Raw genomic sequence first — 116,456 nt, 5'->3', positions numbered from 1 at the left:
CGCGGGGAGAGCCCAGCCTCTCCCTGAGCCGCGGACAGGCCCTCCGCCGGGCTGGATGGCGCGGTGCTGGCCTCTGCCACCTCCAGTGTCCCCTCCAGAGACTGGCGATCCTGGAGATGGCATGGGCCCGCTCCCCGCTCACCGGTGGACATGGAGGCCATGCCGCCCTGGGCCTGGGGGCTCCCTCGGTGGGCCTCCCCCCAGGACTGCAGATCTGGGCCGCCGCATGGCAGCGAGTACGAGAGTAGGAGGTTCTGCAGGGCTGACTCCCAGGCTGGGGTCTCCAACGAGGGGGGCTGCTGGGTAGAGCCATCGGCCGGTGTGGGCTCCTGCGTGGGCTCCTGCGTGGGCTCCGGGGTTTCTGCAGAGCAAAGGAAGCCAAGTGAACGCCAGGGGCAGGTGCACGGAGGGCCCACCCGGCCGGTGCAGCAGGAGCAGGCAGCCCTCTGCCTGGACTTTTGAAGTGGGGCAGCCGGTGCAGCGAGTCCTGACCTCTCGCTGGGCGGTGGCGGGGGGTGGGGGGTTGGGCTGCACAGGACCCCTGAACACAGAGCTCATGAGTACCCCCTTCCCCAGCGAGTCCCCGCCGCAAGGTGAGGGACTACTGGGGCTGGGCGGGACCGTGGATGCCCACGCAGGGCATCTTCCGTGCCTGTGGGACCGTGCGGAGCGCACAGGTGCACGTCCACAAGAATCCGAGACGAGGACCTCGTAGGCCAGGGGCCCCTGTGTGTCCCACAGACGAACATGCGGGCGGCTTTCCCTCCGTCCTGCGGGGGCCGTGTGCTCCCCTCCCCCAAGCCCTCGTCCCGTCGCTGCCTTGTGGGGGTGTCCCCGGAGGGCCTCCTGTGGGGGGCATCTCGGCGGCGCGCACCAGCACCATCCCGGGCCCGGCCTCTGTATCCCTGGCAGGACCCACTCCTGCGCCCCTGCCGGGACATCAGGCCACCACGCGCGGTTGCAGCCGACGCTCCCGACGCCCGGACAGTCGCGCTCCCTTCCTGTTTGCGGCTGCCGGGCTCCCTCCGTGCGCCGCCCGATGGGCGTCCGTCATGTGTTTTTCTCATGGGGCCACTCTGGACACCAGTCCCGTGTCCGTTACGGACACGACTTACGAACACGTCTCCGGCTTTGGGCGCGACCCTTCACTTTTCGATGGCTCCTGACTACCCAGAAGTCCCTCCTGTCCCCGTGAACTTACGTCTTCCTGGGGGGTTGGTGCCTTCCAGAGTATCTCACAGACACCCTCAGACACCGGGAGGACATCGAGCCTCTCCCCAATATCCTCTTCCAGTTTTCACAGCTGTCCCTTCCCGCACACGTCTTCAGGCCACGTGAGATCCCTTCGTGTAAAGGGAGGAAGGGCTCAAACGCCGTCCGTGCTCTCCCCACGTGGCACCAAACCTTCCAGCAGCATCTACGAGCGCCCTGCCCCCCTCCTCCGGCCGCCTCTGCCAGCCGCTGAGCGTCCACGCGGTCGAGTTCGCAGCTCGGAGGCCTCCACGCTGGCCCGGTGCAGACCCCGGGACGGCGGTCCGGCTGGCTTTCATCAACAAGCCTCCCATGAGCGGCGCAGCTCACCGACCCGAACGGCCCTTCTTCTCGGGGCTCTTGGCGATTCTCGACCCCGGCAATTCCACACATTCCAGCAGCAGCGTCTCCAGCGGGCACCCAGCCCCGCCGCGTCCACTCCATGAGCAGGTCCGCGTCCGCCTGCCTTCCGGCTCCTCCGAGGGTCCTAAGTTGGGCCCGTCTCTCTGCAAGTCATGCTCCATCTCTTCCTGGGGACCTCACTTCTAAAATACCGTTGAAAATGGCCCGTTCTCCCTCCCTAGCACTCCGTCCTGATGTAGAAACGCCTGCTGCCCCAGCGGCAGCGGAGGACAGCCCCCCACACGGAGGCTTCCCTTGGAATGAGTGAGGTTGGCGATCTCCCCTGGAAGGGGCCCTGTCTTGAGCCACCGGAGCTTCGAAAACCCGCCTTCTCTGCCTCTGGTGCTCGCTGGTGGGCCGATGACCTCTCTAGAAGATGACCAGCCACCCCTGGGCTTCCAGACTCCGAGAGCCGCACCTCCGTAAACACCTCCCCCCGCCAGGGGACCCCAGTCCCCGTGTGGACCCCAGCCCCGCCTTGCTCACGGTCGTCCGTGCTCTGCTCCTGCCTTCGTGTGCCGGGTGACCCCCCACTGTGGGCTGAAGGTCACAGGTCCCGGCTGACGGACGACAGGCCGCAGACCCTCGGCGAACGGGTGAGCCTCAGTGGCCCTCTGTTTTCTTCCTCTCGTTGTCAGATACGCTCGTCAGTTAGACGACAGTTTTCTCTTCACGTGTGTCACTTTGCCTTTCGTCCCCAAAACAATGACCACAGTTACTTTGCGATTGGCCCGTGAGCCGGGCACCCTCGTGTGTCTGGCTCTGCTGTGGCCTTGGCTTTCCCGAGGGCACCACCGTGTGCAGGGAGAAGGGCTCCTGTCTTCCTCGCTCCCGGCACCGGTGATGACAGGTCCAGAATCGCCCCAAGTGAACCCACAGCCTGAGGAGTTTGGGGACGTCAGTCCTTCCAAGTCCCTGGCGGAGGGTTTTCTCGGCTCCTCTCACCCCGAGTTTGAGATGGCCGATTACTCTGGCATCCTGCGGGGACGGAGGAGGGCTTCCTTCTGGCTCACTGCCACAATGCGGCTATAGCCACCATTATGGCTAAGTTCTAGGCTTCCCGTTCTGGCTGTGCTCTGAGCTTGGTCATCTCTGTCCCTCCTGGAAAGCTGTGAAAAACAAGCCCCCTGGGGACACGGTACCCATGGGGTCTCCTCTGGGTTTCTCTTTGCCTCTGTCCCTGGCCTGAGGACCCCCGGCCTCTCCGCTGTCCCCAAGCCCCCACATGGCGCCGTGCGGCGTGCGCAGCCCCCACAGTGTGGTCCGACCAGGTGCGGGACCTGCGGCCCAGGGCCCCCGTCACGCACAACACCTGTTTGTAATTCAGATCCTTAAGTCCAGCTTGAGTCCCTCTGGACTCTCATCAAGATCAAGCCACCCTCTCAGCCTCCTGTCCTGTTCCGCAAACAGGAGCCGCTGACTCGCCGCCGCGGGCGTGGTGAAGGGCGGGCCGCCTCAGGCGCGGGGCTCTGAAGGGAGGCCTTGCCTGGGCGAGGGTTTCTTGGAGGAGATGCCATTTCGGGAGCTCTGTGTGAGGATCCCACATGCGACTGACGACCCCCTCGGGCAGACAGCGCAGGCGGCCGGGCTAGAGCCTCCGCAGGTCCTGCTGGGCCTTCGGCTCCGACTGGCCGTGGGCCTCGCTCTGTGTGCCTGTTAGCAGACGGGCGGCCGCCGCTCCTCCGGGCCTCGGCTCAGACTGGCGGCCACGCGTCCGCTGGGGCTCCGGCCCCACCGCGCGGCCCCACTGCGCGGCCTGCGGCACGCACGGCAGGTGGCGGGCGAGCGTGGGACCCGGTCTGCAGACCCTCGCCATGAGCCCAAGCTTGTCCTCTGTGTCGCTGACAACAGTGTCCCAGCCCCCCGTTGCTAATTTCTCCCACTTTTTCTTCCAGTGGGAAATCTTTAACTCTAGAGCATCGAACTGTGTAGACCCCAACACCCAGGCTGTGAGTGTCTCACCTTCCTCCCGCTCAGGCGGCCTCGGGTCTCGCGGCTGACCCTCTGACACCTGCGGAGAGAGGAGCGACGGGAATAAGGATGCAGCTTTTGTCGCGCTGCCAGAGCTCTGCCCCAACGGGCTCCGGGACGCGGCCCATCACCTCGCCACCTGGGTCCGGAGCACTCACTTCAGTGGGAAGCTGCCGACCAGACCCTGCGGCGGGGATGTCTGCTTCTCCCTCTGCACGCACTTCACAATGGAGACAAGTGGTGTCTAATGAGTGGGAAGGTCTCTTGGGGGCTGAGGGGGCCCACGTGGACCCCCGGCATGAGGAAGGGGCGACAAGGACACAGCCCAGGCCACCCCTTGCCTGGCGCCTTCCCCTCACAACTCTGATTGCTGGTGGCAAGTCCTGGTGACCCAGGAGCCCCGAGTGTCTTCACATCACCTCCTGAAAGCATATTCCTTGTCCTGGTGCCGCCAGGCTGGGCAAGAGGTGACTTATCACCCCATTCAGTGGGCTGGCCTATAGGAGGGGGGAGCACGGGTCTCGGGAAGGGGCCAGGGATGGCGCTCATCCTAACACTCGGGGCTGCATGTGGCAGAGACCAGGCACTGGGGTTCTGCACAATCTCCCCTTGGAGGTGTTGAAAGACCCCCAAGGATAGCTGTTTCTGGGACACTTCTAAATCGGGAGTGTGCCTCCCCAAGCCTGCACTTGAGAATTACAGTGAAGATACAAACTGATGCTTAGATGAGTAAAGACACAGCTTTATAGGAAACAGAAGCCCTTGCAGATGAAGACCGACCATCCCTGAAGAGGAGGAAGTGAACGGGAACAGACTGCGGAACACCGAGGTTTGAGGAGCTGTCGGGGCAGAGAGGCCCCTGGGATCCACCTAGAGGCAGTGATGAGGGCTGAGTGGAGGCAGGGCTCTGACGGGTCACTGGGGGCCCCACAGGCTAAGCAGCCAGGTGAGTGGCTGCTGCCATCAAACTTCCCAGTCCACAGGTGACCGGAGGGCATCCACCCAAGATGGCTGCAGAATGGGCAGCAATCCCGGTAGAGGAGGGAACAGGGATCAGGAAGCCAGGGTGACTGAGGTATTCCTGGAAGTATAAGGATTACACTATTGGTTTAAAATGAAAGCAAAACCAACACAGAGCTGGGCAGTGGAATGGCGAAGGGCTACAGGGTAGAGAATTGTGGGGAGCATGGTGGCGACTGTGTCGGTGCAAACATCAGCAGCCTTCACCTGAGGACACCGTGCCGGTGCAGGACCCACGAGGGATCCAATCTCCACGGAAGGAACCACGACGCTCAGGGGAGCTGTCAGGGTCAACTCTTCCAGACTCGGGAACTGGACCAGAACTGTGACAACGTGCAGCACCAGAGAAGGGATGCTACCTGTGTTCCTAAGTGAGCGGTGTGTGCAAGCCATCAGCCACCCCCCTCGGCCCTCCTGTGGCTGCTGGAGGACAGCCCTCGTTCCTGGAGCAGCTAATGTCTGGGCAGCCCGCAGGAACTCTGTACTCCAAAACTTGGGCGAGGTGGGTTTTGGTTGGTCTCTTCATGTCCTTGGGGGCCAGCACGGGTGTTCTCTTGTCCTGGCCACCTTGGCAGCAGTAGCTCCCTTCGGGAGCATCTACTAGAACATTTATTCCCCCTTTTTGCAGCCTGACATTTAAGGAAATTACTGGCTAACCACACAGATAATCAGAAAAACTTCACAATGGGCAATACAGACTTAGTAGTGTCACAATCTGATAATTCAAACACCTACAATCCCCAAGCAGTGGGAGAATCTGGTGTCCAGATTTGCCACATTATAATACTGAGAATATCCAATTCTCAACAAAAAAATAATGAAACAGACAAAGAAATAGGAAAATATGGCCCATTCAAAGGAGGAAAAGAATTTGACAGAATTTGCCAGAAAAAGCCCAGACATTTAATAGTCAAGAATATTATATCAGCTGTCTTAAACATGCTCAATGAGCCAAGGCAAAGAATGAAAGGAAATCGGGAAAATACTGAATAAACAAAAAGTATATCAATAAAGAGATAGGAACTACAAAAAGGAACCAAACAGAAATTCTACCACTGATAAGTGTGAAATTAAAAATTCACTAGTGGAGATCACTCACATTTGAGCAGATCAGTGTGCTCGAAGACAACTGAAGTTATCCAGTCTGGGGACCAGGGAGAGAATGGAATGAAGGAACATGAACAGAGGAGAAGGAGAAGAGAGGGGGCAGAGGGAAAAATATCTGAAGAAACGTTTGCTACACGCTTCCCAAATGTGATGGAAGGTATGGATCTACACATCCAAGATGCTCAACTAAGTCCAAGCAGGAAAAGCTCAGAAGGGTTTGTCCAGAAGAGGTGTAGCACTGCCGGACTCTCAGAAACCCAAGAGAGGACTCTGAAAGCAGAGAGAAAGAAATGGTTTGTCTTGCACAAGGAGCCTCGATAAGATCAAGGGCTGTGTTCCCATCAGAAATCAGGGAAGCCAGAGAGCACATTTAAAGTCCTGTAAGGAAAATAAAATCTGCCAACCAAGAATTCTAAATATAGCAAAATGATCTTTTGAGGATAAAGAAGAAATTAAAACATTCTTAGATAAACAAAAGCTGAGAGAATTCAGGACCCACAGACCTTCCGTATTCGAAATACTAAAGGCAGCTTTGGGGGCTAAAATGGAGGCTTTACACAGTAGAAGAGATAAAGAACTGGTAAGGACAACCTCACAGGTTCATAAATGAGCCAGGATGGTTGTACTGGGGGTTTGTAGCTCCTCCTCTTCTCTATGTGACTTAAAAGACATATTCATAGGACAATAGTTATAAATCTCTCCTCATAGGCGCACAATGTGTAAAGATGTAATCTGCGACACTAGCAATATGGAGGGAAAGGACCGGAGTATTTGTAGGGTATTGGTATGATTCAACCTGGACTCTTATAAATTTAAGATGTTAATTATAATCCCCAAGATAACCAGTAAGAAGACCACTAAAAAATAGAAGAAGGAAAGAAGACAGGTATAAAAATGAAACAGTATGCAAATTCAACTAAATACAAAAAAGGCAGTAGTGGAAGCATTGTGGAATAAAAAAAAAAATGAGGCATACAGAAAACAGATCGCGGGGGAAGAGGGTCCACTCAATGTTTAGTGAACGGAGCTGGGATAACAGAAACCCACATGGAAGAGAGGAAGCTGGATCCCTACCTCACCCCAACCACGCCAGTGAACCACAGAGAACACACGTCTCAAAATTCAATGCTGAAAACTTGTAGTAGAAAGTACAGACGACTCTCTTAGATGCTTGGGTTAAAGGTCAATCAAGACCAGAAAGCGTTATCATGAAATATGTGTACGTGTGCGTACATGGAGAGCTACAGCTCCGGCTCATCAGACGTCTGGTTAAACTAAGCGTGCAGTCAAGTTGCTCCGTAACACTCCATCTGTAATGCACCCAGCTAATGAGGGGTTTGTATTGAGAATATATAAAGAATTCAAACAAATCTCTAAGAAAAGCTGAAACGGCTGGACAGAAAACTGGGCCAAGGACAAGAGCAAGCACTTCCCTTGGGGGAAACTTCCATGGGACACGCAGGTTCGGCACCGTCAGTCATGGGGCAAAGTCTGGGACGGACCGGAAGCCACCAGCCAGCACCACTGGATTTGTGGCACCAGGTGTTGAGGAGGATATGGACCAACTGGGTTTCATATACACTTCTGTGGGAGTGCAGACTACGCACCCTATTTAGAAAACCCCCTGGCCTTATCACGCAGACTTGCTGCTGGTTACAGACCCGAGCAGGGGTGTCCATCCTGCATGCCACAGCAGAGGGGATGAGTGAGTGTGGGGCGAGAAGCATCACAGAAGGAAGGCAAGTGGACCTAGCAGCACAGACACAGAACAGCCATCTAGACTACTAAGCAGTGAATGAAAAGATGATTCCCCCAAATTCCAAACATCACAGACACTGTGTCCCTTCTGTGAAATAAAGAGTAGCCAATGAATTGCATGTGTGTATTTCCTAGGAACAGGTATGATCGTGAAATGCAGAAGTAAGGGGAAACACAAGAACAAAGAACGTAGCTTCAGATAGACACCAACATCAGGACCTGCCTTTTCTTGGCTGCTTGGTGCTTCCTCTGACACCAAAGATAGAATACAGAGTAAATTTAGAAAGCAGGTCATGCATAGATCAGTGATGAGTCTGTGTCCCGGATGAGATCATAATTCATATGCACCAAGGTCTAAAGCAAGGCACTGGGGTGGGCTAGTGTTTACTGAGCACCAGTCCAGGCTGAACACCGGGCAGCAGTGCTCTCTGCCCCTCACCGAGTCCTCGCACGTCTCGCTCTGGGAAGTGACAGCCATACGTGCTCACCTCCTGGAGACCCAGGGACTCGGCGGGGTGGGGGTAAGAAACTTACTCTGGAGTGCGAGTGCGGAACCAGTAATGTCTCCGCACCATAAGGGCCCAAAGTCCAAGCTCACCTTAGGGGGCCCATTCCTTTGTAAACACTCTGCTGAGAGCTAAGGGCCTGGGGTCACCCACAGAGAGGTGGGCCTGGTGTGAAGCAGGGCACACAGGGTGTCAGGATCGGATGTGAGTTCTGGACCAAGCCCGACATGAGGAGAAGGTCCCAGGCGGGACTGGGGTGTGGACTCAGTGACCATGCATGGCCGTCTGAGGCCGGGGTCTGAGTTCCCTTGGTTGGGAGCGAGCTTGCTGAGCTCAAAGCCAAGGGTTCGAGAGCATTGTCCTGACCCCTTGGGCCTCCCCGGCTGGGGGGCAACACCCTTGGTGCCTTGGAGCATGAGTGCGACCGGTCTTCAGAGTACGACGCGGACCCCAGCTGTGGGGGACCCAAGCCCTGCGGGGGGCTCTCACCCCTACATCTGGGCTGGGTCATCAGCTTCAGCCCTGGGCTCACCTTCAGTGACAGGGCGCTCCCGGGGCCGGTGGTGGTGGTGGCGGAGCTCGCACCTGAGGACCTGGATAGCGACAGGAGCACCTTCCGCCTGGGTCTGCTAGGGCGGGACAGGGAGGAGAAACCCGTCACCAAGGAGGCCTTCCCCCTGTGGGTCAGTGCGCGGGGTGAGCAGGACGTCCCCCTGCTAGGGTCCCCTCTTGTCTGTGGTCTCAAGAACAGGCAGAGCCTGGGAGGCTGTTGGAGGGCCTGGGGGAGTCAGGCCGGAGGCTCCCGTGGGGAGCGCCCTACGCTTCCACTGCCAGCAGAAAAGGAAAACCGAGTCCCTGCGTGAAAAGCCTTGAACACCGGACAGGAGGAGCTTCGTCCGTGGGACAGGTCCTCCTGGCTCGTGTTCATTCTGACTGGCCAGTTTCCACACAGTCCGAGAACTGAGCATCCCCGACAGAGAAACCAGCCCACAGGTCCGTCCGACCATCAGGAGGACACTCTACACGACCTTCTACCAACACGTGGCCACGATGGGCGCCCCCGAGGCCCTGGGTGAGCGTGTTCTCCACCGGCCTGGCCTCTAGCCCTGAGACCACACCGGCTATGGCCGATGAGGCCCAAGGAGCAGGGGCGGGGGTGTGGGGGGGGTCTCCAGTGCCGACTGGTCTCCTGGATCCAAACAGTTAAGTCACCACAGAAACATTCGGCACAACAAGAAAGCACTAATAGTGTTCTAGTTGCCCCCAGAGCCAGGGCTGCCGGGTCGGGACACAGGAAGCCAGCTGGGTACAGGACGACGCCGGGCACCCTGACCATCCAGGGGGGCTCAGGGGCCCCAGGGGAACCTGGACCAGTTCCCACAGGCACCATGTGTGGGTCTGTCTTCTGAGCAAGAGAGCAGCCTCCCTCACGTCCCCTCCAGTATCCTGTCCTCACCCCTGCCCGCGTCCCCAGCATGGCACGCTGACTCCCTCAGCACCTCGTGGTCCCAGCAAGGCCCCCCCACAGGAGGCTGGGCCAGGGCCGTGGCAGCAGGGCTGTGGGAGAGCAGGGGGCGGTGCAGGGGGAGGGGCGGGTGCTTCCCTGGGGGCCGCCTCTCCCACACCCTGCTCAGCAGGTGGGGGCCCGGCCAGGGTCCAGGGGGCCCAGAGCGAGGCCTGTGTGTGTGTTTGGTGAGTGAGAGTCAAGGAAATGCCTTGTCCTTTTTAATTTTATTTTAAATTGCATTCGATGGCGCTGGAGGAAGGGTGCGAGATCTCCAGACCAGCCAGGACGGCGTTTCCCAGCGCTGTCCCCTCAAGGACAGAGGGAGCCCGTGCTCGCGGTGGGCTCGGGTGAGTGGTGCAGAGACCCAGCCCTCACTAACGGGTGCAGCGCGACCCTCTCCTCTTGCTCAGTATCGCAGGGGAAGGCGACCTGTCCTGCTGCGGTCGGTCATGGGGACAGAAGTCCCCGGATCTCACCCTTTAAGACGTGTGCTGGAAACCAGGCCACGATCTGTCCGGGGCCACTTTCCGCGCCTGCAGCACAGAGGGTCGAAAGGCCATGTGCCCCGCGGGCCTGTGCGCGCAGCTGCGGAGCCGACTTCGCAGCCCCGCAAAGACCAAAGGGCCAAAGGACAACACGTGGCAACACGGCAAGGTCCTGCGCCCTCCGCCCGCTGCCCCCCGCCCTTCTAGGTGCAGAAGAACAGCGGACCCCACTGGGGCTTGCCACCAGCTCCCGTCGCAGGAGACGACGCCAAGGAGCGCCGCCCGAACTCTCCAGGTGAAGCCAGTGCGATGAGCAGCCTGAGAGGCTGTCCACGCCCGTGACCTCGGGGACACAGTGTTGTCGCCCAGTCCATGACCACAGCACCATGAGGCCTTCCACTGTCTTCCACGGCGGGTCGGATGGGCACGCGGCTGTTTTCCAGTCGGAAGAAACCATCCGGGACGCGGGCGCACTTACCCAAGGGCAGGGGACGTCGGCTTGCTGCCTGAGTCCTGCGAGGGTGTAAATGATAGTGGCAACATGAGACACCGAGGAGCGCCTGACAGAGCTCGCTCTCAAAACCCAAGTCATCAGAAGCTCATTTGGGGCCCAGGGAAGGGGTCAGCACAGGAGAGCGCCTCCCTCCCCGCCCTGGGCCCCAGCCTCACTCTGAGCCCTCCAGCTTCTCGCCCGGCGCCCCGACACCCGGGCGCCCTGAGTGCGCCCACATTGGCGACGGGGTTCGTACGGAGGGTACACGTTAAGTGAGGTCGCCAGGCGGCCCTGACCTTGGTGATGGGTCTGCGTGTGAAGCGACCGCGGCAGGGACGGAGGTGCACAGAGAAAGGGCTCTTTGAGGATGCGGGTGGGGCGTGGAGGACGGAGGCATCAGAAGGACCCAACCTTGACAACCCCTGGGTCTCAGGCTTCCAGCCTCCAGACTGGGTGATCTGGGGTTTGTCACTGACGGCACCGTCTGTGTCCGCGGCGACGGGCACGGCTCTGTTGGTCAGCACGGACGGGCTCCGACAGCCTGTGCCGCCGTCCCTCTAGCGGGGGCAGGGCCCTCCTGCTGGGGCCGCGTCCTGCTTTCCCGCAATGATGCCGAACATCGTTCACCTGGGCTTGTTCAACTCGGAGCCAGGCTTTTGATGAAGTCCAACGCGCCATGTTTCCTTTTCCTTCTTCTTAAATTGTAAAACAATTTAAAATATTATTTCATATATTTTCACTCTAAGAATCAGGTGAATATACTTAACCCTTTGCAAAATAGAGAAAACTGAAACTTACCCAGAGTTGCATCATCCGAATGCATTTCTCGGCATTTCCTGTCAATCTTTATTTCCCCATTTGTAGGATTTGTTTTTGTTTTATACAATTGTAAATTTGCCATAAATGTAATTTCATACTGCTTTTCCCCACGTATTATATCATAAGCATTTAAACAGTGTTATTAAAGGGCGCCTGGGCGGCTCCGTCGGTGCAGCCTCTGCCTTCGGCTCAGGTCATGATCTCAGGGTCCTGGGTGGGGCTTCTGCCCAGCGGCGAGTCGGCTTGGCCCTCTTCCCCCCACCTTGCGAGCTCTCTCCCACTCCCTCTCAAGTCAGCAATAAAATCTTTTGAAGATTCATTACATAGTTTCCACAGGCAGGCTCTCCAGCGGCTGCATCATCTTTCCAAGTCCGACGTTCAGCCTATGCTGCTTAACGACTCACTTGATTTTGTATTTTTTGATTGTTACAGATTTTTTGTTATTATAAACAATGTGATAGTGAACACCTCTGCATAAAGCTTTGCCCACATTTTTTAAATTAACATATAAGGTGTCATTTGTAGCAGGGTCACAGGTCTGTGATTCAGGAGTCTGACACAGCTCACAGCACTTGATAGAGCACACACGCTCCTCAGTGGCCATCACCCGGCCACCCCATCCCTACCCCCAGCTCCCAGCAACTCTCCGTTTGTTTCCTGAGATTAAGAGTCTCTTATGGTTTGTCTCTCTCTCTCTCTCTGGTTTCATCTTCTTTCATTTTCCCTCCCTTCCCCTATGACCCTCTGTCTTCTCAAATTCCTCCTATCAGTGACACTTGTCTTTCTCTGATGGACTTATTTCACTCAGCCTAATACCCTCTAGTTCCATCCACGTCATCACAAATGGCAAGATTTCATTCCTTTTGATGGCTGCGTAGTATTCCATTATGTATATACACAACATCTTTATCCATTCATCTGTGGATGGACATCTAGGTTCTTTCCATAGTTTGGCTATTGTGGACATTGCTGCTATAAACATTCGGATGCACGTGCCCCTTCAGATCACTACATTTGTATCTTTAGGGTAAATACCCAGTGGTGTGATTGCTGGGTCATAGGGTAGCTCTATTTTCAGCTTTTTGAGGAACCTCCTTGCTGTTTTCCAGAGTGGCTGCACCAGCTTGCATTCCCACCAACAGTGTAAGAGGGTCCCCTTTCTCCGCATCCTCGCCAGCATCTGTTGTTTCCTGACTGGTTAATTTTAGCCATTCTGACTGGTGTGAGGTGGTATCTCATTGTGGTTTGGATTTGTATTTCCCTGATGCTGAGTGACATGGAGCACTTTTTCATGTATGTGTCTGTTGGCCATCTGGATGTCTTCTCTGTAGAAATGTCTGTTCATGTCCTCTGCCCATTTCTTGATTGGATTATTTGTTCTTTGGGTGTTGAGTTTGAGAAGTTCTTTATAGATATTGGATATGAGCCCTTCATCTGATATGTCATTTGCAAATATCTTCTCCCATATTCTTCTTCTTTTGAGAAGAAGAATATCTTCTTCCTCATTCTGTCGGTTGTCTTTTGGTTTTGACGGTTTCCTTTGCTGTGCAAAAGCTTTTGATCTTAATGAAATCCCAATACTTCATTTTTGCCCTTGCTTCCCTTGCCTTTGGCAATGTTTCTAGGAAGAAGTTGCTGCAGCTGAGGTCAAAGAGGTTGCTGCCTGTGTTCTCTTCAAGGATTTTGATGGATCCCTTTCTCCCATTGAGGTCTTTCATCCATTTTGAGTTTATTTTTGTGTGTGGTGTAAGGAAATGGACCAGTTTCATTCTTCTTTGCATGTGGTCTTCCAATTTTCCCAACATCATTTGTAGAAGAGACTGTCTTTTTTCCATTGGACATTCTCTCCTGCTTTGTCAAAGATTAGTTGACCATAGAGTTGAGGGTCCATTTCTGGGCTCTCTATTCTGTTCCATTGATCTATGTGTCTGTTTTTGTGCCAGTACCATGCTGTCTTGACAATGACAGCTTTGTAATAGAGCTTGAAGTCTGGAATTGTGATGCCACCAACTTTGCTTTTCTTTTTCAACATTTTTCTGGATATTCAGGTCTTTTCTGGTTCCATATAAATTTTAGGATTATTTTTTCTATTTCTGTGACAAACGTTGATGGTACTTTGATAGGGATTGCATTAAATGTGTAGATCTCTCTAGACATTTCCCCAATATATGTTCTTCCAATCCATAAGCATGGAATGTTTTTTCCATTTCTTTGTGTCTTCCTCGATTTCTTTCATAAGAACATTATAGTTTTCTGAGTACAGATTTTTTTCCTTGTTGGTTAAGTTTATTCCTAGGTATCTTATGGTTTTGGGTATAATTATAAATGGGATAGACTCCTTAATTTCTCTTTGTCTTGTTGTTGGTATATAGAAATGCAACCAATTTCTGTGCATTGATTTTTTTATCCTGACACTCTACTGAATTCCAGTATGAGTTCTAGCAGTTTTGGAGTGGAGTCTTTTGGGTTTTCCACAGAAAGTATCATATCATCTGCAAAGAGTGAGAGTTTGACTTATTCTTTGCCAATTTGGATGCCTTTTATTTCCTTTTGTTGTCTGATTGCTGAGGCTAGGACTTCTAGTACTATGTTGAATAGCAGTAGTGATAATGGACATCCTTGCCATGTTCCTGACCTTAGGGGAAAAGCTCTCAGTTTTTCCGCATTGAGAATGATATTCACCGTGGGTTTTTCATAGATGGCTTTGATGATATTGAGGTATGTTCCCTCTATCCCTACAGTGTGAAGAGTTTTGATCAAGAAAGGACGTTGTACTTTGTCAGGTGCTTTTCGGCATCTATTGAGAGTGTCATGTGGTTCTTGTTCTTTCTTTTATTAATGTATTGTATCTCACTGATTTGTGGATGTTGAACCAACCTTTAGCCCTGTAATAAATCCCACTTGGTCGTGGTGAATAATCCTTTTAATGTACTGTTGGATACTATTGGCTGGTGTTTTGGTGAGAATGTTTGCATCCATGTTCATCAGGGATATTGGTCTGTAATTCTCGTTTTTGATGGGATCTTTGTCTGCTTTTGGGATCAAGGTAATGCTGGCCTCATAAAATGAGTTTGGAGGTTTTCCTTCCATTTCTATTTTTTTGGAGCAATTTAAGAAGAATAAGTATTAATTCTTTAAATGTTTGGTAGAATTCCCCTGGGAAGTCATCTGGCCTGGATTCTTGTTTTGGGGGAGATTTTTCATTACTGCTTCAATTTCCTTGCTGGTTCTGTTCAGGTTTTCTATTTCTTCCTGGTTCAATTTTGGTAGTTTATATGTTTCTAGGAATGTATCCATTTCTCTTAAATTGTCTAATTTGTTGGCATATAGTTTCTTATATGTTCTTATAATTGTAATTCTTTGATGTTGGTTGTGATCTCTCCTCTTTCATTCATGATTTTATTAATTTAGGTCCTTTCTCTTTTCTTTTGGATAAGTCTGGCCAGGGATTTATCAACCTTATTCTTTCAAAGAACCAGCTCCTAGTTTCATTGATTTGTTCTACTGTTTTTTTGGTTTCTATTTCATTGGTTTCTGCTCTGATCTTTACGATTTCTCTTCTCTTACTGGGTTTAAGCTTTCTTTGGTGTTCTTTCTCCAGGTCTTTTAGGTGTAGGGTTAGGTTGTGTACTTGAGACCTTTCTTGTTTCTTGAGAAAGGCTTGTATCACTATATACTTTCCTCTCATGACCGCCTTTACTGTGTCCCAAAGATTTTGAACCATTGTGTTTTCATTATCATTTGTTTCCATTAATTTTTTCAATTCTTCTTTAATTACCTGGTTGACCCATTCATTCCTTAGTAGGATGCTCTTTAGCCTCCATGTATTTGGGTTCTTTCCAATTTTCTTCTTGTGCTTGAGTTCAAGTTTCAAAGCATTGTGGTCCAAAAATATTCAGGGAATGATCCAGTCTTTTGGTACCAGTTGAGACCTGATTTGTGACCCAAGATGTGACCTGTTCTGGAGAATGTTCCATATGTGCTAGAGAAGAAGGTGTGTTCTGTTGCTTTGCGATGGAATGTTCTGAATATATCTGTGATGTCCATCTAGTCAGCTTTGTCCACATTTATAATTGACTCCTTCAGGTAATAATATTAAACAACTGAGTGGTTCCTAAGTTATCTTCATTTAATCCTTACAAAATCCTTATAGGGATGGGCACCTGGGTGGCTCAGTGGGTTAAGCCGCTGCCTTCGGCTCAGGTCATGATCTCAGGGTCCTGGGATCGAGTCCCGCATCGGGCTCTCTGCTCAGCAGGGAACCTGCTTCCTCCTCTCTCTCTCTCTCTGCCTGCCTTTCTGCCTACTTGTGATCTCTCTCTGTCAAATAAATAAATAAAATCTTTTTAAAAAAAAATCCTTATAGGGAGATAATTTTGTTGTCTCCTTTAGAGGATGAGACCAGCATAGACAAATTAGGTTTCCTGCTTAAGGTTACGGGCAGAGCCAGGTTGAATCCAGGAAGCCTGCATTCTCAGGAGCACAATTCCTGGGTCAAAAGCTCATTAATAGATTTAACCGGAGGAAGACTTTTAAAAATAAACCTATCATCATGTACATCATGGCAACTGCACATCAAATTTGCTAAGAGAGTAGATCTTAAGCATTCTCACACTACCTACAGGAAAAGTAAATATGTAAGACAATGATGTGGATGATGTGTTAATTTGACATTTCACAATAATCACATATACCATATTTTTCTTTAGTAGGTAGTGCTTTTTGTATCATATCAAAGAAAACTTCGCCTAACACAAAATCACAATTTATCATTTCTTCTAGAAGCTTTAAAGTTTTACCTCCTAAATTCAGGTGTATGATCAGTTTTGAGTTACTTATATAGCTGAAGTATGGTATTAAGTTATTTTTATTTCAAGATGGCTATCCAGTTGTTTTAATACCATCTGTTGAAAGTATCATTTCTCTCTAATGAATTGTCTTGGCACCTTTGTTTAAAATCAACTGAACATAAACATAAAGGCTTATTTCTAGAATTTTTATTCTATTCCGCTGACTTGTCTATCCTTATGCTAGTACTACACTGTCCTGATTTCTGTAGGTTTTTAGTAAATTTTGAAGTCAGTGTTGTACAATTCTTGCAATTTGTTCTCTTTTGAAAATTGCTCTGGCTACTCCAGGTCCTCTGAATTTCCACACACATTTCATGATCAACATGTTGGTTTCCTTTTTAAAAAATAGACCCTCTTGGGATTTTTTACTCCAGTTTTGTTAAATTTATTTTTTTTTTGTTTAAAAATGCATTTATTGAAAGCAAATTTTGGAACAGGACATAAATATTATTAATCCCCATTCAGAGTCAATAATTCTATCAGAGCTAAGTTTAAATATACTTTTTTTTTCTTTGTTGCTTAGACATTTTTTTCCAATTTATTTATTTTCAGAAAAACATTATTCATTATTTTTTCACCACACCCAGTGCTCCATGCAAGCCATGCCCTCTATAATACCCACCACCTGGTACCCCAACCTCCCACCCCCCCCCCCGCCACTTCAAACCCCTCAGATTGTTTTTCAGAGTCCATAGTCTCTCATGGTTCACCTCCCCTTCCAATTTACCCAAATTCCCTTCTCCTCTCTAATGCCCCTTGTCCTCCATGCTATTTGTTATGCTCCACAAATAAGTGAAACCATATGATAATTGACTCTCTCTGCTTGACTTATTTCACTCAGCATAATCTCTTCCAGTCCCGTCCATGTTGCTACAAAAGTTGGGTATTCCTCCTTTCTGATGGAGGCGTAATACTCCATAGTGTATATGGACCACATCTTCCTTATCCATTCATCCGTTGAAGGGCACCTTGGTTCTTTCCATAGTTTGGCGACCGTGGCCATTGCTGCTATAAACATTGGGGTACAGATGGCCCTTCTTTTCATGACATCTATTATTTTTAATGTCACTGTTAATGGAATACTTAATATTGCCTTCAATTTAATTTTTGTCAAATGCAGAAATATCATTGAACTTGCTTTTTTTTTTTAATAAGACAAAGTCAAAAGAGATATTTTGGAGCAGGAGAGAGAGAACGAAAGAGAGGAGGGCAAAGGGAGAGGGAGAGAGAGAATCTTAATCAGGCCTCCCACCCAGTGAGGAGCCTGAATCGGGGCTCAATCTGACAACCCTGAGATCATGATCTGAGCCGAAATTGAGGGCAGACGCTTGACAGACTGACCCACCCAGGCACCCCAAAAGGTATTTATTTTTTAAAAACTGTTTCCATTCCAGAAAATGGTAAACTACATACAACATTTCTAGGTCAACCAGCACAACTGAAAAATTTTGACTTTGACCACAGCGGAAATGATTTGCTGTAGAGATGGCTGGAGGCACACGGAGTTTCCTAGAGCCAGGTGGGGACAGTAACGGAATTCAGATGTGTTCTGAATAACACTGAAGATAAATGTCCTGGAGCTTACTGGAGAGCTCTTCAGCTGCTTCTTACAAAGCTATTTTATTACCAGTAGTTTCTTGCTTTGTTTTGTTTTAGAACCACGTTGTCTGTGATTAACACAGTTTAACTTTCTATTCTTTATTCCTTTTTTCATTTTATCTCACTGGTTGGAACTTTAGTACAATGTTAGGTAAAAGTAGTGAGTGTGGACATCCTTGCCTTGTCCCCAGTCATAAGAGGGAGAGTATTCAGTCTTTCACCAGGAAGTGCAATGTATTTCATAGCTGTTCATTGTCAGAATGTAAATCTTTTCACTTCATTCCTAATTTGCTGAGAATATTTTTTTATCATGAACGAGAGGTTTTTTTTCTTTATTTTTATTTGTTTATTTGACAGAGAAGACACACAGAGAGGGAACATAAGCAGGGAGAGTAGGAGAGGGATAATCAGACTTCCCACCAAGCAGGGAGCCTGATGCGGAGCCGATCCTAAGACCCTGGGATCATAACCTGAGCCAAAGGCAGCCGCCTAACGACTGAGCCACCCAGGTGCTCCTGAACGAGAGTTTCTTTCTGGCAACTCCTTTTTCTGAATTGACATCATTATATTATTATTGACCTTCACTGTTAATATTTTGTATAAGATCTACTGGTCTTCACATATCCATGGTACTTGACTGTGTTGCTAGATCTGGTTTGCTAATATTTACTCAATGGTTTCTATCTATGTTTTCTTGAAGGATCTTGCTTCATTGTATTCTTTTGTGATGACATTGTCTTGTTTTGGTATCGGGTTGAAACTGGCCTCACAGAACGGGTTTCCCTTCCTCTGTTTTTGAGAGAGCTTGTGTACAACTGTTATTTTTTAATTAGAATAAAAATTCAGAATTCAACAGTGTAGCCCACCAGGGCTGGGGATTCTCTATTTTTGTTTGTTCAGGTTTGCTAATCTGTACAAACTGACTGGAAAGGGAACTACCTTTCTTAAGTGAGAATGCATTTTTCAACTTTGGAAAATTTAGAATTAAGTGTACAAATGTTTAAGAGACCCAAGTCCATGCTGTCACTACTGTTGCATTAGAAAGCCCTATATGCATATTTGGTATTTACCTTCTTGGATGCCAAAGAGAATGCGTCCTCCTGGGTGTGAGGGGGTAGGGTCTGAGCTATTGAGGTCTCAAAGCTCTGCCCACAGTTAGGAGGTGACCCCAGCCTTATCCAATCTTTGGCATCAAAGTGGGAAAGATGGTCTGTCTCAGATAATCCGCAAAGGAGTTAAATGTGATGAGGGATAGTCCCCAGCAGGATGGCCGTGAATGGTCAGGGCTGACTCGGATACCTGAGACTGGGGATAAGATGTCCCTGAGACTGCTCTACCACGCATTGTGGAGGGGAGCTCGGGAACCAGACTTGGGAGAAGAGGGCTTGAACACCTTCATCTGGACACGCACTACAACTAGGTGGGCCACGCTGTCAGTACCGGCCTGGTCATCACGACTTTGTTCTTGAACACTGTCCTTCCTGCCGCTCAGAAGAAGCTGTGTGGCGCCCACCACCCAAGAAGGGATGGTCGGGTGGGGTGCCGATGGAATGGAGCGGACTGCCACCACGGTCTCCAGGTATGGCAGGAGGCTGGATGGGAGTGACGGCGGGGAGGGGTCGTGCCCCATTGTGTTGGCCATGGTTTAAGCTGAGACGTGGCCAGTCACACCCAGTCCCCACTGAAGACCGGCCTCCGGCATCTCCCACATGGAACTCTGAGTCCCGGCTGCTAACGAACAGAGCGGGCTGTGTATGTTGACATGGGAAAGGAGCAGGGGAGCCCTCGCTGTGGGAGTGAGTGGACCGCCGGGATCCCGGGGGACAGGCCACAAGTCCGCCAGGCGCTGGCTGCCGTGCCGGTTGCAGATGTCCACACACATCACCCAAGCACACCTGATGCTTCTGTTCCGGTCACGCCCACGTTTCGATCATGTCTCCCTGCTCAAACACGTGCCCCACAATTTAGAACTTTCGTGTCTTCACCTTCCTTCCCTCATACTCCCTCCCACCCTGTCCCTGTTGGAGCTGCATCCCTAAGAATGCTGTAAATACTTTAAACCAGCCACCTGCCCTCCCCCCAGCTCTTGTGGGGAGGCTTAGACCCTCCGTCGGCTCTCCCTCCTGTAGCTGAGGCTCATGCATGGCCGCCCCTCACCTACCGTCGGCCCCACGTTCTCTGGGAACACGGTACTGGACAGCTGATGAGAGCGCGCGTCCGACAGCAGGCGCTCCTTGGACGTGACTCTGGTGGGCTGGGGCAGGAGGAAGGGGAGACACGCGTCAGCAAGAAAGGGAAGGCGGACAGCTGCTGACAGCCGCAGGCCGCAGCATGCCGCGGGCCCCTTCCTGCGGCTTCCCGTTCTTCCACAGCCCGCAGGCCTGCTGCGCGCTGGGAGACCCCCTCCCCCTGAGAGGAGGGGCCGCACCAGCAGCAGGGACCAGCACAGGTGCTGTGTGCCCTGGATCTCCACCACCATGCCAGGGGGATGCAGAACTACAGAGGAGGGCCCGCTGAGGGGCCCCCGAGACACGAGGAAGAATGATTTGGAGACATCCAGCCCGGCACCGTGACTTGCAAGCTGAAGGGGACAGGGTGAGAAGACACAAATTCTGTCAGTGTCCCTAAGGAGCCTCCAAGTGCATCCCTCTCCAGCACCTCCCGGCATGAATGCAACCGCGGCCACACATTGACTGCTGTCCTGTAAGACTCAGGGCCCCAATGTCACTGTCCTGGGCCTATGATGTGGAGCAGGCGTCTGGAGCCCCTGCTCAGGCTCACTGGCTGGGCGGCTACAGGACGGGCCCCGGCGAGGGCTGGTGGATGGAGGCCCCACACAGTTCTGGAAGCTTTAGCTTCAGATGTGTGGCCCCCTCCCCTCTCTATTTCTCCGTCTGGTCATTTCTGTGGGGCCGCCTGTGGCATGTGCTCCGGTAGGAATTGTGCGAATGAGACAGGCCAATGGCTACCCCCAGAGAGTGAAGCTTCGGCAAGCCCGGCCCCGAGCTTCCTCTAAAATGCGCCTGCGGTTAACATCGGTTACGGAGTTGTGACTCCATAAGCGCCCACAGCTGCTTACACACAGCTCTGAGCATCAAGAGGTGTAGACAGCCGGGGTCTGCAGGCGCGGGCTCTGGTCTGCACAGTGGCCGTGACCCGAAGGCTGCGGGCACACCCAGGCCCCCACCGGCCCCGCCCAGCACGAAGTCCCAGTTACCCTAGAAATGCTTCCCGCTGCAGAGAACGGCTGCCCAGGTGTTAGCGCCTGCCACGTCCAGGCGTCTGTAAGGCCACCTGTGCTCCCTGACACGTTAGTGCTCCCCTCCCCCAAGTCGCCCAGCTTTCGGGGCAGAGAGGCCAAACTGTGTCTAAACAAGAAGATCCCAGTGAGGAGAAGCAGGGTACACCTTCCAGATGGAACAGTGAATTCGGGGTGCTTTCTTTTAACACGACAAACCTCACAATACACGGAATTTTAAAGCAGGCCCCTAAGGAGGTAAACAACAGGGTTTTAATTTTTTAAAAGAAAAAGTTATGTGTGTGATGCACATGGAGACACTCTATGTGGAGACGTGAACGACACCAGTCAAAACGCCAGCAGCGGACACTGGTGGGCAGAGGAAGGAAAGACTTCTGCCTGTGCACTGGGCATATTTATAAGTTCCAAATTTTCTAAAATAAATACTCAATAATGTGGCAATCTGAAAAATTTTTAAGGTGGAAATGTATGATCCTGGTGCACCAATTTTCAATTATTCTTGCTGGAAAGGAACAAAATAGGAAATGTGGAGAGACAGAAGGAGAAAATTGCCATCCGCAAGCCAAGGAGAGAGCCTGACAGGCCCCTGACCCTGCCCACCCTGTGATTTCAGGCTCCGGCCCCCAGAACAGTGAGACCACACAGTCTGGTGGCTTATGCCCCTGACTTTGTGGCCCTTTGGGGCGACAGCCCTGTGCACTAAGACACTCACTGGAATGGGAGCACAGTTCCTGTGTCTCGGTGACTTGTCACAACAGCACAGTCCTGTGTGCAGACAGTGTGTGTTGTACCATGAGTAGCAGCCTCGGCTGCGACCTTCACCATGGGCCACTTTCTGCGTCTGCGATTTCATGTCTGCGTGTGTGCGTGCGTGCGGCGCTCCGGGCTCTCGGGAGCGGCGTGAAACCAGGTGTAGGGGCCGTGCTAAGGAGGCTCGGACTCACTCCCCACGTGTTCTCTGAGCGACACATCCGTGAGCTCTGACCGCCTCCTGTCCGGTCAGCAGTTAACGGTGCGGACGGACGGGAGAACGAGGCCGTGAATCCGGGTTAGTGTTGAGTGTGATGACGTTACACATTATTTAAAATCTCCCATCAGAGATGAACGACCTTCCAGATCATTGGGGTTACGAAGAGCAGGAGCCACATTCACACACATCAAACGACTCTGGCAAGTGTACAACGTACCTCTGTGCGGATGGGCTCGGGCCGCTGTCTGCGCACTGCATGAATGAAAATGAACAAAAAGGGGAAGGAGTTGATACTCACGTTCTTTCAGAAAGTCCAGTCCATTTTTAGTCATGTGGAGTGACCCTGTCTCAGAGACTCAGGACGGGGTCCCCCAGACGGACGGCTCCCCTCCTCCCACACCCACCCCGTGAGCACAGGCAGCCGCGGTCCTCTTTGGTGAGAGCCTGGGAGCGGGACCGCTGGTCAAACGTAAGAGCAGAGTCCAAGTTCTAAGAAACCGCCAAACTGCTTTCTGAAGTGGCATCACTTTCCGGTTCCCCTGTGACTTCCGACTGCTGCCCCTCAGGCTTTGGCTTCTCAGCATCCTGCCGGCGCTCAGCGCCATTAGCCTTTCCCACCGGGTCCTGCTAACTGGCAGAGCTGTGGCATGGATTCACATTTTCCGAATGGTAAAGGACATGGAACTCCTTTTCGGGTGTCTATTTGCCACCCATATATCCTGTTTGGTGGAGACTATTAAAATATTTTCCCCATTTTAAAAGTGGAGCTGTTTTAAAGAAGACGTCCAGATGGCCAACAGACACATGAGAAAGTGCTCCACATCACTCGGCAACAGGGAAATACAAATCAAAACCACAGTGAGATACCACCTCACCCCAGTCAGAATGGCTAAAATTAACAAGTCAGGAAATGACAGATGCTGGTGAGGAGAAAGGGGAACCCCTTACACTGTTGGTGGGAATGCAAGCTGGTGCAACCACTCTGGAAAATAGCATGGAGCTTCCTCAAAAAGCTGAAAATACGGGTGCCTGGTGGTTAAGCATCAGCCTTCAGCACAGGTCATGATCCCAGGGTCCCAGGATGGAGCCCCTCAATGGGCTCCCTGCTCAGCAGAAAGTCTGCTTCTCCCTCTCCCACTCCTCCTGCTTGTGTCCCCTCTCTCGGTGTGTGTCTCTCTCTCAAATAAATAAATAAAATCTTTTTTTTTTTTAGTTGAAAATAGGGTGCCTCGGTGGCTCAGTGGGTTAAAACCTCTGCCTTTGGTTCAGGTCATGATCTCAGGGTCCTGGGATTGGGCCCCACATCAGGCTCTCTGCTCAGCCTGGAGCCTGCTTCCACCTTTCTCTCTGCCTGCCTCTCTGCCTACTTGTGATCTCTGTCTGTCAAATAAATAAATTAAATCTTTTTTTTAAAAGTTGAAAATAGAGCTATCTTATGACCCAGCAATTGTACTACTGGGTACTTACCCCAAAGTTACAAATGTAGTGATCCCAAGGGACACATGCACCTCAATGTTTCTAGCAGCAATGTCCACAATAGCCAAACTATGGAAAGAGCCAAGATGTCCACCAACAGATGAATGGATAAAGAAGATATGATAAATATATATATGGCTGCATAGTATTCCACTATACATAAGTGGAATACTATGCAGCCATCAAAAGATAAGAAATCTTGCCATTTGCAACAACATGGATAGAACTAGAGGGTATCATGCTTAGCGAAATAAGCCAATCAGAGAAAGACAACTATCATATGATCTCCCTGATATGAGGAATTTGAGAGGCAAGGTAGGAGATTTGGGGGAACTAGGGAGGGAAAAAATAAAACAAGATGGGGTAGGGGGGAGACAAACCATAAGAGACTCTTAATCTCAGGAAACAAACGGAGGGGTGCTGAGGGGGTTAGGGACAACGTGGCAGGGTGATGGACTTGGGGGAAGTTATGTGCTATGGTAAGTGCTGTGAATTGTGTAAGCCTGACAATTCACAGACCTGTACTCCTGGGGCAAATAATGCATTAGATGTTAATATTAAAAATGGGGCTATTTTCCTTACTAAGTTTTGAGAGTTCTTTATATATATTCTGGATGTAAGTACATGGCTGGCAAATATTTATTCCAGCCTGTGACTTACATTTTCTGTTTTTGTAATGGTGACTTTCAAAGAGCAAATGCTTTATTTTTTATGAAGTCCAATTTTTCATTTTTTGGCTGAGTAGTGTTTTGGTATCCTATTAAAGAAAACTTTGCCTAACTCAAGGTCACAAAGAGCTTACTATGTTTTCTTCCTAAAGTGTTAAAGTTTACCTCTTAAATTCAGGTCTATGACTGATTTTGAGTTATGTGTGTGTGTCTGTGTGTGTGTGTGTGTGGTATGAAATAGGGTATTGTGTTCTTTTTTTGCATCTGGTTATCCAGTTGTTCTAGCACCGTTTATCAAAAATACTCTCATCCCCCCCCCCCCCGTTGAATTGCCCTCCTCCCTCTGTTCAACATCTGCTGCTCAGGTTTTATTTTGGGAGTTTCTACTCTGTTCCACTGGTTCATACATCTATCTTCATGCCAGTCCCACACTGTCCTGATTCCTGTAGCTTGGTCATAGATTTTTTTAAATAAAATGTTCTGTTTTTAAAAAAATATTTTATTTATTTATTTGACAGACAGAGATCACAAGGAGGCAGAGAGGCAGGCAGAGAGAGAGAGGAGGAAGCAGGCTCCCCACTGAGCAGAGAGCCCAAAGCGGGGCTTGATCCCAGGACCCTGGGACCATGACCTGAGCTGAAGGCAGAGGCTTTAACCTGCTGAGCCAGCCAGGCACCCCGGTCATAAAATTTTTTTGATTGATTGGTTGATTGATTTGACACGGAGAGAGAGATCACAAGTAGGCAGAGAGGCAGGCAGAGGGGGAGGGGGGGAAGCAGGCACCCCGCTGATCAGAGAGCCTGATTCGGGGCTCAATTCCAGGACCCTGGGATCATGACCTAAGCCGAAGGCAGAGGCTGAAACCACTGAGCCATGCAGACACCCCCGGTCATAAATTTTTAAGGCAAGTTGTGTGAGTCCTCTGATTTACTGCTTCTTTTTCCAAATTATTTTGGCCACTCTAAGTCCTCTGAATTTTGATATATATTTTAGGATTGGCTTGATATTTCCTTTAAAAAAGTTTGCTAGAAATTCAGTAGGGATCACAGTAAATCTGTAGGTCAGTTTAGGGGAAATTTGCTCTCATGATAATGTTCTGTTCTCCATTCCATGAGTATTCTAAATATTTCTGTTTACGTAGATTGTGTTCGATCTCCCTCAATAGTTTGTAGCTCTAAGTATACAAATTTGGCTCTTATTTTATTACCTTATTTTTATTATTTTCAATGTTATTTCAAATGGAATGGTTTTCTTATTATCATTTTCAGATTCTTCATTGCTAGTTTACAGAAATATAATTGAGATTTTTGTATCTATTTTGTATCCTACCACCTTATGGAGCTATCTTATTTCTTTTTTTTTTCATCATCTTATTTCTACCAGACTTTTTTTTACAGATTTGTTAGAAGCATGTTCCATGCAAATAAATATGGTTTCATTTTGAAATCTATGTCTTTTATTTATATTTCTTGCTCTGTTGTATTGGCTGGAACTTCAGTAAAACGTCAAATAGAAGTTTGAAGTGGACATTCTTGCTTTCGTCCCAGTCTTAAGGGGAAAGTATTCAGAATGAATGAAGTGTGAATTAGTTACAAGAGTCATTAGGCACTCTTTACCAGATTACAGGCATTTCCCACACCCCTGGGTGTGGAATTGTTTTTGTCATACAGAGATGTGCTATCACGTCAAATAGATTTTTCTGGTTGACCAATATGCTCACATGTTTAATGTTCTTTGTATTATTAATATACTTATTACATTCACTTATTTTCAGATGTTAAGCCAACCTTGCATTCCTGGAATAAACTTCAATTAGTAATGGTATATAATCCTGTTTCTCTGTAACTACATTTGGTTTGATAATATTTCGTTAAAATATTTGCCTCTACATTCACGAATGTTTCCAGCTCATCCTATTCCTCCTCTCTGGGACGACACTGTCTGGCATTGGTGTCACGCACTGACACCACAGAGAATGGAGAAGTGCTGCTTTCTTCTCTGGTCCTGGTCCTGAAGGTCTGTACATGACTGCTGTTATTTTCTTCTTAAAATATCAGGTAGAATTTATCAATTTATTAGGACCTGGGATCTTCATGAGAAACTTAAATTAACGGTTGTCTTTGTTATATGTCTATTCAAACTTTCTATTTCTTTTTGAATGTCAACTAAGTAGAATGACAACTCCCTTTCTTAAGAAAGCATGTTTCAAAAAAAGAAAGAAAGCAAGCATGTTTCAACCTTGGGATGTTTTAAGTATAGAAAAATTTAAGAGACCCAAGCCTATTTTGTTACCATTTGTGTAGTAAAAAGTCACCGTGCATATTTGATATCCTATGTTATTGAATGCTGACAAGAAATTGTCCTGCTAGGAGTGGGACAGAACAAGATATCGACTCTCCGAGTCTTAAATGTCTATGTGCATCTAGGAGGTGAGGTTGGCCTGATTCTATCTTGTTGGATGCCAAATAGAAATAAGGAAGCTGTGTCTGGGAGAATCTTTTGTGGGATTTAACATAATGATCAATGGCAAGTGGCTGTCACCGTGGCAGCCACATGGTCAGGGCTGGAAGCCAGTGTCACACAGGAGAGTCCCAGGCAAATTGGGACAGATGGTCACCCTGGTTTTAATGGCAGCAAAGAAAAGTCTGTAGCCATCTGCTCATGGCTTGGAGTGAGGGTCTCCTCTTAGTGGCTGAGTCCGGGGTGGGGGAGAGGCTGGGCATGTGATAGTTTCCACTAAATGTGTTTCTAAACTTCCAGCAGATGAGCAACAAGGAAAATGACTTCGTTGACAATATCATTGTTACTAAAGGTGGGTTTCAACACCTTCCTACTTCGAAATTATTACAAGGAGCCCTCCCTCTGATGCCCTGCAGGGTCTGTGGTGAGATGGAACTCCTCCCACAGAGAATGTAAAGTCACCTGTGACCTACAAAAGTCAGCATAGTCACAAATCCTGTTTTAAAATAGCCCACCAGAAACTCCCAGACAGCTGTAGAAAGTAGATCCAAAAGGAGGCAAAAGGAGGCGACCCTGCTGCCCTGATCCTGTGAAGAGCAGATGCCCCCCCCCACCCCTTACTCCACGTCTCTTTCCTACAGTGACTCCCTAACATTTTTCAGTGAAGAATTTCAAAGATCTATAAAAGCTGAAAGGATTGTACAAGAATGCCCAAATACTCAACACTTGGTTCTACCACTGTTAAAGTTTTGCTGTACATTTTTTTTACCCTATGATTACCCATCCATCATTATACATCCCATGTACTCCAAAGCCTGTCATGTGCTGACAGCAGCACCTTCATTAAAGTGCAGTAGATCGCACAGTTTTAGCAAACCCATTTTTGTACTGCGTTTCTCTCTCTCACTCTCTCTCTCTCTCTCTCTCTCACACACACACACACACACACACACACACACAAAATACAAGCCCCACACTTAAGAACATTTTCTGTCCTTCGATTTTTCTTCTCCTCCCTTCCCCACCTTTGCTCCCATGTGAGCTGCACCCCTGGGGACTGTTGGGGTCGATTCTACGTTAAAACATGTTAACCCCCAGGCCTACCTGGGCCTACTTAGCCATAGTGACTCCATGTTGCCTAGGTAGACATTTTGTTGTTTAATAAATGTCTCAACAGTTATTGATATCAGTTCCAGGTAACTGTTACTAAAACACACACCTAAAACAAGGCCATTTTGTTTATATCAGTTCCAAGTAACTATTACTAAAACACATACCTAAAACAAGGCCATTTTGTTGTTTAATAAACACCTCAACAGTTACTAGCATCGATTCCAGGTAACCGTTACTAAAACACACAGGTAGGAGACATCCAATCAGCCAAAGCCACATATGTAGATGTCTGCAATTGTGCCCTATAAAAACTAGCCTGTAAGACCAAGGGGCGTCGCTCTCTTCAGAGGCGGCCCTGGCCGGTCAGTCTGACATCTAATGCTTGGCATAGAATAAAGCTTTACATAACTTTTACTTTGTCTCAGCCTCGTTTCCCTGGCCAGTCAATCTAACTTCTAGTGCTTGGCATAGAATAGGGCTTTGTGTAACTTTGTCTCAGTCTCGTTCCTTTGATAACAGACCCAACATATGGGGGCTCATCCGGGATTAAACAACGAGAACTGAGCCCCCATCAGAATTTCTGGGAAAAGCCTCCAGAGGTAAGATCTCCATATTCCGTGAGATCTGGTCTGTCTGGTTGTGGAGCTCCAGGGTATGGCCCACCAGGGAGAAGCTGGACGCAGCCATGCTCCCCAGGGCTGGAGTGGATGTGGGGACACCCCATCCCTCTTCTGGTTGGATCGTCTGGGGGTCCGAGCCCCCCTAGGCGGTCATCTGGGTCTGTAGGGGGCCTGGTAACCCCCGTCTGTAGGGGGCCGGGAAAACCCCCACCAGTGGGTGAGGGCCGCTGGGTCTGTGTGTCTTTGTCTTGTCTTTTTGTTGTCTGTTTTGTTACTCGTTTCTAGGGGACTGAGAAAATCCCCACCGGCGAGTGTTTGTAGGGGACTGAGAAAATACCCACCAGTGGCAGGTTCTGGGTAAGGGCCGCTGGGTGTGTGGTTGTCTGTCTTGTCTTTTTGTTGTCTGTTGTGTTTGAAGAAATGAGACAACCAGAGAGTAAGGGGTCTCTGACTTTCATCTCTCTGTTCCTCCTAATAAATGTGGGACTTCTCCCTTGCTCATTTCTTATGTTAATGGCTATAACTGGAGCCAACTGTGGTTGGTCTAACTCATGACAGAGACTTTAAGGAATATTCCCAAGCAGCTGCCAAAACTCCCTTTGTTTAGGGGAAGTTCCTTGCCTTCTCTGGCCTGACCTGGACTGCCTAGCCCCTCCCCCTTGCTGGAGGGGCCTTCTGGTAGCACTTTGTTTGTTCTGTCTCCTCCTGTTTCTGCACCAGCTTGGGTGCAGCCTGCATAACTGACTTCTAGACCATCCTCAGTGCTTCCTGCACCACGGCTCCTTCTCTCTTTGCTGTCAAGAAACAAAAAGAGCACCCCTGGCCCTAACACCCCCAACTCCAGATCTTCCCACTTGTGTCTCAGGTAAACATTAAAAGTGGAGTGGGTCCAGGTGAAACGTAAATCAGAATTTAAACTAAATTAAGTTTGTTGGTTTAATTAAAATAGACATGTCTTTAAAGTTACAGCAGTAAATGTGAAACTTCAAAGTTTACTGAATGTCAAATAAGCTCATGTTTTTTGTTAAAATCTGTTAGCAAATAAATAACTGAAATAATGATTAATTGTCTGTCTCAAAGCTTTAATGGGTAATTGTTAAAATAGCTTTCAAAGTCTTTAGTAACCTGAAACACTAAAGGTTTACTTGGATGACAAATGGAATTAAATTTGTTGGACATCTAACCAAATGGGATATCTTAACCAAATGGGATAAAATACTAAAGCATTAATTACTGGAACCAGGTTTGTGCTTTTAACTTCTTACTGCAAAGAAACTAAAAATATTTAAATCTGTTGGTAAACAAGTTTTGTGTTTAACTGATTCATAAATTTGCCATTAACAGAATTCTGTTGTAACTGTTCACAATTGGTTAATACTTAGCCATCACTAGAGACTAAAGTATTTCTAAGAATAAAAAATTCTACTAACTATAACTAAGACTGATAAAAGTAAGAAAAACAACCCTATATGTAAAAAGTAAGAGATACATTAAAAAAATACATTTTGTTAAAGATAAAAGGTAATTTTTTCCTAAATAAGAAAATAATTTTTTTTAAAAAATGGCTTTGGACAAAACCTAAATGCAAAAAAGTTGTAAAATATTTGTGAAGAAAAATCTTCAAAAAAGAAATTTTAGGTATGGTCAGGACAGACTAAAATTAAAATGAATTTTAAAATGTAGCACATCAGAATAATAAATCACATGCAATGACTCCATGTATTCTAGACTACCAAAAGAAAAACGCCATTAAGGTTTTTATTAGAAGTGTTAATATTGTCTAAAAAAACAGAGGAAAGGCAGTTGACTGATGACTGATAGTAAGTTTAGAAAAATTGTACACACAAAAAAAAGAGGGCTTAAGAGAGTAAAAATTTTGTCTTAAAATAAAAATATCTGGTTGCACCAGAACTTGAAAGGCTTGGGGAAAGTGACCTTTATTTGCCCTGGTTTATAGGTTTGAAAGAAAACAATAAAATATGTTGGAAATTTAACCATATTAGATCAGTTTTGATGGATGTATTCACAAGAAGGAAAAAAAAGACTAATAAATCTTTTCCTGTAAAAAAGATTTTCCTGTAAAATGTTTCTGTTTTTCTGTTAAGAAAAAAAGGACTAAAGCCCTATGTCATGGAAAATCTATATTGGTGGTCCACTCAAGTAAATGTTGACAATTATATAAATTTAAAAAAACAAAAACACTGGTATAAAAAAATCTGCTTTTTATCTGTTCAAAAAAACAAAGTTTTCTTAGATTAATTGATCTACTGTTAAGGAGAGAATATAAATGGTTTTCTCTTTGCCTGCCCAGAGAAACCAGTTTCTGTATTTTGTTTTATCTGTAATCCTACTTAAGCATGTGCTTTAAACTTAAATTTTAGCAATTGTCAACAAGACTTAAGGACTATAAGATCTCTTTGCCTCATAAGGCTTTTCCTTGGTATGCTAATTACTCAAAAAGTACTGCTAAACCAGTGATAAACCTTGGGTTACACATGGGTAAATGCTATAACTATTATAGAAATTCTATGCATTTCCTAATGTTTTAACCTTTTGATAAGGTCAACTTGATATTGTAATCATTGAAATGTTATGTGTCACAGAAGTAACCTGATTTTCTTGCGAGTTAAACTGTAAAGCCATATCTATTTTGAATTTTTGTCACTTACAATTATTTTAATTCTCTTATAAAATAAATTCTGCCTTAAAGAAAATTCATATGGGAGACTTCCAGGACAAATACAGGTCTTTGATATGTTGAAATCCTGAAACTGAAATGGATAAAAATTTCCAGAACTAACTAAAACTACATTCAAACTAAACCAGAATTAGTAACATGGGACCTCAATCCCCAGTGAGTGAAGAACTACTGCCCAAAGGAACCCCCTGACTGGAACCCAAACTCTGATAAAGGTAAGGAGAGTCTATGTTTCCACCGCCAGGCTCTGCTGGAGGCCTCCATGCGACTGCAAGGAGACCCATAAATTTATCTGAAATTAGTGTGGTGACTCGAGATAAGGATGAATCTCCAGGGGCTTTTCTAGAAAGGCTTATGGAAGCCTATAAAATGTATAGCTCGATCGACCCTGAGGTGCCAAACAACCAGAGGGCAATAAATCTTGCCTTTGACAGTCAGTCAGCCCCAGATATAAGGAGAAAACTTCAAAAAATTGAAGAATTTGAAGGGAAAAATTTGACTGAGTTAGTGAGAATAGCAGAGAAGGTGTTTAACAACAGAGATACACAAAAAGATGAAAAACAGACTAGAAAAAATAGTTAAAGTTTTGGCATTACGTGAGATGGGGAAAAAAACAAAGGAAAAGAGGTCAATAAAAAGGAAAAAGGCAGGTAAAAAATGATCAATAAAAAAAAGTCTAATTATAGAAAAAAACTGATGAGAAGTCTTAGCTTCAGATCAGTGTACTTACTGCAAGAAAAGAGGACACTGGGCCAAGGAGTGCCCCAAAAAGAAGACAGCAATGCTGGCCACCAGAGACTAAAGGGACCATGGTTCAGAGCCCCTCCCCAAACCTCAGGTAAAAACTGAGGTGGAGGAAAAATCAATTGATTTTTTTTGATGGGCATGGAAGCCCAATTTTCATCATTACTAGAGCCTATGAAAAAACGATCTGAAGAGGAAGTCTGGGTACAGGGGGAAAATGGCACAAAAAGACATAAATAAACAACAGAAAGGACCTTAAATTTGGCCTACGGCTGTTCGAGTCCGGCAGTACTCCCTCCCCTGGGAAGCAAAGGAAGGGATCTCCATAGAATACACCTTTGCTTCCCATCAAAAGGCCAAAACTGGGGAGTACCGACCCGTTCAGGACTTGCGGAAAGTTAACAAATGGATTAAAGATATCCACCCGATGGTGCCTAACCCCTATACCCTACTTTCCCTCCTGAGCCCCAAGAGAACCATGTATACTGTCTTAGATCTCAAGAATAAAAGCAAGTCTCAGCCCCTCTTTGCTTTTAAGTGGCCCAACCCACAGAAAGTGTTCCAAGGCCAGCTCACCTGGACAAGAACAAACGCCCGAGTGATGGGGTATAAAGCCCTCCTCCTCAATGAACTGAAAGTGACTTTCCAGTCCCCGGCGGTGCTAAATCCAGCTACATTTCTGCCAGAGGAGCTGACTAACCACAGTACTTGCTAATAGCCGCTGAGGACTATAAGTCATGCTTGCGGGGGACAAGCCACTTATTTAGGCTTTAATCTCCAAGAAGGAGTGTGTTCACTGTCTGAGTCCAGGAAACAGGTAACCAACAGATACCCCTGCCCCACCCACACGACTTCGGGGAGGTCCTAACCCAGGTCACAGGAATAAGGCCGGATCTCACAGACACTCCCCTCCTGGATGTGGAGATAACTCTGTTCACAGACAGGAGTAGCTACATGGCAGATGAAAAGAGGTATGTGGGGGCTGTAATGGTTTCTCCTGAGCAGGAACTCTAAAAAGCGGCCCTGCCACACATCTCTAGGAACAACAGGTATGTCTTTGCTACTCTCCATATACATGCGGCTATTTATAAAGAAAGGGGCCTATTAACAGAAAAAAAAAAAACTGGTTTTCCTGCAGACTATTTGGAACCCAAAAGAGGTGGCCATTATGCATTTCCCGGGACACCAAAAGGGGACTGATCTGGTTTCAAAAGAAAACAAATTAGCAGATCAAACAGCAAAGCAAGCAGCCAGAAAAATAGCTCAAGAACTGGTTACACTCCCGGCTCCAGCCCTACCAGAAAAACCAGATTATTTAGAGGAAGATTTAAAATATTTACAAAAATGGACTAAATTAAACTATAAAGGGGATTGAGCTAAGACCAGGACAAAAAAAAGTTAATTCTTCCTCAAAGACTAAAAAATAAAATAAAATAAATTTAATTTAAAAAGTTAGTAAACCAAATACATCAGGGTACTCACTTAGGGACACGGAAACTTAAAAAACTCATGGGCAAGCAATTTCAGGTATCTAAATGAGGGCAAATGGCTCAGGATATAGTTAATATATGTGCTCAATGTCAGGCAGTAAAAGCAGAAAAACTAGGATGGAAAAAGCAAAAGAAAAAAAACTTAAAAACTAGGAGTTTATTGGGAAGTGGATTTTACAAAAATAAAATAAAATAATATGTTAGTTTTTGTAGATACCTCTTAGTTTTATAGATAATAACATGTTAGTTTTGTAGATACCTACTTTTTCTGCCAAGCATGGAACGGCGGAAATAGTAGCCAAAAACTACTAAAAAAATAGTTCCTAGGTTTGGGTTGCCTCTTGCAATTGGGTCAGACAATGGCCCAGCATTTGTGAGTTCAGTCTCAAGGGCATTGGCCAATCCGTGGGCACGGATTGACTGTGCCTACTGGCCCCAGAGTTCTGGACAGGTAGAGAGAATGAGCCGGACTCTTAAAGAAATCTTGACCAAGTTAATTCTGGAGACTGGCGGTGGATAGATGGATCTCCTTCCCTTTGCCCTCCTTAGGGCGCGATGTACACCCTACTTAAACAAGGTTACCCCATTTAAAATAATGTTTGGGAGACCCCCTCCACTCTGCTCATGGCTACAAAAGGTTACCCTAACAAAAATGACTGATCAGTCTGTATTCCAGTCATTACAGGCACTATAGTCTGTCTTAAAAAGAGCCCATGCAGGGATCCAAACTGCCTACACTGAGATGAAAACAGAGGTAAAAACCACATCCTTACCAACCCAAAGACTTGGTTTGGATACGCCGCCACTGAGTGAAAAACTTGAAGTCTCATTGTCAACCTATAGAGGACCCGAGGGATTCCAACATCTTACTACAGAAATAAAACGGACAAAACCTGTGGTTCCCATCCTAATTCCAGCACTAACTGATTCTTTAAAAAGTCAAAGAATTGACTAATCTCCAAAGAAAAGGGGGGGATGTTGGGGTCCATTCCATGTTAAAACATGTTAACCCCCTAGGGCCTGCCTGGGCCTACTTAGCCATAGTGACTCCATGTTGCCTAGGTAGACATTTTGTTGTTTAATAAATGCCTCAACAGTTATTGATATCAGTTCCAGGTAACTGTTACTAAAACACACACCTAAAACAAGGCCATTTTGTTGTTTTAAACGCCTCAACAGTTACTAGCATAGGTTCCAGGTAACCTAAAACACACAGGTAGGAAACATCCAATCAGCCAAAGCCACATACGTAGATGTGGGCTGTAAGACCACGGGCCTGTAAGACCAAGGGGCGTTGCTCTCTTTGGAGGCGGCCCTGGCCAGTCAGTCTGACTTCTAATGCTTGGCATAGAATAAGGTTTTGCGTAACTTTGTCTCAGTCTCGTTCCTTTGATAACGGACCCAACAGGGACCAAGCAAATGCTTCAAATCAGTCAAACAAGCCATTCCAAGCACTTTCTGTCCTCATTCCCTGGGAAGCCAGAGACCCTCCTTTTGGCTCTCCTCCTTGATTCAGACCCCCTGCCCTATGGCTCTGAGCTCACCTTTAGCATTAGGGAGCCCTCTGGGTGGATGGCAGTGGTGGAACAGGGACTTGGGCACTTCTGGAGTGGCCGGGGATCCTTGTGTACTTCTCTGCAGGGATGAGGCAAAAGGAAGGAAAGACTCCTCTCAGCAAAGAAGAGCCCTGCATTGGGCAGTGAGCTCAGAGCGCGCCCCTGAGGCTGCCCAATGCCATTCACTCGCCATTATTGTGACGCCCTCATCTGCAAAGACTCTGAGCCAGCAGCTCTTTGGAGGTTGTCTTTGTGCTCCAGGGTCGACTACACAATGTGAGGAACCCTGCAACAGCTCCACTGGTAGAGGTCTATAAGCACTTGCCAGTGAGAGGCCACAGAGTCACTCCTCTTGCTGTGGTGCCCCACCCTGGACCCCTGCATTCAGGAGCCTGTTGGGGCAGCAGGGCTGAGTTATGAGTGGACAAAGGATGGGCCTTGGAGCCCACAGCATTCCAGGCTCCTTTGTTGCAGCAGCTCTAGAAAACGAATGCAGGAGATGGTCCTTGGTTATTCAAGTATGTCCAGTGTAATCTCACAAACCCTTACAAGTTGAGAAATGAGGAAGAGGAGGAAGTCCAAGAGATCTGAAGTGTGAGAAGACCAGACCCCCGTTATCAACTAGAGACCGAGGGGCAATGCAGAAACTGTGGGAAAACAACAAATCTGCATTCTGAATCAGCCTAGAAGCAATTCTTCCCCAGAATTCTTTCCCTCCAGAAAGGAAAGCTGACCTGGTGAACCATGGCGGCGCCTCCAGAGGCAGGAGGCATGGACCGCACTGCACTTGCCCAGGCACGTGATCCATGCACACCTGGAGATAATGAGTCTTGCTTCAAGCCACTAGATTTGTGGATATTTGTCACGCAGCAATAGAACATTGATACAGACCACTTGATGGACGTTAGCTGAGTGGAACACCTGAGAAATTAGGCAAGAGAGGTCTTTATACATATGATCCTCCCTCCATAGCAGATAAACAATCAGAAGAAATACTCCCAATAAATAGATCTGATAACGACTATTAGAGAAAAGCACTTGAGAAAGTCCTTCACAAAGCTCTAGAAGCCCAAAATATACCAGCAATCAACATCACGTCATGCCGCCAGCGTTCTCTGAGTGAAGGTTTAATTTCTGGATTGGCATCAGGTCAAGGGATTTAAGCACAGTCCTTGATCTCCAGGAACTGACACCCTGACACACTACAGCAGGCTTTGTCTGGAATATAAGGCCGGGCGCGTCCAGGCAGGGACTCCTCGCGGTCAGGTTCCCCTCGGGACACTTCTGCGGTAGAGAAAGGCTGCTGCTCCGCGCTGCCCGGCGCCCAGAGGTCCGCCCGACGCCTCTGCAGCACGGGGCCTTGCAGCAGGAACGTGAGCTCCTTCTCCGGTCGGAGAGGACAACACTGGGTGGGAAACAGATACTCCAGAAACGAGGAACACGGTTCCTCCCAATGACAGAATAGCTTCTATTCATAAAACCCGTTTCTTTTTCTTCTAGCCACGTGGATGGCACGTGGAATTTTTTTAAAGGGCCTTTGAAGAGTTGCACAATGTGGTCACGATTTATAAAGACAAATCAGTGTGCGCGGAACACGGAAGCACACGAGAATGTCCCTCGGAAGACACTGCTCAGAGCGCCAGCGTGGCTGCAGCGCGAGGGGCGGCGAGAAACGGCAGGTCCCCGGCCCCCGCCTGGCTCATCGCACCCGGACTTCCGCGGGTCCCCGGCCGCCGCCCCTCCGGGACGCGACCCCTCTCCGCACCGGCTTCCGCGCGCACCTCGGAGCGCGCGGCGGCACTTCCGGCCCGCTGCCCCGGGGGAGACCGACTTCCGGCTGGGGGCGCCGCGCTGTGACCCCGTGACCCCGGGGCCTCGCGCCTGCTCCCGTCCAGGGAACGCCTCGGGTAGCCCCACTTGGACCTCCGCGTGTCTCGGAAGCGCACGAAGCGGTTCTAGGGTTCGTGCGGGAAAGTAAAGCGAGAACGAGTCGCCCAGAGCCAGGGAGCGCGAACGGCCGGGGGCGGGGGCGCGGGGGCGCGGCGGGCGGGGGTCGGGGAGCGGCCGGAAGCGGGTCTCCCCCGGGAGCGGCCGGAAGCGGGTCTCCCCCGGGGAGCGGGGCCGCCGCGCCCTCGCTCGGTGGTGAACCGGCAGCGCCCCGCCCTCGGGAGCACGGACGCGCGGTGAGGGTCGCGGGAGCTCGGCCGAGGGCGCGACTCTGCTCGGCGGAGACTCCGCCCGCGCGCGGAGGGCGTCCGTGGAGCTCGGAGGAAGGTGGTTTTCCCGCCGGTCGGACGGCGCCGGCGCCTGCGGCTCACCTGCGAGCGGACGGACCCCGGCTCGCGGCGGGCGACAAACCAGAGCGAGCAGAACGGCCGACGGGGCGGACGCTCGCACAGAGCTGGAGTCGGTTACGGGTTATTCTGAGCGGTGGGACCTCGGAGGCTCCTGGTCCCGGGGAGTGTCGCACTGGGGACGGCGCTCTCGTTACTCGGGGACCCGTGTTTTCACTTCTGTGAGGTCAGAAACTGGGGGCGGGTGGCTGACCTAAGCGGGAAGTGTGGGTTTCACTTCTCCGAGAGATTCTATCGGACCCGGAGAACGAGCACAAGCGGGGGAGCGGCGGAGACAGAGCAGCAGCCTCCCCGCTGAGCGGGGAGCACCAGGTGGGACTCGATCCCAGGACCCCTAGATCATGCCGTGAGCCGAGGCTGCTGCTTAATGGACGGAGCCACCCAGACACCCCTAGATTCTACTTTTTAAGAAAATGACAAGCTGCTTCTCAGCGACCTAACTGGACTCCCCACCGGCGATGTGCGATCTCGGCAGCCTCCCCGCCCTTGCTCCCGTTCGTCCTGGGCACAGCCGGTCTAGTGCTGTAATGGTCCCTGCGCACCGTCTTTTTGTGGGCTTATTTGCCACCCATCGGCCCTCCTCAGTGAAGAGTTGGTTCAAATCTTTTGCCCATTTAAAAAATTAAAGCACTGGGTCATTATCGAAAGTTGTTTATATATTCTGGACACAGTTATATGACTTAAAAGTATGTCTGTGGCTTATATTTTCATTTTCTGAATGGTGACCTTTAGAAAAGCAAATGTTTTTAATTTCTATGAGAACCAGGTGCAGAAATATGTGGGCCTCAGAGGAGTCAGCCCTGCTAGCTTGATTCTATAGATAGTGAATGTAGAGATGATGTCACACACACACGCACGCACACTGCGTCGCACACCATGCAGACTCACATATACAGACACACACACAGAACACTGTGCCAACACACAAAGCTCTGTGCTTGAGAAGTCGCAGCTACAAGGTGACCCTGGGCGTTGTCCCAGGCCTACATAATATGAGTGGTGAAGAAGAGGGGCACCTCGGTACCTGTGGGAGTCTCGTCTGGACGGACAGCTCTTCCTTCTCTGCTGCAGCTCTTGGAGTCTGTTGCTGGCGGCCCTGTGTCATGTAGTCAAACGTGCTCAGCTTCTTGGCCACTGGAGAGAGAGATGAAGGAAACACGCAGTTATGGTTACACAAGCAATCAGAGGGGCCCACGTGCCACAACCTGGCCTTCCAGGGCTCCCCCAGGGTGCTGGGAGCTGCTTCTTCACCTGGAACACTGGGGGGGCTGCTGGATGGCCACTCCAGAGCTCGTCTGGTCTGTGGGCAGCAGACAGCAGTTCCTTACACCCCCAGGGCCTGGGCCCCCCTCCCCCGGGAGCAGCTGCCCTGCCTCCCTCCCAGGCCTCCAAAGTCCATGTGGACGGACACTGACGGCTGTGCCCAGCGCAGCTAGCCCGGGCCACTGGCTCCAGCATCGTGGCAGTGGCACCCCAGGTTGCTGAAAGAATGTCTGAGAGCTCTCGGCAGCACGGTGAAGCCTGCTGCCCCGAAGTGGTTCGTGAAATGGGCTCTGTGCCCCTTTCAGCCATGCACCTCAGGGGAGGTGCCCAACTTCCCATTACTCTTTTCCTAAAACCAACAAACATGACGACAGATGGTTTCGATTTATTCCCGGAAAGTGAGAAAGGCCACCCACAGAAGCCTATTTGCAGCTCGAGGAGCAGACGGAGGGCGGGCCACTCCCCACGCCCTGTGGAGCCCCCAGAGGCTGCTTCCCATGTGGGGTGAGTGCAGGCAGAGCAGAGCCCATCCCCTTCCCTGGTGGTTTGTGCAAGCACTTCTGCTTTTGTTTGCTTTGGCTTCTCTTTCTCAATTACTCCTCCTGGCCCCTGCTGCATTCTTCTCTCCCCCCAGAACCTGTGTCGGTTTGAGGGTACAGAGCTGCACTTGGCTACACGCTAATGAAAACTCCCGTCCCTTCACCCGGATTTGCCCCGTCCCCATCACCGTCGGAGGGTAAGCACACGCTGTCTGCCTGCCCGAGCTCACACTCCTGAGTTTTGTGCCACTTTCATCTGACAGTAACAAGAGGAGAGGCCGTCGAGGAAGCGAGGCCAGAGCGCAGTGTGCACTGAGAGTCCGTGTTCGCTCTGGCCTTACGAGGCTCTAGCGTGGGAGCTCAGGGCCGCTGGCCTTCGGGAGGCTCTCCCCCACCTGTGTGAAGGTGGCTTTCCCTAACCCCTGCCGCTGGCACTCCCGCATCTGCACGTCTTTCCGGGACAGCTTGCCCTCGCCAGCATCCCCACTCCTCCTCTTGTGCTGCAGACTCGTCTGGGTGTCCTTTTCCCAAGCTTCAAAGTGGAGCATCTAGCTGCCGGCCCCAGGCCGCCACCTCAGGGCATTCATGTGGTCCCACCCTCTGGAGAGCAGGCTGACCCCAGCGCCTTGCAGTAGAGGTGATGGGGGTCACTCCCATGACTGTGCTACAAAAGGCCGGCTCTGCCTTGCTCTCTCTCGCCTGCTCCGGTGAAGCCCGCTGCCCTGTTGGACGCCCTGTCGAGCCGGAGTGTCTGCACAAGGACCGGCAGGAGGCACTGGCTACCAACTCACAAGGAGCCAAGGTCAGGAGCCAACCTGCCACTGCCCTGGGGATGACCCTAGAAGTGAATTGTCCCCTGTCGGATGAGACCGCAGCCCCTCCTGGCACATGAAGGAAGGGACAAGGGACCCACAGAAACTGCCAGGCACTAAGACTGTTGTCTCAAGTGCCTACATTTTGGGGTAATTTTACTGTGACTAACAAGAGCTAATATCCCCACTTTGTTCTGGAGGTCTGTTCTCTGATGTCCAAATCCCCTATCTGCAACACCTTGAGCCCTAAGCTCAGTGGGCTTCTCCCTTTCAGGGGTCTCCTGTGCATGCCACCATAGTGAGTATGGCACCACTACGCTCCTGGGTACCTGAGCTAGAGCCTCTTGGTCCCTGTCCCCAGATCGCAGGTGACCAGGAGCCCTGTGGACTTGTCCTCCAGTCTTGCATCTGCCCATCCTGATTGGCTGCAGCAGGCTTCTGGACCCGCCCGACTAGCCACCTGCTGGCTATCATGTATGCTGTGACTGTGTCCCCAAATGCACGCCGTCCCCTTGGCCAGTGTGTGGAAGCTTTAAGAAGGGCCTGGGTTGATCTGGCCCTGGCTCCGCAGAGGACGCAAGGATAGTCCCTGCACCAGACCGGCTCCAGCAGCCGCACGGGCCCCCCCGGGGCTGGCCTCTCCTACATCCAGGCCACAGTCCGTCATCTGCGTTCAAGGAAGGGCTTTGTGGGGTGCAGACATCCTGTCCCTGCACCAGGGAGCGGTGGGGCCACAGCATGCAGTGCCACGTGGACACCAGAAAACCACCCGTCTCCCTGCGGCGAGGTTGGCCAGCAGAGACTCCGGCCCTGGTTGGCTGTTTCTTTGTTAGGATTTGGTGCTTTTCTGAATCCCCCGTTTTTTTCTCAAAGTGCCCTGTTCCTGCCTCAGATTCCACTCCTTCATCTCTGAACCTTCTAACTCGAGGTCCCTGCAGGTCTCAGAACACAACCAGCCCCGCGGTCCCTCGAGCGCTGTCTCTTCTCATCCTGTCTTTTGTGCTTCTCTCTGGCAGCGGCCAGCTGAGCCGTCATCTGCCCTGGCACAGGCAGACATAGGGGCTGGGACACGTACTTAGATACAGATGGAAGACAAGCAGGTGCCCCAGCAGCAGGAGGCCGATGATGTCCAACAGCAGCACCAACACCCCGATGCCCAGGACCACGGGAGTCTTCACCTTTACAGGGAAAAGGGGGAGGAACAGCAGCCAGGTGTTCTTGTTGGAGACCTCTGTGGAGGCAAGGGAGACACGCACGGCGTCTGGCACCCAGGGCACGGCTGCGCCTCTCCTCAGCAGATAGCGCGGCGGCAGGAGGAGGAAACTAGCCCCAGGGAGCCCCTCTTCCTCGCCCGCGTGTGCCCTGCCTTACCTAAGTGCCCTCGCAGCTCTCTGCCATCCCACTTTACGGGGCTGGAGGAGGGGGACCAAGTGTCCAGGTCCCAGAGCCTGGCCCCGTGCCCGGCCCCCACACCCAACCCTCGGCGGTCCTTGCCAGACTGTCCCCTCAACCAGCCAGGCTCGCTCTCCCAGAGACCCTGAAGGCCGCAGCCAGCACCTCGGGGCATTTGCAGAGCATGGTTGCCTGCACTGCAGAATTACGTGTTATTAAGGAAAGCGCTGAGGGATCTGTAGGCAGGTCCCTGAGATGGAATTCCGGCTGAAATGCCCTGACTCGGGCCCTTGTGTGGAGGCCCAGAAGGTGGCGGCCAGGCCTGCTGTGCCGTGTCACTGCGGGCCGCGGGGGCTGCAGAGCCTGTGCGTGGAGCTGGCCGACCCCACGCTTGTCCCCTCGGCTGGTGACGTTTCGATGACTTCCCACCAATGACAGCAAAGTGTCCCAGGGAACTGGCGGTTATGCAGCCCCGTGGAATCTTCCGGAACAGCACACCCCACCCAGATCATCGCCTCATTCCTCAGGCATTCTCACATGTAGCTGGTCCCGTTGTGGCTCCAGAGCCAGCAAGTCCCAGAGAGAAGCCAGGGTCACTTGGCCTCTGTGCACCTGCTGCGGCCAGAGAGGCTGCTGGGCTCCGGCAGTCACCCCGTCGTCTGTCCGCACAGCTCACTGCAGCACGGCCCGGCTAATGCCCAGGACAGGAGGCGCCAAGGTGCTGCTGGGGCACTTGGCTGCACAGAGGTCGCCGCTCTCCAGGTGCGAGCCACGTTTTGGAGCGTGGGGGGCACTGAGCAACCCCGTGGTGGGGAGGGCCTTCACGTGGAACTCCCGTGCCCAGCCTTGACTGCTCTGGAGGCTGCGCGTGGAGACTACTGGGAAGGATGGCAGGCGGGGCGCTCCAGCCGGCTGTGCCCGGAGCCTGAGCAGCTGGTCTGCTGAGTGGCTCCCGGCCTCGCCGAGGCCCCGCTGCTCCGTTGTACCACAGAAAGGACCCAGATGCGTTTCCAGGCAGAGGCAGATCAGACAGTCCATGCCGCAAGGGCTCGGCTCTGCCAGGGGCTGTGTGGGCCTCGGGGCGAGGGTTCACGGGGCACAGTGCCACCAGGAAGAGGCGCAGGGCAGCCGGGCTCTGGGCTGGACGGCAGCGGGAGCCCTCCAACGGCACAGGCTCTGGAGGAGGGAGATGTGGGGTCATCACTGGCCCCGTGGGCTGGCTGGCCGCTCACTCCCCTGGGAGGAGGGCGCTGTCCAGACCTGCTCCGGAGCCCGAGGCTGGGCCTTGCAGCGATGTTAGAGCCTGGGCAGAGTGGGGGGTCCTGGGATGTTCTGAGCTGAGTGACAAGGTCCTCTGTTCTGCTCTACATGCTGGGCCACGATGCGCTCTGGAGAGAGGCCTGGGCTGAGACAGGCACCCTTGGTCTGCGCCCTAAGGGCTTAGGTCCCCCAACACTCCAGACGGATGCAGGTGGTCCTCTGGGGGTCCCCCCTGCATCAGTATCCGGGCCACACACTGGCCAGGTGAAACAACAGAGATGCTGTGTGGAGGTCAGGGTGTGGCAGGTCCCAGCTCCCTCCAAGGCTGTGGGGGACAATCTGTCCTGAATCCCAGCTCCTGGGGCTCCAGACACCCCTGGGCTGTGGCTGTGTCCCTCGTCTCATAAAGACGTTCTCCACGGACCCAGCACCCCTCTGCACACGCTCCTGGCTACTCAGTGATCTCTTCAAGATCCTTTCCCCAAGTAAGGTCACACTCACGGGTCCGGGGGTGAGATCATGGGCGTATCTTTGAGGCCACATCCAATCTCACATCTGTTCCTAAGGCTGGGCTCCTGCCCCCACTTAGCAGAGACCTGCATCACATATCACCCAGAACCCATCCCTGGGCAGCCCTGCCCTCCCCAACCCTACCCTGCTCCCCACCTAGACCAGCTGCAGGGCACCGGGGAGGAGGGCTCCCCTCCAATGCCTGGGGTGGCCTGGGAGCCTGGCCCCTGAGCACCCGCGGGTCCCACACCCCCTCCTGGTGCGGGGGGCCGCTGCCCTCCTACCCAGCCACGCCGCTCACTCAGCGGGGGACAGGCCGGGCTGGCGCCCCCCGGAAGGAAGGCTTTTACCCCAAAGATGGCTGGAGGTACAAGCTAACACTTGCGAGTGACCCAAGAGGGAGCAACGTCACAGAGGAGATGCCGTGTACTTTTGTAGCAGGGGTGCGTGCGGAGCTCCGCGGGGTCGATGAAGAACTGGATGGAGACGTAGAGCAGGACGGCCGTGAGGCAGAGCAGCCCGGCCAAGGCGGAGGCCACGGAGAGGAAGAAGTACCTGCGGGAGAGGCGGGGTCAGTGCCGGGCTCAGGGCCCGAGGACCCGCAGCCAGGAAGCGCGGCAAGCGGTGAGGGGGGTGGCCTGGCCCTGAACCCAGGACCCTGCCTTCTCCCGTCTCCTGCCCGAGCCTCATGGAAGCTCTCCGGGGGACACCACCGCTTGGCGGCCGTCCTGACGGCACCTCCGTTTCCTGTGCCTTGGGATCCTCACATGTGCCCCCTGGAACCCCCTAAGGCGGAGAGGAGGGGCCGCCTGGCTTGTGGCAGGGACACAGAGGCTCTGGGCCCGGTGGGGCGGGCACCGGATCCCACCACAGCACGGCTGCCACTCCCGCAGCCACAGAACTGCGGAAAGTGAGCCTCGTGGCCTCAGCCTGGAGTTGGGGTCATGATGGCTGCTGCTGAACGGAACTGGGCGTGGACACACGGTGGGGTCTGAGCGCCGTCCTCCATCAAGGCCATCAAAGCCGCGTTGGTTCGGGAGGCCGGGGACGTGCACAAGACAGGTGCCTGGCCGGGTCTGGCTCGTGGTGGCTGAGCTCCGCACGCCCTCCCTGGGCCTGGCTTTGTGCTTTGCCATCAGACTGAAATCACTCCTGCCCCCCCTTGCCTGTGCTCAGAAGACCCCGAGAATGACCCGTCCATCCAGAAAGCATTCTTGGAATTTGCTCCCAGTCTTCCCGAGGGCTCTGTGCTCTCGCGACCTCGGAGGAAAGCACTCCTTTAACGTTTTCGGCCTCAATGTTTTTTTCAGCTGAAATTCTGTTGATCCCATGATGCTTTTCCAGAACTTCTGGCGGGCTTTTTGCACACATCTTTAGGTGCAGAGCTAAAACGTGGGCACTCCCACAGGGTCGGCTAGGTGTGGAGCACGGCCCAGGGGTCCAGAGGAGATGCTGTTGCATTGTGGCTCACTCAGTTCCCTGAAGGGCGTCTCCTGTGCAATCCCACGCAGGCCCAGCCTCCCGGTGTCCCTAAGCTGCAGGGGACACCGGCCTGGCCCCACACCTGGTTCTGGTCTCCAGGGAGCCCTGGCAGGCAGTGGGTTTGCCCCACACAGGAAGGCCCTGGGCCGTCCTGTCGGGCCGTCAGCCGGCGAGCTGCAACCCTCCCACTGGGCTGGGGGCCAGAGCCTGTCCCACCAACGTTTGGGACACGAAACATGGCTTCCTTGCCTGACTCCCGCATCTACAGCGCCCCGGCCCCCAGCCCAGCACTTTCTCCGTGAGGACCTGCTTTGCTGGTTTGTTATGCTTTGCTCTCTTTTTTTGACAAACAAAGCCACAGGAGGGACTCTGGGGCAGATGCAGATGGACAGTGGCCCCGTGCTCCCCCCGCCCACCGCCGCACTCCTTCTACGGGAGGCAGCCTCTCCTTGTTGTGCACTGGGCACCCGCTCTCCTCCACCCCAGGCCAACACTGTCCACTGGATGCCAGGACGGCTTCCGCGGCTCCCCCATGGTCAAGGGGCTTCTCTGCCCACAGGGAACCCCCTCAGCCTGTTGCGCCCGGGCCCCGTCAGGACCCCTGAGCTCCAGCCTGTGGGGCCTGGCACCCTCAGTCCTCCTCTGTGGCAGGGCCTCCCCTCTCCCGACGGCCGAACCTCAAGGGGACCAGCTCACGGCCGCAAGGCCTTCAGGATGTGTGTCCGGAGCGAGGAGAGAGCCCTGCTCGTGTGAGCCCTCCCTCTACTGCAGGGAGGAGGCGGACGGGGGCTCCCAGGCACCCCTAGTCACCGAATGCTGATAGGGCGTCTCTAATTAGGAGAGCTTCGCAGTCCTTCTGCTCAAGGCCACAGTGCTCTTCCGGCCTGGGCCAGCCACGCACTTCTCACCTGGGCTTCCTGCTCCTGACGGGTGCACGCAGCTCGTCGGCAGGGGGTGGTGGGTACGCAGGGGACCCCCTTGGCCGCTGCGTCACCAGCCAGCGAAGGCCAGTGTGAAGGAGCACGGGGAGCACCACCCCTCCTGGCCGCGCAGAGCCCAGGCTCCAGCCGCGGGCTCCTGACGCTCACAGGCCCGGCCCTGAGCCTGACCTGGCCTGGACGTTTGCTCCCAGGGCAGCCCAGTCCCGTGCTCTGTGCTCCAATGGCATCCCTGGGAGGAGGCGGCCGTGCCCAGGCCAGCAGCTCAAAACCCCGCAGCTCCGCCCCTGCCCCTCTGCAGGGCTGGGACCTCTCTCGGCAGCCCTCCTGGGGCCCTGCCCCCCACCGCAAGACCCCGCGGCCGCTCACCAGTAGTTCCTGCCCCCGACACAGTTGTTGAGCCACTTGCAGTGGTGGTCGAAGCCCGAGACACACTTGTTGCACGCGCTGCAGTGCTTGGCCTTCGGGCTCCTGGGGGGGGGGAACACGGGAGCATCAGCCTGCCGGCAGCGCCTGCGGGAGGAAGGTGCAGTCCGCGCCCCTGTCCGCCTGCAGGGGAGAGGCAGGGAGCACGGAGGACCGGGCCGCAGACGGGTGGCGTCCCCTGGCCACGCCTGCTACAGGTGCCAGGGCTCGAGCTTGGAAGCTGGTTTTGGACCCCACCCTGAGCCACGGGCCTCCCGCGCAGGCTGCCCACGGAAGCCACGACTAGCCTGGGCAGAGATCTGATCGGCGAGGGGCCCTGTGCTTCTGACAGCCACTGCTCCTCGTTCAAGGACAGCAGCGCCGGCCAGCAGCCTGGGAACAGGTGTGCCCTCCGCAGGCCGGCCGCCGCGCTGGGCAGGGGACCCTCGGCCCCGCCCGCGCCCACATCCAGGCACGCACACGGTGACCTCACACAGGTGGCAGTACTGGTCCTGGATCACATGTGCGTGTTTGGACCGGTCGAAGGTCGGCACAGGCTCCGAGTAGTTCTTCTTGCGCCGGACGTTGGGCTCGGCCGGGTCGATGGAAACTGCGAGCAGGTGGACGGAGAGGTGCAGAAAGAAGAGCCCGCCGGTCGCCTGGGGCAGGGGTGTCAAGGAACGCGAGGCCGGGCCTGGTCCCCACCCAGGGCGGCTGCTGGCCAGCGCCGCGGGAGCGGAGTGCGGGCTGAGAGCCGGGTTCCAGCACCGGCCCAGCTCCCACCCCCGCGGTCGACGGCGCGCCCCGTTCCTTCCTCCACGACAGACACGTGCACTGGAGGGGGCTTTCCAGCGAAAGCGGGCCCTGGGGGCGCCTGCCGGTGACCTGAACGTGCCACGCGGGGATGGGGGGCCATGCTGGGTGCTAAAGGAGGCGTGGGGGCTTCTCAGGCAGCTGGGAGAGCACGTGTGGGTCACCCAGAAACAAGGGTGTGGAGGGAGGGCTCCCACACCCAGTCCCCGTGGGGCGCGGGGTGCCGGGTCCGCCTCCATCTGCTCTTGGCTTCCCCGCCCCAGCCCCTCGGGCTCTCCAGCACCCACTCCCTCCATGGCGCCCAGGGTGAAACCAGGCCCTGGGACCTCACCCTCTCCTCCTCCTCCACCTTGGGACCAACACACTGTCCCCATGGAAACCAAACAGAAGCGGGGGAGGCCGCCTCCCTGTCCGCCCTGCCCTGCTTCTCTGGCCGGCTCTGGGCTCAGGGCTCCAGGCCGGGCTCCGGGGTGTGGTGTGGGAAACGGCCGGCCGTGGGCACCCGGCTCTGCCGTGATTTGGAGGGGAGGAGCAGGGGCTCTGAGCAGGGGGCTGAGGTCATAACTCTGTCCTGCAGGAAGCCCCTGTGGGATCCTTCTCAGGCTCTGCCCCTCGTGTGATCTGGGCTCGGCCACCCCGCCGGCAGCGGCGCTCGGCCTGTGCGTGGGCCTGCGTCCGCAAAGGCCATTGCACCACAACCCCGGGCGGGAGGCTGCTTCTGGCCAGACCTGCTCATGGCCCCTTTTCCTCTAGCCTCAGCGCCAGTGTAGGCACAGGACTCTGGTGCCTGCTGTGGGCACGGCGGCGAAGGGGAGCCAGGCCTGCTGGGCGAGCATCGCTGTCAGGAGGATGGGTGAGGAGGAGCGGAGGGTGGACGGTCAGACCAGGAAGCTGGTTCCCAGGCCGGGGGCAGGTGGAGGGGCGGCTGAGAACTTCCCCTAGTGGGGAAGGGACTGACCAGATCCCTCGGGGCCGTGGAGAGGAGGCAATGACACCGGGACACTTCATGTAGCCACCGGACCCTGCAGGGCTGGCTAGGGTGTGGGCCTCCCCGGCTCCAAGGCTGAGCCGACCATGACCTGTTCCATGCAGGGCATGAATCAGCAAGGGCGGGGGGGGGGCATTGGCGGGGCCGGACTTCATGGTCACAGCTGGAGACAACAGCACGGTGCTGGCGTGCCTGCCCCCTGCACCTGCTCCCTGAAGCCCGAGGCACTGGCCAGACCCTGGGCATGTTCGTGTGGTTACCGGGGCAACAGGAGACAACCGGAGCAGCGGGCGCAGGACAGTCCGACGCTGCAGGGGGTCCAGCTGCTGGCCCAGGTGCAGGCCCCTTCCCCCACCTGCCCCAGAAACGGGAGGGCAAGGTGCCGGGGAGGGAGCGCAGGAGGGCGGCAGGAAGGCCAGGGCTGGGATGTGTGCTTGAAGTCCTTTGCCCCCACAGCTACACAGGGCTTGCACGAGACCACCGCCGGGCACAGTGTGGGGACGGCACGGCTCGTACTCTGACCCTCAAAGCACAGGTGCCCGAGGCCCCTGACCCGAGCCGCTGGGCCAGCCACATGGAGCTGCCTGCCGCCGTTCCCCCCGATGTCCCAACCCCGCAGGTGCTCCCAGAACCTGTCCACCAGGAGCCAGGGGGTGCGGCTTCCAGACCCCCGTGCGGTAGGCTAAGTCCCCCCACAGCCCCCTGAGCACGAGGCTTTCCAAGCAAAAACACAGCCCACCGGCTTGTCTGACCGACTGCCTCCCAGCGCTCAAGCCAGTGACCCCAGGTCGGTCACGGGAATGACACAGAGCAGCAGAAGGCGACCCCACTCTGCCTGGCCGCTCGCTGGGTCGGCTCCTCACTCCCGGTGTCAGCGAGCATCTCCGCGGTGCCGCGCTCACTCGCAAGTGCCTTCGCCTGAGTGGCTGGGGCGCCCGCGAGGGACAGGCCGTCAGAGCGGGTAGGAGGTCCCACTGTTGGCCGGCGGGAGGCCCTGGCCCCGAGGCCTCGGTCCCCTAGCAACAGTCTGTGTTTGGTAAAGCGGCGGCCGGGACACACGCCCTCCCGTCCTTCCGGTTCTGCTGCAGGAAGGGAGGCGCACCCGAGCCCCCGCGGCCCCAGGCACGTCCGCCTGCTCCAGCGCTGGACTCCGAGCAGGAGGTCACCGCACGGTCCCAGCCACAACACAGGCCCCCGGACCGCGTCGAGGACCCTCCGACGCCCGGCCCTCTGCACAGTGGACCTTCTGGGTGGCACTGCCTCCCTCTGCGTGTGGGGGGAGCCCAGACCCCCAGGGTCAGCGAGGCCTGCTGCGGGCAGGGCTGTCTTCCGGAAGCTGCGGCCCCACCCGGCCTCTGCCCTGGGGCCAGGCCCGTCCCTGCAGACACGAAGGACCGCGGCGCCCCCCAGTGGCCAGAGCGCAGGCCCTACCGCAGGTCTGGGGCGGGGCCGCGATCCCCGCTCCACTCCCGGGGACCAGACACGCTGGGGGCCCCGCAGGCGGAGGTCAGCCCGGTCAGGGCCCCCGACACGGAGACACGGGCGGCACTGGGACCCGCAGCCCACAGTGAGGTGTGAGGAGGGATCAAGGCCAGCGCTGCCGGTGGCTGGGGGGCAGGGAGAGCACAGCTGGCAGCTCCAGGACCCTCCCCTGCGGCACCTGCGTGACAGCCCCGTGTGCGTCCACGTCCCCAGCGCCTGCCCACCCAGCCTGGAGCTGCTCTGGTGACACATAGGCAGCCTCCTCTCAGGGCTGCCATGGGACTGGCGGCCTCCACCAGGGCCTGTGTGGCGGGTCCCAGCGGCCGGCAGCCTCCCAGTCTTTGGGTCCGGCCACTGCCCACCGGCAGGCTTCTAGGCCACAAGACGGGGCCAAACAAGAAAGCATGGGGACGAGCAGCTGAAGACGGCCACTGTCACCACGAGTGTCCCCTGGAAACACCCCCTTGGGTCCCTGGCGTGCCCCTCCCACCCAGCCGTCGTGGTCCGGCCCACAGGGGACCTGCGGACGTCCCCGGGGGGACAGGCTGCGGCCCCTGAGCCGGGTGGGCTGCTTGAATGGAGAGAGAAAGGCTTCTTCCCAAGCCTCTGCCTGCGCGACCCCTGCGCGGCTGATGCGGCCCGTGCGTTTGCATCTGCAGGTCTGTCCTGGCCGCGGGACTCCTTCCTATCCTCAGGGCTCTCCGCCCCACTCCAGGGTGCCTCTGCCCCTCGCTGCCAGGAGTGTTCTCCCTGAACAGACGGAGGGCAAGCCTTGCGTTTAGCTGGGACCCTGCTCCCGTGAGCCACACAGGAACACACGTAGGGTCCATCGGTGCTGTGGCCATGGGGGCCATCTGGGGTGAAGGGGGGCGGGGTCAGAGAGCAAGACGCCACACCCGTGGGCGACTGGGTGCACGGGACGGAGTGGCAGGGGGGCCCAGAGGGCATGTGTGGCCTGAGCCAGGTCTGGTGGAGGCCCCCGGGAGCCCCCCTTTGGACACAGTAAAGGATACACCGTAGGCGACGTCCTTCCAGTCCCGCGGCAGGAAGGGGATGAAGATGCCAAAGCTGGCGACGGCCATGATGAGGACCGTGACCCAGGCCACCGCCTGGAAGGAGTGCAGGGGCCTCGACCAGCCATTCACTCGGGACCGGTTGGGGGGCGAGGGCCGCTTGCCCCCTGCTTCCGGGACAACCCGTCTCCAGCTCCTGCCCCACAAATCCATCTACAAGACGAGAGGAGGGCCAGACAGGCATGCGTGGACCCCTCCCACAGCTCTATGGCAAGGGGGCCCCGGGGCCCCCCTCTGGGGGTAGGTGGTGGGTGGAGGACCCTCCAGGGTCCCAGGGGAACCCTGCGCCTGTGCAGCCCAGAGCAGAGACACAACTGCCCTAACACTTTTGAGCGTGCGCAGCCCACACGGCAGAGGACCCAGGAGAGGCATCCGCCCCGACCGCAGCGTGGCTGTGGCCGTGGCCACCTCCAGGGATGGGCACGGGCTGTGTTTACAGACGGAGGCGGACTCAGGAGGAGACCCATCCCGGGCAGGAAGGAGACCCCCGTCGGGAGGCCCTCATCGCTGGGGACACACAGAAGTCTGCAGGAAAAGCAGACCTTTGCTGCCGTGACCAGGTGATGCTTTTATGTGCCTGAAATCCCCCGAGAATCTTTCTACGATTCTCCCTGAAGGACAGACGGAGACCCCACATTCCCAGAGAACCGCACCGCTCTTACTGCGGGTGAAGACCTGCGCGCCAGCTTCCGGGGCCTCCAGGCGCTCCGGGCCACCAGGGTTGAGGGGAGGTGCTGGGAGGGAGTGGTGGCCACATGTGGCCAGGCGGTGGGCGGAGGGAATGGGCGAGAGACCCATCACAGCCACGGGGGGACGTCGCCACAGGAGGGCAGATTTCAGCTGCTCTCCACAGGCTGGCCGCTCCTTTCTCAGGATGTGGGGCCAGGAGGGGCTTCCCTGGCCAGTGAGACCCCCAGGGGCCCACAGAGAGCCTTCCCTATGCACAGCAAGACCAGCGCACCAGGACTGGGCAGGGACCTGCGCTGCCACGTGATTCCCGTATCATTCCCCGAGCCACACTCAGATGCGAGCAAGAACCAACAGAAAGGAAGGGGCGGTCAGATCCAGGGCGTGCGCGGACCTAGGGACGGGGAGGCGAACCAGGGACGCGAGGGAAGAGATCCTAGGTGCTGGAACAACAGAGTAGAGAACTTCTCTTGTGGAAGGAGCAAGACGAGAGGACAGAGTCAGCCCCAGGGCCACGTGCACCGGCCAGGAGGAGCACAGCCGCCCATCCCAGGGGTTCCCAGGACGGAAATGTCACCATGACCTCGTGGGGAAGCCACAGAAATTTGTGAAATTTGAACAAGCGACTCTTGAGGTTCTGAGAGACGTCTGAACCGAAACGGATCCAGCCAAGGGTCTCGAGAGCGCGGGGGCCGAGCACGAGGCCTGCATGGGTCCCGCTCCTCGAAGGGCTCCGGGAAGCTCCCCGCATCACACCCGCAAGTGCCCCAGAGAAGCCGGGAGGCGGCGAGGGCCGAAGCCCACGGCAGGCACACGCAGCCGGGTAATGGCACGGGCGCGAGGAGCATCACCCCCGGGCCCTGCGTGGGGCACCCGCTTCCCCACAGTCACAGGAGCCACGGGGCAGGCGGGGCGGATGGGGGTCCTGGGGAGAGACCACATGGGGGCCACACGGCAGCTTCGCCCCGCCCCCCCGTGGCTCGCTTTGGCTCACACACCCCCGTTCACGGACACCGCGTGTTCCCTCACCCGCTCTGCAGCGCGTGCGGGAGGAGCGCGCGAACCTTCTTAGCTCCTGGGGGTCACGTCAGTTCAAACCCGCAACCAAAGCCCGGCTCCCGACACACGTGTCGCCTCCGGTCTCCTGGGGCGGAATGGGCACGGTTCACACGGCTCCGCGCACGCAGACACCACCGCGCCCTGACACGCACACGCCACACGGGGGACGCCACACGTGACACCACAGCACGCACAGACGCGTGCACCACACAGCGCTGCGCAGGCTCACGGGGTTCTGGACTTCACATCCTCGGGCTCTTCCCTGGGCTTGGAGCCGCGTCCCCTACCCCCGCTCGCAGCCCTGTCTTGCCTTCTGCACCTGTCCCAGTATCACTGTCTGGGCGACCCCCTAACGCCCCCGTCCAGTCGGAGCCGGGCCCTCACGGACTCCTGTAAATGCCATTAACGAGCCCCTCGCCTTGGTCTTGGAAGCGAATGCCATCCTCCCCTACTGTGCAGACGCGGCCGTGAGCTCGGGCAGGGCCTGGGTCCCCTTTCAGCCCCAGTTGGGTCCCTGGCGTTTGTTTTGGGTCATGCCTAAGGGTTCTAGCAAGACGTGTGGGTGCCTCGATGCTCCTGGACACCGTGGCCACCGCTACGGGCCGACCTGTAGGAGCTACGTGCAGGTGCCGCTATCCCGACGACGGAGGCAAGAGGCAGGGGCTGGAACCTCCGTCCCTCCACGTCCTGCCTGTCCCCCTGCGCTCCCTAGAACACAGTGTCCTGGGTGCCCCCACCTGGGCACACGTGACCCCCTGAGCCCGTCACAGGTCCTCACAGCTCCCCAGTCATTGTTTCGCTCTCCCACTTGGGACGCGCCGAGGTTATGCCTGCAGGTTCCCTGGTCACAGCACAAGCGGGAGGCACCTACCTCCCCGGGGGCCTGAACCTGCTCTGCTGCCCGCCTCGACCACTGGCCCAGGCCGCACAGAAAAGCATGGGCCCCTCTCTTGGCTGAGACCCTCGTGAGCACCCCTGGTTGCCACGGCAGCAACGGAACCCACGAAGGTGCCTCATAAAGCTAGGGCCTCCCAGAGCCCCGCTACCTGCTGGGGGAGGGGGGTGCAGAGAAGGCACGGGGGCCCCCAAGAGGCCAGGCCACCAGCCAGGAGTCCGTCTACACGGCCAAGCTCTGATGACACTGCCACCCACAGCAGGCCCTCGGTAGCCAGCGGAAGGCTCCTGGCCCCCCACCCTCCTGCTTCAGCAGCTGGGCTGTCGACCTCGCAGGCTGTCCCGACACTCGATCCGTTGGTCCACCTGCTCCGGCGACAGGCTGGCACGCTCCGTCCAGGCGGGAGGGATGGCAGCATCCGGAGTCTGCCCCTCAGTGGCCGGAGGAGCAGAGTGGGAAACGATGAGGGGGTGAAGGGCACGTGGACAGGGTGCCCAAGGGGGTCTCTCCCGAGGATGGCTCAGCCCCCCCCTTCCCTGCCTCTCCCTCAGGGTCTCAACGGTCCAGCACAGGAGATCTCCAGGCCCATTTAGGTCCGAGGACCCCGACGTGGCCTCCTCAGATCCTGATACCCTCCTTGGTTGGGGGAGCAGCAGAGCCTCCTGTCCCCAGAATCACACACCTCCCTGGGGAAGCCACCCAGCCAGATGGGCTGAGCCGCCTCCCACGCGCACTGTGTGTGGCACTTGTGGTGGCCAGGGCTGTGCCTCCCGTGGGGCACCCGGGCCAGGCCCAAGAGAAACCAGTGCGCGGGAGCTGGGGGCCGGTTTGGAGGGAAGCTTGACGACGCAACACGCAGCCAGGAGAGCCTCCCAGGGAGCCTGCGGACCTCTCTGCGGGGCCGGGAGCTGGGCCACGAGGCTGGCGCCGAGGCTGCTTCTGGTCTGGGTCTGCCCACCTGCTCCTCCAGCCCAACACGTCCCAGGAGATCTCAAGAAGCAAAGCCTCCACTGGGGGTGACAGGGACGCTGGTCCTGGCAGCCTTGTCTGAGCACAGGAGTACCAGAGGAGATGGGGCCTGACACGGGGGCCCTGCAGAGTGAGGGGGCCAGAGGCCGGGTCACCAGCAGAGGGAAATGTGTTGGCCACGAGGCCGCAGGTCCTGCTCCTGGTGCGCTGCTCAAGCCGCCGCGAGGTACGGTCTTCCACCTCGGACAGCTTTTTGGGAAATGATGAGCGACCTCTCTGCCTCCCGCCCAGAACTCGCTTCCCCAGACACCCCTATGTACAGGCTGCCCCGTGGTGGGGGCCTGTGTGCCCCCCAGCTCAGCAGACCCTGAACCAGGCCGCTGCGGGGCGGGGCCAGGAGGTGCTAGCCCAGGGCACCCCGAGATTACAGGCAGTGGGGGCCTCCTGGTCGACCCAGGGCCGTGACCACCGCAGCCACTCACGTCTCTGAGAAACGACCTTCCCTCAGAGACCCCTCTGCTCCGTGAAAAGGACTTCAGAACCTGCCAACGCCAGACCTGTTCACCACAAAGACTCTGAGAAGACAAAACCAGAGCCAGGAGAGCCACAGCCCCCCTGCCCGGGGCAACCAGGACCTGCCCCACGCACAATGGTGTGTCCAGAAAGTCAGACAGGACACGTGTGCCACGGGGGCTTCCTGAAGCCCGTGATCCTGCACGCACACACCGGAGACGCCACCTCCTGGAAGGCCAAGCCTGCGAGCGAGGCAGAGAGCCGGACAGGTGGGCGCACACACGCCCGCACAGACGCGCACACTTGTGTGCTGACACACGCACACGCCCCGACGTAAACGTGCACGCTCGCAGGAGGACCCGCGCACGAACACACCCCGACACATGCACGAACTCTCCCTGTCGCTGGTCTTGCTTTGAGTGCAGCTTTCGGCGGAGAAAGCGCAGGAGCAGCCCCAGCAGCCGGCGCCGTTCCCGCAGACCGCCTCTCCCCAGCGCGGCAACGGTGTGGGTGAGGCGCCGGGTCCGGCCATGCGATCTGCGGCCAGCGCCTGGCCAGTGTGGCTCTTGGGGACCCTCCTGCTACCCTGGGCATCTGCTCAGTATTCTGACCTCCCAGCACATCCGTGGTTCTGACTGGGATCCCACCGGCTTCCCGGAGCAGAGAGCTCAGTGACAGGACCCGAGCCCCAGGACCCCTTTCGTGGCTCTGACGTAGCCAGCAGCAGCCTGAGCCTGGGCAGGGTCCGTGGCAAGGGCAGGGGCCCCTGGGCCCAAGATGACACACTCCGCGTATAAGGACTTCAAAAGTGCTGTGCTGCGGGGAGGCGGCCACGGGGCGGGAGAGCCCACCACGAGGGGGTCCAGGCAGGAAGTTCACGGGAAACAGAAGTGCAGCGTTTACTGGGGGCTGCTCTCGGGGAGAGGCTTTGCTTTCGGGCCGACAGAAATACTCCCCAGTTAACAGAGGCCTCGGCTGCACAACACTGCGAGGGCACCAAACCACTCAGGTGTGCACTTGAAGGCGGCCAGTGGCTAATTTTACGTCACGTGAAGTTTCCTGAGATCCTCGACCAGAGGGCCCTCCTGTCCTGAGACACCGCCCTGGTCCTTCCTCCTGTGGGCTCGTGTCTTCTGAGTGGCAGCCCCTGGCTCTCCGGAGGCCGTGCCCAGGGTCCAGGCGTCCCCAGCCTCCCAGGCCCAACTGCCCGTCTGCGGCTCTGGCCTGCGGGCAAGAGGCAGCGGCGACTCCGGCGGCGGGCACAGCTGCTGAGGCCCTCAAGGCGGAGAGCACTCCCTTCGGGTGGGTCTGGGGCTCTGGGCCTCCTCCTGTCTCAGCAGGTCCTGCAAACAGGTGCCACATCCACGTCAGAGGCACGGTCGGGAACCGCAGCGGGGACCGCGGAGAGGCAGGGGCTCAGCAGGGCAAGTCCAGCCCCAGAAATCGGGGCCACACCCTGCCCACAACCTCACCTTGGGAGTCCACACCAAGGTGGGGAAGAAAGATCCCCCCTCCTGACGGCCTGGCAGCCGGGGCGCTGAGGGCAGGCCTACAGTCTGCCGGGGTGTAGGCTCCGTCCCCCCTCGCTCCTTGGCCAGCACTCTGCCACGGCTGCTGCCTGACACCTCTCGCCTGAGCGACGCTGGGCTCGCTCCCACCGACGGCCACGAGGGTGGGCAGCAGTGCCCGTGGGCTGGACACGTCTCAGGCACACACACCCCCTCTCCCCCAGGACGGAAGAGAGCCCCCAGGCTGGTTTTCAAAAAAGGGACACGAGCAAAAGCACTGTGGGGTGGGTGAGGTCAGACGCTGTTGCGGGGGCAGGCCCGGGCCAGACGCAGAGGAAAGGGGGGACGTGAGCATCACAAACGGACACGGTTGAACTCTTGTGGCAAAGGCTTCGCTACACGGCCACCCAGAGACGATACTCAGGGCGCTACCGGCAATTACACGCAGACCCTCGGTCCTTTATTGAGTTCTCTGTGTTCTGCAAATGTAAACACGCATCCAGTAAAAGGTCTTCAGACACAGCCCGTGGCCGTGTGGCCTTCCAGCAGAAGGCAGGCCTTGCCCAGCACAAGAACCAGCAGCGCGGGGGCCTGTCTCGGGCCAGGAGGGCGCTGCCCTCCTTGACCACCTCCGGAGACGCAGCGGTGTGGGGGGCGGGGCAGAGAAGACGCAGGAGCCCTGCCACAGGCACGTCGGCTTCCCAAGGGGCTTCTGGGAAGGGTGCTGGGGCAGAAAGGTGCCCCATGGGCGGGCCGACAGCTCAAAGCTCGGACGCACACGGGCTCGGCCCCACCTGGCCACACACTGTGATCTCCACTGTTCAGGACTCACAGGGCGCTGCAGACACACTGGGTCTGTCTGTGCGTGGCCGACATGATACCGGAGATGATCCACCACACGCCAAAAGGGATAAAATCAAAGTCTCTGTCTCAAGACAAAAACTCAGTTACATGCAAATAAAAAAATTTACAAAAATGGAAGACTACAAGGCTAGCTCTTCGCGGAAGCCGCAGTTTCTGGAGACTGAAGGAATTCGTACGGGTCGTGGGTCACCTCCGGCTGCTCCCCGACACTGAGGCGAGAAGGACTTCCTGCAAGTGTGGGGAAGACAGGGCGCTCACACGAGGGTCCGCACACACACCACGCCTCAGACGCAGCGGAAAACGTGTCCCTGCTACTGCGGGAAGCCCGAGCCGCCTCCTCCCAGGGGCCGGGCCACCCCCTCACCTCCCCGGCCTGTCAGCTACGTCTGTAGCTGATAAGCACCCCCTAAACGCCCAAAGCCAAGAGGTGCTCTGCACAGTCAGTGCCCGAATCAGAAAACTGGAACCGTAGCACAGGCTGCTCACTGAGCAAATTCAAAATGTCAGGGAGCAACACCTGGTCCCCTTCCTGGAGGGGCCGAAATCCCGCAGGGTCCATGAACCGACCACCCTGTCACCCATGGAAGAGAGAAAGCCCCAGGCCAGGGAAGGTCACCTGCTCTCCCCAAATCAGGGTCCTAGAAGAACAAAACAATTCTCAATACCCCATCTTAGGACTAAAAACGCGAACAGCAGGAAGAAACAAACATCCCCAAACTTGAACGCAACGTGCCTGTCAGCATCTGGAGCCTCGTTCTGCCCCAGGGGCCTTGGGATGTGGCCAGCTGGGGTGGCTCCAGACACGGGGACAGCCAGCATCTTATGGCTAAGACCCGCAGCGCCTAACAGAGTGACCCCCATGCAGCTGCCTGACGAGGGAGAGGTTATTTCAGAACCCCAGGGGGCAGGGGGCATCCTGGAGAGGAAGCAGGGCCCACAGATCCTGGGGGCTGGACATGCAGCCTGTGTCAGCTCTTAAGTGCCAGGATTGCCGGCGGCCGGCCCTTTCCCAGGTGCCGCCAGATGCTGGGGCCTGGGGCCGCCTTACCCAGGTGGTGCTGGTCCCTGTCGGAGGGGGAGGTGTTGGACAGCGAGCTGAGGTTGGAGGGGGGCCGGGAGCCCCCGCGCTCTGCCTGTGCCTCGTGCAGGTCCTGCAGAAGCTTCGCGGTCTCGTCCAAGTTCAGGTGGCCATCGTCAGCATCCAGCTCCTTCTTCACCTTCCCTGTGCAAACAGCGCCAACGGACGTCAGGCACCCAGCGGCCCGGCCAGCGCCACACGCCGGCCCGGTCTCTCCCTCACTGCCCGGCACGCAGGAGAGACGACATGTGCAAAGACGCGGAACACAAGGAAGCTCGGGGGACAGGGCGAGACGGCCGGAGTGGACGAGAACCCAGAGAGCTGCTTCAGAGCCGTCGTCCCGCCGGTGCAAACAAGCAGGGAGCAGGACAGTGGGCGCTCGAGGCCAGGACGGCACAGGCCAGAGCCAGCGGGGACCGGGCTGTGGCAGGCTGAGGTGAAGGTGGGCTGCCTGGCGAGCTCCCAGGTCCAGGCCGAGACGGACCTGTGTGTCGATGGGGGGGCACAACCTGGCCAGGGAGCTCACACACGTCGCAACAATCCGCGGGCTAAGTCTGCACAAGCTGTGGCCCGGGGGGAGACGATGTCCCCCCGCGCTGAATGCAGCTCGGGACCACCTTAAGAACACTCAAGCGAAGCACGGACGGGGACCGACGGCTCCACGCTGCAGACGGGCTGTCCGACGAGACCCAGCGCGCTCCAGGGCGTGCGAGCCAACACCGCGCTGACGGCTGAGCTCCGGTCTGGGGGGAGCCGGGGCGCCCCGAGGACGGCGGCCAGGCTCCTGGAAGCAAGGACATCAGCCCCATGCCCCCGGGGACCGCCCTGCAGACCAGGGTAGCACCAGGGACGAGAACACGGTGCGCTCCCGCCCGCCCGACGACGTGAGCACGCCCAACGCGACGTACCCAGGGAGCCGAGCGCGGAGATGTCCAGAGAGGCGTCCGAGTAGGACTTCATCGACATGAAGTCCAGGACGGAGCCGCCGTCACCCACCGAGTCCCCAGCCTGCGGGAGACAGGTGGAGACCAAGCAGGAGAGAAGAAACGTCACCGAGCGGGAGTTAACACCAGCCACGGAGCCCGCGGGAGCGCCTGGAACGCCCGTGTCTGCAGCCGAGGGTCGGACAGGCCTGCTCTGCCGTGTCCACGCCAGGAGGCCAGCCAGACCACGCTGTCCGGTCCACACCACAGCCCACGACCACTGGGGGTGAGCTCAGGACTGGGTGCCGCCGAGGGACCGTGTGGCAGGCCCCTACGACAGGGAGGCGCCCACGCTACTTCTTGGGACCGCACCTGACGGCATGGTGGCCGCCCAGCCAGCCTGTCCTTTGTCCTACAGCCGCCCCAGCCCCTCCTGACCCTGTCCCCTATCGAGCCCCTGCTCTGCACCATCGCAGAAACAGCGCCTGCTGCCCGAGACCTACTCCCCAGCACGCGCAGACTGTCCGTGCCCGTCTGCTGTTCAGGACACACGGACATGACCGCCACCGTGTGGCTGCTTTTAAAATGGATGCAGAGGGACCGACTCTGGTATTTTAAGGGAGACGGACCACCTAAGACTCCAAGGACTTTGGCGTCTGCCAGGTCACACTCTGACCTTGGTGGCAGATCCTGTCCCTGCTGGAGTTACCGCGCGGCGACAGCATGCTCCCCGCCGCAGCCTGGGGGACAGCTTCTTCACCACACGGCTATAGCGCGGGAAGCCCGCATCACGGCAGAGGCGGACGTCTGCGGGTCTGGCTCGTGCAGGCCGTTTCCCCCGCCCCCACTCCTCCTCCACTCCCCAGAACCTGAAGGCTCACACAGGGTCCCCACCAGCCTGGACAGCAGGGACAGGTGTCCACCTGCACCCAGAGCCTCACAGAGACACGGGGAAGGAGGAAGCTGTGGCTCCTGCTACTGAGCAAGGAAGGGGTCACCAGGCCTATGAGCCCTCTCCCGTCAGACTGTCTGGGGCTGGTGTGAGCCCCCTTCTGCTGGGCTGTCTTGTCCAGGTGACCCGCTAATTCGCTACTTTGTCCTTTCACAAGAGCTGCTCTCTGTGCTCTGACACTAACTTCTCCACCAGGAGGCGTTACAGCGACGACTCTGGGCACCGACACAGAGCCTGGCGGCGGCCAGACACCAGCAGCCAAATCAGCCAGATCAGGGGCTGAACGTGACCGCTGCCCAGAGACACTCACACTTGGGTTCTCACCCACACGCCGTATAACCCACCTTCACTTCGTCTGGAGGCTTCGCCGGAACATTCCGCCTCTGTAAATCAAAACAGGTCAAAAGTCAGTTTTTCCAAAACATTTTATAAAGAACAATTCCTGTCACGTACACAGAAGTGAACTACAAACAGTTTATTCGCTGCTGCTGGGGACGTCCCTGTGATGCTCCCGCCGTGCCGGGAACCAGAGCTGGGCGGCGCCCGCGTCCGTGGAGCAGAGACGGAGCGAGGCAGCCAACGTGCGCCGTGGGGGGCCGATGCACACAGCCCCCGCTGAGACCCCCGGTGGGCTGAGGGCCCCGGGCATCCCCTGCACGGACGGAGAGCAAGGGAGAGCGCACCCTGCCTGCTGCTGCGGCGCCGGACAGCTTCTAACAGTCACATCCAACACCGTACCCTGAGTCTCTGGGGCAACAGGGGAGACACGGCAGGCCTGGTGGTCTGAGCAGTACCACCTCCGGCGGCGGGGCTACGGGGCCGCTCACCCTCCTCCTCAGGTGCACAACACCAAGAGGCTGACGCTGGAACCCAACTGCGTGACCACAGCCCGAGCGGGACGCAATGTCACCTGGGGCCACCACCATAGGGCCACAATTCGTGGGGACACCCAGCCACATGTGACCCTGTGTGGCAAGCACAAGCCCAGCCTCCCTGTCCCACACCTGGCAGGAGCATCCCCTAAACAGCCTGGCTGCGTGCACCGGCTCCGCAAGCGTTCGGCGGACGGACTTCCGCATCCGAGACCTCCGCTTCGTGCCGATGCTGTGGACACCCACCGGCCCTGCGCTCTTTCTGAACTTAAGCAGGCCAGTGAGTATTGCCACCATCGGAGTGTCCTGCTCCAAGCAGCACAGACACAGCTCAGACACTGTGCCCAAGGCCACCCCGGGACTGGCTTCCAGACCACAGTGCAGGACATCCCCCGAGCACTGTGGCCACACCGCGGTGAAGAGGGAGCGTTGACCAGCCGGCAGGGCCGAGTTTGGGGTGGGGGGACACCACTCCCAGCAGGAGCTCCACAAATCCAGGGGGATAGACCCAACTGACCCTAAGCCGTGCACAGGCAGACGGGACGCATGGGGACACACGGCTCAACTCCACCCGACAGAGCAAAGCCCTCACTGAAGCCGGGGGACACCCCAGAAGAGCCATTCCTTAGCATCAGGGCCAAACTCACCCAACTTCAAGGCCACCTAAACCCGCCCCGACAAAGCTTAAAAACCAACCCCAGGAGACGAGACGAGGCGACTCACAAGGACTCTGCCAGGACGAGCAGCGATGGTCTTTAACGGACCACCACAAGGCCAGCACCAGCCTTGCCCAGCGGCCACGGACGTGATCCCAGGCCGAAGCTTAACTTTCTGCAGCCAACGAAAATTTACGTCCGCGCACAAGTAACGGTAACGTATCTGGGACTAAAAACGTTTCTACTTTAACGTATGACCCGAGTGAACCAAAGAAGTACGTTCATCTTCTGTCGCGGCCGCTACGGCTCTGCTTGTAGCTGGCGTTCCCCGCACGTCCAAGCCCCGACGAGCCGCAGGAAGGCTCGCACCAGCCACTCGTGGCTGCCGGCTGCTCGGTCGGCACAGCCCACACCGCACGTTCGACAGGGAGGCACCGGGACCCAAGCGCCGCCTGCAAGCAGAGGGAAATCTGCCGCCGGTGAACGCAGCAGAACTGACAGGGGAGAGCAGAGCACTCGCGAGGCCGCCGTGGGAAGCGTTAGAAATCGGTCCGAAGACCAAGAGGAGATCAGGAGCCCAGAGCCCAGCGCAGACGCGAGAAAGTCCCAGGCAGAGCGACGACGAACGCAGCCCCGGTGAGAGGTTCCGGGGCAACAGCAGATGTGGACGTGGCCCTTACCACGTCACATGACTGGAGCCCCAGCTCCAGAACCTGACTCCAGCAGAGGGACAAGAGTGACAAGGAACCAAGCGTTCCAGACGCGGACCAGGTCCGGACCGCTAGCACCTGTGCGAACATCTGGACAGATGACGGACGTGGCTGTGGGCAGAAACGGTGTTTGAAGAAGTAACGGACAAACGTCTCCCGATCTGACGGAAACCCCACGCAGACGGGAGCGAGAAGCTGGGCAGCCGGTGGGCGCAGCGCACGGAACGGCACGAGCCACGAGCGGCCACGCGGCGCTACACGGGCCCCGGTCAAGAAGTCTCCAAGACGGGGCTCGGTCGTCATCCCCCAGAGGCCCGAAGAGCAGACATGCGGGGCCTCGCGGGCCACGTAAGGTCGGCAGCACACCCCTCTTTTCTTTGCTTACAGCCTTTAAGGAAAGTAGAAGAACAGGCGTAGCTCACAGGCCCACATCTGCCGATCCCCGATGGGCCCAGAGGACGGGGACAAGCGGAGAGCAGATGAAAAGGCCACAGACACTTCAGAGAATGCACTCAGGCACCTTCTCAAGTGGCCGGGAAGACGCCCCTTGGGATGCCAGACCCAGGGCAGACGGACTCCAAAGACATAGGAAAAGTAAAAACGTTTTCTGGACAAAAAGAAGCTGCGCGAGTTCACTGTCAGCCAAGTCTACAGCAGAAGGCACGTCACTAAAGAAGGTTCTTCAGGACGAAGGAAATCGACAGCAGACGGAGAAAACCGGACATACGTGAAGTTCTCACGGCCGCCAGAAACAGCGCATGTGTGGTCAACGAGACCACTTCTTTTGTTTTCAAGTTTTTCTGAAAGAAAGTTGGGTGCTTACAGCAAAAACCATGAAAGCGAAGAAGGAGCAAGGGCAGCATGGCGTCCGTCCGGACGGGCTCCTGCCACGGCAGTGGCGCCGAGGGCGAGCGCCAAGGGCACGTGCGGCCCAGCACGGGGGCCGGCGCAGCGCACCCACCTGCCTCAGCTGGAAGAGCAGCCGCGAGTGGTCCCCGCCGGTGATCTGGTCCAGCAGGTCGTCCACCAGTTTCCTGCTGTAGCTCCCAGCGTCCTTCACGAACTCCTGCAGGCTGGAAGGGCGGGGAGAGGACACGTCACACGGACGCCCCGCGCTGCAGCCCCCCGCTCCTCTCACCGGCGTCGGTGGTCCTGGGCCCAGTGCCCGCCCCTCAGCCGCGGCCCCGCGCACGGGCCTGACCGGGAGCAGCACACCTCCCGGACACAGTTTCGGGGAGGGCTCGGGAGTCTTCATCAGACCTTTAAAGTGGCCCATGACCCAAAAAGGTTAAAAACACCTCAAAGGAAGATTTCTGAACACGGCGAACAACTGTGTACACGCATCCGGCGGACCCTTAACTGCGCGGGACACGGGGCGCGGGCCCCCCCGCTGAACTCCGCGCAGGAACTCCCGAGCCCCGGGTCACCCGGAGCCGCCGGCTGCGGACGCGGACGCGGGCGGGCACGGACTCCCGCCTCCTGTGCACCGCGCCCGCACTCCCACAACGAAGCCAAGGGCCGCGAGGGCAGGACAACGAGAGAGAGAGAGCGGCTCCCGGTGCCGCACCCCGGGAAGGAGAGGAAACGCCCCGCGCGGACGGGACTCGCACAACCCAGCACAACCCAGCGCCGCTCCAGGGCCCGCCGGGTGTGTTGCGCTGCTTCCGTGGAAGGAGCATAACTTCATCTCTTTCTCTGTTTGGATTTAAAAACCTAAGTCGATTGAGGAGAGGTGCTCACAGCGGGGAAGGACAAGCGTGGGAGGAGGTCCCTGCTCGTACAGCCTGGAGCTCGTTTGGATGCTTTGGTCCCGTGAATGCTGAAGAAAATAAGTAAATAAAACCAAAATGTTTCAAAAGGAGGCAGAGAACGAAAGCCGAAGTCCTAGCATCCAAGCCTGGGCAAAGGCTCCGCAGGGCTCCCGGCTGCCTGAGCGTCACGCCGCTCGAGTCTCCCCAGCAGCATTTGAGAAGGAACCACCGAGCCGAGGCGTGCGGGGGGCAGGGCGCAGCTGGAACCGGCCGGCGTGGTCTGCACGTGTCCGGGGACAGCGCACACGGGGAGGCGACGTGGGGATGCCAGCAGGGTTAGCGTGGTCTGCCCGCCTCACTGCGCTGCGCACACGACTCTGACTGTCGCCATCTGGCACCCAGAGTCCAGACGTGTTCCAGGAGCAGGCGCCGGAGAAGGCCACCACGGTCTGGGCACCCTGTGCCACCCAAACGGAAGGCGGCTGTCGGCCCCGGAGGGCTGAGACAGGGCGGTGGCATGAAGGTGAGGCCCGCCACTCGGGACACCGTCCTGGACGACAACGCATGCCCTCCTGCGTTTTCCGCTCCTACTCTGATCTCATGAAAACCTGGGCAGGCACTCCCTATCGTGAGGACCAACGATTTTTTAAAATAGACTCCGTGTTCTGTTTCAGATCAAACAAAAATCTAACATGGAAAAAGTCCATTTCTTAGAGGTCGGCAGAACTTTACTTTCCTCCTGGACAATCACGAAAATTCTGTAAGCGTAACCCACTTCTCCGAGGCACGCAAAGCAGCCAGTACACACGAGAACGGGCCTACGGACACAATCCTGTCTCCGGTCTGAAAAGCACGTCTCAACCACTGTGAGGGGCCGACTGTGGCCCATTCTCCTTACGCTGGACTCCGGCCCCAGAACCTCAGAACGTGACTGTGTCCGGACCCAGGGCCTTGAGGAGGTGATAAGTCAGAGTGAGGTCTTCAAGGAAAGCCCTGACCCGTCTTTAAAGGAAGCAGACAGCAGGACACAGACTCACCCAGAAGGATGGCCACATGAGGACTCAGGAAACCATGGCGTCCACACACCAAGGACAGGCCGTAGAAGAACTCAGCCCGCCCGCACTTGGCTCTCAGACCGCCAGCGCCCAGGGCCACCGCCCGGCAGTGCCCGGCCCTCCAGCCATCAGGCCCACGGGGCTTTGTTCCGGTGGCCCAGGCAGACCCGCGCAGCACAAAGCTGCGTCGTAACAAAGTCACGAAATCCACGTGACACGCACACACAGGTCACGCGGCTCTTGTCCTCCTCTACGCCACAGCCTCAGTCGTCACCGGCTTCCGGTGCCGGCCACCGCCTGAGCTTCAGGTCAGCCCGCACGCACCCGAGGAGCGTGGAAGACCGCTCGGAGAGCTCGGCTGCTCAGACCTGCTGCTGGCGGCCGTGACCCCCCACGCACAGAGAGTCTGCCCGCCTGGCACTGGGGGGCCGCCCCCGCCACCCAGCCCTGCTCACCTCAGCGCACACTGCACGCCCGTCTCGTCTCCGTAGGCAGAGTAAAGCAGCTCGGTTTCATCCGATTTCAAGTCGCCGAATACTGAATTGTGCGTCGACAGCGCGGTGGTGGCACTGGACAAAAACGTCACTGAGAGCACAAGAGGGAGAGCACAGGACGTGAGATGCCCCCAGCACGAGAGGCGCCCCAAGGCTGTGCACCCCCCGCCCTGCCGTCCGTGCTGCCTCCTGTGCGTGGCTGCCAAGCCCTGCCACACCCTCACTTCACAGCACAGGAAGCCGTCTGCGTTCTGCAGGGCCGTGGGCACCAGGCTCCCGTGCCACCGCACACAGCACTGGGGACGGAGCCTGCAAAAGGACGTAGGCGCCCACCGAGGGCACGTCAAGGGGGTCAGAAGGTCCGCGTGCCCTGAGGGAGGCATCGCTGGCACCCCTACATGAAGTCAGGGCTCCAGAACAGTGCTGTGGGAAGCACTCCCGGCCTCTCCCCACTCAGGGCCAGGAGGACCACAGCATGACCAGGAAACACCCTGGATGCGGCCAGCTGTCCCCTGGGAACAGAACGGCTGCTTGCCCCGACACACCCCAACCAGCAAGCTGGCCACGACCATCTGCCAGACAGAAGCAGACGCATGCATGCCAGTACCGCGCCCCTCCCCAGCTGTGCCCCCCCATGCCCACTGTCACTGCCTACGCGCCCCCGCGTGCCCCTACCCGGCGCCGGCACGGCAGCCCTACTCGCTTCCTCTCCCCTCCCTGCAGGTGAGCTGAACTTCGCCGCTCCTTCAGAGCCGGCCCTAAGCACAGCAGAGGGGGAGGGTCTCGGGGGAGGACTCCGGACGCACACCCCACCCCCACCTGCCCACCACACTCACCTTTGCCCCTTCTCTCGTCTTTGAAGCCCAGCGTGGTGAAGCCAGGGAGCAGCTTGCTGGAGAGCGAGCTCAGGTCCACGGGGTGGGTCTCCTCCTCTGCAAAAGGGACCAGGCTGTGAATGGGCGGCTCAGGGCGGCTCCCAGCCCCCGAAGTGCCACACGAGGGCACGTGACAGGGAGCACGGGGACTCTCCACGAGACCCACTAAAATCAAAATGACAGAAGCACTACAAGTCTCAAACCTTCCCTTCCTCTCTCTAAGGAAGCAGTGACCGGCCCGTCTGTTCTCACAAAGAACAACGGCACTTGTGTCACCAGAGGCGGCAAGAGGCCAGCGGGCACACGGGGCACCCATCGGAGAAGGCGGAGTGAACCGGCCTCCCCAGCGCTGCACGGAAGAACGCTGCCAGGAGCCCCAGGTCGGGGGAGAGGTCCCACACCCGGGAGGCTGGGAACAAGGGAGAATATTTCGTCGTCCTTTGTGTGTGAACAAACGTATCCCCGTGCAAGTGAGCTTGGCTCTTCTCCAAAGCACAAGCCTTCGAGGCACTTTTCTGAGATGCAGGAGTGTGCCAGCGGTGCTGGGAACACGCAGTGGAACGGGTCCATCTGTGTCTCCTTCGAGGTCTGCCTTAACCCGATTACCAAACGGGCTATTTCTCTAGAGCTCCCTCACGCCGGGGACCGTCGGGCAGAAGAGCTCCGACCCGGACATCTGCCCCCATGGACGATGGCCTGCTGTCCACCCATCATGCACAGGTCGCGTCAAGGGACACGAGCAGAAGCGTGGAACCAGACGGGGCCCGTTCTCTCGCGTTACTACGGGGGCCACGCTCTGCCGGGAAGACGCTCAGACAGGCCACAAGGCTCTAAAACCCCCAGCGGTGCAGAGACCAAGAGCAGCGCGTGGCTCGGAGATGCCCAGCCCCGCAGGGAACCACGCACCGTCAGCGTCCGGCTCGGCCGTGTTGACCACGCTGTAGAGCAGGCCGCCGTCCCCGTTCTTCCTCAGGTAGCCCATCTGCAAGAAAGCGCAGCTGAACGCCACTCCGGCAGCAGCCGGCAGCTACGGCTGCCACGGAAACGCCAACCAAATGAGGGCCCTCCGGCCCGACCCAATGGGGAGGATGCCCGAAGACCGCGCAGGTCCTGGCCTCCCCGAGGAAAGGCTCCAGAGGCCCATCTCCTCCCTCCCGGACGTCCTGTCAGACTCGACCCGTGTGCAGGATGAACTCAGGCTCCCTGGCACCCTTCTAAAGGCGCCTCTGCAACCGGAGGCTGGACCCAGAGACAAGCACTTTACGGACATCACAACCAGAACCAGAGGAGCGGGAACGAAACCCCGGTCACCCAGGTCGCCAAAGGCCGTGTCAGGGCACAGCCTGGAGGCTCTCTCTACACCACGAGGGGCTCAGTCCCACTTCAAGACCATGTACCAAGCCAAAGCACTCCTCCTCTGCAGGCCCCCGGGGAGGTGCAGGAAGAGGGGCCCCTGCGTGTCCGTGTGGGGCACGAGGGGAGGGCAGCCTTCGGGCCGGCGCGAGTGCAGGGCTGGGAGGGCACGGGAGGCGGAACAGGGGTCCGGCGCACTGACCAAGGAACTGGCCAGGCTTCCCGCTGCGCCATTCCAACAGTCAAAGGGAGAAGAGCGAGGCGGACGCAGTGCCGGGCACCGGCCGTGTGGGTGTGGACACACGCTTCCGGCCAGTACACAGATCAGCACGGGGTCTTCCTGACCCCACAGAGGGCCCCACCTGGCGCCCAGGGCTCCCTGAAGACCCCAGGGCTGGGCACTACAGGGCTGCAGACCGGCGGGCCCCGCAGCACACCATGAGCGACACACGGAACGCCAACCTCTGCACCAGAAAGGCAGTACAGGAAAACCGACCTCAACAGGTCTCATGTAACGTCAGCACTCCGAGCTCCTCGTGTCCACTCAACGTGCGTTTTAAAAACTTTGCGTGGGAAAAAGGACGTGCACCTGACGGTTTCCACGTACGACAGCGCTAAGACTGGACGCGCCAGCCCAAGCAAGAGGCACCAGGATTGCCGTCCTCTCTGGCCTCGGTATCACAACCACCCAGTTTGAAACTTCACGCAGCACCCCAGCCGTCTCTACTGGGCATGCGGGTCTGTTCCTGCAGCAGAGGGCGCGCAGAGGACGGTGGGACCCCGCCCGGAGCCCAGCAGCTGCCGGATGGCTCCCACGGCCCACGCCTGGGGCCCACGGAACCCCCAGGCACTGCAGCGATGTGGAGACGGGAGCACACCAGGAGAAGGTCCTGCTGCAGTGCAGAAGCCTGGCGGGCACAGCCTCCACCAGCGGAGATCATCCCTACAGAGGGTGAGGCCGTCCAGGGGTGTCCACACACAAAACACGGCTTCTAGGAGGGTCCTGCCTTCGAGGTGCCCCTGGAGGCTCCCTGCCCCGAAGAGATGAAGCCAGGGACGGGAACCGACACGACCCTGTAATGCCCAGCGCATCAGCAGGACACAGCCTCACCCGGCCCTCCTGCCGCTACCTTGCCCCCTGGGAGAAGCCGGCTGATCCTGTCCCGAGCCTCGTCGGCCGCGTGTTCCACCAAGGCCAGCACGTGCTCCTCCGCTGTGCTGTCGGTCAGGCTGCAGGCATTTCCTTCCGGCTCGAACATGCAGCTACGGGGCAGGAACAGCACACGAGTCACCAGGAGGCCAGGGTACACACTGCTCCCACCTCCCTGGGGCCAGTCCCTCAGCCTCAAGGCCACCAGGGGCTGGCGGCACGAAGCACACCTTAACCCCATCCTTTCGGCACACCAGGCGCGTCTGCTAAGAGCAAGACGAATCCAAATGGTCACGAGATGGTCCTCACCTGCAGCCACTCTAAGAGCCACTTGATGGGAGTCTTACTACCTGCCCGGAAGCTCGCAGACCTACAGGGTCACTTGAGGCACCGTCAGAAAAGGGGCAGAACTGTGTGGAGGGCAGAGCACCCACACCCAGTGTGAGCGAGGGACATAGGCCGTGAGGCCCCAGGGACAACCCAAGCCTCCAGCACGTGGCCACGAGACCCACGTGAGGGAGTTCTGTACTGCAGTCAAGAGTTGCTGGGTATAGCACACGAGAGAGTGGCCTCTCCTGTGGAAAATTCTAGAAGCAAATGGATAGACCCCTTCTATGGCGCTGTGGGAGCAAACCCTGCCTGGGGACCCCGAGACTACAAGAAGGCCCTCTCTCTGGCCTGGGTGTACAGCTGCAGGAACACAGGCTGGGGCGTACGATGAGAAAGCAGCTCCAATGCCACACACTCAGCCTGCGCAACGCAGCACAGCTAAGTCCCAAGCCAGGGACGGCCAGGCCAGGCCACCAGCACGCATCCCGCACGGGAGGGAGCCTCTTGGGAGTGAAGGGCCGACGGTTATTCACAAATGACGTGCACGTGGGAAGAGCTGTGGCCAGACAGGCGCCGGTGACACACCTAGGACAGAGACCATGTGGGGCGGCAGGGCCACCCGCCTCTGGCATGTGATGTCCACCAGCCTGACAGTGACTCTCCGGCAGGACAAGTCCAAGCTGGTCCAGGCTGCCTACCGACCACCTGGGCACACCTGAGGCGAGAGCCGGCCCCAGGCTCCGGGGGACTGTGCACTCCCCCAGAGGCTGTGCCTGCTGCTCCAAGGCCACAGGCTCCGGCACGGGCTGCCCCTCGCCTGCCGTCCCGAGGCATGTGTCCCACGCACCACGCAGACACGCTTCTCTTTACCTGATGACTTCTCTACTCGGCCTTTTGGATTTCCTGGCAGTTTCTACTTGTACGGGTGCCACTTCGGGAACAGGCTCCTCGACGGCTGTGTCTTCGCTGCCCAGAAGAGCTGCCTGCTGAGAAAAATCCACGTCCTGCATAAACGACATGCTGCGCCTCAAAGCTAGCAGCCGCTCCTGCAATCAGAAAGGACAGAGCGGCAGGGCTTTAGCTCTGCCTGCCGGCCAGGGCGCCACAACAATGGCTGGGGTGGGGGGGCCCGCAGCCTCACCTGGCCTGACAGCGGACTCCGCCGCGCTACCGTGGGGTGGAGGGGGGACGGGGTCACAACACAGGTGCAGCTGACTGGCCGGGAGCGCCTGAGGCTGGCCAAGGGCACAGGCCTGAGGGCGCAGGGGCCACGCCTCACCTATAGGCTCATCAGGCAAAAGGCACTGGTCCTAGACGCAGGATGCATGCAACCTGGCTGGTGGGACAGATCTGGGAAGCCACGCCGGACGGCCAAAGTCCCGTCTGGATTCAGTGGGCAGCCACGTGAAACAAATCATGGGCCGGCTGCAATCCAGTGCGACAAGATGCCCAGGCTCAGATGGACATATCCAGAACTTTCCACCAACCCTACAGGAGAGCTTACAGCTGGATCGGGAGCAGGAGGAGAGGGGGAGTGCCTGGAGGGGAGGGTGGCCTGGAACATCTACACTAGAGCAGAGGGGCCACACCACGGCCAGGGACGGACGGGGGTCATTCACTGGGGGTGAGGTTCTGTTCAAGCATCGGAACAGAGGAGAACGCTCATTTCTGTGGCTCCTTGCCGCCAAGGGCTTCTTACTTTGCTCATCATCTTAAAGCCCGCGTGAAGGATCTTCTTGGCTAACTTGTAGTACACAGTGTCTGGTCTGTTGTAGGTCATGGCATTATCACACATCAGCTTAAAATCTGCCTGAAAGAGGAAAAAAAATCGTATCCATCCAATGTGAAACGCCACCAAGACATAAACTGGATTCCTGTCAAGAGGCTAAAAGTGAGGGCAGGGCACCTGGGAGGTTCGGGGGTTAAGCCTCTGCCTTCGGCTCAGGTCATGATCCTAGAGTCCTGGGATTGAGCCCCGCATCGGGCTCTGCTCAGCGGGGGTCTGCTTCACTCTCTCTCTCTGCTGCCTCTCTGCCTGCTTGTGATCTTTCTCTGTCTCTCAAGTGAATAAATAAAATCTTTAAAAAAAAGAGGCTAAAAATGAGTGGGAAACTAGATTAGGCTCTTCGGTTTAAGAAACGGTTTCTACACCTTCAAAAACGTTCCTAATGGCTCACGGGTGTTTCCCCGCAGACGTGAGGAGCCAGCCAAGCCCCGCATCCTCCTGAGCGGGACACACACGGCTGCGAAGACAGGGCGGCTCCCGCTCTCCCACGCCGGGAGGAACTGCATGCCAACGGGAACGAAAAGTAACAGCCACGTTCTTCTAAAGCCAAGGGATGAGCTGAGACCCGAGCACGGTCGCGTCCTCCATCTCTGGGACTCTGTGCGGAGTCCGGCATCTTGCCTCCGGGAACAGCTCCAGAGGCGCCCGAGCAAACACTTCTGCCCCGACAAGGGGACTCTTACTAAACACCTGATACTAGAAGCAAAGTCTGGGAACTTCAGTGTTTTGTCACCAAAATACCTTCGGGATACGCCTGTCACAGAGGAGTCAGCCGTCGGGCCAGGCGACACAGGGCGAACTCTCCTGGCACCTCCCGAGCCTTAGCACCAGCCCCATGCCAAGGGCTCCAGGGCTGGGCCTGAGACCATGAAGCCCGCGTCCTTCACTGGCCCCAGGGTACCAGCTGTGAGGATGAAGGGGGGGGAGGACGCTGCTCACATCCAGGATGGCCACTGGGCAGCAGACTGAACTGGGACCCGAGGGCTTGTGGGCTGCCGTGAGCCATCTGCCTTGGGGGCAGCGCCGGGCGCTCTGGAGGAAACCCCACCCCGTGCAACACCCTTGTGTGTGGGCTGCTGCCACAACTCGCCAAACCCTGTCACGACACCAAGATGTGAACCAAAACTCGGAAACCTGAGGCCCTTTCCTAAATGACGATTGCCAAAGCTGTCCAGCGCTCACGTTAACCACCCCTCCGCGCTTCAGAGCCAAGACGCGTTTCCACGGCAGAGGTGGTAGCACGGGACAGATTTAAGAACTACATACTCAGCTGCTGTAAGAATTTATTGTTCAAAAACAAATGCAACTCCCAACTGCTGCAAAATAAAACTAAACATTAGGAAAACTGTGTTTCTAGAAACACCCACTCTGAACCAGACCAAATCGACACACTCCGGCCTGACCCAGCAAGTTCCCGTGGCCGCATACAGTCGGGCTTCCAGAAAACCTACAGAGGACATTTCAGCCAGCCCAATCCCCCCAAGCTGCGTGGGTGACCTCAGCCCAAACGCGCCAGTGCCCGCAGAACCTCCAACTGGAGAGCAGCTAAGGCGGACAGAGTGTTCACTGGGCGTCGGCGAACACAGCTTCAGAGCAGCCGTTTCAGGAACGGAGACTGTTTACCTTAAATTCTGTGACCGACTTGTATTCGTTGGCTACAATCTTGTCCTTCATCGTGCCGAAATCCATGGGGTGTTTTATTATCATGGAGTAACCAGGAGCAATTGCATCCGTGACAGGAAAAGCAAAGAATCCATGAGGATCTTTCCTGAAAACAAACACAGCTTTATGTAAATTGGGAAAACCATACATCTCGATTTCCAAAAGACACAGAACCCCGCACGGCAGAAACGTCACACACCTCTCCGAGTTCTAACCCGCTATCTTAAAGATAAAAAGCAAAACCTACCCGCTCTAGAGCGGCGGCATTTTGGAGAACGGACAACTCCCCAGCCGCTGTCCTGCCTGCAGCCAGGACACCTGTATCGTGGCAGCCTTGACTGGCCCGCGCTGACCGGCCGCGGGGTCTCTCCCTGCACACCTCCCACACGTGCCTGCCCGCCCCCCCGACACGGGGCGAGTGTCCGCTTCACAGCCGCGGGGGCAGCAGCACAGCTCAGGGGAAGACGCCCTCGAGCGACGCTTTACCTCTGGAGCTGGCGGAGGAAATGCTCCAGCAGCTGCTGGATAGGCGTGCTCTCGTGCTCCGCTGGCGACCCCAAAATAGAGAGAGACGAGTCGGGAGACTGCGGCGTCACGTCACTGGAGAGCTCCCCCCACGGTGTGTCTCCAGTGGCTCCCCGTCTCACGGTGCTTCGAGTTCCAACAAGAACTGGGAACAAGCATCGACCAGACCCAGGCCCGGCCCCAGGAAGCCCAGCGGGGTGGGAAAGGACGTCCTCGTCAGCATCCGTCCCAGAAACCCCTCGGAGCACGACAACAGGGGATGACCGCTCATCGGCCAGGACCGTCCAGGTCGCCGCCAGGCCCGGCACATTCCAGACACGGCACAAAGACGAGCACTAAGGCTTGGGACACAGGTGGAGCTTCACCCGTTATCCTCTGGGAGTCCTAACGCTCTGGTCACGCTGGCTGCTCACCTGTGAACCAGGCACAGCAGCGCACACGGCCCTGGGGTTCCCGGGAGCGCAGCTGCTCACCGCGCCGCAGCGCCCGCCGGGTGAACCCCGCTGTCTGCATAGGTTTTGTTCTCTTGGCTGGGGCTACGCGTAGGATCTTTCTGCCTGCCACCCACCGAGGGCCAGACCCAGCCCCCAGCCCCTGACAGCCAGGGTGCTCAAAGGAACCAGGGCTCCGTGGGGAGACGGCTGGTCCCAGGCCTGAAGCCCAGAAGTGCAGACCTCAAGTGGGTCCTCGTTGGCGACAGCGACCAGGACAGATGTTCAGACACACGGGAGGGAAGCACTGCACATGAGCTCAAACGAGGGGTCGCTCAGACTAAGCTCACGGGGGCCGGCGACTGTCCACATCCCGCAGACGTGTTCATCCAGCGAACGGTTTCACGCCTGACCTTCTCTGTGCCCCACCATGCCTAGAGGCCCTGAGTCCACCACGGCAATGACCCGCACAGGGGACGGGGCCTGCCAGAACGCAGCAGCCCCCACGATGACTGCAGCAGACGCCCCCTCCCGAATCCTAGCTAGTCAGCCCCAAGTCAAGGAAAGAAACGACCTCCCATCAGCACCTCCTGACTGTGCAGGAGCCCAAGAGAAACGAACGCACGGACCAGAGGGTCCCAAGCATCTCAGACCCCTTCCTTTGGAGGAGGAGCTGCCGCAGCCCTCGCAACTTCTGACGGCCCCCGGGAGCGCCAGTGTCCCCCCCTCCACGCTGAGCTCGGGACTGTAAAGAGAAGCGGAACGGGGAGCGGGAGCTGGAGCCGGCCAGGCCCTGCTCCAGGAGCTCGAAGGACAGTGAGAACTCGGCCCCACTGCGCTTCACGCTGAAGACCCAGCGTCCCCTCCTCCCCCTGCTCCTCCCCCTGCTCCTCCGGAGAGGCCGAGGCCGCAGGCCAGCGCCAGCCCCGCGGCACGGAGGGGCACGGAGGTAAGCGGAGGCTCGGGAAAGACCCCCAGTGCCACACTCACCGGCCTGGGTCCGGCAGGCGCGCACCGGCCTGTCAGGGGGCGGCTCCACCTCCACCTTCTTCCCAGGATCAAAATCATCGGCCTCGCCCTCCGTGTCCCCGTGCTCCTTCTCCCGCTTCCGCTTCTTCTCTTCCTGCGAGGCAGGGTCGGGGGCGAGAGCGACACAAGCAGCTGCAGACGCGTCTCCCGTGAGGATGAGGCGCACTTCTCACCGCAGGCTCCCCCTTCAGCGCCACCCCCAGGGCTCAGGCCAGAGACGCCCAGAGAACGGGAAACAAAGCAAAGCACCTTCCGGGTCTGCATTCCACGGTCAACAGAAGCCCCTCCCGCGCCCCGCAGCACTTGCCGCCTGCCCTCCAGGGCCTGGGGCCAGCACGCGCCCACGACCCCCACCCCACCTTTCTCTTCCTTCTCTCTTCGTCATCGAGGTGCTTCTCCTTCTCTGCTTTCTTCTTCTTCTTTTTCTTCTTTTCTCTGTGCCGCTCCCGCTCATGGTCTGACCTGTCGTCGTAGTAACTGGAGTCGTGCCCAGACCCCGAGAGCTCGGTCACTTCACTTCCTCCGACCTTGAGGACCAGCTTCAGAGGCTTCTCCAAGGGCTTGTCTGTGTAATCTGCAGACAGAAAGGTCCCTGCGTGCTCGGGCTGCGCACGGCCACCCACTACCTCCCGGGAGCCAGGCGGCAGGGCCGGCCCCCCGCGCAGGTGTGACCAGGAGAATGCCCAGGTCCCGGGAGGTGGAGGGACTGGCCGGCCTCAGGCAGCAGGCAGGGGGAGGGCAGAACCGTCCAGGAGAGACGTCGAGAGGACAGCCCGGCATGGCTAAGTGCTCTCCCCGCTCCACGCGGCACCGGCCTCAGGGAGGCCTAGAGGAGAGCGGCGGGAAGGACCAAAGCGGGACCGCGACCAGGAGCCCGATGCCCCACCCGTAAGCTGCCGGCTGGGCGCACCCCGAAGCCGCCCCAGGCGTCCCCGCCACGAGCCCGCGGCTGCAGGGGCGCGCGGGTAGCGGGCGCGCAGAGAGGCCACCACGGAGCCCTCCGAGACCCGACAAGCCGCGGAGCCCTGCACCCCTGCCTGCTGCCCCAGCCGCGGATCTCGGGACCCTGGAGCCCGGGACCCTCCCGCGGGCCCCCCCGGAAGTCCCGGACCGTCCCCCGGGCCCCCGCCCGCCGCGAACGCCCGCCGGCCGGCGTCACAAAGCGCGCCGCCGCCTCACCCTCGTAGGACGAGCGCCACTCGGTCTTGTGCTTCTTGTGCTTCTTGCCCATGGCGGCGCGAGGCCGGGGCCGGGGCGCGGGGCCGAGGGCAGCCGCGGGCCGGGCCGGAGCGTGGCCGCCGCCCCCGCGGCCCTGGCTCGCCGCCCGCCTCGCCCGGCGGAGGTCGCCGCGCCGCGCCGGAAGCAGGCGCCGCGCCCGGAAGTCGCCTCGCCCGGAAGTCGCCTCGCCCCGCCGCGCCGGCGCGCAGCGCTTCCGGGTCAGGGGGCGGCGCGCGGCACTTTCGAGCGCGGGCGGGCGGGAGGGCGGGAGCTGCCGGGGCGGCGGCGGCGGCTGAGGCGGCGGCGGCGGCGCGGGGCGCGAGGAGGAGGCGGCGGCGGCGCCATGGACGAGGCCGTGGGCGACCTGAAGCAGGCGCTGCCGTGCGTGGCCGAGGCGCCGACCGTGCACGTGGAGGTGCACCAGCGCGGCGGCAGGTGAGCGCCGGGGCGGGGGCCGGTGGCCGCGTCCGGGGCCGGTGGCCGCGGCGGCTCGCCACGCCCGACGGGAGCCGCGGGGGGAGACCCTCCCCGAGCTGCCTGCCCCCGGGGCACGGTCCGGGGCGCCGAGGGTCCCAGGGCCAGCGGGGGTCCTGGCAGCCTCCGTGCCGCCCTGAGAGCCTCAGGGTTTCCTCAGGAGCGTCCCAGGCCGTGGGCTCCTGCGCCAGGACGTCCTGGGCTCGGGGGGAGGGGGGGCTGTCCTTCCACTCAGGGTCGTCAGAGTTCCGGTGCCGGCCCACCGTCCGCGCCCCTCCGCGGTGCTGAGCCACCGTCCCCGCGACCCCACCGGGTCCCGGCACTGTGGGTGCCGACCGCCCCTCCAGGCCTGGTCCGGGGCACTGGGAGTGCTGACCCACCTTCTGGTCAGCGGGTGGAGCCGGAGCCATTGCTGCGGCGCGGTCTCGGGCGGCGAGACTCGAGCAGTTGGGGCTGAGCCTTCGTCTTCCCGTCGCTGTCCCAGCACCGCGAAGAAGGAAGACATAAAGCAGAGCGTGCGGAAGCTGCTCAACAGACATAACATCGTGTTTGGAGACTACACGTGGACCGAGTTCGACGAGCCTTTTCTGACCAGGAACGTGCAGTCCGTGGCCATCGTCGACACGGAGTTGAAGGCAAAAGACCCACAGGTACCGGGTGCACCGTGCGGAGGGCTCCTGGCTGGCTGCATCCGTGGCGTGCGCGGTCTTGATCTCGGGCTCCTGGGTGCGCTCGGGCCGCACGCTGGGAGCAGACTTCACCTCCGAGAACGCGCGGAAGCAAAGACGCATCTTGGACGCGCACCTGCCGCTTCGCTGGTCTGCGGTCGGAAGCTGGCTGGCTCGTCAGACGAGCACCGGCTCTGGGAAAGGCCAGGGGCTGCGAGCAGGTGCGCCCCTGGTCAGGGCGCCCGCAGCACCGTCGGGGCACAGACGGAAGCAGAGGCCAGCTGCAGGCAGTGGGGTGGTGGGCTCTGCTGCCGAGAGCCCCCTGCCCGCTCCCTGTTCTTGAGGTCAGCGACTGTCTGGCGTGCTCTCGGAGTGTAGGGCCCTAGGAGGCAGGGGGTGCGGCTGCAGAGAGGGGCTTTCCTTCTGGAAGTCTTCCTCTGGCCCACCCCGTGGACTGTCTCGCCACCAGCTCCGTGTGACAGGGTGGGTACGTCGGGGTGTTTCTGTCCCTTTGAGAACAAGCCGGGCGTCTCTCGGGTAGACGCGTCACCGGTATCTCCGTGGTTCGTGTCTCATAAAGAGTCCGTTTGGAAGAATTGCTTTGGCACTGAAATTGTGCGTGCAAGGTGGGTACTAACGCTGGTGGCCTGCTCAGCTTTGTCCGCCGTACCTGGTTTCGGCCAGCCTGAAGTGAGCAGAAGCGCTTTCCGCAGACGGAGGCAGCACGGGTGAACCAGAACCACAACAACAGCTTAATGCTCTCACCTTGGACTCTGCAGGTTCAGCTAGGAGCATCTTAACAGCAGTTGTGTAGTTTTATGAAGTAACGTGAGTGACGTTCGTATACGTCGTTAATAGGAGCTGGTGCTTTGGAATATCTTAGTTGTGCCTCAGTCAGGCTTTGGCTAAGGGAGCGCTCCGTCCGCCCCACGCGGCAGGGCTGTGGGAAAGCTCGCGCTAGGTCCCTGTCTGTGGGCAGAAGACGGTTCCGATCCCTCCTGCGGGACGGCGCACTCAGAGACCTCTGTGGGCCAATACGGGTGGCACGTCCCAGACCAGAACGTGGGTGAGGTCAACATGGGGGCTTTGGCGTTCTTCGTTCTTTGTTTTTTGTATTTTTCAACAAACGTGACTTTCGTGATTACAAGTAACGATAAAAGTCCTTTCTCGGGTAGAGAGGGGAAGTGTTTAAGAAAGTGCTAATGCTAAACCTGAGCACCGTAGATTTTTGTACCTGATCTAGCAACTGGTTTCTGACGTGCGTGGTTGATCTTTGGTTTTGGACATTACCACCGAACTTCGATGGCTGGAATCAGGGGCGAGTTGTTCGCAGTGTGTGGGGTTTACTTGGTGTCGCTTCTTGCCGCAGCCCATCGATCTGGGCGCCTGCACAGTCACGCTGCACGTCTTCCAGCTGAACGAGGGCGGCCCCAGCAGCGAGACTCTGGAGGAGGAGTCGGAGAACATCACGGCCGCAAGCCACTGGGTCCTGCCTGCAGGTGTGTGACAGTGCGGGCGGGCGGGCCATACCCGAGACACAAGGGCAGACGTGGGCACGCGGCCCGGGCTCTCCAAGTCCATTAGCTGAGGACTTTGTGCGGGTCCGTCTGTTCCGGAAGCTTTCAGCATGTCGCATTTCTTGTGAGATGGGAAGCGGATCGCAACAGAGGAACGTGGAGATCTCCACTGTAAGACTGTGTTCCTTCGGGCAGGGCCCTCGAAGACGGTGCTAACTGAGAAAAAGAAGGTGTTCTTTTCCTGCCCAGCTGATCACCTGCTGGGCCCCTCCTTCCTCCTGCCTTTTCTTTGCTTCTCCAAGGACTTTGCCATGGTCTAGCAGGCAGAGTCCTGGGGTGAAGCCAGTCCTTGGGGCTACGTCTGAGGTCCTGACAGCTGGTCTAGACCTTTCGCTGCCTTGCCCAAGTGCTGGCCGGTGGGGTGAGTGGTGGGTCTGGGTCTGTGCTCATGGCAGAAGCATGGGTCCACAAAAGGTAATTACGTGTGGTAACGTGACAAGAAACTGTCTCTGTGCTCCATTTAATTATCTGTCAAAAGTTACGTGACTGGCAATTACTTAGCCCCTTTAATTTTAAGAAGAACTCAAATCCAGGATGTCTGGGTGGCTCAGTGGGTTAGGCCTCTGCCTTCGGCTCAGGTCATGGTCTTAGGTTCCTGGGATGGAGCCCTGCATTGGGCTGTCTGCTCAGCCTGGAACCTTCTTCTCCCTCTGACCCGCCCCCCCCCATGCTCCATCTTTCTCTTCCGTTCTCTTTCTCAAGTAAGCGAATAAAATCTCGAAAAGTAATAATTAAAAGAATACAAAAAGATATTCAGCATCATGAGTCATCAGGGAAATGCAAATTAAAACCACAATTATAGGGGCGTCTGGGTGGCTCAGTGGGTTAAAGCCTCTGCCTTCGGCTCAGGTCATGATGTCAGGGTCTTGGGATCGAGCCCCGCATCAGGCTCTCTGCTCACCGGGGAGCCTGCTTCCCCCTCTGTCTCTGCCTCTCTGCCGACCTGTGATCTCTGTCAAATAAATAAGAAAAATCTTTAAAAAAAAAAGGCAGTATTCCAACATTAAGAAAAAGTTTAAAAATTCCGCCTGCCTGTAAGGAGAGCCTGAGCCACGTGTGGAGCAGCGGAGGGTATCAGTGGCTCAGAGCAGGCCTCCGGGGCCAGTGTAATGCCTGTGTTCCTAAAATCAGGTTTGTGTTTTATTCTCTCCCAGCTGAATTCCACGGGCTTTGGGACAGCCTGGTATATGATGTGGAAGTCAAATCTCATGTAAGTTGTTTGTGCCGTTTTCTAAGAGGGCCGCTTGTTGGAGGTGGGACCCACCTGTACTGTCTTCTCCAGCATCTCGGAGCCCTTGAACTCAAATAGGCTTTGGGAACTCGGGCCCAGCAGCAGCCCGTGTCCTGCATACCCGTCCTCTAGGGTTGCTCCCCAGCCGAGCTGGTCCCTGGGGGCAGAAAGGTGCCCGGTGTGAGGCAAGTGTGATTAGACTGTGCTCTTAGGAACCCATCAGGCCTGGAGAAGCAGGGCCAGGGGGCGGACGGAGCAGGCGGGCGTGTCTGAGCAAGCACCAGCTCGTCGGAACCCTCTTTGAGGGGAAGGGTCCTGCGTGCTGTGGGGGACCCTGGAGGTCCACCCCTCAGCCCCCCAGGCTGCAAGAACAGTTGTGGCTGCCGTCCAGGGCCCCAGTGCTGCCACTTGCCCCCCGCTGTGTTGTCCCCGAGGCACGAGACACTTAGCACATGCCAAGTCTCGTCCTTTTGTGGGATCTTGACGCTTTTAGTGAGAGCGGCCCTCGCGTTGCCCGTTATTTTTAACTGGACGGTAGTAGCAGCCTGTCCTCACGTCGGGAGTTTCTTAGGAGGCGTCCGCCCACTGCTGCGGGCAGCTTCTGAGGGGTGGCCCAGTGCCAATGCCCCTCCCCGGGCACAGGCTCCAGCAGCGCCTCCGCTGGGGGCCGCTGCCCCGACCGCACCGGTCACCGCGTCCACCTGTCTTCACGCAGCTCCTGGATTACGTGACGACGACTCTGCTGTTCTCAGACAAGAACGTGGACAGCAACCTCATCGCCTGGAACCGCGTGGTGCTTCTGCACGGTAAAGCCCGGGGGGTCGCTCCTCAGACCAGACAGACGGGAACGGGGGCCTCTGTGTGTCCCGCCGGCCTTCGAGGAGGCACTGTTGTGTTCTGATGCAGCCGGAGCTGCCCTAGAGTGTCCCTCCCTGGGAAGCCGGTACAGCTCACCTTACACTTGGCCCTTCGCTTGGCCACCCCCGGTCGCCGCCTTGTGACTTCGCTACATTATCCGCCAGCTTGTCAAGTAACTGCCTCCTGCCCGAGGGCTCCTACAAGCCTTAGGGCCGAAATCGCCTCGCGCTTCTTTGTAGTACCTTTGGAGCTTTATGGCCGCAAAGCGTGACAACCATGCTCTGTTGAATCTCCTCCAAAGAAAACCTGGGTGTGTCCTTTACGTCGCCGGTCAGGAGGCAGTCGAGAGAGCCCCGCAGCGAAGCAGGGTGCGAAGTAGTTAGCTCCTTCCCGGTTCGCTGCAGGCTGCCGCGCCCCCCGAGCAGCGGCAGACCTGCTCCGCACGCCGTCCTCCTCGCTTCTGAGTAGGCGACCGTAGTATTCAGCCAGCGGAATGGCGCGTTTTCTCCGCCGCGGTTACGTGGTGTCGCCTTAATTATCGAGAGTGTGCACAGAAAGTCGGAGCAGAGGTGCCTGCGTTTCCGGACAGACGCGGGAGTTTTGCGCGTTGGTTATGTCAGCCGCCGCCAGGCTCTGTGCCGAATGGCACATGGGGCAGGGACCCCCATCGCTGCCATTGTGGTGTAGCGTGGGCCCCGGGGAAGTGACTGTCGTGAGAGGCGTTGGACCTCTCGCAAGGTCCCAGTGGGTTTTATGGAGGACACGTGGGGACGGCAAGGGTGTCGGTGAAGCTGCCGACCAGGAGATAGAGTGCTCGCTCGGGATGCCGAGGGGACCCCCGTGCCACGAGGTGATGCTGTGTCGGGGCGCGGGAGCTGAGACCAGACTAGGAGGAAAAGGGAAAGACCCGCGAAGCCTGTTGCTCGCGTTGGCCGGCGTTCGTGCCGTGGGGGGATTCGTGAGTCCGCAGCGCTCGGGGACCAGTGTCTGTAGCGCCGAGTCCCGCTGCCTGCCTTGTGTGCCAGCGGAGCGTGGCAGCCTGTTTGAAGACACCTGTTACCACGCCGGCTTAACACATTCTCGGTTCTGTTGCAGGTCCTCCGGGAACTGGGAAGACCTCCCTGTGTAAAGCCTTAGCCCAGAAGCTGACCATTCGGCTCTCGAACAGGTAACGTCTGATAATCCGAGGAAGGAGAGCGGCAGGACCGATGGCTTCTCGTTTGTGCCCAGAGGAGTTGTACTTTCTCGCGATTTCCCTTGGCTCCGTTCCGAGTCGGGTGAGGCACCGGCTCTGTGCCCGGCGGTGCCGAGTTAGGGCTCGGTCTTCTTGAGCTGGTGGCGCTTGCTTCACAGTGAGCACGTGGTCTTTCTGGCGACGCGTTTCTGCTCTCGGGGACAGGACGCTGGGACGGCGCTTGGGACGCTCGCCGCTCGTGCTGACGGCCGATGCTCTGCCGCCTGGGAGAGGAGGGCCCGAGCCTCTCGGGGTGGGTCTGTCCGTCCCGGAGCTCGGCTGGCTCCTCGCGTTGGACACCACGTGGCTGGGCTCCAGCCCCCCTGTCCGCACTTTCTTTTTTTTTTTAAATAAAAGAGGGAATTTATTAGGTGAGTACAAAGGTTCTTGCGGGGATTCCAACGGCTGTAATGGGTCATAGCTAGAAGCACGCCTTTCTGAAGGACAGCTCGTGTTGTGATCGCAAACTTCTACTTCTGGGTTTTGCAAGATCACGAAGAGAATATCCTAGAGGATGTCCTCCCCGTATAGTGCATAAGAGACTAGAATGTGGATTCATTTCTGCTTGCTTTTTGATCCTTATATTCCTTTATGCTGGCCTCCAACTTGTCCAGCACATGTTGGCAGACATTCATGAGCTCATTCAAGCCTCTCTGAAATGGCTCAACAGCTGGAAGAGCACCTCGAGTCTGAATGCGTAAATTAGTTTTGCTCTCTGAAGGATGGGTTGTAGTGTAACCACAAAATTCCACTTCCGGGTTCTTCATGATCATGTAACGGAGAGAATTTCCTAGGGTATGGTCCTCCTCGTGCAATACAAATGTCACACAGTGTCTGTCTGTTCCAGCTGCCTGGACCATTTCCAGGGCTGTCTTCCTCTCGCCTTCAGCCATTGAGGTCTTCAATCCAGATATTTTTCTCTCCAACTCCGGGTCCTCTTCCATCGCGGGGACGGCTTCCGGGATCCTCAGGTGGTGCTGGCGGATCGGAGGCGCTAACCCATACCGTAAAACGTGCGGGCGAAGCAGGAAGGAAGGCCCTGTCCACACTTTCTGAGGACCCGTTCACGTGCACGTTCAATTGCCTGATGCTCCACATGCCGCTGATCGTGCTTTTCGGTCTTTCCGGGTCTAGAACCTGAATCTAAAAATTTTCTGTTCCATTTTGAGCCGTTTTCCAAAATATCTAATCTTTTTTTTTTCTTTAAGATTTTATTTATTTGGCAGAGAGACACAGCGAGAGAGAGAACACAAGCGGGTGGGCGGGGGAGCAGGCTCCCCGCCGAGCAGGGAGCCCCGTGTGGGGCTCGATCCCAGGACCATGGCTTGAGCCCAAGGCGGACGCCCAACGACTGAGCCTCCCAGGCGCCCCTCTAATCTGCTTTTAATTCTATCCAGCAACATCTTTCCGAGAGTTTATTTTTCCCCTCTGAAGGTTCGGCTTGCTTCCTCTTACACTTTCCCATTCTCCGATGCCTTGTGCTTGCTGAAGCTCTCGAGCCGGCAAGCAGCCGCGGTGTCGCCTTCTTCCCCGCTGGTCCCATTGCTGTCCTCCGTTCCGAGTCTCTGCTGCCGGCGGCTCTCCTGCCTTGGGGTCCGTTTCGGCTTCTCATCCAGTCAGCGAAGCTCCGATTGAATGCAGACCCTGTTTCTGTTGGCTTGCCTTCTGCTGGGCCTTCCGGTGACCCGGTGCGATTGTAAGCCTTGCTGGAGAGGACTCTGCACTGAAGGCGGAAGGGAGGCCCTTCCGGGATCTCCGTGGAGCGCCCCAGTCAGAGCGGGTCCTGTCCAGCTTGGCCGTTGGGAACATGAACGTCCCAGCTGCGAACACCCAGAACCATGCGGCCCACAGCTCTCCAGCCGCATGGGATTTCCGTTTTGTCACGTGCCTGAGTGTTCAGGAAAGACCCAGAAGGACCCCGAGATGGTTGCTGGAGTTTTCTTCCTACGTCTCCAGGTCCCCTTGAGCTTACCTGCAGCCTCCACTGCCTCAGGCTCCTTGAACTCGGGCCTCTGGGTCCAAGTTGGCATCGTGGCCGCACACGTGTTGGCAGTTGTGGTTGGAAGGGACCGCAGGCAGAGAGCCCAGGCAGCTGCAGGGCTCCGTCACATCCCATGCGGGGTGACAGCCGTCCATGCCTGCCGGCCAGTCCCTTCCAAACACCGTTGTGATTTTTGTCTCACTTTCTGGCTGATGCGGAGTGTTACTCGGTGCTCGTTGCTCAGTGGGACTTCAGAGGGGAGAGTCCGTGAGGCGCACGTTACTCTGCTGCGCTGCTTGTCAGACGCGTCCCCTGGGGGCTTTTACGTTGGGAAATTGCTCTGTGTCTACGCTTGTGCGTCTGTGCCCTGGTCCGTGCTTGGCAGCTGGGCTTGTCCAGCCCTCCTGAAAGGCACCGCGTTTTAGAGATCTCTTGGGGCGGTGTCCTAAGACCGCGGAGGCTGAACGTGTTACTACAGGAAGCACCACTCTCTAAAGCACGTCTGAAAACGCACGTTTAGTTTTTGGCTTAGAAGTTGTGAAAAGAAACCTTAGCGAGCCTTCGATGCGCATCTCGTCGAAAGACTTTCGAATTAAACTGTAATATTCAACCCGATCTTGATTTCGTTAGGTTGTCTCTCCCGTTCCCTCTTTTGGAAAAAGAATTAGCAAACGGGAAGCCGAGTGTAATGTCTGAGAGCGATGGTTTTCCTCGTGCGGACCTCCGCTGTGCCGAGGACCTGGCTCGGCGTCCCTTCTGCCCCGGCCACATCCCGTGCGCGCAGGTTTCCGGCCGCGTGTGCTGAGCTTGCCTCGGGGCGTCTGGGCACCCCCAGGCTCAGGATGTCGTCGTGTGCTGGGAAACATTGTCCCGCTCGTGGCGGTTTTAGAGGAGGAGAGCATGTTCGGCTCTGAGACTCACGGCGACTACGATCTGTCTTGCCTGCCTCGTGGCTGCTGGTGATTCTTCTCACCGCGTTAGGGCTGGGGATTACGGGTAGGTTAGAAGTGAGAGTTTACTCTCGCTCTGGTTCAAATGAAGATGTTATTCAGAAGCCTGTGTTCACTTCGCTCGGGACCCCCGGCTGCACACCAGTAGGTTTTCATAATTACTTGAGCCCTCGCGTCGTCTTGAGGTGACTCACGATTACCAGGAGCCCCGCTAGGTAGCGCGACTTAGCCAGTGAGCGGGCCGTGCTGAAGAAGGAGCGGTTGCCCCAGGGGTACCCGATTTGTGAACCGACGGTCTTAACTCTGTTTTCTCCTCCCAGGTACCGGTACGGCCAGCTGATTGAAATAAACAGCCACAGTCTCTTTTCCAAGTGGTTCTCGGAAGTAAGTATTAGCGTGACTTCTGCCACGCAGGCTCGCCAGCTGTGTGGGTAGACAGGGCCCCCTGTACGGGCCAGCTTTCTCCTCCGAGAACGTGGGAAATAGGTACCACGTGACAACGTGGCTGACTTCAGGGTCAGAGGGGAGTTCCGGAGCTCAGCGGTCCCCTGGGAATCGTGTGAGGCCTGAGAGGGTCCTCGGCTGGTGACAGCCATACTTTCAGGTGGGACAGACACTCAGCTTTCCCTCGGGGAGGGAGCCTCGCTCTAGCGAGGGCCGCAAACTCCACTGAGCACGCTCTCGGGGCCCTGAGCCTCCTTGCTTTCTTAGAGTCGCGCCGCTTGGCCCAGTTGACATTGTAGGTGCCCCTCGGCACGGAACGCCGCCCGGGCCGCTGTGTCAGGAGATCCGTCTGGTGGGCAGTGAGCCAGGACAGGGAGCACTTGTAAGGCGCGTGCCTGCTGGCTGTGTGTTTGCGTCCGCGCTGTCTTGTTCCTGGTCATGGGACGGCAGGGAAGGGGAAGGAGGAAGTCCGCCAAGTGGGAGACGACACCTGTGCCAGGTGTCCTGGAGCTGAGCCGGTGCGGGTTCAGGCGCGTTGTCCCTGCGCATGGAGTAGGGCAAGGCGGCATGTGGGTCGGCCTCCTTCCGTGTGGCCCTGGCTTCCTGGGTTCAGAGTTTCTCCGGGGGCCGTCCGGAGACAGTGGGCCCAGACCGTGGCTGGGCGGGGACCGCGGGTGCGCGGGAGCACCAGGCAGCCTGACGGGCGCAAGCTGCCACTGGAGAGCTGTTCTGCTTCCAGAGCGGCAAGCTGGTAACCAAGATGTTCCAGAAGATTCAGGACTTGATCGACGACAAGGACGCTCTGGTGTTTGTGCTGATTGACGAGGTACGTGCGTCTGGCCATCACACCTGTGACTGACGCAGATCCCAGCCCTGGCTCAGCCCGGCCTCTGCCCAGCACCCGCCCCGCTGCGCGCTCGCCCTCGGCCTCCCACGCGACCGGCTTCTGGCTCCGCGGGCTCACACACAGCCCTCCGCTTGGTCAGTGCGGCTGCCGGCGGCCCGTGGGGCCAGGCGCCGCCCTCTGCCACCTGTTGTCCCACCCCCACAGGTGGAGAGCCTCACGGCTGCCCGCAACGCCTGCAGGGCCGGCACCGAGCCTTCGGACGCCATACGCGTGGTCAATGCCGTCCTGACCCAGATCGACCGGATCAAGAGGTGACGCTGACCGGGGCACGGGGGGGGCCGCGAGGGTGGGAGGCGCCCGCACACGAGACCTTCCTTCCGGCTCCTCCGACTGGAAGCTCGGCTGCCACCAAGTCTGCTCTGCCTCGCCCGCCCGAGGCAGCGTGTGTGCCCGCTGCGGCCCGTAGCCGTGCAGGACGTGGAACTACTGAAGTCATAGCGCAGACCTGCCCGTGCCGGAAACTCCCGGGCCGCGGAGAAGCGCGGGACGGAGTGAAAGGTGACGCGCGCAAGCTTGTTGGCACTGAAGGGCTACGACGGGCGAGTGGACGTTACCTGCACGCGCTTCATGGCGCGGGACTCCCCGTGGCCCGGCCCAGCCTTGCAGGTCCGGAGACTGCGATCGGTGTAGCCTCGGCTGGTCCCACTCTGAGGAGTGACTCCTAGTCAGCGGCTCACGAGGAAGCAGTGTCCACACCAGAGCCCCTCTGCGTTCTCTGCCGCGTTCCACCGGCCGCTCCGCTGCCCACAGCTCGCTCGGTCCTGGGGTGCTGTCCTGCACCGAGGGTGCCGGACCCCAGCGCGGCGCTCGGAAGCGAGCTCGCTACATACGGACTCGCAGGGAACTGAATTCGCTAAGGGCCGTTCCCCCAGGCCTTCGGCGTAGCTTCACCACCGAGAGGCTCCGACTTCTCTGGACGCGGCTCTCAGGGTTGGCTGTGGGGGCCGCTTGCCCCCACCCTGCTGCCGGCGCTGCCCAGGCTCCTCCTGGTTTCTGCTCCTGCGCCTTCACCGGCGGGCTGTGCTCTCTCTGGAGCTTTCTACAGCATCTGACCCCTGACCGTCCCTCCCCTGCCTCCACTCCCAGACCACCTCCGTTTCTGCCGCCGGCCTCTCCTCTCATCTCTTCGGGCAGCCTGGGCAGCCCGTGCCTGGCCTTGCTCACCCATCCGAGGCCTGCGGGGCCACTGGACTAGGTGTCCGGCACACCCCAGAGCAGTCGCTCAGCTCTGAAGCCCCTGTTTCCAGGGTTCCTGCTGCAGGGACGGCTTCGTCGTACAACCACTGCTCGAGCCCAGCCCCTTCCTGTTGCCGGCAGCTGTGGGCTCAGGAGGGGAGACGTGGGCCTTTGGTTTCCCTCATACTTTCCTGTCCCCCTTCACGCTCCCTGTCCAGGCTCCTCAAGATGGCCTTTCCAGGCCTGCCTTTGTGTGGCTCTGACGCCCTGGGCTCCTAAGACCCCTGCACTCCTCACCCCTCCCTCGCTCACTCCTGCTCACCCTGTGCTGTGCACCTGTTGCCAGACACCAGGTAAAACCTGGCCCTTCCAGGGGCTCCCCCGGCCAGGTAGCTTCCTGCGGCCTGTGCGCGCCCACCACGGGCCCCGGGGAGCCCTGCTGCATCCCCGACCCTGAGCCCCCTGGGCTGGGAAGCGTGCTCCCCAGGGTGCCTCGGGCCTGCTCTGTGCTGGTGCACGTCAGTGAGCAGCGAGGCAGCCGCGTGCTCTCGCACAGAGCTTAGAAGCTAAAGGGGAGAGCAGGTGCCTGGGATCAGCAGTTCAGCTCCGCAGCGCACGGGGGCGCGAGAGCCGCGTGCAGAGCGGTCACCGGGGCCGCCCTGGCAGGCTGATGCGGCCATCAGGACTCTGCACACGAGTGAGAGTTACACCAAGCCACGGGTGAGGGAGGGGAGGCAGTAAGGAAGTGGGAGTCTGGGAGAACTTTCTGGAAGGCTGAGGAGCACAGGGTCTGCTTGGTGCACTATGTTGCAGCCAGGAGAGCTTAGTGGGAGTTGGGGATCCCACAGGCACTCGGAAGACCTTGTACCCGGCTAGAACGCTGGCCGAAAGCCGGAAGCTTCATGGGACAGAGCGCGCGAGGGAGTCACTGAGGCACTTGGGGGCTGACCCGCGCTCTTCTGTCTTTAGGCACTGCAATGTGGTGATTCTGACCACTTCCAACATCACGGAGAGGATCGACGTGGCCTTCGTGGACAGGGCTGACATCAGGCAGTACATCGGACCACCCTCTGCGGCAGCCATCTTCAAGATCTACCTCTCCTGCTTGGAAGAGCTGATGAAGGTGCTGGGTGTCTCTTCACACCTCTCGCCGCCGAGTTTTCCTGGTTTTGCCCTCCCTGACGCAACGCGGAATAGCTCACTGCGACCTGGGGGGGGCCCCCAAGTGTGGCTCTACGGTCTCTGGCCGAGAGCTGCAGCTATTCCTGGCAGGCGGAGCTGTTAGTTGAAACTGTGGCCGCTGACTCAGTATTTTTGTTCTTTTGGCACAAAACGATAATCATGACCATTTGGTCTACCGACCTGCAAGGGATGAGTGGCGGGGGGCGGGGTACGGCTGCAGTAGCCTGCAGGCTTGTGCCGGTGCACAGGGAGACCTCCTGACTGGAGGTCGCAGCCCACAGGGAGGTCATTCCAGGCCAGAGGTCGCAGCCCACAGGGAGGTCATCCGGGCGGGAGGTCGCGGCCCACGGGGAGGTCATTCCGGGCCGGAGGTCGCAGCCCACAGGGAGGTCATTCCGGGCCAGAGGTCGCGGCCCACAGGGAGGTCATCCGGGCGGGAGGTCGCGGCCCACGGGGAGGTCATCCGGGCCGGAGGTCGCGGCCCACGGGGAGGTCATTCTGGGCCGGAGGTCGCGGCCCACAGGGAGGTCACCCGGGCGGGAGGTCGCGGCCCACAGGGAGGTCATCCGGGCCGGAGGTCGCGGCCCACGGGGAGGTCATTCTGGGCCGGAGGTCGCGGCCCACAGGGAGGTCACCCGGGCGGGAGGTCGCGGCCCACAGGGAGGTCATTCTGGGCGGGAGGTCGCGGCCCACAGGGAGGTCATCCGGGCCGGAAGTCCTAGTTGCTGGGAAGTTCATTCATCCTGAGGAGGTGGTCATTTACAGGGTGTCATTGGCTGCGGTGTTAATGTCCCTTCGGTCCTGTTTTCTGCGAGCAGCCGTGAGCACGATAACACTCCGTCGGTCTTGTGTGAGCGACTTCAGCAGGGATGGGCCATGTGCCCGGGCGCTCTGGCGTGGGCACCGCGGGCTCGTGGCAGTCGGTACCTGCTGCGGGGTTCACGCTCCTCACACGGTGGAGTCCGGGAGTTGTGCAGGTGGCGAGCCGGCCGGCAGGCGGACGGACGTGGTGCTAGTGCTGCTGTCTCTGTAACCAGGAGGTGAGGGTGGGCCTTCCCGCGGCCTGGCCTCGCAGAGGATGCCCCGATGCCCTCAGCGAGGACGCCACAGCTGGCGACGGGGGTGGGAGAGCTGGTCGTGGCGGCCGCATCCCATCCTGCTGTTCGCGTGGCGAAAGGGAGGCGCCCCGTGGAGCTTTGACTCGGGGTCCCGAGAGAACTCCCGAAAGCGTCAGTGCCGAGGAGTTAGCGGGATGGGATCCTGCCGGCGGTCGAGCTGGCACGGGGCCTGGCACCCAGGAGACGTTCTCACGTTTAGCCCAACGTAACGGACTTTTTCTGGGAGCTCGGCGTGTGGGGTAGGGGTGTTCCTTGGGCGGTGTACAGGAAGTTCAGATGTCCGATGACGTCGTGGAGATCTGGTCAGTCCTGACGGCTGTTGCTCGTGACTGGCCCACTCTGTCAGGACCTGGCAGTTCCGGCGTGCGCCTGGGTGGCCTGTGTCGCTGGGAGGGGCGGGGGCCGTCGCAGGGAGGCTGAGGGAGGGAGGGTCACTCGAAGGCTGAGAACCCTCCCACACAAACCCTGTTTTTAAATTTCCCCACGGCCTTCAGCAAACCTCCAGAACCTCCAGAGAAAGCCGTTTGTTCTTTGTGTTCTTTCCCGGTTTCTGAGTCGAAAGAGTTCACGTTCAAAGTCATTTGGTAGCGGTCACTGAGCACCCTGACCTGTGAACGCGGCCCCTTGGCAGAGCGTCCCACGTGCAGACACGTGGCCTGGCAGGAACTCAGGGCCCAGATCCAGCCTCGGGCTGTGCCGTTGCCCCACACAACAGCCTGATCTTAAAAACATCCAGTGGAGACTGTCCTGGAAAGGCAGGCCAAGTCCCGGTTCCTGGGCCCGACTCTGCTCCACGGGGCTGTGCTGAACCACCGAAACCCATTACCAGCCTCAGCGCCTCCACGGCCCTCCCTTTCCTGACGCGGGAAGACACATCTTGGCCGAGAACACGGAGGGGCTGGGCCACGGCGTGTCTCTGAGATGTGTTTTGTCGTTTGCATTCTCACCTGCGTTGAGGGAGCAGGGGCGTGTAGGAGCGAGAGGGAGCGGCCTGGTCGGGGCCTTCTGGGCCTGCGTTTCTGTGAGGGGGTGCGGCTGCCTGCTCTCTGGGGACTGTCCCCGTGGCTGATGGTGTGCACTCTGCCCTGTGGGCCTGGCGCTGACGCCTGTCTCTGTCCCCAGTGTCAGATCATATACCCTCGCCAGCAGCTGCTGACCCTCCGGGAGCTGGAGATGATCGGCTTCATCGAAAACAACGTGTCCAAGTTGAGCCTCCTTTTGAGTGAAATTTCAAGGTGTGAGTTGACGTCGTGTCTGTAACCAGAGAAGCGCGTCGGTCGCGGTGATGGGCGGTTGTAGCTGACCGGAGCAGCCCGGGCTAGCGGTGCGGGGTCACAGGACGGGGAATCGGTTTCGGAGGCATGTGTCGCATACGTGCCGGGAGGGCTTCGAGAGCCCTCTGCCACCCTGGCCCCGGGTTCCTAGCCAGAGGGTGGAGGGCAGCTGCCCTCCGAGAGGCGGCTTTAGAAAACAGAAAACAGTGCTGTGCTTCTCTCTGAAAAGAGAAGACGTTCGCATTAAGGCTGTCTTGACACACTGGTGATTTCTTAAATGGTCTTTGTTCAAGTTGTACAAACGTGCAGGAAGAACAGACTGGAAGCTTCTGTCCGAGTGCCGACCTCGGAGCGCTATGCTTGGGGCTCGGGGGAGTAACGGAGAGCACAGGGCTCCTGGCCCCGGGCGGCAGGAGGGCAGCCCCGGCACCCTGGGGACAGCCGCTGGCGTGCAGGGGCCAGAGCCCGCAGCACTGTCGCCTCAGGTGGCGTGGGTGCCCGGGAGCGTGAGGAGGGAGGCGGGGAGATGGACCGGAGCCTCCGAGGTCGGAATTTGGATAAATGGGCGAGAGACGGGGATCACCACGGAGCCGTGTGTGCAGGGTCTGACCGCAGAGACCAGCAGGTGCCGGGCCGTCTCCAAGCGGCGTTCTGACCAGAGGCTTTGAACCTCATTCTGCAGCTGTGAGGCTCGTGGAAGGTCTTGAACCTTCCGGATAGCCTGAAGAACAGATTATTTTTTGGATAATCTGTTGAAGAGATTGAAGCTGGTTGAGCTGGGCAGGGAGGGCAGCGCAGACACTGGCACGGAAACGGACGCGGACCAGCCCGGTCCCTGGGGGAGCCGCGCTGCAGGCCACGTGCCCGCCATGTCGTGTGCGCGAGGCCAGGGTCGCACTAGGACAGCCGCTGAAGACAGGGAGACCAGCCGTAGGGGCAGGGACATTCAGAGATGAGGGAAACTGGCCTGAAGCTGTCCCCAAACACCGCTCCGTTCACAGGAAGAGTGAAGGTCTCAGCGGCCGCGTCCTAAGAAAACTCCCTTTCCTGGCTCACGCGCTGTTCGTCCAGGTGAGTCCCCACAGCTTCCCCGCACTCCGCTGTCCCCACCACCTCTCTGTGGGACAGGCTGTGGCCTCGCTGGGAGCCACACAGAATGTGGCTGGGAACCCGATTTGTCTCCATGCCTAAGGGGTGGGCTCCTGGGTAGGAGGAGGACTCGGAGGCCCCGCTGGGACCTCACACAGCTCCCAGGGCTCGCGGAGAGCCCACCCTGGGCCCTCCCTGACGCCCCTGAGGCTGCTTGCACTCCAGGGCGCCCCGCTCGCCCTGTGCTGGGGCCGCGCCCCTGCTGCCGTCCGCACACGGGGGGCTGCCGCCAGCGGCCCCACCAAAGCCAGGACAGCCCACATGCCCGTGTCTCCTTCCAGGCCCCCACCGTCACCATCGAGGGCTTCCTGCAGGCCCTGTCCCTGGCGGTGGACAAGCAGTTTGAAGAAAGGAAGAAGCTCTCGTCTTGCATTTGAGCTGAGCTCTCCGCCCGCGGCTTTCTGAGCATGACCAGCGAGTGACGTGTCCGCTCAGAGCAGCGGCTGCCGGAGTCTCCAGCACCGGCCCCGGTCTAAGGGCCAGAGCCCGAGAGGCTAAGTGGTGTTCCAAGAAGTGTGCCGTATTTACATGTTTTTAAGACCAGCAGCCTGTCATTTCCACGGTTGGGAAGGATGGCAATTCGCGTTCTGCCGTCCGGTAAAGAACGGTCCCGATGTGCTCACTCCATCCTGTGTCTGGCCCATTGGGCAGAAAATGCTGACAAACGTTTGAAAAGGGCAATTACCGTAGCTAATTAAGAAACAAAAGGGAAGCCTTATCGCCTTAAATAATAACGTGACCCTGGCATTAAGAACGTCGGCCTCGCTGAAGACGGCAGGCAGCTTTCTGACCTGACCTTTATTGCAGGGTGTACTGCACACGTGTCAGGGGCTAATCAGTAAAGAGATCCTGTTCCTGTTCCAGAAATTGAGAAAAAACATCCCTGGTAGACACCTTTCCCGATGATCGGTCGTGGTGCTGTTTGTGAGAAAGGTGCAGCCTCGGCGTCCGGGCCGCCGCGGGCCACCGCCCTGGCATCCGCCACAGGCCCCGGCACGTGGCACTTCTGCCTGTCGTTTTGTTCCCTCAGCGAGGTTCCTGCGGCGCGAGTGTGTGGTCACGGTGGCCGTGGACACTGGCTGATCGCTGGGTCTCGTGGGTCGTCGTATTTGGGGTTGCCTGTTGCTTTGATGTTCGCGGTTTATATACGTTTTCAGGAACACGTTATCTTTTGTTACAGAACTTCTTAAGTATTAAAACTTTTCCCCGAGAATGTTCTCGTTCTGGTTCTCTTATCCCTCCCCAGTGCTCTGAATTTTATTGAAACGTTTTTCGTACGATTATTGAGTTTTTAGCCGGTTTCATGCTCTCGGGTGTAAGAGCCTGGGGTGGGAATGACCCAGAGCCGGATTCGGAGCCTGGACCTGCTCCTGTTGGACAGCGGAGCCCGAGTCTGGGGTCTCCTTGAACCCCTGCAGCGGGGGTAGAAGTGGAGTCTGCAGGCACCAGGGTCGGGAGAAGAGGGGGGCACCACGCTCCGCAACTGGGGTCCCTAAGACAACTTCATCTCGTGAGTTTGCTGCTGAAATGCCTGGTCCCCGGTGCCCCGATGGAAGGAAGGGGCGGCGACCAGGCTGGTGCCGACGGGTGGAAAAACAGGACGAGAGAGACAGGCAGGGGGAGGAGAAGCTTAGAGGGACAGACTAGGTGGGGGTGCGGCCCTAGAGCCAGGCCCTGCGGGCGGAGGACAAGCTCTAAGGGTGGGGAAGTCCACCGGACCAAGACCCACGGCCCAGGAAGCGGGGTTGCTGGGGGCCTCTGCTGCGCGGCCCATGGGCCACTAGAGGGCAGCATGGCCCGTGCAGTGGGACCGGCGGGTCCCCCCGGGCAGACCTAGTGCTTCACAGAGGCCGTCCACCCTGCCGGGCCTGGTGGCCCCCTCCCTCGACCTCCCCGTGCGCCACGTGTGTGCAGGGGCATGTCGGTGCCTCGGGCTGTGCGTGGGGAGGGGCCATGGGAGCACGGGTCCTCGGCCTGTCGTGCCTCCTCGGGGGCTGGTTCGCCCGGTGCGCACGGATGAGGGCCATGGGCCCACCCGCCTGGCCGTCCCGAGGGCCCCGCTGGAGATGGGCGGCCAGGGTGTGAGGAGGGGGTCACACCTGGGGACTAACAGGGGACACGGCCCTGGGCTCCTCCCTAGCACAGGCTGTCGTGGGCACTTTGTGAGCGGTGGCCACCCCCACCCCGGATGCTTCTCTCTGAGCGCGGCCACGCACTCCCGTGGGCACGGGCTGGCAGAGGGGCTGTCCCGCGGCCTCACTGGTGAAACCGGCCGAGTGCTGTCCCCAGGAGCCCACGGGGGCCGTGACGTTGGACGCGGGAGGGGGAGACCACACCGGCAAGGCAGCGGACCGCCGTAGGCATGAGGCCAGGCCTGACACAGCTGTGGGGACAGGACAGCGGGGCCACCACTTGGCCAAGCCCGAGGGAGTCCACAGCCACCGCAGGGTTCTGGCCTTGAAAGGACCAGGCAGTGAATGGACAGAGGGGACGGTCGCTCTGCTGTGCCCTTCCCGACCGCAGGCTGTTGGTTTCAGTAAACTGTCGGGGTGGGGGGTCAATTCCGAGGTTTTCTCCGGCCCTCCCCGCCGCGCAGGGGCCCCACGTAGAACGTGCAGTTTCCTTCCCAACGACACACACAGCTGGGAGATGCCGGCGGCTCCCGGGAGTGCCCGGCCCCTCCCGGCACAGGCCTGGGCCCACCCACCCCTTCCCTGGCTGCCGTGGCTCTACGTGGCCCCGCTGGGCCTCTCCAGGCCTCTAAGGGCTCCGGCGCGGTGGGTTTGCTCATCCCTTGGCTCTTTGCTGGGAGATCCAGCCCGAGGATACACCGGCAAGTCCTGAGTCACAAACCTGTCCTTGCCTCTGGCCCCTGGTGACATCCCAGAGTCCAGCCCACGGGCTCCTTCGGCAGCTCAGTCTCGGGCGTGATGTCTGTCCTCCCCTGGGGCCCGGCAGGTCTCCAGCGGCTTGTGCCGTTTCACCCTAGTTCCGGGGCCACTGCCGCTGGCTCAGAAGGCCTGACGAGCCTGGGGCGTTTCAGTCGGGGCCGTTCACGCAGATGCGCTGTCCCGGGTCGCGGTCTGGGACCCCCCCAGGGCCCCGAGCATTGGTGTCTCTATAGAACCCTCAGCTGTGCGGAGTCCGGCTGCTTGACCACGGGATCCTCCGCTCTGCCGCACGAGCTGTGCTTTCCTGAGTGTCCGGACACTCTCCGGGCCTCGGGCTCCTTCGCGGTTGCTGTCGGCGCCCTGAGCTCTCCCTTCTGCATGCAGGACACCCCCACACCTTAGTAGTGACCCCCCCCCCGTGCCACTGTCCTTGCGTTTGTCATTCCTCCAAGCACTTCGCGGATGGCTCCGGCCGGTGCCTCCCACGGCGCAAGTGCAGGTGACGCAGCCGCCTCTGTCCCTGCCGGCTGAGCGCCGTCCCCCGCAGGCAGGGGCACCCACCGGGGAGGAGGCAGGACTGGCGGAGCCTTCCGATGCCAAGAAGACTCGAAGGTTTGGGCTTTGTCAGCCAACGGGGCCGCTGGAGCAAAGAGCCCTTTGGCAGGGTCGCTGTCAGGAGAAAGGGCTGGTCCCTTGAACCACTCCGGGGTCAGTTAAGAGCAGACACGTTTCGTGGATGCTGGCGGGAAACTCCAGACTCCCGGGTGGGAGAGGGAGGTCTCCGGCTCTCGGGGCACAGCAAGCAGCCTGAGTGCCATGCCCCCTTGTCCCTCTTGTCCCCAGAGCCCACAGGGCCGAGACCTACGACTTAGCACAGATGTGACCTCTCTCCTGTGAGTTCTCGCTTAGGACCAGAAACCTTCTCTGTCAAGTGAGGTCCCATTCGTGACTGGACAGCTGTGTCCTCTGTCGTGTGCCCCCATCGTTTGGCCAGGATTCTTCCGTCCCTCCACGAGTCGCCGCGAGCGGACAGCTCTGTCGCTGTAGGCCGTCACTTGGGGCAGCCGGTCTCCCGCTGCCGTCTCCCAAGTTCGCCGGGACCTACGACCCGCGACGGGAGACTGTGGCCGATCACGTGAGCGGCCGCTTCTCCTGGAGCCTTTCTTCAGACCCATCCTTGCTGCCGCTTGGGTCTGGAGAACCCTGTGACCTTCGCTGTCGTCTTCCGGGGAATTCTTTCTCCTCTGTCTCCTGACAGGAGCTCCGCTGCCGTTTCCGCTCGGGTCTTTCTCTCCCCTCAGGGGCAGCTGGTGACTGAAACACCCTTCTCTCCCGTCACCACCGATGACTGAACTCCCTTCCTTACCAGCTTACTGAGTGTTCCTTTCTGGAAACTTTTTCCCCCTATTTCCCAGAGTTGTCATTTTTGGCTCAACGTGTCCCCTCGAGATTGCTGGGTCAGAGTCCATGACTGGCTCCTTTCTGTCTCTACCCCCGACTTATCCCTGTGGTCAGACGCCCTCCTTCCTCCGTGATTTCTCATTCGTGCCCGGGAGCCTTCCTTCTCTGTCACCTCCATGAGGCCAGGTCACTTGGTCACGCTGCAGAGTCCCCTGGTTCCCGGAGCACGGACTCAGTCTGCCCGCGACCCTAAAGGAAAGGAAGTTCTCTCTCGGCCCCACAGGTCGGGGTTCGCCAGTGGCCTGGCACAGTTGGTGTTTTGTTTTCTTTTTGAGATTTTCGGAGACTCGGGCCGTTTCCTGGCTGTTGTCAGTTTGCCGGGTGGCGGAGCCCACAGCTGGCTCCGGCCGCTCCAGCTGGCCTGGGTCCTGGCACGTGTGAGCCCCGCGCTCTCCCAGGGGCGGGGGGACAGAAGCCCAGCCTCACGTGTGCCCCATTGCCACGCTGCCTGCTCCCAGAGAGGCTGGTCAGCCCTCGTAGGGACAGAGACTCACGATCGTGACTCCACGGACCCCTGGGGCTGACCTCCCTGCTCCCAGTTGCGCAGAGCAGCAGAGCCGCCCCGAGAATGGCCAAGTCTGCGTCGCCAGGCACCCTCTTGGAGGGCGTGACTTCAGAGCGTGGCCAGGACTCAGCGGCCCTCCCTGCCCTCGGGGCAAGGGAAGGGGAGGCTCTCTGCCTTTGTCCAGGCACCCCCATCACGGAGGCAGGATCCCTCCCCAGGCCTCGGCCTTCCTGTAACCCTGGGTCTCAGGTCCCAAGTCTGTCTACTTCTTGGACTTGGCCTCTTGCAGGAGCTCAGGGACGGGGGAGGCCTGGTGCGGCTCTCTTTACCTCCTCCTTCCCTCACCCTGACTCCCCAGAAGGACCCCCTGAGGCCGCAGATCATCCTTCCTTCCCTGTCCTCCGGGACTCTCCTGCTGGCACCGCCCCAGCGTCCGGCTCCACAGGAAGCTCCTCTCCACACGCCCTGGTCTGCAGCCTGCGGTCTCCCTTGAAGGCCCCCCAGCCCCCACATGCTCCCAGCCCCCCAACTTCTCCCCCATCCCCCCACCTGCTCCCCCTGCCGACCTGCTCCCCCCCACCTGCTCCCCCCCTCCACCTGCTCTTCCCTCCCCCGCTGGACAGACAGCCTCGGTACCGCAGTGCTGGGGCGGGCCGGCCCAGGTGTCGCGAGGAAGTTTCAGGTAGCACTGACCTCTCTTCCAGACCAACAAGACGCTGCCCACAGGCTTACACTTGGCGCATTCTAGCACATACTTGGTCTCCTCCAGGTGAGGTCAGGGTTTCATGCTCAGTGCTGGGGAGCAGGGTCGCGCCCACAGTTCCATCCAGGGCACCTGGCCTGTCTGACCAGCACCCTGTCTCCTGTCCCCTGTCCCCTCCTTGGGGAACTCCTCTGGCCCCCTCGGTAGCCACATCAGACTCAGTGTCAGCCTCACACGACTGGGAGCGTCTTTCCAGCGGCCTTCTGGTCTTATCCAGTGCAGTCATGCAGGACGAAGCTCCTGAGCTGTCTCAAGCCTGTGCCCACACCTCGTTTGCCCAGGACAACACTCTGGCCTCCCTGCCGCACCCCGATCACCCAGCAGCCCCGCCGGCCCCTCGGACCATCCAAGGTGGAGAACCTCTCGTCCTTGGCCAAGCCATGCCTGTTGCCGCAGGTGCCAGCTTCTCGCTGGGCCTCTGCCCCGTTGCTGCCCGCATGGCCAGGGGAGTGCCTCCCTCCACCTGGAACCGCCGCGCTGCCGCAGGAGTCCTGGGGTAGCCATCGATGCCCACAACCTGGCCTCCCTCGTGCCTGCCGTCCCGCTCTGTGGGTTTCAGCTGTGGCTTCTGGCCCAGCCCTGCCCGTGGGTGTCAGCTGTCAAGGGGGCCCCAGGCTGCTGCCCGGACAGTCTCCCCGGTCTGTTTCTAACCTGTGCCCTCCCACCCACTCATGTAACCTGTCTTCCCAACACCCAACTGGCTGCCTGCCCACCCCCCACCCAGCCAGAGCAGGAGGTCTGAGGCTCCATGGGCTCCGCGTTGCCCCCGGGTCTTCAACCCCCGCCTGCTCTGTGCTCACCAGGAGCCCCTCCTGGCGAGACGGGATCCCCCACCACTTATCCCGGGCCGCCTCAGACCTCCTTCTCTGCTCTTGGCCACAAGTCCCTGCAGGCAGGCTGGACAGCAGAACCTTCCAGGCCCCGCCCACTGCAGAGCCTTGCCTGGTGGAAGCACACAGCACGGAGTGACCCTCTCTGCCCTGGAGAGGACTTCAGGCTGGCCCTCCTTTGTGCAGGAATCCTGGAGCCTGGTTTTCCAGAAATGGAATAGGGTTTTCAGAAACATCTTGATACAGCTGTGCTTGTTTTGAGAAACTTCCCGGTAACAGGGTAAACTGTTTCCAGGTAGCCAACCCCCAGCCAGCCGAAGCCTTCCTGTGTGAGGTCTGGCAGAATGTCGTGACCTCCTGTCCCCCCGCACCCCCGTCCCTTCTCCGTGTCAGGGGGCGGGTGAAAGCCATCTCTCTGAGAGGCAGGGCCTTGACCACCCAGGTTGCGCCCCGGCCAGCCTGTGTCCCTCCAGCATGTCATCCACGCGCTTCCCGTGAGCGGCAGGACCTCCCTTGGAGGACAGTGTCCAGGTGGCGACCGCAAGCCCCCGACCGTTCTCGTCCTGCCGTGGGGCTGCCGAGGGCCGGGAGCATCGTTCTCTCTGTCATGTGGGGACACGGCTGTGACGCGGACCGTGGCAGTCCTCTGTTCCACGTCCCCCAAGGCGGCACGCATGGCCCACGTGAGGTTTCCGGGTGTTTTGGTAGCTGTACGTACGCCAGCAGAGCTGGCTCTTTGGCAATCCTGTGTGTTGTTCACAGGCGAGAAACCTCTTTCGTCCGTGGGGCGGCCCGTGGGGCGGTCCGGCCTGCAGCACAGCATCCACTCGCCAGGCACGCCTGCTGGTGTACAGCGTCCATGGACGGGCAGCCTGGACAGGCAGCATGGGGGGCCACCCCATGGACGCCCTCCCTACGCACTGCAGCCCGTGTACTGACCTTCCCAGGGGCACCTGGGGTCCCTCCGTCCCCGGCACCTGCTGGCCCCTGCTTTGCTCAGGACGCACAGCCCGTACCACGGTGTGACTCGAAAACTCCAATGCTGTGGGCCCAGGGTGGGCAGCATAGCTCAGGAGAGGTGTGGGCCAGGCGCCTGCCTCCTGGGCATAGGGGAGGATACCAGGCAGGCCGGGACAGCTGCCCTGCCGAGGGCACCGAGGTCGGGGTTCGTGTGCCACAACCCATTGCAGTGGACTCCCAGCTACGTAGCAGGTCAGACATCAGGACCTCTAGGTGTAGAAGCATCCTGGGACTCACTATCCCTGTGGCTGGGAGCTGGGGAGGTAGGGGCCACCCCGGCCCCAGCCTGGAGGAACTCACTGAGGCCGTTGCCACACACCGTCCCCTGGGCTGGAGTCTGACTGGCTCTCCCCATGGCCCTGGCAAGTCAGGGCATGGCTTGAGGCCTTGCTTCCCCATCTGTAGCTGGGGGCATGGGACCGGATGCCGTCCAATAGAACGGGACATGCTGCCCAGGGGTCATTGCTGGCCACATCTGCACTTGAAATGTGGCCGATGCAACAGAAAAGCATGTTTCTAGTTTAAATTTAAATAGTGGCACGTGGTTGTGGCGGCCTCGTGGACGGCTTGGGTCCATCTGAAGTGTAGCGAACCCCGTGTGTCCTTTCTGTGTTTCAGGAAACCGTCCAGCAAGTCCACTCAGAGAACGTGTCGCCGGCGTCGATGAACCCCTCCTCGCCTCCGAGCGTACGGGAAGCTTTGCTTTTTAAACTGCCGGGAATCCCTGCAGACGTAAGAGGCGACCAGACGGTTCACACCGGCATTTCCTCTGCTCCTCCTCGGAGCCGTGGGGACCACGCACACCTGTCTCCCAGAAGAAGGAAAAGCCCCGTGCAGGAGCGTGAACTAAGAGAGGAGCACGCTGTCCTCTGTCCCCAGCGGGCACCACGCTTTGCCCGTCGCCAGCGGCGAAAGGGACGCAGCGGTTCCGCGCGGCCCCGTCCGGAGAGAAATCCATCTCACATCACAAGTGAAAGCCAGGGGACACCCGGGCCATGGGCCATGGAGGAGCCCAGCCGCGGGGACAAGGAGAGAATCTGGATCCACCCTCTGGGGTCAGGGCTCTTTCTCACAACAGCCTCGGGAGAACGTCCCTCAGCGAGTGAGAAGGGCCTGAGCTTGTGGACGAGGAGGAGAGTCTGCTGGCGGGAGACCCCCAGGTCCGCACCCGCAGCCATCGGGGTGCAGGGCCGCGTGTGCCTGCCAACTGGGCCTGCCAGAGCGACTGACCGGCCAAGATGGCGGGATGGGGTCTGCCCCCTGGTCCGGACAGTAGGGGACAGTGGTGTTCAGACGATGATCCCCGAGAGGTCGAAGCCGGTTCCCAGGCCACAGCACGGAAGGAGGGACACCCCTTGGTCTCGGGAGCCACTGGAGCGGAGGGGCTGCTAGAGAGTGGTGGGCAGAGCAGGGTCCCCACAGGTCCACAGGGCAGCTGCGGCAGGTGAGAAGCTGGGCAGGAGCCGCTCGAAACGCGTAGACACCCCAAGTCCTGGGGTCCGGACGGGGGCGGGCACTGAGGGACCCGGCTGACTGCCCGGGCCAGAGCGGCCCCAGCCCCGTCCTCACGAAGCTTCGGGGCAGCCCCGGTGCGGACCAGCAGCGTCGCAAAACACAGGCTGCGCAGAGGGCGACAGCCGGACACCGGAAGGCCGACCCGTCCAGCGTCCGGGCAGAACCGCAGGCGCGCGCTGGGGAACCGTGACGTGGGACCCAGACGGAAGCCGTCAAAGCAGAACCTTGACGGGGAGGCTGGGACAAGCCCGCAGAGACGGCAAAACGGCGATTAGACACACGCTGCGCATGCTCGAGCGGGGAGGCGACGTCGCAGGGAGACCGGAAGCGCGAGGAGACGGAGAAACCGGAAGCGCGAGGAGACGGAAGAAACCGGAAGGGCGAGGAGACGGAGAAACCGGAAGCGCGAGGAGACGGAAGAAGCCGGAAGGGCGAGGAGACGGAGAAACCGGAAGCGCGAGGAGACGGAAGAAGCCGGAAGCGCGAGGAGACGGAGAAACCGGAAGCGCGAGGAGACGGAGAAACCGGAAGCGCGAGGAGACGGAAGAAACCGGAAGGGCGAGGAGACGGAGAAACCGGAAGCGCGAGGAGACGGGAGAAGCCGGAAGCGCGAGAGACGGAGAAACCGGAAGCGCGAGGAGACGGGAGAAGCCGGAGGCGCGAGGAGACGGAGAAACCGGAGGCGCGAGGAGACGGGAGAAGCCGGAGGCGCGAGGAGACGGAGAAACCGGAGGCGCGAGGAGACGGGAGAAGCCGGAGGCGCGAGGAGACGGAGAAACCGGAGGCGCGAGGAGACGGAGAAACCGGAAGCGCGAGGAGACGGAGAAACCGGAAGCGCGAGGAGACGGGAGAAGCCGGAGGCGCGAGGAGACGGAGAAACCGGAAGCGCGAGGAGACGGAGAAACCGGAAGCGCGAGGAGACGGGAGAAGCCGGAGGCGCGAGGAGACGGAGAAACCGGAAGCGCGAGGAGACGGGAGAAGCCGGAGGCGCGAGGAGACGGAAGAAACCGGAAGCGCGAGGAGACGGAAGAAGCGAAACCGGAAGCGCGAGGAGACGGAAGAAGCCGGAAGCGCGAGGAGACGGAGAAACCGGAAGCGCGAGGAGACGGAAGAAACGGAAGCGCGAGGAGACGGAAGAAACCGGAAGCGCGAGGAGACGGAGAAACCGGAAGCGCGAGGAGACGGAAGAAACCGGAAGCGCGAGGAGACGGAGAAACCGGAAGCGCAAGTTCCAGCCGCGAAAGCCAGCGCCGGGGCGAGCAGACACAGCAGGGCTGCAGGCAGGCGGACGCGGCGGGAGAGGTTAGGGACCTGGGAGCCGGCCGCGCAGGCGGCCCGGAGCGGAGGCGGAGAGAACAAGGACCTGACCGCGTGCGCGGGACGGCAGCAGCCCCTGTCGGCGTCTGGGAGGATGGGGGCGGCGAGCCGCGGGGGTGCGGGGACGTCTGGCCCCGCGTTTTCAGATGCGACTAGAGAGTCTACACCGCAGCCCCAGGACTCTCCGCGCGTCCCAAGCACATACCGCAAAGCACGTGCGGGGGCGTGGACGACAGATCGCTGGAACCTGTGTAGGCAGAGCAGCTCCGGGGCAGCCTCGTGCTGGGAGAGCGGGCGGAGGGCGCCGGAGCAGCCCAGTCCCGCGAGCGGGGCACCGGGCGGGCCAGGCGGATCCATCCCGGGTCAGGGGCGCGAGGGACCTGGCGGGATCCGCGGTCTTCACCCTAGAGTCACCGTCCCGTGTCGTCTCCCAAGTGACCGGGAGAGGCTGCGGGCGTGGGGGTCCTGCCCTCCGGGCTCGTCCTGGGCACCCGCCGTCTCTTTTCTGAGTCAAGATCTTGGCTCAGGGAAGACGTGTTGGGTGTCCTCCAAGCGTGGGAGGGGCGGGAAGGAGCGGGGGGCGGGGGGCACGGCCTGGCGGGGCCACCCCTGGGGCTGGTCGTCAGCCGCTGTCCCCGGGACGCTAGGAAGGAGCTGTCATAGGAGGGAGCCGTGCTGGTCGCCTCTCCCAAGGCAGTGCAGTGCTCGGGGTCCTGGGGCTGTGTCGGGAGCCGCTCCTCTCCGCCAGCCTCTGCGCTCCCGCACGCACCTTGCCTGACGCGGAGCCTTCGGAATGAGGACAAGCGAAAAACCCCAACAAACGGACTTAAAACTCATGGGTTCTTGATCAGCTTCGGAACTCGTCCTCCTCTGCGGCGGAAGCAGATACATCTGATGGAAACGGGAGGAAAGAGACGTCCAGGGGCTCCGCCGGAGAGTCAGACCGAGGGGCTGGATTCTGGGTCTGCACGTGACGCTGGTTAAACCTTGTCTGCACGGGGCGGGGGCGGGGGGTGTGGGGGGGACAGCAGGGGAGTCAGCGGGTGGCGAGGGGACGGCCCAGGCCTTTGTTTGTGTTCTGGGCCCTCCGCGGCCAGCAAGGGGAGAGGACAGCAGCTGGGTCGGGAAGGTCGGCAGGGCGAGCACCTGTCTCCAGGGGTGTGGGGGGTCCTGGCCCCCGGGTCTCTGTGCCGGCTTCTCACCGACGGCTGCTGAGGACGTCCTCCCTGATGTCTCGGGCAGCGCACGCACTAACTCCGCACGCACTAACTCCGCACCGCGCTGTGGGAGGGCCGCCGGGCTGAGTCTCCCACGGGTGTCCCAGGTGGGCGCTCCCGACCCGTGTTGCAGGTTTTTGGCCATTCCCGGCGCACGCTGGGCAGCCACCCCCAGCAAGGTCCACGTGTGGGGTCCTTGGGGACTCTCTCAGGGGTCAGGGTGTTCTGGGGGTGGAGTGGGTGCTGTTAATCTCCCTAGACCAGGGTAAGTGGGGTTTGTAACATGCCCATATCTTTCCTTAATAAAACAAGCCGAAGCATGGCGAATCACACCGAGGGTGAGACGGTTAGACGGTGGGGCCTGGGCAGGGTCCTTTCTGTTGCCCAGCCTCATTTGGGAAGTAAGTTCTAGCAGAGCTCCGGAGTGTGAACAGACGGACATGTTTATTTCAAGAGACCCTTTGATCCCCAAATGACTGGGTTTGTAGACATAAATTCCAAACTGGGTGATTACACAGTCTGATTAAACAGCCCTAACGGAGAAGTACTGATGGATGGAACCCGGAAAGGCCCCTCTCGGAGCCTGCAGCCTGGTAATTCTGCGAGAAAGAGCCGGAAGGCATCTGCACCTGCCAGGCAAGCCTGCCACCCGCCTCCCCGGGCAGCTGTGGTCTCGGAGCTGGATGGCCTCTTGCAGAGCCTGGGGGTCCTCGGGGCTGAGCGCACGGGTGTCGGGACCTTGAACGGCTGCCACTTCAGCACATCTGAAACTGTCCGGCCGCGGAAACAGAGCCACAGGCTTCCAAGCAGCCCTGGCGGTTCCTCCGAGCCAGACTCCATCCCATAGCGGCAGCCCCCCACCCCCACCCGCCCGCCTCCGTCTTCCGGGTTCCTTGTCCAAACAGACCTCGCAAGGAGCCGGGCCCCCCGCGTCCTTCGTCCGTCCACACGTGCGGCAGAGGCACCCCAGCCTCCCATCCGGTGGGGGCGGGGCTTCTTCTCACTGGAAGCGCCTTGGAAGCAGGGGCCCCTGCCTGTCCTGTGCCCATCCTCCCTGCACCTGCAGTCCACCTCCTGCCCGGCCCCTGCCCTGCGCTCTTGACCTTGACCCTGCTGGCCCTGGCGCTTGTGCTCACTCCTCTGGGGGACCCCGGCCTTGCTCTTTGCCCTTCCCCATGAGGTCGAGTTCTGCCTGCTGACCCCAAATCCCCACCTGTCACCCCACATCAACCTCACCCCATGTCCTGCACCCTGACAACCCAAGCAGGAGCCCAGGCACTCCCCAAAGTGGCCTTGGCCACCTCCAGCACAAGCCTGAGCGACTGCCTGGGGGGACCCCCCCACTCTGGGCCTCTCCTCTGCAGCCCTCGGCCTCCTCTCTAAGACCCACAGGCCCTTACTTGCCCTGTTACTCCACCATCTCCTACAGGCGGCTCCCTGCCGTGGCTTCCACCTGGCTCCCAGGGCTGCCGCTGCCGGCAGGACGAGCCCCAGCAGAGCTTGTCCTCTGCTCCCCACGCAGCAGCCCTTTGCTTCTGGGAGCTCCGAGGCTGGTCAGGCCGTTGTCGTGGCTCCTTGCCACCCAGCCACGGCAGGCAGCCACACAGCCACCAGCTGCACCTGTCATGTCAGGGCGGCGAGGTTCGGCCACATGCCTGGAGGTCAGAAAGCCTGCTGTGCCGTGGGAAGCCCCGACAGGGAGGGCTGAGCTGGCGGAGTGCCGGGCAGCAGTGGCACAGCCGTGGATAGGCGCTCCTCCGACTTCACGGGGACACTGGCCAATGGCAGCTTCTAGGCGGCATCTGTGCTACAGGGCCACCCGCCTTGAGGTTCCGGGAGGCCCCAGTGGCTGTTAAGTCAAGAGCACTTGGTTCTGGAAAATGGCCAGCAACGCATCTGCCTGGGGTTGCTCCCCAGCTCCGCCCACCTGAGCTCCCTGCCCCCTGCTCCCCTCCACCAGGGTCCCTCCCTCCTCTCCTCCCCTCCCCTACCTGGGTCTTCCTCTCTCTCCCTGCCCTGCTCCCCTACCTTCTCCTCCTCTCCATCTCTCCCTCCCTCCACCCTTGCCTGGATTCTCTGCCCCACCCCCAGCCCACCTCCTGTCCCAGGCCTGCCCCTTACATTCTAGTTCCTAGGGGTCCCAGAAGCTCTAGGTCGTGAGGGAGCCGTGGACCCCACTGAGTGGGCCACTCGGCAATTTTTAATGCAAAAGGAGGGGCAGTTCCCAGAGCAGCAGTGGGCAGGTGCGGCTCCCCAGTGATGGCAGGGGCTCCCCCCACGCCTGCAGCCCAGCTCTCCATGGGGACAGGACGGAATGTCCTTGGGTCCTTGCTCCCGCCCCTGTGACTCAGCACACAGAGCAGGTTTTCGGGGCAGGAGTAAACATTTGCCCCAGGGAAAGCCGACTCTCCAGGGAGTCCCTTGGAGTCTCTGGGAGCCATCTCACACTCAAGACACCCTCCCGGGGGAGGGGCATCTCCCTGTGGCACTCAGGACACTCACCACGGGGCCTTGCGTTACAACGGACGGGTCCAGTGTTGGTCTGCGGAGAGCAGGCTTCGAACCAGATGTTTTCACGGGCTGAGAAGGAAGAGGTCTTCGCCCGTGCCACTCGGCTGTGCAGTTTCCCTCAGGGCTTTCCAGGAGTCCAGGAAATGGGTTTCCAAGGAAAACAGACCGCTCTCAAAACCCAGGAGTTTGTTTCCTAAAACCACAGGTGCAGGACGCACAAGTTTGAAAGGCTCACTCTCTCCGGGGGGGGGGGTGGAGGGGGTGGCTGGTGTCACAGAGTGCTCTCCTTTCAGTGACCCCATCACCCCCACACCCACGTGGCCTTAAATAGGGCTGGTCCCCTGGATGGCCAGCATTGCCACAGTTCTGGGGGTGTGGGGGTTCTCCAAGGGGCAGGGGGTGTCGCGTGGGGTCCACAGGAACGCGCAGCTGGAGCTTCTGGCTTCTCAGGGCAGACCCAGAGCTGAGAGTTCCCTCCCAAACTCCCAGCACCTGTGCACCCGCGGGCGGCGGTGAGAGCATCTGGCAGGCTCGCCGGGGCAATCCGGGCCCCTCCAGGACCCCTCCAGGACCCCTCCAGGTTGGGGGCCGCTTGTAGGGAAGACGAGGACCTCAGGTTTGTACCGAGCTCAGTGCAGAGTCTCAGCCGATGTGGGCGGTGGCCTCTGGCGCCTCCTCTGAGAGGCCCTGTGGGGTGAGAGGGACGGGGATGGCACCAGGGGGGATGGGTGGCCGAGACCACAGCCACCCACCCGTGACTTGTAAGGGACGAGCCGGGCAAGTGACACATCAGGGTAGGCGCTGATCCTGTCCCCGGTGGCCAGCAGTGCCCGGCTGGTGCTGGACGATGCGTGGTTGGCAGAGAGAGGCAGGAGCGGAGTCTGGGAGAGAGCTTTCCTGGGGGTCAGCAGGAGACCAGCTGAGGGTCTGTGCTCCGGCCTCTGGATCCCATGCACTGTGGGCTCCGGTGCAGCCGTGGAGGCAGCCTCGGGGCTCTGGCGGCCTCATGGGGGACGTTGGTGCCTTCTGCAGAGTCGCTGTGCGCCCTGGGTCCGTCCTGTCCACAGGGCACAGGTCCTGCTGTCCTCTTTACTTCCGGGATTGTAGCAGGATGAGCAGAGGCCTGGGTCATGGCAGAAGCCTCTAGAATCCTGCCGGCTCTGAGCACGCGGACCCGTAGCCTGGCAGGGGCCCTGGGGGATGCGTGGAGCAGGGTGGTCAGAGCCCCGGGGACCTTCCAGCGGGCAGGTTCCTGTCCACCCAGCCGGGTCCCGCGGAGTAAGTCTGATGGGGCCTCAGCCAACCACCCTTTGTGACATGATTTCTGTTGTCCTCACGCTCTGTGGACATAACCGTCCGGTGCCCAGTCCTTCCCCGGGGGAGGCCAGCGTCCTGGGAAGCCCCACGCCCTCTCGCTCGTCACAGAGGCGGGGCCTCAGCCTCAGGGCTTGCTCTGTCCCGCAGAAAAAGGTTAACCCCAAACCAGGTTTGGGGAAGCGGCAGCATCTGTCCTCACATCCACTGGGGCGGGAGCTCAGCCCCCTGCCGCAGGTGAAGCCAGGCCGGCCTTCTCGGACCCCCGGGACCCCCTGGAGCGGCACAAGGGCCCCACGCGCTCCTGGACTCCTCAGCACTGCGGCCAGAGCCCGTCCTGCCGGGACCCCGCACTTCAGACACATGGATGCTGCCCGCGGCCTGTCAGCCCTGGGCAGGCTCCTCCCCGGCGGCCAGACGCGCCTGCTGTACACTTGCCCCTCAGCCCGCGGATGTCCCTCTGGGCTGCCCTCCCCGGAGACCCCTTTCTGCACGTGGAGGGGGCCGTCTGGGCTGGTCCTCCCCAAACACGGGCCAGTGGGCACCCAGGGTGAAGGGGGTCTCTGTTTCCCTGGGCCCAAGTATTTTCGGTGCATTTCAAGTCTCTCTTCAGCACCCCCCACTGAAGCCTGTACGTGTGGGTGAACGTTCCAGGTTTTTTCATGATTTTTGCTTTGTTCTTTGTTGGGCCTCGAGCGCAGAAAGCAGACACTGCAGAAGCGTGACACCTTACGTACTCCGGCTTCGAAGACGGCCCGTGTCCCTTGTCCTCCTGCTGGTGGACACAGGCCACCCCGACGGTGCGGGCGGGAGGGTTCCGGAAGGGCCTGGCTGGCGGCACTGGATCTCTCGCCAGGCGACCGGAGAGCGCGGCAGGGGCTGGGGACCCAGAACCCACGCAGAACCTGCGGAGCCCGGCGCCTCAGGCTGGCGCTTGTGGTTCCCCACGGGCCTGGGCCAGCGCGAGGAGGCTGCCAGGCCGCCTCTGGGGGCTCCAGATGCTTTGGCCACACCGTGAGGGACCGGGGATGAGGCTGCTCGGTGGTGGACAGTGGTCTCCAAGCTGCCCACACCCGACGTGCCCCGGCCAGCGGGTTGTCACCCGGAGTGCCCCGTGGGAAGGCTTCTCACCCCCGTATGCCTAGGCACCAGGAGGAGAGCTGGAGCGGGGTCCCTCCCCCACTGCTGCGGCGCTGACCTCAGGCCCATTTGCGGATGGGAGCGGAGTCCTGTCCCTTCCCCTGCCTATGGCCTGGGGGTGGCAATCGGTCCATCAGGGACCTTCCACCACCCCTTGCTAGGACCCTAACTAGGCTGTGGTAGACGGAGGCCCACTCCACCCCTGTTACTGCCGGGGGAGCCCACACATCCGGGGGGTCAGGTGCCCTTCTTGGGGGATATCCCTGGATTCCTCGCCAACTTGGACCCCAGGCTGGAGTCTGCGGCCCCAGTGGCCCATCAGCAGAAATGGTACAGCCATAGGGTCCCGAGGACTCCAGCCGCGAGGCCAGGGGGCCCATGTCCGCATGCAGACGTGGCTTCCCCTTCCTCCCTCTGCCGGCTCAGAGCCAGACGTCTGGGCAGCCCTGGGCACCCAGCCACCCGACAGCCACCCTGGGAAGGGCTCTGCTTCCTGGGGTGGCCAGCGTCCATGCCACTGGGGACCGTTTGATCCAAGGGGGCCTCCCTGATCACACTGTTGCCGCTTCCTTCTCCACGTTGTCCACGTCTGTGCATTCCGGGGACTGTGAACCTTCACTATAAACCTTCACTCTGCGGCTGCCCTCCCTAAACCACCCTCCGGGTGGGCAGGGATCCCATCTTTCTGGAGCTGGTCTTGAGATGGCCTGAGGAGACCAAGGGGCTTCTGCCTGGCAGGCACCCCCCAGCCCTTGCCCCTGTTGTCGCGGGAGGTGCCATAAGCGGCCGGGGGGTGAGCCTTCCTCAGCACCTGCTGAGCTGGGACAGGCCTGGGCTCCTGTCCCAGAGAATAAGAGGGCACTGGCCATCCACCCATCCCCAGAGCTTGGGCATGAGGTGCTACCCGCGGACATGCACCACACGGACATGCCTCTGGGTCCTGGCGTCCAGGGGAAACTGGACCGTGTGGGTGGGGAGGGAGAGCCAGAAGAGGCAGTCGCCCTCGCAGGGGCCCCTCAGCCTGGGACTAGCCTGCCGGGGACCTTCTCACTCTGTGTGCCCGCGCGGGGATGGCACACCTGGCCCCCACGCCTGGTCCTGGCTAGCCCGGCGGAGACTGCCATGCCCGTGGCTCTGAAGGGTGGGCTCTAGGGTCAGGCCTCGTTGGAGAGGGTCAGAGGCTGGCAAGGCCTCTGTGGCTTTCCGGCCCCACCTATTGCACCTGCTGCCTGCGTCCCCATCTGGGCCAGGGAGGGATCCTTCCCAACCCTCCTCTCCCTCCCGCGGCGCTCCCCGCTGGGAAGGCGGAGACCTGCGGGGGTGCAGGACAGATCTTTAGCTCGATGGAGAGAGAGCAAGCTGGGAGGGCCCGCGAGAGATGGACGAGAAGCACCTCAGCATCAACGTAGGCCTTCGCTCCATCCGGCCCTCGGGAGGCCGCGGGCGGCGGGGGCGGGTGTGTCACTGTGGATTCAGTCAAAACTGGGCACTGTGACACCAGAGAGGGTGAGGTGCTTCCCGGGCATGGGAAGGGTACAGAAACCCGCCTGGAGCTGGGGGACGGACTAGTCTTCCGGGATGGGGGGCAGGAAGGCCCTGGACCCCAGGGTGACCCCACCCACCTCCGTGTCCCCATAAGCGCTGCAGTGTGACATCCCCATGGAGGAGGACAGCCACCAGGAGTGGATATTCATGCTCTACAGCTTCAATCACAGTGGCCAGGCCACCAGGGAGTGACGTGCCCACCACCTATGGGCGGTTCCTGGTGCCCCGTCCGGGAGGCAGGCGGTTCCAGGAGCCACTGTCCGTGCTTCTGACAGACCCCTCCAGGCCTCTGGCTCAGGATGGATTCCCCGGGGCGGGCGGGGAGGCCGCAGGGCACCGGCACACTGTCCCCTGCCGGCCTGTGCAGCACATGACCACTGACCGCTGAGGGCTCTGAACACAGATGCGGTGTCCAATTTAAGCGTCCCGAGAAGGGTTCCCAGTAACAGCCCGGCTGTGCCCGGGAGGCCTGGGGCACGCACACAGCTGGGCTCGGGGGGAGGAAAGGTCGTGCAGACGGGTGTGTGGGGGCAGTCGACCAGAGGCCGTGGACGGCCGCCTGCCAGTGAAGTCGTGGCTGTCCTCAGGACCTGTCCAGCCTGCTGGACGCCATCCACCAGGCCGTCGGTGCCCCCGTGAGCCGCTCCTGTGGCGGCACTGAGACCCTCCGTGTGAAGCTGACCATCAGCCCTGAGTCTTCCTGTAGGAGGAAGGAGTCGCCACAGGCCAGGGTGAGAGGTTCCCCTGCTCAGACACCCTGGCAGCCCCACCTGCACACCCTGTGCCCACAGCGCACTCCCCGAGCCTCTGGTTACCGGTCGGTGCCCCATCTCCCAAGGGCAAGATGTCCGTGTGGTCAGGGGAGGGTGAGTGGCAGAAAAGCCTGGTCCCTCTTTCAGACCGGGAGCCCCCCTCGCTGCAGGCTGGAAGCGGAGCTCCCAGAGGACCCCGGGGGAACGACAGGAGGCCGTGCGCACACGTCACGCGAGGGGCTAGGGTCCGGCTCCGTCCTCAGGCTTGTCCTCGGTGGGAGCAGCCCCGCCCACCGCTTGCTGCCTGCAAGGTCTCAGGGCTGTGCCCTCACGACAGAGCCCCAAGCTGGGCACCTGGGTACAGAAATCGGGCTGCTGGCCGAGGGGTCGGGCACGGCCAGTCACCGGGGTGAGGGCACCATCTCGGGACCTCTCTGGCTGGAGCTGTGTGTCTTCGGTATCTGAGAGGCGGGCGAGGTTCGAAGGGCAGTGGCGAACCGGCCCGAGACCCTCCATCGCCGCGCTCTGGTACCCTGGGCATGTCACGGTGACTGGGCAGCCCCAGCCGCTCTGGCCCTCTCCCTGCCGCAGGCAGTAAAGCTGCGCTCTCCTGACCCTTGCAGGGCACCCTGATGGCGGTGCTGGGGTTTTGCCCGGGGCTGGCTGGAGGCTGTGCCATCCTTGATGGCCTTCCTCCTGTGCCCTCTGGGGCAGTGGGTGCTGGTTAAGGTCCTCGCCCAGGACCCTGGAACCGCCCACTGCAGGTGTCCCTTCCGCTCCGAGTGCCCGCTCTGGCCTCAGGCGGCAGAGAGAGCTCATGCCCCCATCCCCGCGCGACCCACAGGAGGCCGGGCGCCGACCCCCAGCCCTGCTGCGAGCAGGGCCCCTGCTGCACAGACGAGAACGCGGAGGGGAGAAATCACTACCCGACCTGGCCGGAGTCGAGAACTACATGTCTGAGTTCGGCCCGGTAGGTGCTGGAGACCGGCCCGGGCTCGGAGGCCGTCGGGAGCTGGAGCCCTGTCTTGGGTCCTCGGGTCCCAGCAACGAACCCCGTTCAGGTGTGGGGGTCGTACCTGCCCTGAGGTGAGATGTCGGGAGCCTGGGCAGGCCTCACGGCACCATCGGCACCATCGCTGCAGGGACCCGCCACAGGGCAAGCAGAGCACCTGGCCAAGGCCACGCGCTCCCAGGGCCCATCCTGCTGGCAGGAGTCTGACACACACACTGCACGGCAGCGCGGGTCGCAGGTGGTGGCCAGCCACCCGCCGGCCACACCGCGCACTGCCGGGGCCCCGGACGTTCAGCCCTGGCTGAAGGGGCAGGAGAAGTCGCTCCACAGGGCCCCCAGGGGCTCAGCATGGCCGCCGGGGGTACCCAGCAGAGGCCAACCCCAGAGAAGCTCCGGCTACTTCCCGCCAGCTGCCCCTGGGATGGCCACGCCCCACCCCAGCCTCCGCCACAGCCCCAGGGCCACACGTGGTCCCGGCAGAAGAGCAGGGAAGGGCACTGGCCACTCAAGGCGCTGCCCCGCCGGCCCATGGGGCTGGAGCACGAGGTGCTGTGGGACCTGCGGGCAGCGCTGGTCAGGGAGGACGAGCAGGCCCATGGTCCACCACCACCACCACCCCGCACGGGCGCAGCTGCCAGGGGGAGGGCCTCCTCCACCCCCGTTCCCTTCTGCGCCCCACGCAGACGTGGGTCCAGAGGGACGCGGGGACGTACGTGTTCTGGAAAACACCCAGTGTCCGTCTGTCGGATTCAGATGAGGCCGCGGCAGCGTGGAGGGGCCCCGCTCAGATGCGCCGCGTGCTCGGGGTGGCAAGGGCTCCCTGTGATTTATTCATTATGAGGTCAGAGGAGCTGGGCTCCGGGCAGCTGTCCCCGGTGAGTTCAGAGGCCACGCGGCCCCCACACCCTGATGGACAGAAGTAGGGTGGCCCCGTGGGGCAGGGAGCTGTCAGGAAACGTGGCGGGAGGCAGCGGAGCGGGGCTGAGGGCCCATGGGATGCCCCTGGCATCTTCAGGGACACAGATGTGACAGCATGCAGTCTTCCCATCTTGGGGGACACAGACATGGACGTGGAGAAGCTTGGCCACAGCCTTGGTAAAGCTCCCCTTTGGGAGACCGGGATTTGCTCCGGGGCGGAGGAGAGGGGCAGCAGACCGGTGGGGACCCGCAGGGAGCCCCGGGGCACGGGCAGTGGCTGCTTCCCTGTTCCAGGGGTCACATCGACGGCCAGCAATGGGCAGGTCTGTGTGGACACTTCTGGAGCCCTTGTGGGGAAGAGCTGACGCATGAGCCCCTGCCCCAGGCTTATGCAAACGCGTTCTGTGCTGTGTCGTGCCTGTGCCCCGACAGGCTGTCCGAGGCGTCCGGTCCCCTGTGCCGCCGCGCGTGGCCCAGCTGTGCAGAGGATGCCGCCCCACGGGTGTCGACCCTCCGCACTCGCACACTGTACTGAGGGTGAGCGTTCCCCCCGCTGTGCTGCAGAAGCAGACAAGAAGCCCCAACACCCAACCCCACGCCCCGAACTGGGCTCACGGCAACGGGACACTGGGCGGCACATCTGGGGCCGCGCACACCGAGGCCGACAGGTAGGCGGTGCTTCACATCACGAGACCCCGGCTGCGAGGCTGGAGAGGCACCTGCCGCGGGCCCCTCCTCCCGACATCCCGCGCCGGGCTCTTCCAGAAGTCCCCGGGATTTCTGAGTATCTGCTGTCTTCCCCAGGGCCTCCACAGCCCTCACCCCACACCGCCCCCTGAGGCACCCCCACACCATCCCCTGCCCCTGGGGACCATCCTCTGTTTCCTCCTTCCTGTCCCACACCCACACGTCTCCTCACTTGCGGAGACGCATGTCCGCGGCAGCAGCCAGCCTCACCCCTGCTGCCGGAACCTCGTTCCATCTGCCCCCGGGCCCCGGCCTGGAAGCTTCGAGGCCACACGCCTTGTCCTCGGTCCCAGACACAGGGGGAGCGCAGAGGGCCCCGGAGGGTGAGGGAATGAGGGCCCCAGGGCGCGTGCCTGCGAGAAGCCACGCTCCGAGCCGAGCCCCCTCCGGCACCTGCGTGGGCTGCCGTGGGAAGGGCCCCCCGAGGTTAGGACGGGGAGGACGGGCCCAGGGATCCAGGGGAGGTGGGAGGTGCGGGCGCTGCTCGAGCGTGCGGGCGGGAGTCAGGGTGTCTTGCCTGCCCCGTCCCAGGGGGTTCGGGAACACGGGCGCCCCTGTCCCGCAGTGCCGGGCACAGGCTGAGGGTCCCAAGGGGGCTGTGGGCGGGGGCGGGTGGATGCGGGCCTGGAGTGTCAGGAAGGGTGTGGGGCCCTGGGTGGGGGTTTCGGCCAGAGGTTCTGGGGAAGAGCCGTGGTTTTAGGAAGAAGGGGTCTCGGAGCACAAGAGGAGGGTAGGGGCAGGCACCTGGGGAAGGCAGGAGGGACCGCCCGGCGTGAGCCCTAGATGCAGGTCTCCCGGTCAGCCTGTGTGGGGGGGAGGAGGGCGGCGCTGCCCCCGTGGGCAGCTGGGAAGGAGCCTCTCGCTTCCCGTGGCTTCCTCAGATGCTGGCAGTGCCCGCGCTGGGGCGGAGGACAGGACCTGGAGAGGGCGGCTGCTGCCCAGGGAGGAGCACCGTGGACAGGCCAGTCCCCGCAGCACACCTCATCCCCAAGACCTGGGGTCATGGCCAGGCTGCGACCGGCGTCCCTGACCCTCGAGGCCGTTGGTCCAGAACCACGACTCGGAACCACCGGAGACACTCTGGACACGGCGAGTGACAGTCCCCACTGGACACCGAGACCCTCCCCGCACCTTCTGCCTGGGAGCACCAGAGTTTGGGCTGGCGTCTGGGCGGGTATTTCTGACCCGGCAGCCTTCCCCGCGCACAGGCTCCACCTGACCCACCCGGGCCAGAAGGGAACAAAAAGGCCGAGCAGGGACCGATGGTCTCAGCCTGAGCTGCGGCGTCCTGGCTGCTCCCACGCACCCCGGAGCTCCCGGATCTCAGGACTCAGGCCTCGGAGGTCCCGGGACCCAGCTCCCGTGGGCCACAGCGTGTTTCTCCGTGGAACCAACACGAGACCGCAAACACATACCCCTAAATGCCAAACGCCAAGACGGGCAGGACCTCGACACCGGCGCCGTGAACTCCGGCAGGAGTCGTCCGAAGACGGAAATGGAGGGGCGTGGCGTGTGCGGGAGGGTCAACGCCGGCGGCTCGAGGCCGTAACCCCGCCCGGGGTGAGCTCAGCCAGATTTCTGATCCTATAACGCACGGAACTAAGGGGCGAGAACACACCCAGAGCGGCGAAGGCCGGCCAGGACGTGCCGCGGCCACGGCAGTGAACGGGGTGCACTGAGGCCAGGCAAAGCGAGTCCTGGAGAGGGGCAGGAGGCCCGACACAGCCCCTAAACACTGAATCTGTGGCCCCACAGAGGTCGGGCCGTATCCTTCCCCACGGTGATGGGACAAGTGGGTCCCCACGGAGAAACGGACGCCTGGCCGAAACCGGATCCCCTCCGGCAAACACGCCACGTGCAGGAGGCCCCAGGGGGCTGGCGGGTGGACGGCACGGGGATGAGCGCCGGGACACGCCGGAAGCGTGAGTGCACACCAACACCTAGCAGCTCGTCTCCTGGGGGTCCGTTCAGGGGCACGCGTGCGCCCACGGGGGGCTCCCACGGGGCTGCCTCCCGGAACGGAGATCCACACCGCCACCACGACCACGCGTGCCGGGGCCCCTCCCTCGGGACAGATGCCCTGCGGCAGGCGCGCCCCGGAGCAGACGCGTCCCCCAGCCACGTGACCCCACCCACCCGTCAGCGGCCACAGGGTTGTGGGGGGGGCAGATGGGACCTCTTGGCTCCTGTTCCTCTCACCTTCACCCCTGCCCCTCCCTCGGGGTAGTGGAGGTCACTGTAGGGGGGAAAAAAAAAAAACAAAACTGCAAAGAAAAGCCGGAGGAGCCGTCTCCTGCCCTGAACGCCTGTCAAGGTCCTGGCAAAGGTGTGGGGACTGCCTGGCCCCCAGGAGCCCCGGGAGAGGCAGCGGCAGGGCCGGACCCCGGCGCCTGGGTGCAGGAGCCGAGGCACGGGGCCAGCAAGGACCACATGCAGGGTCTGGCCTGGGGAGGAAGGGGCCCCAGAAGCGCCGGGCATGGGTGATGCCCCCAGGCAGGCAGTGCTACCGAGCCCAGTCCTGCCAGGAGGGGACGCCGGTCCGCCTGGGGTCCCTGCAGCAGACGAGCGAGCATCCTGAGTTCATGTAGCCCGGGACCTCATGGTCTCCACTGAGGACACATGCTCCGCTGTGACCGTCTCCCGCCTGGAGGAGCGCTGGAAACCAGCACCACAGAGCCCTCTCCTGACCACCCCCGCCCCGTGAACACAGCCACTGTCCAGTGCCACCGGCTGGCCACATCCACTGTGCAGGCCAGCATCCCCCAACCTGCCCTGGCCTCATGTCCCTCCCGCCCCGCAAGCCTGGGACCACAGGTCAGAGGGGAGAGCCTGCAGCAAGGGCCCACGGCCCAGGGCCCTCAAGCGCCTCCAAGTTCCCCAGGCCCAGAGCCCCTCCCAGCCCTGTTGTGCCCTGACCTGACCTGTTCCCAGCAGGGGCCCTGTCTCCTGCCGTGGGCACCACAGCTTCCAGCGTCCCCCACAGCCTCCAACGTCCACACCGCAGGCACGGCTTCCGGCTGCCTGCTGAGTACCGCCTCGGAGCCCCTCCCACCTCAGGCCGTGCCTGCTCAGGGCCTTTGCACCTGCCCTTGCCTGTGCCTAGAGAATCTGACCCTCTCTCCCCTGCGCCATCTGTCCCAGCTTCCCCACACCCGGGGGCCGGCTGAGGCTGCCTCCCCGAGCCACGGACAGAAGACTGAGGGCTCACAGCTGTGCAGAAGCGTCTGGGTCACAACTTCAGGGCACAATGGCCACTCTGGCTCGTGGGGGCTGGGGTCCCTCTTGGCAGGGACAGGG

The 116,456-nt window shown here is 59.1% G+C and overlaps 4 protein-coding genes across 7 annotated transcripts; 1 reads left to right on the top strand and 3 right to left on the bottom strand.

The window, feature by feature from the left end:
- Positions 1-19,381: 19,381 nt before the first annotated feature.
- LOC122896157 (palmitoyltransferase ZDHHC11-like) lies at positions 19,382-56,640 on the bottom strand. The gene is made up of 14 exons (XM_044234235.1): positions 56,597-56,640; positions 55,301-55,480; positions 54,632-54,793; positions 51,577-51,745; positions 50,796-50,867; positions 50,074-50,286; positions 46,258-46,436; positions 45,742-45,843; positions 43,383-43,507; positions 40,866-41,021; positions 38,201-38,310; positions 22,215-22,249; positions 19,930-20,022; positions 19,382-19,708 (listed from the first exon to the last, which is right to left on the bottom strand). The coding sequence occupies exons 1-14, from the start codon at positions 56,638-56,640 to the stop codon at positions 19,699-19,701; spliced, it is 1,650 nt and encodes a 549-aa protein (XP_044090170.1). The 3' UTR covers positions 19,382-19,698.
- BRD9 (bromodomain containing 9) lies at positions 56,141-75,544 on the bottom strand. Of its 4 annotated transcripts, none has more exons than XM_044234307.1 (16): positions 75,440-75,544; positions 74,620-74,834; positions 74,222-74,354; positions 72,762-72,822; positions 72,237-72,381; positions 70,527-70,637; positions 69,698-69,873; positions 68,478-68,610; positions 66,901-66,976; positions 65,956-66,051; positions 65,081-65,210; positions 62,781-62,892; positions 59,926-59,964; positions 58,615-58,714; positions 57,677-57,850; positions 56,141-56,856 (listed from the first exon to the last, which is right to left on the bottom strand). In XM_044234307.1, exons 1-16 carry the CDS (start codon positions 75,489-75,491, stop codon positions 56,756-56,758), a joined length of 1,854 nt encoding a protein of 617 aa, XP_044090242.1. In that variant the 5' UTR covers positions 75,492-75,544; the 3' UTR covers positions 56,141-56,755. The 4 variants fall into 4 exon arrangements, with proteins under 4 accessions (XP_044090242.1, XP_044090253.1, XP_044090262.1 ...); XM_044234318.1 differs by having other exon boundaries at positions 69,698-69,813; XM_044234327.1 differs by having other exon boundaries at positions 69,698-69,810.
- A 252-nt stretch (positions 75,545-75,796) lies between these two features.
- Positions 75,797-92,914, top strand: TRIP13 (thyroid hormone receptor interactor 13). Its single transcript, XM_044234349.1, has 13 exons — positions 75,797-75,913; positions 76,437-76,602; positions 77,990-78,119; positions 79,352-79,407; positions 80,144-80,234; positions 81,382-81,454; positions 84,772-84,835; positions 85,635-85,721; positions 85,947-86,053; positions 87,948-88,101; positions 90,401-90,513; positions 91,554-91,623; positions 91,983-92,914. Exons 1-13 carry the CDS (start codon positions 75,822-75,824, stop codon positions 92,076-92,078), a joined length of 1,299 nt encoding a protein of 432 aa, XP_044090284.1. The 5' UTR covers positions 75,797-75,821; the 3' UTR covers positions 92,079-92,914.
- On the bottom strand, positions 81,866-82,551 carry LOC122896301 (DNA-directed RNA polymerases I and III subunit RPAC2-like). Its single transcript, XM_044234361.1, has one exon. The coding sequence runs from the start codon at positions 82,462-82,464 to the stop codon at positions 82,063-82,065; it is 402 nt and encodes a 133-aa protein (XP_044090296.1). The 5' UTR covers positions 82,465-82,551; the 3' UTR covers positions 81,866-82,062.
- Positions 92,915-116,456: the final 23,542 nt, after the last annotated feature.

This window comes from Neovison vison, chromosome 1, assembly GCF_020171115.1.
Source record: "Neovison vison isolate M4711 chromosome 1, ASM_NN_V1, whole genome shotgun sequence".
Taxonomy (NCBI): Eukaryota; Metazoa; Chordata; class Mammalia; order Carnivora; family Mustelidae; genus Neogale; species Neogale vison.
This window is presented reverse-complemented; position numbering and strand designations above follow the sequence as displayed.

Excerpts from the sequence above, each read along its gene's own strand:
- LOC122896157 (XM_044234235.1), bottom strand. The coding sequence starts at position 56,640 with ATGTCGGCCACGCACAGACAGACCCAGTGTGTCTGCAGCGCCCT. Across the intron at positions 54,794-55,300 it reads CTCAGGAAACTTCACGTGAC|ATCGCATGGCCGGACCCGGC; the intron begins GTAAAATTAGCC and ends CGCTGGCCGCAG. Across the intron at positions 43,508-45,741 it reads GTCGGGGGCAGGAACTACTG|GTACTTCTTCCTCTCCGTGG; the intron begins GTGAGCGGCCGC and ends CCTCTCCCGCAG.
- BRD9 (XM_044234307.1), bottom strand. The coding sequence starts at position 75,491 with ATGGGCAAGAAGCACAAGAAGCACAAGACCGAGTGGCGCTCGTCCTAC. Across the intron at positions 74,355-74,619 it reads AAGAGAGAAGGAAGAGAAAG|GAAGAGAAGAAGCGGAAGCG; the intron begins GTGGGGTGGGGG and ends CCTGCCTCGCAG. Across the intron at positions 56,857-57,676 it reads CAGGGACCAGCACCACCTGG|GAAGTCCTTCTCGCCTCAGT; the intron begins GTAAGGCGGCCC and ends CCACACTTGCAG.
- TRIP13 (XM_044234349.1), top strand. The coding sequence starts at position 75,822 with ATGGACGAGGCCGTGGGCGACCTGAAGCAGGCGCTGCCGTGCGTGGCC. Across the intron at positions 80,235-81,381 it reads CCGCGTGGTGCTTCTGCACG|GTCCTCCGGGAACTGGGAAG; the intron begins GTAAAGCCCGGG and ends GTTCTGTTGCAG. Across the intron at positions 85,722-85,946 it reads TGTTTGTGCTGATTGACGAG|GTGGAGAGCCTCACGGCTGC; the intron begins GTACGTGCGTCT and ends CCACCCCCACAG.
- LOC122896301 (XM_044234361.1), bottom strand. The coding sequence starts at position 82,464 with ATGGAAGAGGACCCGGAGTTGGAGAGAAAAATATCTGGATTGAAGACC.